We start from the raw sequence: 135,108 nt of genomic DNA on the forward strand, positions 1-135,108 counted from the left end.
GACCAATACTTGAATATGAGATAGTATGAAATAGGTATACCATTTATCAAAGCAAATGACAAAAAGCAAAGGCCTTGTTAGCTTAAGATTTTGAGGAAAATAAAACGGGTCCGATTATATAAAGTGATCTACTGTATAACAACGTTTTGTTCCTCTATGCTTTATGCTAGAAATGAGCTGTAAAATACCCGGGAAAGACTTGACTCCAATGTATATGTGAATATCATTGTTACATTTCTTTGACAATCTGAAATACGACCTTCTATAGCCGAGTAGACAAAACATAGACTGTGCTTGGAAAGTAATTTAATTCTGTCACTATCAATTCATTTAAGCTTTTCATGTTCTGTACAATAGAAGATGTTTAAACCCAGACAGCTTTTAGGGAAACACCTCTCGCTGGGTTAAGGCACGGAAGAAGAGAAGCCAACAGTTAAACTTACATTTTTCTGTGTTGTCAGGGGTGTAAAGGTTGGCCTAACTTTTGAAAGTACCATGCTCAGATTCCTAATGACGTCTCATATTTAATTATTTGCGAACAGGGCCAGTTTCGTTGCAAACAAGACACACTGATTTTGCATTGGAGAAATATGAACACCTAGGCCTATCTCTTTGTCCTTTCTTAGCTTGTAATTTCGGTAATTTCTGTGGTATTAAAAAACATTCTGCTAATATGTTAAATTATATAGAATTGCATGAAATGTTTATAAAAGGCTTTTCTTTTCTCGGACCTGCAAATACAATAATAGATTCAAGCATTGCTTTTACTATAAAGGCAATATTTCCACCTCTACTCTTGTCCCCGGTGGTCTGCGAACCCACAACCTTCTGGCCCGCAGCCTTGTGCACTATCAAAATTAATACAAACCCATACAATGGTTTTATAATGAAGAACAGTATGTATAACTGCATATCTAAGGTTCTGGTCTGTCCAAGAAGTGAGGGTGAAAGGTAGACATGTTCTCTGCTATCCACTTTGTTTTAATCATTATTTTGAGTATAGGGGAGGGTCACATGTTTTTTTTTTTCAAGCGTTCAGGGAGGGTTCAGGGAAAATATATTTGCTGAAGGGAGGGCCATCCATTTTCATTTCAGAGAGGTCTGTTTTCTCCATGTAACCCTTATTATAAATAATGTTCACTCCCTAAATGAGATATCTGTATTTCATATTCAATAAATTTGCTAAACAAATCAAAAAATATAATTTGCCTTTTCATTGTGGGATATTGTGTGTGGATGGGAGAATGTATTTTTTTTTAAATACATTTTGAATTCAGGCTGTAATACAAAAACGTGCAATAAGTGAAAAGGTATGAATACTTTCTGAAAGCACTGTTTGCAAATTTGTTGAAAATGAAATACAGAAATACCTCAATACATGTTACAATCACTTTTGGCAGCTATTACAGCTGTGATTATTTCTGGGTAAGTCTCTAAGAGCTTTGCACACCTTGATTGTACAATATTTGCACATTATTATTTTTTAAATTATTCAAGCTCTGTCAAGTTGGTTGTTGATCATTTCTAGACAGCCATTTTCAATTTAAGTCAAAACTAGGCCACTCTAGAACATACAATATTATCTTGGTAAGCAACTCCAGTGTATATTTGGCCTTGTGTTTTAGGTTATTGTCCTGCTGAAAGGTGAATTTGTCTCCCAGTGTCTGTTGGAATGCAGACTGAACCATGTTTTCCTCTAGGACGTTGCCTGTACTTAGCTCTATTCCTAAAAAACTCCTTGGTCCTTACCGAGTGGCGCAGCGGTCTAAGGCACTGCATCTCGGTGCTAGAGGTGTCACTACAGACCGTGCTTCAATTCCAGGCTGATTGGGCGGCGCACAATTGTAGGCCGTCATTGTAAAAAATAATTTGTTCTTAACTGACTTTCCTAGTTAAATGAAGGTTAAATAAACACAAATTAGAATAAGAAATTACATGATGTAGCCACCACTGTGCTTGAAAATATGAAGAGTGGCACTCAGTGATGTGTTGTGTTGGATTTGCCCCAAACATAACACTTTGTACTCAGCACATAGTTAATTAGGTTAGTATTGTGGAGTAACTACAATGTTGTTGATCCATCCTCAGTTTTCTCCTATCACAGCCATTAAACTCTGTAACTGCTTTAAAGTCACCATTGGCCTCATGGTGAAATCCCTGAATGGTTTCCTTCCTCTGCGGCAACTGAGTTAGGAAGGATGCCTGTATATTTATAGTGACTGGGTGTATTGATACACCATCCAAAGTGTAATTAATAATTTCACCGTGCTTAAAGGGATATTCAATGTCTGCATTTTTTATTTTCACCCATCTACCAATAGGTGCCCTTCTTTGAGAAGCATTGGAAAACCTCTCTGGTCTTTGTGGTTGAATCTGTATTTAAAATCTACTGCTCGACTGAGGGACCTTACAGATAACTATACGTGTGGGGTACAGAGATGCGGTAATCATTCAAAAATTATGTTAAACACTATTATTGCTCACAGAGTGAGTTCATGCAACTTATTATGTGACTTGTTAAGAACATTTTTACTCCTGAACTTATTTAGGCTTGCAATAACAAAGGGGTTGAATACTAATTGACAATTTAGCTTTTAATTTTTTATGAATATGTAAAAGTATTCTATGGTGTTTAGGCCAGTGACACAACATCTCAATTTAATCAATTTTAAATTGACTGTAACACAACAAAATGTGGAAAAAATAAAGGGGTGTGAGTACTTTCAGAATGCACTGTATACATTAACCCTAACATATTAAATTCATTGTTCTGTTATGTTATGTTATCTGTCAGTATTTCTCTGGTTGATAGTAAAGATATAAACATAAACACAGATTAAACCAATGTAACTCAATTACAATGCAATATTATATTGCTATATTGTTGCATATAAATTAGGAATAGAATGTGAGTGAGCAGCCCAATAGTAATACTTCCTCTAAATAGGCGAGGGTTGCCCCCGTGCACGTCCTGCCTGTTTGGTTGGGGAGGAGGACAGGTTTGCCTGTGTAGAAGGGTCCAGGGTAGACTGGGCCAGGGAGGAAGAAGCAGAGGGGGTGAAGTGCAGACACCCAGCCACCCAACACTTTGACAGGCAGCTCAGGTTTTGTTTACCAGCTGTATCCCCATCCATGCTGATGAGGACGGAAGACGGCAGAAATAATGCATAAGGAAGGCTACACACACACACACACACACACACACACACACACACACTTAGCTTTGCACACACACAGCTCCTCAGACAGGTATGACTGGGGTTAATGTAATACTTATGGAGGTGTTATGGGAGGGATGGGTACGTATGGGGGGATGATTTGGGTGTGTGTGGATGGAGGGATGGTGAATAGGGGGGAAGGATTTGGGTCTGTGCTGCCGCCTCCTGCCAACGAAGTCCCTGCTAACCGACTGAGCGCAGCTCCTCATCAGCCTGGATTAGCTGCATGTCAGGATGGAGGAGACATGAGAGTGGCACTGGGTTGATAAGACACTGCACCACCACTGGCAGCCAGACACATACAAACACTCACCTCCTATATATCCTCCTCCTCTTCCTCCTCTTCCACCACCACCTCCTCCTCCTCTCCCTGTTACAGGCTTTAGTCATGGGACTGCGTTAGGGGATTCCAGGAACGAGGAGACGCTAGGAAAATAATGATGGGATTAGATATCCTGGATGAGCTGTTGGAAGCCGTCATGTTATGAATGTGAATGATATGATGTTAGTGTCTGTGTCCCAAATGTTCCCCTATTCCCTATAGTGTACTACTTTTAACCGGCGCCTTATTGTCCATGGTCAAAAGTAGTGCACTTAATAGGGAATCGGTTTTAATTTGGGATAAAGCCTATGTGTGTGTTATTATCATGTCACCTTAGATGAAGAGCAGGTTATGTTGTAGCCGCTGGGTCACACTTATCCATTGTCCTTTATGTACAAATCCCTATCTTCGATATCAAATTAGGAGAAGCCAGGTATGTTTTTTCCGGGTACTGTAGGTTGTTAGTAACAAGTATGAGAGGTCTACAGTAATAGAGTTAGGCCAGGATGTCCTCTCTGAACAACTTGTCCAGTGAAAGCTGTCATCATTTTTCAATAGAGCAAAAAAATAAACATAATAGTAAAACCTAGAATTTATTGTGGCTTTTGGTAGCTAGAACATTGTAGCTACGCCCGAGGCTAAAGCTTACCTGTGCTTTTATACATACTTTATTCTTACCTGTTCTCTTGCTATGTCTTGGACCCTGTATGATAGCTTTCTGCTTCAATTCCCCAGCCACAGCAAGCTGTTTGAATTCACAAGGTTGTGAATAAAACAAGCCTGGCCTGTTTCTTCTGCTCGAGTAGCTTAGTGTATAATTCAGGATCTTGCCATTGGTTATAAATTGCCAAAGCCCACATAGAGAGCAACAATATCCCACCTCTCAGGTCTGATATGATGGCTAAAACAACACAAACAGACAACTAACTGTCCATCAGGCAAACAGCTAATAAAAAATGAATTAAAGAAAAGATAGGAAAAGTGGTAGTTATCCAATAAAGTGGAAGCATTTGGTGTGGTGATAACCAGATAATGAAGGTTGGTGTGAACGGTGGTGTGGGTGAGTTTGGAGTGGACTAACACCATGGCAGAGCTTAGCAATAGTCAATGGTTTGTGGTGCTAAGGAGAGGTCTGAGGAAGCTTGATGTAGACAGCAGTATGCAGCTAGCTGGCTTTCTGTAGCGAATGAAGGTTAGTGTGTATGGTGGTGTGGGTGTGTTGGGAGTGAACACCACACCACAGTTTGTCAGTAATCAGTAGTTTGTAGTTAAAAGGAGCACTGAGGACTCTTAGCATGGACAGCAGTATGCAGATAGACTCGCTGTGTCTCACCACAGCGAGCTATCTAGCTGCATACTGTTGTCCACACCACGCATCCTCTTTACCAATACCACAACAATTCACAAACCCCTGATTATTGCCAAGGTGTGCTGTTATGGAGAATGTAGCATGGACAGCAGCAAACAGTAAGCTACCCTTTCCATAGCGAGATAGAGCTGAGAGAGCAGCCTGGCTAACAAAGCCACCGCCACCAGCCTGGTCTGAGGGAAACATGGAGCCTGAATATTTTATGACTCCTCCGAGCACAGAGAGACTACAGAACTGGACTGGCTATGATTGGAGAGGTGTTGCTCAGTGCTCACCAAAGGTCAAGACAAGAACCAACATAGAGAAACAGAAGCAAAAGGCTTGTTTGAGGAACACCAAAACAATACATCTTCCTGATAAGTACTGTATACAATGCTGTAAAGCGCCACATATGTGGTTTTTCTGTACATTACTACTGCTCTATCTCTGTTACAACCAAACACATACCGGTAACTGCTAAAATAAAGGGAACACTTGAGTAAATGAGGGCGACAAAGTATATTGAAAGCAGGTGCTTCCACACAGGTGTGGTTCCTGAGTTAATTAAGCAATTAACAATCCAGCATGCTGAGAAACATGCATTACAATGGGACAGCTGGAAATTTCATTTGAATATTGAAACAATTTTGCAAATGTCAGAGAGACAGACAGCAAGGTTTATAGAGATCTCCGATGTTGAAAACTAATTGTTAGTCTAAAAGAAATGTGAGATAATGTCTAAATGCTTTTTATAGTGGAGATCATGTTTATAAATTGCCTGGTTGGGCTGATGAGACAGTGGATTGCACAGTCAGATGGAATAGAGTAAATAGGCATTTTAACGTCATAGATTTAGCCGGTGGTAACTTGTGGAATAGACACCGGCTGGAATGCGGTTTTAACCAATCAGCATTCAGGATTATACCCACCCGTTGTATAATTGTTTGATATGTAATGACATGCTCTGACTATAAGTATATGTTCTTGATATGCTTAGACTTTGTGTCCCAAAATAGCAATGTGAATGCAATGTCATTCCTCACTGAGACCTCTTGCAATGTGAGCAGAAGGATATCGAGTCCTTTTCCAAATCAGTTCTCTAAAAGTGGACTAAATGTGCACCAACCTGCATCCATTACTGTCCGTCTCACAATTCTTCCATCACCGTATAGTTAAGAATAGATGGAGAAGACTATGGAGGTCCTGCAGAAATTTGATTTATATATTTTATTGTCGTAATCCCATCCAGTAAAACAAGAGAATTTATGGAGAATTGGTCAGTTTGCACACTCAAACAAACCACTATCCACAGACCCATGCCAGACAATTAGCTAGACTACTCCTCTCAAACCCATTACTGGCTACCAGTTTGCCTGTATGCTATCCAGCAGTGTTTCAGAGCAGCCTGCTGCCTATATGCCTGGCTGCCGACTGAGACTTGGTACTGGTCCAGTCCTGACCAGATGTAAGCCTGAGGGGAGATCTGTCCATGGTCATGCTATAGGTCAGGGTTAATGGTTGTTCCGAGGATCCATGTTAAGCACTGTTGAAGTCCAGCCTCTACAGTATGTCACCCTGCGAGAGCCCTGCCAGGTCCTAGTTCCCATCCCCGGGAGAGGTCAGAGGGCAGAGGGACCATTAGTCTCAGTCCTGCACTTCATTAGCCCTGGTTAAATACGGGTTTCCTCTACAGGGATGGCAGCAGCGTAATGGCTGGAACCTGCATTGGCTCTGTCTAGCTTTTCTCTAGTGCCATGGTCTGTCTCTGTGCTGTATGTGACCGTAATAACTGCCATATGTTTCATGTGGTCTGAGTGTCTCTCCTGTGAGAGGAGGCTATATCAGGTCATATACAGTAGCTTTGAAGGTGGCTGAGTTTTGTCAAGTAAACATATCCACAGTTACTTATATATCCAGTGACGTACGTATACAGCTTTCCTATCAAACTCTGGATGCACGTCCGTGTATGAACTTTCCCCTCAGATATGTTTGTCAGTTATAGACTGACAAGGAGGCCTAGAGTGTTACACATTGACAGGCCCTATTTTTCTGCTTTGAGAAAACACTCTTATGGGTCTTTTATACTGCCATCGATGGAACAGTGGCCTGCCACTATCCTTTTGGCCTTTCTCTCCACTGGAGAAGGACATCTCTCCAAAGTGCTACCAACCACTGATGGGCGACGCTGGCCGCTAGCTGCTGGGCTAGCTGTCTGCTAGGTGTCAGAGCTGTGATTGCTTTCTGACCTAGGCTGCCTCTATTATGTCCATAATAAAACCTCCTCTTCCTCTGCAGCTGAACTTTAAGTGGGAGAAGCCGCCTGCCTCGCCGCACGCCTTTCCCTTTGATTTCACACGGCCGCTGGCATTTGATCCATAACGTGTCTCTTCTTCAGCGACCATGCGTCGTGATACCTCCGGGACCCCCGGGACCCCCGGGAACTGCCATCATGGTACAGTAGCCTTGCTGGAAGGCTTTGGTCTCACCAACACTCATCCCTGGCCTTTATTACAACTCTTTGATGAAGGGCCTTTTGACCAGATACAGGAGGCCATTTTAAGGACCTTTAAGGACAATCTCATCTCTCTTGACAGAAGAACATGACCTTGATGATGGAAAACTAGCCTAACTACCGTTCAAAGTTTCCGTTCCGTTTCGCAAGGAGCGACAAGGTATTTGATATGACAAAAATGTCAGATGGGAAAAATGTCAGATGCCAAAAATGTCAGTTTATCAAAGTAATTACCAGAAGTTAGAGAGAAACAAATCACTGTCTTCAAATGGACATAACGTCTCTGGTGGAGGAATATTCCTGTGGATGGGCAGTCTTCTGTACCACTGTTATCTCCTTATTGTTTTGACAGTCTTTGGTCCTGATGTTAGCTCAGCAGCACGTCTATCAGAAAATGCAGCTGACTGGTGCAGTGCTGTAGGAGACGAACTAGACGGCAGGCCGATATCTCTCTTTACTGGGGGTATGGATTTGTCATCGGATGCTTTTGGAGGTGGAAGAAAGAGAGAAAGAGAAAGGGATGGTCACAGTGAGAGATGGGGGGGAGTTGTGGGGTAGGAGAAGGGGAGAGGGGTGAGAAAGGAGAGTTAGGGGGGGTCTTTTTGAAGAGCATGGATGCATCATCCTATAACTTGGCGAGTTGGCTGCACAGGCCTGTCTGTCTGAAAGGACCCATTGATCAGCCCTGAGTCTCGTGTTCAACTCTAACCACCATCCTTCATCCCAACTGTCACTAAGCCATCAACATCAAATCTAGCCGCTTTCACATTAATTCGGCAGGCCTAAGAGCAGAGGAGATTGGAACTAGCTTTCTCTCAGATTCTCCTACAACCCCAATGGGCATGGGAGCGATAGAAAAAGAGCCCACTAGACTAGAAACACCCTGAACTGCTGCCTGCTGCCACGTCTCTGGCAGCCATTACCGCCTTTCTTGTGATTTTGTGACAGTTTTGGATATGTCACCTTCTGATCTGATGCGGTCGAGGGCTCGAGGGTGTGGGCTGGAGTAGAGAAGATGGAGTAGAAAACGAGCACTTTGCATTCAATTACTCCCTTTTTGGTCATTGTTCCTCTGCCATGTGAAGAACAAAGACACACAAACAGACATCCAGAGGTGCTTTCTCCCATTTTTCATCCCTGTTGTCAAATTAATTTGGGTCTGTACAGTGTTTTCCTGGTTGCTGGATGGATGGCATGTGATTTATTGATTTATTTTTTCCTCTCTTCCATCTCTCCCTCCTTCCATTTGGAGGCTTGATGGAACAACAGGGAGGGTTTGTGTCCCAGAGGAGGGCTGTGTAGTGTACAACTCTGTACACGCCACTTTACACCAGCAGTCACTGTCGGGAACATACAGGAGAATTCAATTTACACTGCTTTTAGACAAATGTAAACATACCGCATGCAGCTGCAAATCTCCAGAGCACAGGGTCGTCAACCCCAAGCACGCTGGAATGTGATTTTGTGAATATGATTCCACAAAGGAAGTGTAAATTAGACCAGGTATATATTATATGAAAAATCTTGCATTATCTCTCCAAAGCCCCTTTGCTGTGAAAACACTTTATTTCACTGGTCGCCTTTAAAGTTCAAATTATGCCCGCGGAAAGTACTGTCAAACTCCTTTTGAAAACCCAACCTAATTATACAGATATATAACTGAAGAGAAAAGAAACGGTCACACATTCTGGGTTTGAAAATGCATGGATATAAGGATGTTTCCAGTCCTACTGATGTTACTGATATTTCCATGGCTGATGGTGTCTTCAATTAAAACGGTAGTTGTTTGAATTAATTTCTCTCCCCATGGAGAGAGACAGAGGGGGGTTGGAGGGGGGTCGTCAGACTGCGGCAGGCAGACAGACAGACTCAAGGTTTCTGGAGGAAAGTGATGTCTTGAAGAGGAGTGATCCCCTGGCGCAGAGCAGTGTCAGAAAACCTCCCTGACGCCACTAATCCAGCATACGGACTGGAAAAATAGTAGAAGCCTCTCCTGTGATTAGCTTCCTAATGAACATGCCCAAAATGGAGGGAGAGCAGGAAATAGGTCAGAGGAACCGCTCGTTAGCCAGTCTGAGGATGTATCCTAAATGGCACCCTATTCCCTATATCGTGCACTACTTTTGACCATGACCCATAGGGCTCTGGTCAAAATTAGTGTACTATATATGGAATAGGGTGTTATTTGGGATGCGACCACTTTTGTCCTCTAATGTTATGCAAATTATAAATTCTTTGGCAAGCAACTCCCCGAAGAAGATTAGGCCCAATAAAACAACATGGCCACCCAGCCCTAACTGGTGTAATAATCACTCCAATGTGTATCTCTGCCTTTTTTTTACAGGCTTGACAACACTTCAGTGTGCTTTAGATTGCTTAATTAACAGATGAATAAATCTCAACAGGACATCAGAAGAGAGGGGTGGAAATCAAGCTTCACTACGTCAACACAGGCATAGACAACATTATATCTTATGTCTTAATGGGAATTTGCAGAACCCACGGATACAATATACACTGCTCCAAAAAATAAAGGGAACACTTAAGCAACACAATGTAACTCCAAGTCAATCACACTTCTGTGAAATCAAACTGTCCACTTAGGAAGCAACACTGATTGACAGTGAATTTCACATGCTGTTGTGCAAATGGAATAGACAACAGGTGGAAATTATAGGCAATTAGCAAGACACCCCCAATAAAGGAGTGGTTCTGCAGGTGGGGACCACAGACCACTTCTCAGTTCCTATGCTTCCTGGCTGATGTTTTGGTCACTTTTGAATGCTGGTGGTGCTTTCACTCTAGTGGTAGCATGAGACGGAGTCTACAACCCACACAAGTGGCTCAGGTAGTGCAGCTCATCCAGGATGGCACATCAATGCGAGCTGTGGCAAGAAGGTTTGCTGTGTCTGTCAGCGTGGTGTCCAGAGCATGGAAGCGCTACCAGGAGACAGGCCAGTACATCAGGAGACGTGGAGGAGACCCAGCAGCAGGACCGCTACCTCCGCCTTTGTGCAAGGAGGAGCAGGAGGAGCACTGCCAGAGCCCTGCAAAATGACCTCCAGCAGGCCACAAATGTGCATGTGTCTGCTCAAACGGTCAGAAACAGACTCCATGAGGGTGGTATGAGGGCCCGAAGTCCACAGGTGGGGGTTGTGCTTACAGCCCAACACCGTGCAGGACGTTTGGCATTTGCCAGAGAACACCAAGATTGGCAAATTCGCCACTGGCGCCCTGTGCTCTTCACAGATGAAAGCAGGTTCACACTGAGCACGTGACAGACGTGACAGAGTCTGGAGACGCCGTGGAGAACGTTCTGCTGCCTGCAACATCCTCCAGCATGACCGGTTTGGCGGTGGGTCAGTCATGGTGTGGGGTGGCATTTCTTTGGGGGGCCGCACAGCCCTCCATGTGCTCGCCAGAGGTAGCCTGACTGCCATTAGATACCGAGATGAGATCCTCAGACCCCTTGTGAGACCATATGCTGGTGCGGTTGGTCCTGGGTTCCTCCTAATGCAAGACAATGCTAGACCTCATGTGGCTGGAGTGTGTCAGCAGTTCCTGCAAGAGGAAGGCATTGATGCTATGGACTGGCCCGCCCGTTCCCCAGACCTGAATCCAATTGAGCACATCTGGGACATCATGTCTCGCTCCATCCACCAACGCCACGTTGCACCACAGACTGTCCAGGAGTTGGCGGAGGCTTTAGTCCAGGTCTGGGAGGAGATCCCTCAGGAGACCATCCGCCACCTCATCAGGAGCATGCCCAGGCGTTTTAGGGAGGTCATACAGGCACGTGGAGGCCACACACACTACTGAGCCTCATTTTGACTTGTTTTAAGGACATTACATCAAAGTTGGATCAGCCTGTAGTGTGGTTTTCCACTTTAATTTTGAGTGTGACTCCAAATCCAGACCTCCATGGGTTGATACATTGGATTTCCATTGATTATTTTTGTGTGATTTTGTTGTCAGCACATTGAACTATGTAAAGAAAAAAGTATTTAATAAGATTATTTAATTCAATCAGATCTAGGATGTGTTATTTTAGTGTTCCCTTTATTTTTTTGAGCAGTATATATACAACAGTATGTGGACACCCCTTCAAATTAGTGGATTCATCTATTTCAGCCACATCCGTTGCTGACAGGTGTATAAAATCGAGCACACAGCCATGCAATCTCAATAGACAAACATTGGCAGTAGAATGGCCTTACTAAAGAGCTCAGTGACTTTTAATGTGGCACCGTCATAGGATGCCACCTTTCTAACAAGTCAGTTCATCAAATTTCTGCCTGGCTAGAGATGTCCCGGTCAACTCTAAGTGCTGTTATTGTGAAGTGGAAATGTCTAGGAGCAACAACGACACAGCCATGAAGTGGTAGGTCACACAAGCTCACAGAACGGGACCACCGAGTGCTAAAATGCCTAAATTCACCATGTGCAATGCCAAGCATCGGCTGGAGTGGTGTAACGCTCACTACCATTGGACTCTGGAGCAGTGGAAACACGTTCTCTGGAGTGATGAATCAGGCTTCACCATCTGGCAGTCCGACGGACGAATCTGGGTTTAGCGGATGCCAAGAGAACGCTACCTAACCGAATGCATAGTGCCAACTGTGAAGTTTGGTGGAGGAGGAATAATGGTCTGGGGATGTTTTTCATGGTTCGGGCTAGGCCCCTTAGTTCTAGTGAAGCGAAATCTTAACACTACAGCATACAATGACATTCTAGATGATTCTGTTCTTCCAACTTTGTGGCAATAGTTTAGGGAAGGCCCTTTCCTGTTTCAGCATGACAATGCCCCCATGCACAAAGCGAGGTCCATACAGAAATGGTTTGTCGAGATCGTGTGGAATAACTTGACTGGCCTGCACAGAGCCCTGACCTCAACCCCATCGAACACCTTTGGGATGAATTGGAATGCCGACCTCACTAATTGAAGTGCCCGACCTCACTAATGCTCTTGTGGCTGAATGGAAGCAAGTCCCCACAGCAATGTTCCAACATCTAGTGGAAAGCCTTCCTAGAAGATTGGAGGCTGTTATAGCAACAAAGGGGGGGATCAACTCCATATTAATGCACATGATTTTGGAATGAGATGTTCGACGAACAGGTGTCCTCATACTTTTGGTCATGTAGTGTATGTGATTTTGTTGTTTTTAATGTGCATATAATTTAATGGAAACCGATTTTATACAAATATATATTTCTTGGCTTATATTGACTTTTGCTAATCTTTGTGTTGCTTAAGTTGTTTGTATCAACAGACTTTCCCAATTGAAGCCCAGTTGCAGTTAAGAAACCTTTTTTCTGGTTGCTTTTCTTAATCCTTTTCCACGGTGCTTTCCCCACAGCCTTCTTCCTCTTATCTACCAACCTCTCTGTTTGCTGACAATTGGCAGATCTGTTTTTATACTCTGTGTCATCAAAAGAAAATTAAACAGTGGGGTTGTTGCTTTTGATGTGAACAACTTAAACCATCAGAGATTTTAATTGTTGCTAAAACGCTTTCAGATCTTTGCTATTCCCTTTGCTGAGACTGGCTTCCATCTGTCTCCCAAACACTACACCAGGAAAGGAATATGGCACACACACACACACACACACACACACACACACACACACACACACACACACACACACACACACACACACACACACACACACACACACACACACACACAGGCTAGGGGGTTTGAACATACTCTCAGATTGACTCAATGATGGAAAAACAGACAAGCAGTATTCAGTTGTGAGTTATAGAAACAGAGGAATGAGAGGACTTCTGTGTATCTGTGAGGGTCATGCTGTTACTGGCTGGCTAATTGAAGACGTGTATACTCTTTGCCTAAAGCCTGGGTAGGTGAATAGTTTACCTTACCCTAAAGAGTCTGTAGTAGCAGAGGGAGGCGAGAAGTGAGCTTCCCATGAGGTGTCAGGCTCCTATCTCTCTCTCTCTCTCTCTCTCTCTCTCTTCTTTCCTACTACTACTACCACCACCACCCCTTCTACCTCCTTCCAAAATGAAAGTCAAAGTAGGATTTAAAATGGCAAAAGTTGCAGTAGTGGTTAGAAGTACCACAACTTCTCTTCTTCTCTACTCTGTGCCAGTAGTCTCTCTCTTTCGCTCGCTCTCTGCCCCAGTCAGCCTTGGCCCCGGCCTCAACCTCACCGCTTTTATATTTCCTTTGTTGGAGTGGCTGCACTGAGACAGTGGTTCTCCTACCCTCCATCCAACATCTTCCATAATCCTCACCCCTCCTTAACCATTCTTTACCCCTCCTCCTTTGTGCCTCTGAAAAAGATGACTGCCTATTAACAACCTGCCTCCCCCCTTCACCACCTCACCCCTTCCTTCCTCCCTCCATGCCTCCCTCTCTTTCTCTTTTTCTATCAGTCTTTCTCTCATACCCTGGCTTTATGCTTAGCAAACATCAAAGGGACCTATCATACCCCGATGGTTTAAATCTTTTAACAGGGAATAACAGCCAAAGAACATCCAGATCCCTGGCGTCCCACAGCCATGTCACTGTGTCGTCTTCCACCTACTCCCCCTGCTTCCCCCGCCACAACGCCACCATCTCCAGGGGAGGGCCTCCCACTCCCACCGACCAGGTGGAGATCTCTCCTCTCTCTAGTTGGTGCATGTCTCTCTACTCCAGCTCTGCAGGACCATGAGGGGCCCAGGCTCTCTATGTGCTTCACTGTGATCAGTGGCTGGGCCAAATTCTGTTTGAAATGAGAATGGGCTAATTTTGATCAGCCTCCCTACTTGTCCTCCGTGGCTCCGTGGCGGCTGGGGGAAGTCCCAGGTGTCTCAGCATGCCAAGGGTCATCATTAGAAAACGCATGCCGCCTTCAAAGAAAATGAAGAGAACAAGAGAAAAGCAAAGCAGACAGGCAGGCGCGCCCCCATTGCGTCTTGTGGCAATGTTTCTCTTTTATTTTTTTTCCCTTCAACTCCTCTCTCTTTGTTAAATGTATAAAAATTAATGAAGAAAATGTACACAACCCACGCAGGCTCTTTCCTTTCTCCCAGGCTCTCCCATGTCTCTAATTTTCTCTTTCTGTATCTCATGTTTTTTTTTTCTTTCCTTCTCTTCTTCTGTTTAATTTCGCCCCCTTCTTCCTGGCTTTGGTTGGTGTGTGTATATAGTAAACAAACCAAATAGTTGCAGAAAAGGAGGAGACGACCTAGCAGAGGTATTTTGAGGGGGCTCATTTTTGAATTTTTGAATTCTGAAGGATATGCCTGATCAAAGGGGGCTCAATATCTTTCAGCTGTTCAAAGGGACTGGTATAAAACAAATGTGATGTGACCAAGAATAGAGGAGCGATCATTAAGAGAACTGAAGCAGATAACAACAGGTAAGCAGAGGAAGACATAGCCACGTTCTAATTCTCTACCCTCACTGAACAGATGCACATTTGTTTGCTTTCGCCTAGCTGTCTTGTATGTCTTCCCATGTTGTTGATATCGATTAGGAAGGGAATATGTTATGTTGGAATCTCAGACAGAGACACCGCTATGCTATAGCCTGTCAGAGCCAACCGTTGAGTTGATTGTCATTCTGTGCAGTGCGGTGTAGTGTGTGAGCAGCACGGGAAATGGGGAAGGAAGGATACTTCTGCACACAGGAGTCGCTAGGATCTAAACGTCTCTTATGGGCTTGTTGAGTTTTATGTCATCTCTGTGTTGTTCTATAATGAGGATTACAGTATCCATGTGAACTTTAACAATCTCTTATCCTGCGTGTGTGCATGTGTGTTTGCGTGTGCGTGTGCGTGTGTATATGTCATTATGTGTAGTCTAGGATATCACGATCCCAGAGCAGAAGAAGCTAACGTTATCAACACCTCCATAAACCTTCACCCGGCCTTAGCCAGGCAATCCTTTATATAGTACATAATAACAATACATAATCGACTGTGTGTATGGTTCAGTGGAGGCTGCTGAGGGGAGGACGGCTCATAATAATGTCTGGAATGGAGTCATGGGAATGGTATCAAACAAATGGAAACCACGTCTTTGATACCATTCCGTTGAATCCATTCCAGACATTATTATGAGCCGTCCTCCCCTCAGCAGCCTCCAGTGGTATGGTCACACTCTGAAGATAATCCAACCCCATAATCACATGTAAAGCATAATAAAAAGTCATACATCAGTATGGTGTATAAAAACACATGCTAGTCTGTGTATGGTCACACTCATAATCTCATGTAAAGCTGGAAAATATGCCAGTAATGTATAAAATCCATGGTAGTCTTTTGTGAGAAATTATTTGTACGATAAAGGACGGCCTCTAGACTAACAGCAATTGTCCCACAGGAGAGAGCTGTATCTACTTCTGTGTGTAAATTAATTAATTAATTTATTGTATAATGCAACCAATGAAATTAATTAAGGGGTCCACAGCTGTTGTAGGTCAATGGAGGACATACATTTTCCAGTTCCACGAGTTCTCCCTGCTAAGATTTCCCGATAAATATTTCTGGAGGTCTTGGATTAATTTTTCATGTCTGAGTTGTGAAGATGAAAGGAGGGTGTCGGGTGGAGGGATTCAGGGGACGGGTAGAGCCGTTCCTCCGCTGCTCCACTCGGCTGCTTAGCCTGACACACACCACCGAGAGCTGCCTAGCTACCAATCTTTATCAATGACATCAACGCCATCCACCACCACATTATTGCTTTAATTACCCAACGCTTTGTTTGCGTCCCAAATGGCACCCTATTCCCTACAGTATATAGTGCATTACTGTTGACCAGAAGCCTCTGGTCAAAAGTAGTGCACTGTAGAGAATAGGGTGCCATTTGGGAGGCACTCTTTGTCACGGGCCTCCACAGCGTCATTAGAGGCAGTGCAAGTAGGTAGTCTAGTGGTTAGCGCGTTGGGCCAGAAACCGAAAGGTTGCTAGATCGAATCCCTGAGCTGACAAGCTAAAAATCTGTTGTTCTTACATTTACATTTAAGTCATTTAGCAGACGCTCTTATCCAGAGCGACTTGAACAAGTTCCTGGGCTGTTGTTATACATAAGAATTTGTTCTTAACAGACTTGCCAAGTTAAATAAAAAAATATTTAAAAAAACAGAGAGGAAAGAAGCCATCCAGTTAGGTGATTAAGGTGCTTAGGGGGATCTTGTAAATTAGAAGCATTCACCTCCAATGTGATTTCCTGTCCACATCCTTTAAAAAATAAAATTATGTAATAGTGATCAAATAGAGCAGTAATCTATGGTACTGCTATTGGGCCCATTCTCCCTAAAGTCACAGCGGCAAATAACACTGGAAGCTCTGAGAGGATGATGTCATTCAGCATGAGGCTTGGAAAAACTCTATACTATATTGTGCCTTGAAAAAGTATTCACATCCCTCGACTTTTTCCACATGTTGTTGTGTTACAAATTGGGATTAAAGTGGATTTAATTTCAGTTGTTTGTCAAAGATCTACAAGCAAAATTATAACATTTGTAAAACATAATGAAAATAAAACACTAATATATATTGATTAGATAAGTATTCAACCCCCTGTGTCAATAGATGTTAGATTTACTTTTGGCAGTGATTACTGTCTTTCTGGGTAAGTCTCTAAGAGCTTTGCACACCTGGATTGTACAATATTTGCACATTATTATTTTATAAATTCTTCAAACTGTGAAGTTGGTTGTTGATCATTGCTAGACAGCAATTTTCAAGTCTTGCCATAGATTTTCAAACCGATTTAAGTTAAAACTGTAACTAAGCCACTCAGGAACATTCAATGTTGTCTTGGTAAGCAACTCCAGAGTATATCATGTTAAACACTCCTGAACTAATTTAACAAAGGGGTTGAATACTTATTGACTCAAGACATTTCAGCTTTTCATTTTTCATTCATTTGTAAAAAATTCTCAAAACATATTTCCACATTGACATCATGGGGTATTCGGTGTAGGCCAGTGACACAATATCTCAATTTAACCTGTTTAAAATTCAGACTTTAACACAAATAAAATGTGGAAAAAGTCAATAGGTCTGAATACTTTCTGAAGGCATTGTACATTCTGACTTTTCCAGACCGCCTTTCAAACACCTTGGTACATACAATTTACAGTATAACAGCACATTTATTTTCTTCTCTAACCGTGATCCATCAACTAGATTGATAGTGATCGATGGTCAAAACTGATCTATGTCAACATTATGATATCACCTTCTTTTATCTGCTCACAGATTTCACTCTAGTTCTGTATCAGGAGATATCGTTCCCTCCCCCACCCCATCCAGGGAAGAAGCAAAGCTAGCTAATTCAGGAGAAAACATCTGGCACAAGGGCAAGACAACAACAATATCCCACCTGGGATACATACATCCACCGTACAATCTTTCTAGAGCTCTAACCATCTCAAACAGCTTTTCACATGTCGAGGTTTGAAAACACCAACAATTAGCTTCATATTGAATCATTTTTCTCTATTCCCTGTTATTTTCAGTGGCACAACTTTCATGTTCTGCTTATGAATCCACTCCACAAGGCCAAACACTTACTAATTGAGATCAATCTGTGTGTAAATTGCAGGGTGTCCCAGTGTCCCACTCCCAGCACCTACACACAGACTCCCTGGAGAAGCAGCATATCAATTAACACTTAGTTCATGTTAATTGAATCCTCCTAAATAATAAGTAGAACAATATTTGACCTGCTTAAATGGAAGTCTGCCCCGAGAGAGAGAGGGATAGTCATGTGTAGTCCCTCCCTGTCACCTCAAGACAAACTAGGTTGAAACCAATTTGTTTAATCTTAATGGTGCTATTCTTCAAGGTCGCTCTGCCCTAATTTGGGTGATGATTTGTAGGTTTATTTGCTTGATCGTTTGTTTCGTGTGTGGTTTTTTGTGTTTGTGTTTTTTTTAAACTTCCGTAGTCACATGGAAAAGCAGCTTAACTTCACCAATAGCTCCAAACACTCAACACTTTGTTGGACCAATTGCTTAATTCCTTTGTATTCTGGCTGATCAATGCATTCACTTCAAAGAGATGGGAAGCGTCTGCATCCGCAATGGATTGATCAGTTCTAATACAAGTTATTAACATACAACTTGTTTAACAAGTCAGGCCTCTGTACTGTATCTGTGAATCAAGTGATGCATTGATGAAACCAGTCCAGGATTGTCAATGTTCTTAAACATTGAACAAACACTCCTTCTCTACTGCAGAATGGATGGGATTAACCACCATCCACCATATAATCGCTCTCTCTCGCTTGCTCTCTTCTTCCCTTTATATTCTATTCACTTCTCTCACTCTGACTCTCTCCCTCTCTCTTCTCTCTCTCTCACTCTCTCCATAGCTCTCTGTTTCTGTCTCTTTCTCCCACCCCCTCTTTGTCTCTCTGCCCCACTCTCTCTTCATCACTAGTATACTTTACTGAGGGGAACGGTATTAAACAACCTCATGAATAGCCGGGGGTTCCTACCCAGGCGGCATATCTTTTTCATCAACAAAAACAACTCTTCAGGTGCAGTAAAAACATGCTTAGAAACTAAAAGGCCATTTTTACCGATGAGGCTAAACACACACACAGGTGCACACACATACACACGCTCATGCATGCACACACCCACACACCACACAAAACACACACACACACACAAAGAGCTGGCATGTGGAAGCAATGCCAGGGAAACTAGACCAGGGCATGGATTGTTGTTATGCCTTGGTCTATGGACTGCTTACAGGGTAGGGAAACCAATATGTGATTCTGTAATTTACATGACCTATCCCTTTACACAGTGGACCATTTATTTTATACTGTTTTTCACACTGTGTATTCATATACTGTATTATACATATAGCTAATTTGAATATATCTACTACTGTACATTACATTTATTTTCACTGTTTATACACACCACATATTTATATACTGGATTCTTATTTACTGTATATACTGGATTCTGGAGAAATAAATTATGTTTATTTTTACCTTTATTTAACTAGGCAAGTCAGTTAAGAATAAATTCTTATTTTCAATGACGGCCTAGGAACAGTGCCTTGCCTTGTTCAGGGGCAGAACGACAGATTTGTACCTTGTCAGCTCAGGGATTCAATCTTGCTACCTTTTGGTTACTAGTCCAACGCTCTAACCACTAGGCTACCTGCCACCCCCATGTGAGGCAAAACACAGCTTTTTTTAAACATTATTTGAAGCTCCAATTACAATTTTGTAAGACACCTTTGTGGAATTGTTGTATAATTTTGTATAAAAACCATGGAATTTAAAAACAAAGAACAACATTTTAAGTGAGAAAAGAGATTGGCCTGAAGCCGAAAAAATAAAGGAAATTCACATGAGCACCACAAAGCCTACTCCACCAATGCTCTACCAAGGTTGTCCAGCACACACCTTTGACCTACTGTACTACAGTAGCTACTGTATGTTGGTATTGTACTTGGGTATGCAAACAATGGGAATGCAGGTTGCTTAGGATTCAAACCTTCTCAAACAGCCATATATCATATTTCCCAACATGCTTTATTGCAGGGTGATTTTCTAAATTGTTTTAATATCTGTGTTTTTGCATGTACATTAATTGGTTGATTATTTTATGCTACACAAGGATAAACGAATCCAATCTGTTAATAGTCGGACTTATTGCACCCATTACTGAGATGGTTGTTCCAGTTTAGATGGTTGAGGTAGTCTCAGTATTCAGTCTTCCCTACCCTGGCATTCATTCCGAATGCAGGTTGCTGGTGATAAAAAATTCCACTTGTTGGATATCTTAACTCTGTCTGGATTCCAATAGGAATTAAACATCACTTTGGAAGCCAGAATAATGTGAGTTGAAGGCCTGATGTGGCCAGGAGTTTCCTAACACCACTGTGTTAGGGTATTACGAGGCCCTCAAAGAAAGGCCTTATGGTATATGTCATGTATTGGGATAAATCATTTAATTTTAAAGGCTAATAAGGCTGGTGGAACCCTCCAAAGATAAAAGGGTTCTCAGTTAAATCCTTCATGGAGGGTTTTAGGCAGAATCCTTCATAGAGGGTCTACATAGAGGGTTTTAGGTAGAACACTGCAAAGAGTTCTAAGCACCAAAAAGGGTTTCCCAATGGGTACAAACCGAAGAACAGTATATGGTTCTTCTTAGCACTTATTTTTCTAAGAGTGCAGTGTTATTTGGGTTGTTAACTGGATTTGTTCTCACATTTGTGATTTCTAGTTTTTTCATTAGTATTTGTGTACTTGTTTGACATTTTTACTGCATTGTCAGGAGCTAGTAACACCAGCATTTCACTGCACCCACTACAATATTTTCGAAAATGTGTACGCAACCAATAAACTTTTTGAAAGCTAAACTATGCCTTGGAAAAACATACAGGGCTCTATTTTAACAAATCTAACGCAATAGTAAATCTTACAGCTGGCAGTAGAGGTATAGGTTCAGGGGTGTGTCAGAAATATTTTTGCTGCAACCAAAATGATGGGTGTAGTAGCTGGTGGTGGCGGGAAATGGCAGGGTTTTGATGAAGATATAAGTTGTGGGTGTGTCGAGACTTGGCCCCTCACTGGCCAATCAGAACGTGCACCATGGCTAAATATGTGGTTGCTTCAAGTTGTGTTGTGTACTTACAGTCTTTTATGTATTGCGTTGTCATCACCTCCAATTCAAATGTTAGCCCGTTAGAGCCTAGTTCATTAATAAATATCCCGCTCCATATTTGCTAAATATGTTCCAAAACATTTTTGCAGTCCACAGTCTTCTAATTGCATTGCTTCAATATGGAAATACATTGATAAACATAGGCTATTGCAGAGAGGAAGAGGTGAAGCGAAAGGTTTTACTCCCCCCAAAATCTGTCCAAGAAAATAATAATTTTTGTATGGAGGTAAATGAGTGTCGAATTCGGTCAACAACAAAAAATGTATTACTAATTTGCAACGTGAGGCTTATTTGTTCGAATGGAAATTCCGTAATGGTTAGGAAGTTACAAATACACTGATATGAGTGGACGCATGTGGTGTTTTGGCAACTTTGAAAAAAACTACTTTATATCGAAGTTGTGCCTGTTGTCATGAAGATAGACAGAGGACTCATCATGGATTTAACCCGTTTTAACATGGACATTGCCATTGATGGCTCCCCCATTTTAAAGTAGTCAACTGGGTGGGTATTCCTATGATTTGGGAGCAATCATCCAATGAAGAATTAGAAAATGTACTACTTTAAAATGGAGATAGCCTCAATGGCGCTGCCCATGTTGTCACAGATGATATAATGGCACAGATACAAAGATGAGTCCTTTATCTATCTCTATTGCCACTTGTTCATGCATGTATCTGCCCTCTCATTTGCTAGAAAGGTCCCACGTGATCTAACCTCCTCCATAGCCATGGGTAGTTGTTTGGGGGTTGGGGTGCTGCAATTTGCAGGAAAAAGATTGCCCACACTGAAGACGTCTATATCGGTCCGCTAATACAGGACTAGACTAGACAACTAAATGTATTTGACTGTTTACCAGCAATTCTAACTTGAGTCTGATAATTATCTATACAAAACTGTATGATAATACGATAATACTTGTGGAATATAAAAATACTTGATATATGTTTTCCAGTTTCTTGAAATACTTTGCACACAAAAAGTGGTTGTTTTCCATGTTATTTGATCAATATTTTATTTTTATTTGATGTGGATGTTTTGTGTCTTTGTCCATAACGTTGCACCTTTTGATGTAAATGTTTGAAGACAGGGTTTTGTTCTTTCTGGATTCCATAAGAATGACAATCGCAGAGAAAGGGACAGGGCAACAACTCTTACAATTCCAACTATTGAATCCTGCAAGATAATTAAGAACAGTATCTAACTACCTTTATTGCCAAAGTTGAGATGCTGAAGAAAAAAAAAATCCCCTCGTTACAGACATCTATATCGGTCCGCGAATACTAGTAAAGGCCCAGGGTACTGCTTTTGTGAAGAAAAGAAAATCCTACATATGTTTTGCCAGGGGGTGCTGCAGCACCATCAGCGACCCTACTTCCCACTGCTATGGGTAAATTGACAAACCTTGTGTTAGGGCTGGAGAATGCCAGTGCGACAGTTTTTACATGACGTAATTGCTAACCAACATGCGTTTGACACTTATGCCTACACCTCCTTAGCACCAGACGGAAATAGAGCCCAAAGTGTCTTAATTAATTCAGGCTTTAGTGGGTTTGAATAGCTTCTTTAGTTTAGAAATATGCAATCTCCTGATACAGGATCAGTCCCCAAGGGGTCTCCTCTTTATGGCCTGGACTGGTGTACATTTCCCGTTACATCAACAACCTGGGTTGTTCTTTTAGATGCACATACTGTACCTGCTGCATTATTACATCAAATGGACCTGGGCATCGTTCATTTGCATAGTTTAGTACTTTGAAAAATATCTAAATTGTTCTGGCCAAAACTTCTGTGTACACTGCAAACTACAAATCAATAAAATCAGTGCAAAGTTTTGCAGCATAGCAATTATTGCAGTTGACTAGCAGTTTTACTGGGGGTTTAGACTAACACAGAGTGTTTAATATTTAAATATCTATGCACCCTACACACATTTATATTTCATCGGGTTTCCAATGCAGTTTATACTCAAAGCAAAGTGTTGGACTGCGTAATTAGTTCAGTTTAGAACTTTTTCCAATCCATTACTTCCATAAATACAAGAATTTGAGATATAGCTCCACAGAGGGTTAATTTAAGAAAGGCATGTATTAATTAAAACAACCCTAGATGGAAAGCGGAGAAATCCCTAAATAAACTGTTGGTTGAATAAGATGATTTCTTTCCTTCAAAAGGAACAGGAACAATTATTGGAGGAAGCAGTGGTTATTTTTCTCCCTCTCGGCTGATTTAGTCTGCTACAAGCAGGTCTCTCTCTCTCTCTTTATTTCTCTCTGGACACCTCAAAAAATAAAGCTTCCATCAATCAGTGTGAACCCAGGCTGCCCATTCTCCTAGCTCAGAGCAGAGGGAGAGTAAGGAGACACACACACACACATACACACACACATGCACACACACACACACACACACATGCCCACACACACACACACACACACACACACACACACACACACACACACACACACACACACACACACACACACACACACTGGACAACTACACAGATGAGACCCCAATGTCATCTGTGGTCATTCGATGAAATTAATAGCAGTAATAGTCTAATAGTATTCTATCACATTAGATGAACAGTATTAGATAAATAGAATGTTGTATGTATATATTATAAAAGAGATGAATATTTGAATATTAATTTGTCTCTCTGTGTCTGTGTTATTAAATAATATGGTTTATAAGATTTTCAGTCATTTTTTGTTGTGTTGTGTCAATTCTTTTGTTGTGTTGTGTGTGCCCATTGTTGATCTCTGAATCCAGCATCTGGAATAATGAAATAAATATTGAGCTGTTTAATATTTTAGAGCCAACTAGGAGTAAAGTGGTAGTGTTTTTCTGCCAGACCTTGTGTTCCCCCCCCCTCTCTTCACAAATGCATTGTGTGCTGTGGCCAGGCTGATCCATCACTCTGTGTCTGGTGGGAAAAAAAGCACTTTCCCAGGGTGTGTTTTTTATTTCTGCCAGCGCTGCTGTTTCCGTGGCACCCGTGAGACCACGCTGATGGACACTGGTCATCACAGGGGGAGAGCTGGGGGACCCTTCACAACCTTCTATACACCCCTCTACCTTATCCCTATCCACAAACACAGAAACATGCACTTACACACACACACACACACACACACACACACACACACACACACACACACACACACACACACACACACACACACACACACACACACACACACACACACACACACACACACACAAATAAACACATTGATATACACACACATTCCACACCTTTCCACCCAAGCCTCCAACATCACCCCTCCCTATCCCACCACTCACCTCATGTGTCCTGCCATCACCTTCTCCCATGTCCACCCTCTCCAGTCAAATCAAATCTTATTGGTTGCATACACATATTTAGCAGATGGTATTGCGGGTGTAATGAAATTCTTGTGTTCCTAGCTCCAACAGTGCAGTAATATCCTACAATACACACAAATCTAAAAAGTAAAATAATCTAATTCTATATATATATATGTATATATATATATATACTACATATATATACTACAATATATATATATATATATATATATATATATATATATATATATATATATATATATATATATATATATATATATATATATACATATATCTGAAGAATAGTATATGTACAGAAATTGTTAAATAGGACAGGCCTTGACTAGAATACAGTATATACAGGTACATATGAAGTGGGTAAAACAGTATGTAAACATTATTAAAGTGACCAGTGTTCCATAACTATGTAAATAGGGCAGTAGCCTCTAAGGTAGAGTAACCGGATAGTTGCCGGCTAGTGACAGTGACTAAAGTTCAGGACAGGGTACTGGGCGGAGGCTGGCTAGTGCTGACTATTTAACAGTCTGATGGCTTTTCACCTTCTCTATTGCGGCCCCGTCAATGTGGATGGGGGCGTGCCCCCTCTGCTTTCTCCTGAAGTCCACGATCAGCTCCTTAATTTGGTTGAAGTTGAGGGAGAGGTTATTTTCATGTCCTCTCTAGTCCTACCTAGTCCTCTCTTGTAGCCAACGTGACGAGGTCATCAGAGAAAAAGCATGTCATGATTAGCATGTCATCAAAACGTGACAGTAAGGATCATAATTAACAGGATTATTAACAGGCCATTATTAAGGCTGGAAGGTCACTGCAATTCCAGATAAAAGCAACAGTGAGGGTGAAATTGTAGTGAGGTAAGTAGCTTGTCTAATCATAGACAAGCTACTAAGGTGATTGTTTTTTCCATTCTGCAGTTATTCACATATTGGTTTGATATGGAGGAGGTGCATTGCAGGAGACATTACAGAAATTCATACAGTGTTTCATTTACCAACTGTGATGCCTGGTTTGCATTGTCGTTGGAGAGAAAGCTAGGTAGCTAGGGGAGGATGGGGGTTGTGTGTGTGTATATGTGCTTAGAACAATTATGTTGCAGTAAATATATTCAAATTGAAGTCTGCTCCAGTTTTACTCAGACAAACTGAGATTTGATTTCCAAAATGCTTGCTCGTCTCGTTCTACCCAAAGAAGCCAGCGGGGAGAGAGGGAGAGAGAGCAAGGGAGAGAGAGAGAGAGGGTGAGAGAGAATGAGAAAGTGAGAGCAAGTGAAAGTGAGAGTGAGAGTGAGAAAGGGAGAGCGAGAGAGAGAGAGAGAAAGAGGGAGCAATCACTGGAGAGAAGTGAAGAGAGCTGGAAGGCAAATCTAGGTGATGTGTATGTTCTCTGAGTGCCCCTGGGTCTATCCTGGATAGGTAGGATCTGACAAAGAGATCTGTACGGGGGGAGAAATCCTCCACTCTGCTAGAGCATGGGAAATTAAGCTCAGATAAAGATTCACTCTTAAACATATTCCCTTCTCTCTTTCTTTTTTCTTCCCATTCTTTTTTCTCTCCTCCGCAGTAGCAGGAGAAATTACTAATTGTACTATTTGATCAACCAAAACAGTCCTGGTTGATAAGACTTTGCCTGCATCCCAAATAGCACCCTATTCCCTTTATAGTGCAATACTTTTGACCAAGTCCCCATAGGGCTCTGGTCAAAAGTAGTGAAATATATAGGGAACAGGGTGCCATTTTGGACACATACGTGTAGTTGGTGTAGCAGTCCCAGCACTGGTTGTTAAGACCTCTAGGTGCTGGTTCAGTCCCAGTTTAGTCTCCCTGAGGTGTTTGTTCAAAGGGAACCTCTACTGAGCCTCCTGGGGATGTTTAACTCATTGCTATGTTAAGTATTTAGAGAGAAACTCCACAAGTTTGGTACTGTCTGCCAGATCCACAACTCAACTGTTACATCGCATTAGGTCACAAAGAATTCTGATTGGAAGGAATTACAATCTGACCAATCACATCATTTTGACAAACCCAGGCCACCACCAATGACAAGTGGGACATGGGGCTACTGTGTTTTTTTGGCACAGACATTTAATTAGAATATTAAACAACACGACACTAAGTGCTTTAAATTAGATGATTAACTAAGATTATAGCTGCGATGGCTATCTGGTTCCCTGTTTTGATATCAAACAGATTTAGGCAGAGCAAACAGTGTTTTTTTTTGAGGGGTTGATTTATGAATAATTTAATAAAGTCAGCGGAGGATACATCAATAAAGTGGTACTGAATTGTGTGGAATTTCTAATTCAGAAATTGACACTCAGCAAGCATCTTAGCAAGTCTTGTGAGTAATAAGGCTCCCTGGTTCAAAATGCATATTATTATTATTTTCTGGGGACAATGATAGCAGTGAATCTCTTCTGACTAATTGTAAAATATTGTGATGAATGTTGCTATTTTTTGGTAAAAGAACTCAATGCATACATTGCAGATATAGCAATGAGTGTTTGTAGTGACATCAAAGATGATAGGAATATGACTTTGAATTATTGTAATGAAATATCAAAATACATTTGATTCAAACCACATTATATATTCACTACAAGCAACAAAGATGATACAATTTGATGAAGCTCAAATTGACTGTAGGCTGTATGTTGATTGTTCAGTCAGTTAAATCAGGAGTCACTCTAATGTTAAGGTTTGAGCGCCCTCTAGCTGTAGATTTAGAACATAACATAAACACTGTTCACAAGTATTGTGAAAGGCCGGCTGACGGTTGACGGTGTACGAGGGAGTTGTGTACGTTGGTCGCATGAGGTTCCATGATTGGTGAAGCCTGTAGAGTTGATCCATTGTTCGGGGAATGGGAAATGGCGGAGAGCAGTGCGGACAAAATGGAGGAAAAGGAGAAAAAGTTGGTGAAGCAACAGCTGCGCTGGAATGCGAACAATATGGGTGTCAGTTATGACGGTATGGAGCGGGAGGATGAGGGTCAAGGACCAGAATGGTCGGTAGTGGAAAGACATAGGAAGAAGAGAGATCATGATATAGAAAGCATTGGAGCATCTAGTAAAGGAACCATAAAGAGGGCCAAGGTAGGAAGCAAGAGAAGTGATGTGTTGGATTGGAAAGTGGTGATACTGTTTGATAGGACCACAGGGCCTCACTTACACCCTATCCGACTAACTAATGCGGTAGAGAAAAAGGTAGCTGAAGGGAAATTTGCCTGGTTTATTGGAAATGGTAGATTGTTAATATTGTGTGGTAGCCAGGCTCAGCAAGAGAAGATGTTGAATTCATTACGGTAAATGTGGAAGCAATGTGAAGGTTATGTGCTGTAATTGTGGGGGAGAACCCAATGCAGCATTTGGTGGATGCCAGGTACAAAGAGAGGCTAGAGAGGCTCAGAGATATTGGATCAGTCATGATGTATTGTATGCAGAGGCCGTAAAACAGAAGTTAGGGATTTATTTGGTTTTGAATTGTATTTTCATGGTTGTACAGAATTGGGCAGATCATGATTGATCGTACATTCCAGCAAAGTAGGTGGAGGCATGCACTTAAACGATTGTTTGCAGACCTCCATGATATCATAGAAGAAGAAGAAGAAGATTGTGAAAGGCCTGCTATCCACGCTAGAGAGCACCAGATTATTGTGATGATCTTAAGTAGGAAATGATTTCCCTTATTGTAAAATGTATGACTTAACTACCAAATATTTATCTCAGATTTAACACAGCAACAAGACAGAGAGAACAACAAGAAACAGTACTAGTCCAAAGAGAGCGGCCTGTAGACACTTACTTTTTCAAAAATAACTTTTGAAACGTGCTCTGCTGCTTCTTAAACGTTCACACTTTCAAAATGAATTATTCACACAGCGTTATTGAGTCATAGGGCCTGGTATTAAATCTGGTTATCTTGTTGCTCGAACACCTTTCCATAGTCCAATCTGTTTTCCTCACTGTTGCAGCTGATGTTGTGAGTGTCCATCCAGGCTTTTTCTGACCTTCTGTGAGGCAGCAGGCGTGTGGATAAGCTAGAGTACATTTTCAAGACCCGTAGCTCAAATCAAAACCTCATTATAGATTTTACCTCCAAGGGAACCCAGGTCTCACAAGGTCCTTGGCAATTTTACCTGTAGAGGAAGCTAAAAGGGTTAGAGTCTCTGAGGATGGGTGAAGGGGAAGGGGGAGGGTGTGAAAAGAGGGAGGATGGGGGTGGGAGACATAGCCTAGCCCAGGACCCCAACCCTCATCTATACTGTGCCAAGCAGGGGGGCAACACAGGTCCAGAATTGAGATTTATAAACGCTTCAACGTCAGTGAACCCCTGAACATCAGGGCCAGCACCACAGGGGAGAGAAGAGAGGAGAAAGCAGAGGAGAGGGGGATACATCTTCCAATCTAGGGCTATAAGTTGCGTCACAAATAGCGTACATAGTGCACTACTTATGGGCCCTAGTCAACAGGGGATAGGGTGCCATTTGGAACATAGAGATAGATATGAAGTGCTCTGAGTCGTTCACTATGTAAGGGGATCACCAGGGGAGTTATAGCTTCCTTCAACCCACCTTGCCATCCTGCCCTCCAAATAATATATTTAACAGTTATTAGAGAACCCTGGTCTCTCTGCGAGTCCCCACACCCTCCTAAACCATGAGTTCCCACACCCTCAGTAACCGTGTGTACTAACAAGAAAGACGGAGGCCAGGGAGGCAGCCAGATCGCATCAGGACATCTGTCACTTTATAGCCACGGTCTCCTTAATGAGGGACAAGGCTACCCATGATGCCCTGGGCACACGATCGGAAGAAGGGGAGGAGGAGAGGGTGGTTAGCAGTGGCTGGGGGCATTAACGGGGCGACACAGCCGTCAAAGTCATCCGATGCTTTTTCTAAAACAAGTTGTCCCAATTATAGCAAATCAGGGTGATCTGTGGCACTGAACTATCAGGCCGCTGTGGCCAGTATGCGGCAGACTGGAGACATCAAAGCTGCCAACCAATCAACCAACTGTGGGTGCCATGGTGGACTTCATAGAGCTTTCAATCAGTAGACTTCATAGGGGAAGTGTTCCAAATGCCACCCTATTCCCTTTTTAGTGCACTAAGTTGACTAGTGGCCATAGGGTTCTGGTAAAAAGTAGTGCACTACAAGGGGGAATAAAGTGCCATTTGGGATACACACAGAGAGTTTCAACACCAAATGTTTTCAAAATACTCTGTCTTAATTTGAAGTAGTAAGAGAGAGGGGTGGAGGGGGTAGGGGGTTTGCACAGAGGGGGGAGAAAGATGCCCTACAGAAATCATTAAAACATAATTACAGCTCATCAGCTATGCAAGTGCTTACAAAGTGCCATCACCGGAGATCTGTTCCTTATACCTCCGGGCAGAGAGGGAGCATCAGGCCACACACTCATCCAATTTCCCCTTCAAAACCAAGCCATGTATCCATCCCAAATGGCACCCTAGCTATTCCCTTTATAGTGCATTACTAATGACTGCGGACCATTGTACAATAAAGGTAATATGGAGCTATTTGGGATGCATGCAGCAATGCAACCATACTTCCACAATTCCTGTGAAAGGTCTAGTCAAATAAAAGCATGCTCAATGGAGACTCTCCATAGAAATCTCAATCATTTTAGTCCAGGACTAAGTTTAGGCCTAGATTCAATCAGATCAAGCATTAACCAGCGATAACAGACACCCACATAGTGGATGTTTAGGTGGTGTTGGAGGTGGAATTGTGTTGCAGCTGCTCTTGCAATCATTGTCACACCTGCCCAACTCAAGTTAGAAGTTTAGACCAAGAAAGTGTAGACTGTATAGAAATAATTATGTTTATATTGGATTTGACAGCTCTAACCCAGTTCCACCTCAGACACCACCAAAACAACAGCTATGCGGATGTCGGCTAAAGCGGATCTGATTGAATAGAGCCTTTAATCTATGCCCGGGAAACTGTCCCCATTTATTTGACATAAAACCCCTATATGTAGTATTGCTCAAGTTAGGGGCAAACAGGTGTGCAACCACAGACCTGGTCTTCCTTCCTATCTCTATGGTCAGAAGAAGTGCACTATAAACGGTTTAGGCTAAATGCACTACTATACTACCACACAGTGGCGGCCCGCCCATTAGGGCATTAGGGGCGGGTTTAAAAACATTTTTTTATAGAAATTCATGGGTTATGATTTAAATGCTCATAAAAGTACGGTAAATGCGTACATTTTCCTGTTTCAAAAATATATTGTTCATAACAAGCTGTTCAGTTACTTACTACTCTGCCCCACAGTGACTGCCAGCAGAGGCAGCTCCGCCTCCGTGGGCGCATAGGCCATGCGAACATTGTTTGGATTGTTTTGCCAGCTATTTGCTATGAGGGGGAACTGCCCTAATGAAATTGCAGGATTTCATAGCATAAATTATAACAGTACAAGGTAAATGGACCGTCCTGGGGCTCTCAAATGTGCGTCCGTTCAATCAGAACTTCTGAGTCTCTTGTGCCAGAAGGCTTACTTCCGCACATGAGACTAGATCTACTCTATCAGGCACAGATAGCGCGAAAGCAAAAAGACAATTGCAATTAACTTGCAAATAAAAAATCATAACTCATAGGATCCTGGGACCTGACAAACCAGACAACTACTTCCAACAAGAGTTGAAGGACAGAGGGATACACTAGCTAAAACCTCCTCATCGCAGATCTGGTAGGACAAGAGAGCATGGCCAATTTTATTGTTTACCCCCATGTTGTTCATCAGGTTATACTGTAGGTGACAGGGTGATATGTGTGAACTAAAACAGCATAAATCTGGGTGTATCAAAAAGCATGATCAAATTAATTAGCTAGCTACAGTCAATTTGAGAAACATTGAGAAATACTGTAGTTTGGTCAATGACATTTTTTTGGTAAATATTTTTCACTCATATTGTAAGTAATTATCGGTCATATTTCATCAAAAGCTGGAAACACTGGACAGTTACTTTAACGTTCGCTACTTTGACTGCATTATTTGCTAATTATATCTGGAACATTACTTATTATACCAGAAAAAAGTATCTAAATAATGGGTCGCAGTAGTGCCAGTGTGAAGTAAGATCCATTGAATTATTAGAAAGTAAGTGGTTTTGCTATGTATGCAGGCTTATCTATGAGGAAATAAGCTATAGTAACACTATCTTCCCACACAATGGCACTCCAAGACCGTTCACCACTAGACCTACCATCTGGTCCTAAGGCTGTCAGGTGACATCACAGCCTCCAATAGGATATTAATACGTTTCATCCCCATTCCCAACAGAAAGCAGGGGGCGCGTTCAGCAAGACTCAATGTTTTGGAACGTTTAGATAGCATATTTCTATGTAGAACAAACATTGATCTCTGACATGTAGAATAAGGATTCACGTCGGCTCTATTTGTGGTATTTCTATCTGCAACGTTTAAGAACATTTTGCGTACTGAACATGGCCCAGAAGAGCACATCTGAGAACCACATTTAAACAGATACTAAAATAATAAAAAGTCAAGTTGGTAACTGTCAAAGATAAAACAGGTACAACATGGATATCATTGTCTTTATTGTTCATCAAAAAAAGATACCTTGCCTGTAATATATGATTTGAACATTTTATTTACAGGTAACCAAGGAATTTGATCTGGAGTTGTTTGAAAGTGCTGCAGGGATCACTGTTATCAACCGTCCTAATGGCATCAATCATTGTTAAGTAAACAGTGTGGTTTATATAATAACAATATTACACAATGCACAATTGTCAACACAAATAGGATTTGTGAATGCATAACCTGGGATGGTATGTCAGGAAGGAAGTACTGTGCCTATAGAAAGTCTACACCGCCTTGAACTTTTTATCACATTTTGTTGTGTTACAAAGTGGGACTGAAATAGATTTAATTGTAATTTTTTGTCATTGATCTATACAAAATACTCCATAATGTCAAAGTGAAAGGAAAATTCTAAAATGTTTACAAAATAATAATTTAGCAACTAAAATATAGTTGTTGCAAAAGTATTCATTACTTTTTTTAGGCAAGCCTAAATTAGTTCAGAAGTCAAATTTGGCTTAACAAATCACATAAATTACATGAACTCACTTTGTGTGAAATATTAGGGGTTGACATAATTTTTGAATGACTACCCCTTCCTCTGTCTCCTACACATACAACATATGTAAGGTCTCTCAGTAAAGTATTGAATGTCAAGCACAGATTAAACTACAAAGACCAGGGAGCTTTTCTAAAGCCTCATAAAGAGGGCAGTGATTGGTAGATGGGTAACAATAAACCATCTGACGTTGAGTACATCTTTAACCATGGTCAAGTTAATAAATATGCTGTGGATGACAAACTACCCAGACACATCAAAGATGCAGTCGTCCTTCTGAACTGAGCTGCAGGACAGGAAGGAAAGTGCTAAGGGCTGTCACCATGAGGCCTTTGTTGATTTAAAAAACCTAGAGTAAAATGGCTGTGATGGGAGAACTGAGGATGGATCAACAACATTGTAGTGACTCCTCAATAATGACCTAAATGAGAGTGTAAAGAAGAATCCAAATATAAAGAATAAAAAATATTCCAAAACATGCATATGTATGCAAAAAGATACCAAAGTCATACTGCAAAAAAAAACAACAGCAAAGGAATACACTTTTCTGCCTAAATGCAGTGCCTTATGTTTGTGGCAAATCCAATCAACACATCACTGAGTAACTGCCTCCTTATATTCAAGCATGGTGGCTGGATCATGGTATGGGTATTCTTGACATCGGCAAAGACTTTTTCTGGATGAAAAGAAATGGGATGGAGCTAACACAGGCAAAATCCTAAAGGAAAACCTGATTCAGTCTGCTTTACACCAGGCACTGGGAGAGGAATTCACCTTCCAGCAGGACAATAACCTACAACACAAAGCCAGATCTACACTGGAGTTGCTTACCAAGAAGACATTGAATGTTCCTGAATGGCCAAATTACAGTATTTGGTTAAATCTGCTTGAACACATAGGGAAAGATTAGAAAATTGCTGTCTAGCCATGATCCCCAACACCCTGACAGAGCTTGAATTTTGAAAATAATAATGGGCAAATAAATTGCACAATCCAGGTGTGCAAAGCTCTAATGAGACTTACCCAATAAGATTCATAGCTGTAATTGCGGCCAAAGGTGTTTCTAACAACTATTGACTCACTTATGTTTTATTTTTCATTCATCTTAAAAAATATATATAATTTTTCTTCCACTTTCACATTAGAGTAGTTTGTGTAGAGTGTTGACCAAAAAAATGACAATTAAATCCATTTTAATCCCACTTTATAACACAAAATGTGAAGAAATCCAAGGGGGTTGTGGACTTTTTATTGCCTCTGTATGTAGTGTACCTAAATGTATTTTTGGTGGTAGTGTAAGTTGACTCAAATTTAGCTTGTGTTAGTTTAGTAGATATAGAAGAGAAACATTAGAATATCAGATGGTTAAAATACAAAATATTCTATTGAAACGTTAAAAAGAATAATAAAAAATATAAATCATGTTGTTCTTGTTATTTAGAAACTGTGGAAATACTCCCTTTTTAAAACTAACGTTATACCGTACTAAACAAAAACAAAAGGACAATGGCTTCATATGAGACCCCCTTATTCTTTTTTGTTTAGAAAACAATGTATTTTTTATATATATTGGAACTTAAGTAATAATTCCCTGCCACACACGCACACAATTTATGGATTTTCAAGCATTATCAGTCAGAAATCATGCTTTGACTTGAGATGGTGGAGAGGGCGCATTATAACAGTGAATCACACGTATCCCTCATAGCAGTCTTTTGGTTACACAGTCTCTCTACACATTATTCTCATGACTTCTACAATGCTAAAAACATGTTCTTCTAACATGCTAAAAACAAAATAATATAGAAATTAATATAAAATAAGAAACACACATTTCTCAACCAAAAAAATCTAAACAATCATGGAAAGAAAATAGTTATAATTTGGAAATGGGAATAATGGCATCAGTTTGTGATATATTAACACTCTTAAAATGTATTGCAGTCTATCAATAATGCATCAAATATGTACATGCTTTTATTTGATCATTCTAATATTTTGATGGTCCACATTGTGATAGTTTCTGAGACCAAAGCGATACACTTTGATTGTGGGGTTCATATAATTCAAATCTATACCTTGCAAGTGCAATCTACAACTGATGACCCCATGAGCTTGTCATCAAATCCATGCCAGACGTGACGCAATTGGTTTACTGTGCAAGTTAACGCAACTCCTTTATTGAGTTACAATTGTCATACCTTAACATTCATAATCTTTTAACTAGTCGAGACTGAACACTGTAGCATTTCAGATGGTAGCATTTTTCATTGGTTGAACAAAATTTCAAATTAAAGAAAGTTTACCCCAAATCTAAGTTTGTCAGATGATTCCATGCAACAAAAAAAGTGGTGTCAGGTTGAGGTGAATCCATATTCAACAGCATCTGCTGTGTAGATCAGCCTATAAGCATTAGGAGATATCGGCAGGTCTAAATCCTAAATGAATGGAAAAGAGAGGCACTCTATGACTAAATTAATTAGATGTGTGACACCAATGGAAGGCAGGAATATGATACTTCTGACTGATTGAAAGGTGCAAAACAATTCAAACTGACCTGGCATGCCCTGCACCACATGCTCTGGTAGCCTACAACCATACCAGTGAAGTTGAAAATGCTTCAAACATATTGTGAAATTGCTAGAGACATAGGGGAAATCAGATAACAGAGGAACCTCTGGTATATTTCATTCTGAATGTATCACAGAGGAACGGGCATGTTGAAAATGTCTATTGAAAGAGTTAAATACTTTACTGACACATTTATGAGTAAAAGGATAGTAAACATACACATGCACAATGTCATTAAGTGAGTAGCCAAGACCATATTGTTGATGCACATCAATGATGCAGAGCGGATGTCACCATACAATAGTGTTTTATAATTATCCTTGTTGATAAACTCTTCCTTGCTTTAGTCTGATTATAACACGTGGTTCTTACCACAGCGGATATAGTATGGGCATAGGCATGCTTGTTGACTGGGTTGTCACACTTGTTGGTACGTTTGGAGGTTCCTTTCAAACAACCACAGGTAATATCATCTAAATAATGACAACAAAAGATTGAAGTAAAAATCGTGAGAGGAATCCCTAAGCTGCTTCATCCTGGATTCAGGTAAAAAGTAGAGACATTTTGCTCTAAAACATATACAGTAAATAAAACAAAATAACAAAAGATAAAAGCTCATCAGTTCATACACAGTCCAGGGTTGGGCCCAATTCAGAATTCAACTCATGAGTTGACATTTTAATTGAATTTAGCCACACTCCACAGGATGTAGAATTAGAGTTTGAGTGACAGGAAGTATAATTTAATTCAGTGCAATTCAAATAAATTCAACTCAGTCATAGAACATGAGTTTCATTGAATCTGACTAGCCACACTTCCAGATACACTACCGTTCAAAAGTTTGTGGTCACTTAGAAATGTCCTTGCTTTTTAAAGAAAAGCTCATTTTTGTCCATTAAAATAACATCAAATTGATCATAAATACAGTGTAAACATTGTTAATGTTGTAAATGACTATCATTAGAAAACCCTTTTGCAATTATGTTAGCACAGCTGAAAACTGTCGTTCTGATTAAAGAAGCAATAAAACTGGCCTTCTTTAGACTAGTTGAGTATCTGGAGAATCAGCATTTGTGGGTTTGATTACAGGCTCAAAAGGGACAGAAACAAAGAACTTTCTTCTGAAACTTGTCAGTCTGTTCTTGTTCTGAGAAATGAAGGCTACTCCATGCAAGAAATTGCCAAGAAACTGAAGATCTCGTACAACGCTGTATACTCCCTTCACAGAACAGAGCAAACTGGCTCTAACCAGAATAGAAAGAGGAGTGGGAGGCCCCGGTGCACAACTGAGCAAGAGGACAAGTACATTAGAGTGTCTAGTTTGAGAAACAGACACCTCACAAGTCCTCAACTGGCAGCTTCATTAAATAGAACCCGCAAATCACCAGTCTCAACGTCAACAGTGAAGAGGTGACTCCGGGATGATGGCCTTCTAGGTAGAGTTCCTCTGTCCAGCGCCTGTGTTATTTTGCCCATCTTAATCTTTTCGTTTTATTGGCCAGTCTGAGATATATCTTTTTCTTTGCAACTCTTGTCTTTTGAATTTCTTAGAATTTCACTTAATTCAATTCTATTTCCTGTAATTTAAATTGCAATTCTTATCCTGTTTGATGCTTAAATTCAAATTCAACTCAAGAATTAAAATGGATAAGGTATTCTCAATTCAATTCTGAATTGAGCCCAACCCTGTAATACAGTCACCACCAAAATTGTTGACACCCTTAATAAAGATGAGCAAAAAAGACAGTATCTAATAAATAATACAAATACTGAACAATATTGCATGGCCTATTCAAAACAATTGGAAAATGATATATTATAATAATACAACTGCTCAGAGAAAAATATTTTGTTTAACAAGTTAAAAGAATATATATATATTAAGATACGTAAAAATGATTGCCACCCCTTTCCAATACGTTGTGCACCCTACCCATGCAAGGATAAGGGCACATATCCCTTTTCTATAATGTTTTATGAGATTTGAGAACACATTGGGAAGGATCTTAGACCATTCCTCCACACAGAACCTTACCAGATCCTTGATCTCCTTTGGTCTGTGCTGGGTTTCAAGTCCAGGGAATGAGATGGCCATTACAAAATGTGGATTTTGTTATCAATTAACCATTTCTTTGTGGATTTTGATGCATGCTTGGGGTCATTGTTTTGCTGAAAGATCCACTTGCGGCCAAGTTTTAGCCTCCTGGCAGAGACAACCAGGTTTTTGGCTAAATGTCCTGGTACTTGGTAAAGTTCATGATGCCGTTGACCTTAACAAGGGCCTCAGGACGAGTGGAAGCGAAACAGCCCCATATCATAAAAGATCTACCAACATATTTTACAGCAGGTAAACTGAGCAAAAAAAGAAACGTCCCTTTTCAGGACCCTGTCTTTCAAAGATAATTCGTAAAAATCCAAATAACTTCACAGATCTTCATTGTAAAGGGTTTAAACACTGTTTCCCATGCTTGTTCAATGAACCATAAGCAATTCATGAACATGCACCTGTGAAACGGTCGTTAAGACACTAACAGCTTACAGACGGTAGGGAATTAAGGTCACAGTTATGAAAACTTAGGACACTAGAGGCCTTTCTACTGACTCTGAAAAACACCAAAAGAAAGATGCCCAGGGTCCCTGCTCATCTGCGTGAACGCACCTTAGGCATGCTGCATGGAGGCATGAGGACTGCAGATGTGGCCAGGGCAATAAATTGCAATGTCCGTACTGTGATACGCCTAAGACAGCGCTACAGGGAGACAGGACGGACAGCTGATCGTCCTCGCAGTGGCAGACCACGTGTAACAACACCTGCACAGGATCGGTACATCCGAACATCACACCTGCATGACAGGTACAGGATGGCAACAGCAACTGCCCGAGTTACACCAGGAACGCACAATCCCTCCATCAGTGCTCAGACTGTCCGCAATAGGTTGAGAGAGGCTGGACTGAGGGCTTGTTGGCCTGTTGTAAGGCAGGTCCTCACCAGACATCACTGCCAACAACATCGCCTATGGGCACAAACCCACCGTCGCTGGACCAGATAGGACTGGCAAAAAGTGCTCTTCACTGACGAGTTGCGGTTTTGTCTCACCTGGGGTGAAGGTCGGATTCACGTTTATCGTCGAAGGAATGAGCGTTACACCGAGGCCTGTACTCTGGAGCGGGATCGATTTGGAGGTGGAGGGTCCGTCATGGTCTGGGGCGGTGTGTCACAGCATCATCGGACTGAGCTTGTTGTCATTGCAGGCAATCTCAACGCTGTGCGTTACAGGGAAGACATCCTCCTCCCTCATGTGGTACCCCTCCTGCAGACTCATCCTGACATGACCCTCCAGCATGACAATGCCACCAGCCATACTGCTCGTTCTGTGCGTGATTTCCTGTAAGACAGGAATGTCAGTGTTCTGCCATGGCCAGCGAAAAGCCCGGATCTCAATCTCGTTGAGCACGTCTGGGACCTGTTGGATCGGAGGGTGAGGGCTAGGGCCATTCCCCCCAGAAATGTCTGGGAACTTGCAGTTTTATTACATTTGTATTTATTTAACTAGGCAAGTCAGTTAATAACAAATTCTTATTTACAATGACGGCCTACCTTGGCCCAAACCATAACCCAGATGACGCTGGGCCAATTGTTCCCGCCCTATGGGACTGCCAATCACGGCCGGTTGTGATACAGCCTGGAATCAAACTAGGGTCTGTAGTGACGCCTCTAGCACTGAGATGCAGTGCCTTAGACTGCTGCGCCACTCGGGAGCCTGGTGATGGATGACAAATGGATTTTACATGTGTGTTCTCATTTTTACACAGGAAGCCATGGAAGGCCACAATATAGCTCCTTAAACTGAGATTCATTTTAAAAAGTAAAATAAGAATCTTTGGCGGTGGCAATAGTTTTGACACCTATGTTTATGAGATTTGTTTTGTTTTACTTGTTAAACCAAATCTACTTCTCTGAGCAATTGTATTAGTATAAAATAATAAAAAATTGCATACAATATTTGTATTTGTATTCTTTATTTTATACATTCTTTTTTGCTCATCTTTAATCAAAGGTGCCAATAATTTGAGGCTACTGTATCCCTGGTGTCTATGAATTCTACACCACCATTCTCTGTTTCATTAAGAGGAGCATCCCTTTTCCTCAGAACATTGACTAATCATTTAGTGGTCTAACACAAACATTGCTGTCATTCTACAACTAACTCACTCTGGAACCAGCTCCTTATTCTGGAACTAGCCCATCATTCTGGAACTTGTCTGTTATTCTGGAATCAACCCATGACTATGGAACTAACCTATCATTCTGGATCTAGACCATCATTCTAGCATTTTACACAGTACCTGGAATCAACTCTCCTAACTAGTTAGCACAGTGCCATTTTCTATAAGTTTAAACATCATCTGTTCGACGAGTCAGCCCTGAGCAAAAACCTTTATTCCAGTTCACATGCTTTAATTAAAAAAGTTGACTAGCTTGCTGTGTATGGACAGTTATTGCCACCTTTTTGTAATCTCATTCCTGTATGGGTAAAGTGACTGTCCTTCCACACTCACACCCCATTAGCAAAGGGAACGTTGGCTTCCTGATTGATACTCTCCTTGACGTCTAGGGGGAGTGAGTCAAAGAGGTGGTCCTCCACCATCAGGCAGTTCCTGCGGAGGAGATGACACTGGCCTAGCTGGGCTGGCAGGCGGTCCAGACAGTTTCCCTTCAGCTCCAGGTTTGTTAGCTGCCCCAGATTGCTAATCTTCTCTGGAAGGACAGAGATACAGTTGTGTCCCAGACATAGTGTCTTCAATTTGGTGCACTTGAACAGCTGCTTGGGTACCACCTCCACCTTGTTTCCTGTAATGGCAAAGTGCTGGAGGTTCTGCATGAAGCCGATCTCCAGAGGGATCACCACTATGGAGTTGTGGCTAACGTCCAGATACCTCAGCTTCAGCAGGTTAAACAAAGGTACGGGCAGAGACTCGAGTTTGTTGTGCGAAAGGTAGAGGGACTCAAGGTTTTTGACATGGCTTATGGACAATGGAATGGTGATGATTTTATTGTGCCACAGTTTAAGGCAGATCAGCCTATTGAGGTGCTGGAAGCTGATGACTTCCTCAATGGTGCGAATGTTGTTGGATTTCAGGTCCAGCTCCTGCAGGTTGGTCAAACTGAAAATAGCATGGGGAATCCTCTCCAGTTCACAATTGTGAAGCTCCAGTTCAGCTAGGTTCATCATTTTTTTCAAACTGTTCAGTACCAGGAGTTTAGTACCGTCATTATGTACCACCAGCTTGATCAGGTGTGGAGAGAGATCTGTTATGTTGGTCGGGACCTTCGTCAAGTTGCTTTTTAGATGCAAAATCTTCAGATGTCTCAGGTCTCTGAGAGATTCTAAACCAATCATCTTGTTGTTTTCAGAATTCAGATTCCCGACCAAGTACAGCTCCCTCAGACTTTTCAACAGGTACACCCAGGTGGGAATCTCAGCTACGTCGGTAAACTTGACATGAAGGCACCGGAGGTGGTCGCGAAGGAAACTGAACGCGGTCTGCTCAACTTTGGCAGGACAGTGATAGAAGTGAAGCTCCTGAAGGTTGATCATCTGGGAGATCTTGGCTGTTATCCTGGCCTCTGGGATCAGCTCCAGCTTTAGGATCTCCAAATCGGTCAGATCGAAGACAGCATCTGGCAGACCTGACAGCATGAAGAGATGGAGCTCCAGTTTGTCTTGAGTGTTGCGGGTTACGTGCTGTCTCAGTTTCTCAAAGGTCCACTCGTGATTCAAGCTGATCTCTCGCAGTTTATTCTCGCTGACTTCAGAGAGGAAGACACCAAAACGCTTCGAGTACAGCTGGTCATACTGATCGACCATGTGCAAGAGAAACGCAAAGTCGTTCTTCACGTCAGGAATGTCACTGAAACTACTCTCCTCTCTGACTTTCTCGAAAGAGTACTCCTTGAGAGGTCGTCGAAACAGCCAGAAGAGAGTGTATATACAGATGAGGCCATATATACAGACGAGGGAAATATAGCTGACAAGCAGCTTCCTTAACATGAATGCCATGTTATGTGTGCATTGGAATTTAGAGTATCCGGTTAAATGTTTTATGTCAGGCTCACACACATGGTCAAAGTCAATTGAAGCAACAAATGTCATTGTGTAACACAAGATCAAAATGAACTTCACGGTTTTGATCACAGTTTGAGCAACATAGAGCTTGTAGATCAAATCACTGTCTTCCACGTGGGCACGGAACTTCCTAACCTTTTCAAACAAGGCCTTGGCCTGCTCTCCATCTTTCTTGTCCAGTATGGTCATGCATGGGACTTCAATAACAGGCTTATCGGCAGTAAACTTGACCCCAGATTTAGCCAGCATCGGGGTGGACTGGTTAGGACTTCCCTCTTCACTGCTGGTTGAGAAATGTTTTGGTAGGGAATGGGCACCAGTGAGCCTTTGCTTATTCTCCTCTGAGTCCTCACATGCCGTCTCGGACAATGCCTTTGTCGTCCAAGGAGACTCAAAACACTTCCCCAGAATCCCCACAAAATGCTCTATTTTTGAACTAGTCTTTGGATATTTGAACCAAAAGTTACTGCTGACCATGAGGACGATGGTGTGTATGAGAGCAAGGTATGGGAAGTATTTTGAGTACCACGGCAGGGCAACGTGGTAGCACATCTGATTGACAAAAACATACTGCTGAAAGTCCAGGTTTGTCCTGACACCTGTTGGCGGAGGCTGCTGTCCAACACCACCAAACTGTGTGAAGTGGATCTCATGAACAACACTATCTGGTAGATCGTTAATCATTAGGGGCGCAGCGGCTAGAGTCACCCTACTTCCTCCGTTCCCTGACCCAGAACCAGACCCCTCCTCTGGCTGCGGTGTCGTGAAGCTGCTGGGGTCCTCTGGAGCAGGTTCCAGGACGGGAAGGCAAACCACCTGGTCTTTGGTTAATTGCATGGTTCCAGAAAATATGGCCAGCATCAGCATGACGACGCCCAGGTAGTCCATAAAGACGTCCCACCATGGTTTCAGGATTCGATAGGTCGGCTGGATGTCATTCAGGGCGGCTACCTCTGTGAGAGTAAACATCACTGCAACAGAAAACAGACATATTAATTAAACAGTGAATTGAAGATAAGGGGGGAAAATGGCAGTGTCTACCCCAGTACCTTTGTTATTGTTTTTGCATCGTGGATGAAAGGTTAGGTTCATCAAGCAGCGTGGTAAAAAAAAGCAGGATTCCAGCACTCCACTTACCAAGACCATTGCCGAATATGGCGCACTGTCACCTGGTTTTATCGTAAGCCCTGAGGTGGTACCACCCAGCACATCAAGAAGGGAGTGTATTTCATACCGAACCTCTCCCTTGAGATGACTACATCATGATTTCAATGGTAGAGTTGAACCGCTAAGGGGCAAAAAAAGTTAGATTTACTACAAAAATACCTAAATATATCACTTTGCAACGTACGGTCAAAATGAACACCAGAATTTACGTCTTTCACTATAACTATGCCTTAACCCTTTCACGCGAGTTCCAAATATCTCTAACGGTCGCCCCAGCGTGAGTTTTTTTATGCACGTGATGTTCGAACGTTCTCTCCATTCCAGGATGTGATTGTTACATAAACAACAACACTGAATGGCTCAGAGTGGGAGTGAGAGGTTACCGTGATTGACTGCCTAAACGCGCAATTTGTATCAATAAATCACTATCAGAAAATGTTTTGTGTGGTATTATTGATATATTTACTATTTTATTTACGTTTTTCAATTACCCGTGATAAATCATGCGTTCCGATTTTTGCATAAATTGTAAAGGGCGCATAGTATGTGTGTAAAATAATGTTTTGAAGGTTGTACTGATTATGATGAGCTAAGCTAATTCCAGCTTTGTGTATGGAGCCATGTTTACTTTCGATTTCTAGAAGGTGTTTTACTCAATTATTTTGATCAACGGTGAGCTCACCCGTGATGTGATTAATTGTACTTAGTAATTGCTATTAGCTAATTCATAGTGTAGTTTATGTCAGCCGATAGTTAGAAAATATGACCGCTTGTGTTGCGTCAATCTTTCCTCAGCGCTAGGACAAATGTAGCCTACATTTTTCCGGTTAGGATGATTGTGTTATGCTATAGATACTTCTGTGAATATCTGAACATTGCATCCAAAAATAAACTGCTCACATTATGGACATAACTTTGTAAGGACTGTGTTTGTGTAAATAGTTTCTGAAAAAAGTGTGGCCAGCTCAAATGTTGATTGTTGCGTCATTCGAAACTGGCCGTTCTAAATGACTGTTCTAAATGAGTGTTCTAATCACACGGGGTGTGATCGTACGCTTCTGGGACCACTGTAGAACGATCACACCCCGTGTGATTGTACGTGTGAAAGGGTTAAAAATGTGGTTTCAATTAGAAAAAATATTTTTTATTCAAAGTTACTCTTAAAAGTTATGGCCCATATTATACAAAGAAATTGGCATAGTAGGCAATGTAACCAATCACAGCCCTCATTTCAGTTGTATTATAGCAAATCCTACAAATCACCAGCAGAGGGCGACCATTTTGAATCCATTTTCACATTCACTCTGTTGGTAATACTTACAAATTGGATCCTAACTCTAAAAGTAGCAGAGATCCCACTCTGGAACTTTAATATGATAATGATTTCCTTTGTTTTACTTATTTTCTATTGATATTTTTTTGTATATACAGTGCCTTTGGAAAGTATGCAGACCCCTTGACTTTTTCCACATTTTGTTACATTACAGCCTTGTTCCAACAATTGATTAAATAAAAAAAATCCTCAGCAATGTACACACAAAGCATAAACCGTTTTTTAGACATTTTTGGAAATTCATAAAAATAAAATCAGAAACACCTTATTCACATAAGTATTCAGACCCTTTGCTATGAGACTCGAAATTGAACTCAGGTGCTTGATTGGAGTCCTCCTGTGGTAAATTCAATTGATTGAACATTATTTGGAAAGGCACACACCTGTCTATATAAGGTCCCACAGTTGAAAAACCAAGCCATGAGGATGAAGGAATCGTCCATGGAGCTCAGAAACAGGATTGTGTCAGGGCACAGATCTGTGGAAGTGTACCAAAACAAATCTGACCATTGAAGGTCTGCAAGAACACAGTGGCATATATATTTCTTAAAATGGAAAAAGTTTGGAACCACCAAGACTCTTCCTAGAGCTGGCCGCCCGGCCAAACTGAGCAATCGGGGGAGAAGGGCCTTGGTCAAGGAGGTGACCAAGAGCTCTAGAGATCCTCTGTGGAGATGCGAGAACCTTCCAGAAGAACAACCATCTCTGCAGCACTCCACCAATCAGGCCTTTATGGTAGAGTGACCAGATGGAAGCCACTCCTCAGTGAAAGTCACGACAGCCCACTTGGAGTTTGCCAAAAGGAACCTAAAGAATCTCAGACCATTTGAAACATGATTCTCTAGTCTGATGAAACCAAGATTGAACTCTTTGGCCTAAATGCCAAGAGTCACGTCTGGAGGAAACCTGGCACCATCCCTACGGTGAAGCATGGTGGTGGCAGCAGCATCATGCTGTGGGGATGTTTTTCAGCGGCAGGGACTGGGCGACTAGCCAGGATTCAGGCAAAGATGAACGGAGCAAAGAACAGAGAAATCCTTCATGAAAACCTGCTCCAGAGCGCTCAGGACCTCAGATTGGGTATGAAAATTCATCTTCCAACAGGACAATGACCCTAAGAACACAGCCAAGACAACGCAGGAGTGGCTTCAGGACAAGTCTCTGAATGTGAGTGGCCCAGACAGAGCCTGGCCTTGAACCCGATTGAACATCTCTGGAGAGACCTGAAAATAGCTGTGCAGCAACACTCCCCATCCAACCTGACAGAGCTTGAGAGGATCTGCAGAGAATGGGAGAAACTCCACAAATACAGGTGTGCCAAGCTTTTAGCATCATACCCAAGAAGACTCGAGGCTGTAATCGCTGCCAAATGTGCTTCAAAGTACTGAGTAAAGGGTCTGAATACTTCAATTAAAAAATGTAATATCATATTCACCTTTTTTAAATTTGCAAAAATGTCTAAAACCTGTTTTTGCTTTGTCATTATGGTGTATTGTGTGTAGATTGATGAGGGAAAAAAATAATTAAAACAATTTTAGAATAATCCGGGCAGCCGAGCAGAAATGGAGGAAAACTAGCCTCCCTGCGGACCTGGCATCTTTTCACTCCCTCCTCCGTTTCTGCTGCTAAAGCCACTTTCTACCACTCTAACTTCCAAGCATCTGCCTCTAACCCTAGGAAGCTCTTTGCCACATTCTCCTCCCTCCTAAATCCTCCTCCCCCCCCTCCCTCTCTGCGGATGACTTCGTCAACCATTTTGAAAAGAAGGTCGACGACATCCGATCCTCGTTTGTTAAGTCAAACGACACCGCTGGTCCTGCTCACATTGCCCTACCCTATGCTTTGACCTCTTTCTCCCCTCTCTCTCCAGATGAAATCTTGCGTCTTGTGACGGCCGGCCGCCCAACAACCTGCCCGCTTGACCCTATCCCCTCCTCTTTTCTCCAGACCATTTCCGGAGACCTTCTCCCTTACCTCACCTCGCTCATCAACTCATCCTTGACCGCTGGCTACATCCCTTCCGTCTTCAAGAGAGCGAGAGTTGCACCCCTTCTGAAAAAACCTACACTCGATCCCTCCGATGTCAACAACTACAGACCAGTATCCCTTCTTTCTTTTCTCTCCAAAACTCTTGAACGTGCCGTCCTTGGCCAGCTCTCCTGCTATCTCTCTCAGAATGACCTTCTCGATCCAAATCAGTCAGGTTTCAAGGCTGGTCATTCAACTGAGACTGCTCTTCTCTGTGTCACGGAGGCTCTCCGCACTGCTAAAGCTAACTCTCTCTCCTCTGCTCTCATCCTTCTAGACCTATCTGCTGCCTTTGATACTGTGAACCATCAGATCCTCCTCTCCACCCTCTCCGAGTTGGGCATCTCCGGCGCGGCTCACTCTTGGATTGCGTCCTACCTGACAGGTCGCTTCTACCAGGTGGCGTGGCTTGAATCAGTCTCCGCACCACGTGCTCTCACCACTGGTGTCCTCCAGGGCTCAGTCTGCATGTCTGGCAGACATATCAGTGTGGATGACGGATCACCACCTCAAGCTGAACCTCGGCAAGACGGAGCTGCTCTTCCTCCCGGGGAAGGACTGCCCGTTCCATGATCACGCCATCACGGTTGACAACTCCATTGTGTCCTCCTCCCAGAGTGCTAAGAGCCTTGGCGTGACCCTGGACAACACCCTGTCGTTCTCCGCTAACATCAAGGCGGTGACCCGATCCTGTAGGTTCATGCTATACAACATTCGCAGAGTACGACCCTGCCTTACACAGGAAGCGGTGCAGGTCCTAATCCAGGCACTTGTCATCTCCCGTCTGGATTACTGCAACTCCCTGTTGGCGGGGCTCCCTGCCTGTGCCATTAAACCCCTACAACTCATCCAGAATGCCGCAGCCCGTCTGGTGTTCAACCTTCCCAAGTTCTCTCACGTCACCCCGCTCCTCCGCACACTCCACTGGCTTCCAGTTGAAGCTCGCATCTGCTACAAGACCATGGTGCTTGCCTACGGAGCTGTGAGGGGAACGGCACCTCCGTACCTTCAGGCTCTGATCAGGCCCTACACCCAAACAAGGGCACTGCGTTCATCCACCTCTGGCCTGCTGGCCCCCCTACCTCTGCAGAAGCACAGTTCCCGCTCAGCCCAGTCAAAACTGTTCGCTGCCCTGGCACCCCAATGGTGGAACAAGCTCCCTCACGACGCCAGGACAGCGGAGTCAATCACCACCTTCCGTAGACACCTGAAACCCCACCTCTTTAAGGAATACCTGGGATAGGATATAGTAATCCTTCTAAACCCCCCCCCCCCCCAAAAAAAAAGATATAGATGTACTATTGTAAAGTGGTTGTTCCACTGGATATCATAAGGTGAATGCACCAATTTGTAAGTCGCTCTGGATAAGAGCGTCTGCTAAATGACGTAAATGTAAATGTAAATCACGCAGATGAGCAGGGACCCTGGGCATCTTTCTTTTGGTGTTTTTCAGAGTCAGTAGAAAGGCCTCTTTAGTGTCCTACATTTTCATAACTATGACCTTAATTTCCTACCGTCTGTAAGCTGTTAGTGCCTTAACGACCGTTTCACAGGTACATGTTCATGAATTGTTTATTGTTCATTGAACAAGCATGGGAAACCCTTTTCAAAAAAGATCTGTGAAGTTATTTGGATTTTTACGAATTATCTTTTAAAGACAGGGTCCTGAAAAAGGGATATTTCTTTTTTTGCTGAGTTTATGATGGACTCAAGGACTTGAATACTTATGCAACGTCTGTATTATATTTATTTTATTTTGATTAATCTTTAGAAAATGTTAGAATTCTTCTTCCACTTTGACATTAGTGTATTTTGTGTCGATTATTGTCACGTAATAATAATAATGGATTAATTGTGTGTAGAGAAGAGGACCTTGTGCATTTCAGGTAAAATAACAACTCAACGTTTATATCCCAGGACAAATTAGCTAGCAACAGCAAGCTAGCTAAATAGGACAAATTAGCTAACAACTGCAAGCTAGGCTGTTTTCATGTTATCCATAGGTAAACAAATCATCGGCCAGAGCGTCAAGTGTAAGCTCTGAACGCTACGAGGGCGAAACAAGATGGGTGGGGCTAAAGCTTAAGAGGGTGTGAACTAGAGGTCGACCGATTAATCGGAATGGCCGATTAATTAAGGCCAATTTCAAGTTTTCATAACAATCGGTAATCGTCATTTTCGTACACCGATCATGGCCGATTACATTGCACTCCACGAGAACACTGCGTGGCAGGCTGACTACCTGTTATGCGAGTGCAGCAAGGAGCCAAGGTAAGGTGCTAGCTAACATTAAACATATCTTATAAAAAACAATCAATGTTAATTTATCATTGAATCACAGCCTACTTCGCCAAACGGGTGATTTAACAATAGCATTCGCGAAAAAAGCGCTGTCGTTGCACCAATGTGTACCTAACCATAAACATCAACACCTTTCTTAAAATCAATACACAAGTATATATTTTTAAACCTGCATATTTTGTTAATATTCCCTGCTAACATGAATTTCTTTTAACTAGGGAAATTGTGTCACTTCTCTTGCGATCATTGCACGCAGAGTCAGGGTATATGCAACAGTTTGGGCCGCATGGCTCGTTGCGAACTAATTTGCCAGAAATTTACGTAATTATGACATAACATTGAAGGTTGTGCGATGTAACAGCAATATTTAGACTTATGGATGCCACCCGTTTGATAAAATATGGAACGGTTCCGTATTTCACTGAAAGAATAAACGTTTTCTTTTCGAAATTATAGTTTCCGGATTTGACCATATTAATGACCTAAGGCTCGTATTTATGTGTGTTATTATATTATAATTAAGTCGATGATTTGATAGAGCAGTCTGACTGAGCCGTGGTAGGCAGCAGCAGGCTCGTAAGCATTCATTCAAACAGCACTTTACTGCGTTTGCCAGCAGTTCTTCGCAATGCTTCAAGCATTGCACTGTTTATGACTTCAAGCCTATCAACTCCCGAGATTAGGCTGGCAATACTAAAGTACCTATTAGAACATCCAATAGTCAAAAGGTATATGAAATACAAATGGTAGAGAGAGAAATAGTCCTATAATAACTACAACCTAAAACGTCTTACCTGGGAATATTGAAGACTCATGTTAAAAGGAACCACCAGCTTTCATATGTTCTCATGTTCTGAGCAAGGAACTTAAACATAAGCTTTTTTACATGTCACATATTGCACTTTTACTTTCTTCTCCAACACCTTGTTTTTGCATTATTTAAAGCAAATTGAACATGTTTCATTATTTATTTGAGACTAAATTGATTTTATTGATGAATTATATTATGTTAATATAAAAGTGTTCATTGTTCATTCAGTATTGTTGTAATTGTCATTATTACAAATATATATAATAAAAAAAGTAAAAAAAAATAGACTGATAAATCGGTATCGGCTTTTTTTGGGTCCTCCAATAATCGGTATCGGCTTTTTTGGGTCCTCCAATAATCGGTATCGGCGTTGAAAAATCAGAATCTGTCGACCTCTAGTGTGAACGATGCTGAAGGGGTGTAGACAAAGAAGCGCTATTCACTAGATACCAAAGCATTCAAAGGCCATTTTCTCAAAAGAGTTGACAAGTTTAGCAACTTTCCCATTGTTCCTCAACAATGCAGTATGATATACAATTTTGTAGCTCTGAGTCTCTACTGTCATCCAATGTAAAACACCATTTCAAATGTTGCTACATAAGACCGATTCCAAGTGGTGAGTCACATATGAAATCATGTAGTCACCAAAAAAGTGTTTAAACAAATCAAAATATGTTTTATATTTGTGATTCTTCAAAGTAGCCACCCTTTTCCATGATGACAGCTTTGCACACTCTTGGCATTCTCTCTACCAGCTTCATGAGGTAGTCACCTGAAATGCATTTCAATTAACAGGTATGCCTTGTTAAAAGTTAATTTGTGGAATTTCTTTCCTTCTTAATGTGTTTGAGCCAATCAGTTGTGTTGTGACAAGGTAGGGGTGGTATACAGAAGATATCCCTATTAGGTAAAAGACCAAGTCCATATTATGGCAAGAACAGCTCAAATCAGCAAAGAGAAATGACAGTCCATCATTACTTTCCACAGGAAAGGAAGACCCAGAGTTACCTCTGAGGTAGAGGATAAGTTCATTAGAGTTAACTGCACCTCAGATTGCAGCCCAGATAGATGCTTCACAGAGTTCAAGTAACAGACACATCTCAACATCAACTGTTTAGAGGACACAGTGTGAAATCAGGCCTTCATGGTCAAATTGCTGCAAAAAAAAACACTACTAAAGGACACTGATAAGAAGAAAAGACTTGCTTGGGCCAACAAACACGAGCAATGGACATTAGACCGGTGGAAATCTGTCTTTTGGTCCGATGAGTCCAAATTTGAGATTTTTGGTTCCAACCGCCTTGTCTATGTGAGACACAAGAGTAGGTGAATGGATGTTCTCCGCATGTGTGGTTCCCACCGTGAAGCATGGAGGAGGAGGTGTGATGGTGTGAGGGTGCTTTGCTGGTGACACTATGATTTATTTTGAATTCAAGGCACACTTAACCAGCATGGTTACCACAGCATTCTGCAGCGATACGCCATCCCATCTGGTTTGTGCTTAGTGGGACTATCATTTGTTTTTCAACTGGACAATTCCCCAAAACACAACTCCAGGCTGTGAAAGAGCTATTTGACCAAGAAGGAGAGTGATGGAGTGCTGCATCAGATGACCTTGCCTCCACAATCACCCGACCTCAACCCAATTGAGATGGTTTCCGATGAGTTGGACCGCAGAATGAAGGAAAAGCAGCCAACAAGTTCTCAGCATATGTGGGAACTCCAAGACTGTTGGAAAAGCATTCTTCATGAAGCTGGTTGAGAGAATGCCAAGAGTGTGCACAGCTGTCAAGGCAAAGAGTGGCTACTTTGAAGAATCTAATGTATAAAATATATTTTAATTTGTTTAACACTTTTTGGTTACTACGTGATTCCATATGTGTTATTTCATAGTTCTGATGTCTTCACTATTATTCTACAATGTAGAAAATAGTAAAAATAAAGAAAAACACTGGAATGAGTATGTGTGTCCAAACTTTTGACTGGTACTGTATATATTTAACTGTAACCTGCCGCTGCTGACTATCAGGCAGTGAGCAGGATGTGAGTGAGTGAGTGAGTGAGTGAGTGAGTGAGTGAGTGAGTGAGAGAGAGAAAGGCCAGATCGATGTGTGTGCGTTGAAAGCCCTGGTTGAGAGAGTACTGTAGCAGAGGCAGCTTGTGTCAAGGAGAAAGAGTAGCACACTCGCACATCGTAACAACTTTTTACCATTTGTGGGTAGACTATTTAGGAGACACCATTTTCCATAAAAAAATAAAAGCGCTAGAACTGATATAACGGTGACAAAGCATTGGAAAAGGACTTTAGGCACACTAGAGCTCTTTAGATTAAACCACCTCTGAACGAAATTAAGTAAACTGCATTCAAATGTCGACTTTTCTTATGGATAACCGTATCAAGCGAAGGGTTTTACTCATGCTCAGTTCTAGGGTCTGGAGCGCTGTGCAAGTGGAAATTTGAAATGGAAGTTATGGAAGTCACTCGTGTGCTTCTCTTAAATGGGAAAAAGTCCACAATTAAAATTATTTTAAAATGAGGAGAATGATATTTGCAGTTGTTGGCCATCAAAGGCTATTCACTTCTATGGCATTGTAAGCTACTGCTGCCTACCATATGATACAGTACAATAAATAAGTTGAAATGGCGATATCGTTTGAGTCATTGCAAATCAATTTGTGCCACTTGTGTAGCCTACCTGTAGCTGGGAAACAGATGTAATAAATAGCCTTTGACTCAGTTTTTAGTTGTAGCCTTGTGTTATTAAGCAATTGTTAATGGCCATGTTTAGTTAATTAAATTGGAAGTTATCAAATTGTGATCATGGTCACAGACAGCTCTATTGCGAATGTATCATTCTCCACATTTAATGTCAGTTTCATTGTGGACTTTTCCCTGAAATGAGATGTTGGCCTTTCAGGGGCTATAGCCTACCTGCATCTAGCTCAGCAAACCTTGGCAAAGTTGAATTGCAATTATAAAGCCAGATTTTTGTCAATAGCCTATGCCTATTGTACTAACAATTACATCACATAATGAAGGCACAATTGCCAGAAAATAGCCTAACATTCGTTTTCAACTTTCATCACTCAAACTCTCCTGTCGGAATTATCTATAGTTATGCACAGGCACAAACAGGATTTATTTAATATTATAAACTGGGTGGTTTGATCCCTGAAAGCTGATTGGTTGAAAGCCATGCTATATTGGTACCATGGGAATGACAAAAAAAAACTTTTACTATTCTAATTACACTGTCAATCAGTTTATAATAGCAATAAGGCTCCTCAGGTTGTGGTATATTGCCAATACACCACGGCTAAGGGCTATATCCAAAGAACAACCCTTTGCCGTGGTATATTGGCCATATACCACACCTCCTAGGGCCTTATTGTTTAATCATAGCAGTCAAAACAAGTTAAATCGACATTCATTGATGGAAAATGATCTTGAGAGTTTAATAAGGTCAATTTATCTTTTCTCTCGAAACAAATTCTTAAACTTGCAAGAATTATTATTTTGATGGAAAACCAACATTTTCTTCCTAGCCTACATCGTTAAAAATTAAGTAGATATTCCTTCTTAATTCGCTCGTTAATGTGATGGGAAAAAAAGGTTTCATGGATAAATGTGGCAACCCAATTTTTTGGGACTAGTTTTCAGAGGTCATTGGATAGAACTGTTTAGCTACACCTGGCAACACTGCCCACAATAAAAATAAACCATGTTTGTGGTAGCTAGATGCCCTTGTAGGCTTCTGTATTCAAACTGATGTACCACATGCAAATGCTGTAGGCTCGTCAGAGATTCATATATACCTGGTTTACATTGCCATATCCCAGTCAAGGCTAAAAACTACGTAATCTACACATCAACTACGCTATAGTTTATATGGACCTTATATTATTAACAGTTTCGGCTACTACTGTGTTCCAAAAATGATCAAGTACCCTAAACGTCATATGAAATTGCATAGGCTACCCACCACCTCCTAGATTGAACATAGGCTAGTGTCGTATTAAAAAGATGAGAACACAGTGTGATAAAGAATTCGCTGTTTTATATAGTAGGTCAAACTGGATTTTGCTATCCCACAATATCATCGACTGCGCACTGGCACAGGGTGCCCGTGAATGGGCTCTAAATGTGACACAGCATTTATTCTCGGTAAAGTCTCAACTGGATCCTTGAGACGTCTAACTCTGACGTCACCCCATTGACGTTGCAATTTAACACGGTTAGGATAAGGATGAGTTCAGGCCTGGATTTAGTTGGTTATACAAAACCAAAAAAATGTATAGGCTACAGTGGGCCTAGCCTACTCTTGATTTCTGGACAGCGTGTTACATATGGAAATGTAACACGGCCTTGCCTTCTCTATAGCAGCCTTATTGTAGCCTCTTACAGTACAACTTTTCTCAATGAGTGGGTACATATTATTTTGTGACAACATATATACACATATGGTGCCGCTATTTATACAGAAAAGCATTGCATAACATTCTTGGCGACGGTTTCTGAGACGAGATAGGCTACGCATACGCACCTTCAATTCATTTATGTGTCCCGTTGCCTCGATACTTCAGCAGAAAAATGATATTTATTGGTGCGTCCCATGATTCGATAAGGTAAACAAAGACGAAATGCTTAACATCTAGTCAACCGTATTGCTGAACAGACACTAAGCTGATTAGAAAATTGCTTTGGTTCTGCTTCCTCCATAGCGACATGCTGCGGCCATGAAGGTTGGTTGCACCATGGGACACAGGGTGCACAGGAAATAAATATTAAACGTATCCTGGGCTAGTCCAATAGCTTTACCGAACCATCTTTGGTATTACTGTATCAACCAATCATGTCTCAAAAACAAGACAAGGCTCAACTCTGCTGCCAGTCAGGCAAAGGTGTGAAGTGTAAACTAAAGCCTGTAGGGCACACACACAATCTATAAAATATCCTTATGCAAAACCACCCACTTATTGTAAACGAATTATAAAAGCTTGGTTGTATTACATTGTCATAACTAACACACACACACATAACACACACACACACACACACACACACACACACACACACACACACACACACACACAGACACATATATATGCACATATTATATATGAGATTTGTTTTTTACAGAAAAGCTATTGCTGCATTGTTTATGTTTTGGTTTGATAGGAGATTTTGTTAACTATTTATTTTAGTCCTATATAGGGAAAGTAGTTACTCCACTGGATTATTTTGGTACACCACTCAAAATAAAAAGCTCTACAGATCCAGTAGCCGAATCAGCAACGATCAGTCCATGACAAGCCATGACATTTCAAAGCATTATTTTCTTACATCAGTTTCATGTTACAATGAATAACTATGACCTCTGAAACAGCTCTCTAAAAGTGGAAACAGAGAAATGGCATACATACTATACTGTAACAGATCACAGCAGCTGTGCTTTACTTGCAGTGTAATCTCGTGACCTCATGACAGACTAAACATTTGGTTCCTGGAGCCAATACTGGCTGTATATTCTTAGGTACTGTCAGACATTGCACCATCAACACATCATGTTGGTGTCAATATTTAACTTGTAATAAAAAATAAAAAAAACATACATTCAAAAGGGGGTCTTGAAATTATTGAAATATATGCTAGGGGACTGGAATTCTGTGCTTCTCAAAATTTGCGAGGGGTGGTTCTTTAGAAGACATTTCCATTTCTCATAAAATTGATAACTAATGTACTTTATCTATTCTGTTGATGATGATCCTAAATACTGTGTCTATGTGCCATTCAGAATGCCATTGTGTTCTCTGTAAAATGCCCTTCACAGAACAAGCCCTGAATTTGTGGGCCAAACAAATGCTAAATAATACAAATATAGCCATTGTCTTGGACTGGGCAGCTTGCCAGGAACATGGAACAGAGATGTTGGAGCACATATGTTGAACAAACAAAGGCCAAAGTTATGAATCATTTTATGTTGGATGATCATTAAAACGATTCAGTTTCATGACGGTCCTATTTATTTCTGTTAGGTGCAGCAGCCATGTAGCCACTGCACCTCCGATCAGTTCTTTGTCTCCTCCATCATGCCCCTCTGACTTAAAATAGTCGGTCTTGTCAATGATATGTCTATGGTCTTGTCAGATGAGGCTGATCTAGATAGTGACTATACAGTAACACAGCGGTAGAAATAGAATCTAGTAATTCTATACCTATGACCACATCTCTTCCAGTGAATTACAGCCACATCTTTCACCTGCCCTAACTAACCAGATACACTTGACTTCTCCCCCATCTATTTTTCACTTCATCTCAAAAGGTCACCTTGACTTATCTCCAGTATCAGGCACACCAACATGCTTATCACCAAGGAGAGGAGGCATGAGAGATTGGGAAGATCTCAATTGCATACTCCTCGTGTCCTCACTCTTCTCAAAACCATTGAAGGAGAAGGTCAGAGGGGCGGGACCTCTGACTTTCTCATCCAATGGGTTTTGAGAAGGCAGCAAGGAGATAGGCGGTCTGGAGAATGCAATTGAGATCTTCCCATGAAGTGTGGGTAATATACAGGTAACTGCCAAAATAATGGAAACACTTGATTAAATGAGGGATACATAGTATATTGAAAGCAAGTGCTTCCATACAAATGTGGTTCCTGAGTTAATTAAGCAATCTCCAATGTAAAGCCCAACAAGTAGGCTACCATTGTCAGATTCCAATACATTTTTACCTCGGCAAATTATTAGATCACCTGCAAAAAATGTATACAGTACCTGTCATAAGTTTGGACACACCTACACATTCAAGGGTTTTTCTTTATTTTTACTATTTTCTACATTGTAGAATAATAGAAGACATCAAAACTAAAAAAATAACACGAGTCATGTAACAACCAAAAACCAAAAAAGTGTTAAACCAAAATATATTTTATATTTGAGATTCTTCAAAGTACCCACCCTTTGCCTTGATAACAGCTTTGGACCCTCTTGGCATTCTCTCAACCAGCTTCACCTGGAATACTTTTCCAACAGTCTTGAAATAGTTCCCACATATCCTGAGCACTTTTTGGCTGCTTTTCCATCACTCCGCGGTCCAACTCATCCCAATTAGGTTGAGGTCGGGTGATTGTGGAGGCGAGGTCATCTGATGCAGCACTCCATCACTCTCCTTCTTGGTCAAATAGCCCTTACACAGCCTAGAGGTGTGTTTTGGATCATTGTCCTGTTGAAAATCAAATGATAGTGGGACTAAGCAGCGCAAACATGATGGGATAGCGTATCAATGCAGAATGCTCTGCTAGCTATGCTAGTTAAGTGTGCCTTGAATTGTCACCAGCAAAGCACCGCCACACCATCACACCTCCTCCATGCTTCACGGTGGGAACCACACGTGGACAACATCCATTCACCTACTCTGCGTCTCACAAAGACACATCGGTTGGAACCAAAAATCTCAAATTTGGACTCATCAGACCAAAGGACATATTTCCACCAGTCTAATGTACATTGCTCGTGTTTCTTGGCACAAGCAAGTCTCTTATCATTGGTGTCCTTTAGTAGTGGTTTCTTTGCAGCAATTCGACCATGAAGGCCTGATTCATGCAGTCTCCTCTGAACAGTTGATATTGATGTGTCTGTTACTTAAACTCTGAAGCATGTTTTTGGGCTGCTAACTAATGAACTTATCCTCTTAGCCAGGTAACCCTGGGACTTCCTTTCCTGTGTTTTATCATGGCGCTTGATGGGTTTTGCGATTGCATTTGAAAGTTTCTTCAAAGTCCTTGAAATGTTCGAGTGAATGACCTTCAGGTCTTAAAGTAACAATGGACTAATTTCTCTTTACTTATTTGAGCTGTTCTTGCTATAATATGGACCTGTCTTTTACCAAATAGGGCTACCTTGTCACAACACAACTGTTGGCTCAAACGCATTAAGGAAATAAATTCCACAAATTAACAAGGTGCACCTGTTAATTTAAATGCATTCCAACCTCATGAATCTGGTTGAGAGAATGGTAAGAGTGTCCAAAGCTGTCAAGGCAAAGGGTGGCTACTTTGAAAAATCTCAAATTCAAAATATATTTTGATTTGTTTAACACTTTTGGTTACTACATGATTGTGTTATTTTGTAGTTTTGATGTCTTCACTATTATTCTAGAATGTAGAAAATAGTAAAAATAAAGAAAAACCCTTGAACAAGTGTCCCAACTTTTGGCTGGTACTACATATTTTTAAGTCACTGCAAAAAGGAGAGTGGACCAGAACGTACACGCTCTCCCCACTTATTGTTTCTGTAGTGAGGATTCACCCTCTTAGAGAATTATTGAGTAACTTATTTGCATATAATCATTGTTTTGAGCTCACAAACCAGTAGTAACAGTATGCAAATCAGGAAGACAAATGAAGGGATCTTTCACCAATTCGATTCCCTTCATTCACCCCAAAAAAATCCATTCAAAAACAGCCTTTCGTTTGCGAACGACCGATAACTACAAAACACCAAATGATAGAATTTGTCTTGGAAAATGGTGTCACATCCCTCCAATGGAGTTCCAGACACATGAAGAATATATGCCAAGGTGCATTGAAGCTATTCTGGCTCGAGGTGGCCCAACTCCCTATTAAGACACTGTTGGTGTTTGTTTTGCCAGTTACCTGTATATGGTTAGCATCCCAAATGGAACACTATTCCCTACATAGTGCACTACTTTTGACCAGAGCACTATGGGCCCAGTTCAAAACTAGTGCACAATATAGGAAATAGGGTGCCATTTGGAAGATCCCTTTACAAGGTGAGGAGAACTTATATTCTGACAGACAGGTTGCTGAGAAGTGAGAGACAGTGACTGTACAGTATTAGTCACAAGCTTTAACCTCACAGCAAAGCTTGGGCGTCCAAGGCTAGTAAAGCATAGACCAAAGTCTGCTCCGTTGATCTAAACAAGTAGGATGGGGTGACAGTCTAGTTTCCCTCTAACACCTGAACATGGCTGTATTCAAAGCACATCACTGCCACCTAGGGTGCAACTTCGATTCCACACACAACAGTTTATTTTCTCTGAGGGAAACAGAACTGCAACTGTACATGAAATGGGATGCAACATGCTGTACAGGTATAGGATAAGACAGACTACAAAATGTCTCATTTAAAGCAGCTGGTTGTTTTTATTCATCATCAAGAACCAAACACAGCAAATACGATCCGTTAAAAAATAATGTACAAAATATATACCTTTTCATTATCTTTCATCACCAGATGTATTCATGGGGGGGTACTATTTCGCATTAGACTATAAAGCCCTACATAAATGTAGATACGGTACTGTTTTTATACATTAAGATAGCAGCTGACCATGGCACCTTTGCAGTGATCTACAGCTCTGAGACATTGCAGTGTAAGGCGTGGACTTTTTGTTTTACCTCTGAGGACCAAAAAGTATAAATCTGTCTATAAGGCATGTGCAAAGTGTTTTGTGGATTGTAATAAAGATACGTTACTTACAACTTGGCTGGTATGCTTTAGCTTGTGTAAGCTGTTGACTAACTGAAATAAGCTAGCCTTCCTGATAAATATAGTACTGCCACAGGCTATTGACAGAACAGCTACAGCTGAGTGAGTCCACATTTAACTTGTAGACTACACCGTTCTATAAATAACTTTCAACATAATATATAGACTACCTGAGTAGAGAACAGTGGATCAGATTCAATATTTCCTTTTTAGTGTTTCTATAATGTAAAAAAGTAACAGTCATGGGTTGAAATGATTAAATGTGTGGTTATTGACCTGATCAAATAATGTTGTTTGAGCTTAAAAGGAGCAATCTGCAGTTCAAACAAAGTGGCCAGCCTCCACTGACAGCAGAGGGATGGAGAATGCAAACACTCAAACTCATGGACCGAGCTACCCCATTCAAATAAATAGTAAATGTTAAACATTATACTGTCTATTTACAAAGCTGTTTGCCACTTAAGGGGATTTTTTTCCAAATTCACCTCACACGCGATACCATTTTGAAAACATTTGTAAGTTAACGCTCATATAAGCGAGAAATTATTTTTCAAATACAAAAAAACAACATACTGTATGCAGTTTAGGAAAGCTGCACCCAGCTGTATTTTGAGAAACAGGAAATATGTGGAATGGAATGGTTGAATGGAAATTAAAGCAAAAGGTGAGAGGATGTGTCGTACCCAAGGCGGCATGTGAAAACAGCCGGGTGCAAATTTGCCAAACTGCTCACACTAATATATTTTGTATTTGAAAGATTCTATCTTGCTTAAATTAAAGTTATATTCCAAAATCGTATAGAAAGGGAGGTGTATTTGCGTTTAGACAGACACTTAAGAATGAGGCGCTTCAGGATAAAACATTCAATATCACTGAAAAGAATAGAGATGTAGGACTGGTGAATGGATAATGGTCACTGTGGGGCTGTGGTGAAGGAGCAGACAGAGGCACAGATGAAGTCTATGTGTATTCAGATGAAAATGGTACATGGCATGAAACAGGATCAGATTAGTTGAATTACAGCACATGTTGAGTTAGGTGAACAGTTGTTGCCCGTCTCAACAATTATTGGTACACTACATGACTAAAAGTAAGTGGACACCTGCTTGTCAAACATCTCATTCCAAAATCATGGGCATTAATATGGAGTTGGTCCCACATTTGCTATAGCAGCCTCCACTCTTCTGGGAAGGCTTTCCACTAGATGTTGGAACATTGCTGTGGGGAATTGCTTCCATTCAGCCACAATAGCATTAGTGATGTCAGGCACTGATGTTGGGCGATTAGGCCTGAATCGGATTTCCAATTCATCACAAAGGTGTTAAATGGGGTTGACGTCAGGGCTCTACGCAGGCCAGTCACGTTCTTTCACACCGATCTCGACAAACCATTTCTGTAAGGAACTTGCTTTGTGCACAGGCGCATCGTCATGTTTAAACAGGAAAGGGCCTTCCCTAAACTGTTGCCACAAAGTTAGAAGCACAGAATGGTCTAGAACGTCATTGTATGCTGTAGCGTTTAGATTTCCCTTCACTGGAACTAAGGGGCATAGTCCGAACCATGAAAAACATCAAGACAATTATTCCTCCTCCACCAAACTTTACAGTTGGCACTATGCATTCAGGCTTCTCCTGGCATCCTCCAGATGCAGATTCAAACATTGGACTGCCAGATGGTGAAGAATGATTCATCACTCCAGAGAACGCATTTCCACTGCTGCAGAGTCCAATGGTGGCGAGCTTTACACCGCTCCAGCCGACGCTTGGGTTTACACATGGTGATCTTAGGCTTGAGTGCAGTAGTGAGTGTTGCAGAGGAAAGGTAATGTTTACGTGCAACGCCCTTTCTGCACTCCCGTTCTGTCAGCTTGTGTGGCCTAACCACATCGCTGCGGAGCCGTTGTTGCTCCTAGACGTTTCCACTTCACAATAACAGCATTTACAATTGACCGGGGTAGCCCTAGCAGGGCAGAAATTTGACTGACTTGTTGGAAAGGTGGCATCATATGACTGCCATGTTGGAAAGTCACTGAGCTCTTCATTAAGGCCACCTGCCAATGTTTGTCTATGGAGATTGCATGGGTGTGTGCTCAATATTATACACCTGTCAGCAACACTGAAATAGCTGAATCCACTCATTTGAAGGGGTGTCCACATACATACATAAAAGGTGTGCATGTATGCATGCATGTATGCATGCATGTATGCATGCATAGTATTTGTATGAATTTCAGATGGCAAAACAATATACAAATGCAATGCAACTGAGTAAAGCTTGTACATAAATATAGCAGCAATACAACAATTTGAATGGAAAGGGGGTGCAATAGCATGCGGCACAGAAGGCCAAAGCTAGAGCAGGCTAGGCTAGCAGGGGCTACATAGCATAGCATAGGGCAGGCAAACAATATAAAAAAAATAAAAAACGAATGAAAAGTATTCAAGCAGCAATGCAATAGCCATAAAAAGCAGGCCTTAATTAGCATAACATAAGCAACATGCAGAAAAGGTGCAACGAGTGATTAACATGTCAATTAGCAACTACATGTAACCGAAGAAAACAGATCTGTTTGTGCTATCCTTCCATTCCTTGCCACTCTATGTCATGCCAAACATTGTGTGGCATATGACAGAGAATAAGGAGTCAAATGTTAACCTGGGTACAAGTACACCTTGCATGTGACTAATCCTATTGTTAAGAACCGTTTAATTACAACACAATGCCATGTTCCCTTCTGTCATGAAGTAAGACTTCAACATAATACTAAAAACATTCAGCCATGATTATCACATCAGCCCCCTATAACAAACTTATGGTACAGTGCTTATATTTTTATCAATGTTGTGTAAAACAGTAAAATCAAGCTTTTTGGTTGACTAGGATTGCCAGACAAAATTGGCTTTTTCTTTTTGAACAGTCAAGTAAGTTGGCTTGTCCGAGCCAGAATAACCCATTGGCTCTTGTCCTATCACTTTTTTTATATAGTGTAATGCAGCTTGAAGTATACCCCCTGGGCGGGATGCTAGTCTATCGCAGGGCCTTTTGCAAAGATACTGTAAGACATTTCACTCAGCCTTCATTTTGTCTCTGATTTCCGATGGCAAGGTTTCAAACAGAGCGTCTTCCACCATTAGGCCACCGCGCTTCAATGCCCGGCAGAACCCAAGCTCTGGAGGCAGGAGTTCAAAATGGTTGCCCTTCAGTTCCAGGTGTGTCAATAGAACCAGGTATGAGATCTTTGGTGAGAGCAATGACAGCGTATTCTTGCCCAGCTTGAGGGTTGTGAGCTTCTTGCAAAAGAACAGCTCGTCTGGGAGGTTCTCAATCTTGTTGCATGTGACAGAGAAGTACTGAAGACTCTGTAGGACACCAATCTCCGGCGGAATAAACCGGATGTCGTTGTTGGACAGGTCCAGGTAACGAAGCTTGTTGCATAAGAACAAGTGCGAGGGCAAGATCTCGATCTTGTTGTGACTGAAGTAGAGGCGCTCTAGGCTGCCCAGCTTCTTGATGTGTTCTGGGATGTAGCAGATACTGTTGTGCCAGAGTTTCAGGGTCGTCAGCTTACGGAGGTGCTGGCAGCTGACTATCTCCTCGATGGAGTGCAGGTTGTTTTCTTTCAGGTCCAACTCCTGTAGAGTTAAAATAAAATGTTCTAAGTATAACACCACAATATTACAGGAATTGGCAATACATATTGCATATTTGAGGTCAAGAAAACCACCCAGAACAGGGTTCGCTGGAATTTCACCATTGAAGCCCTTTTCTCCACTAGGAGCTGAAAGGAATAACTCCTTACATATTTAAAAACCACATTGTAGACCACTCAGATAACAGGCAGTCAAAGTAATGCATATCATACCTGTAGGTTGGTGAGGCTGAAGACAGCATGTGGGATGCGTTCCAGGTCACAGTGCACCAGCTCCAGTTCAGTCAGGTTCACCATCTTCTTCAGATTATTGAGCATCACCAGTTTAGTGCCGTCATTGTAGACATACAGCCTCTGCAGGTGGCTGGACACATCCACAATGGACTGGGGGATCTTTGTAAAGTTACTTTTGAGTGACAGGGTCTTAAGATTCTTCAGCTCCCTCAGGGACTCCAGAACCACATTTTTAGAAGCGTCAGGACTCAGTGAGCCAATAAGGTAGAGCTCCTCTAGATTCCGCAGGTGGTACAGCCAATGAGGCAGCTCTCTGCTGTCGTCAAACTTCACCCTGAGCACCTTAGATAAACAAAAAGATAAAATTCAAAAATGTCTAATATTTTACTTACAGTTCATTGAAGGAAATCAGTCAATTTAAATAAATTGGCCCTAATTTATGGATTTCACATGTCTGGGCAAGGGTGCAGCCATGAGTGGGCCTGGGAGGTCAATTTAATTAGTCTCCACCCACTGGGGAGCCAGGCCCAGCCAATCAGAATTAGTTTTTCCCACAAAAGGGTTTTATTACATACAGAACTACTCCACCTATTAATCCCAGAGGAAGAAATGTAATGTCAATAACAAATACGGACAAAATACACATACTGTACGAGACAAAAACCCAATACAACGCCAGGAGGAATAGAAAAATAAAAAAAATATCCTATACGAAAAGACTACGAGAATAGCACATGGTAGAATAGCATACCTTGAGTTTCTCCTTGAGGAAGGAGGTGGCTGTGGCGTGGATCTTTAAATAACACTGATACAGAGAAAGCTCCTGAAGGTCTTCAAGCTGGGCGATGGAGGCTGGGATGGTTACGTTGTTGATGATCTCCAGCTTCAGGGACTGGAGCTCTGTCACCTCAAAGATGGTGTCTGGAAGGCCAGACAGCATGAAGAGCTGTAGCTCCAGTCTGTTGTTGTGGTTGGTCAGCAGTCTCTGACGTAGCTTCTCTGGCGTCCACTCATGGTTCAGGTTCAGCTGTTTTAGTTTGTTTTCACTGACCTCCGATAGGAACACTGCAAATCTGCGAACGAGAGAGAGAGAGAGAGAGAGCGAAAGAGAGAAGACAATGATGACTTTATTGTCCAAGATGGGAAAAGGAAACTTTTACAATTGGAGGCATTGCATACTTATCAATAGCAACGAAGAGCTAAATTACTTGTACAATTACAAAGACAACGCACCTCTTGGAGTATAGTGGGTCATACTGGTCGATCATGTGCAGCATGAAGGCAAAGTCATTCTTCACGTCTGGGATGTCATCGATTCCCGTTTCCTGCCGTACGTATTCAAAGGAGTACTCCTTCAGCGAGCGGTAGAAGAGCCAGTAGGAAGTGTAGAGGCAGGTGAATCCATACACAGCCACAAAGCATAGGTAACAGTATGACAGCTTGGAGAACAGGTGGGCCATGGTGTGATTACAGGAGAAATGCTTATATCCCGTCATGTCCTGCATGTCCACATTGCACTTCACTGTGATCTGCACCTCAGAGACTAACGCACTGTTATATGCGATGATGAGGAGGAACTTCATCACTTTGAGAACAGTTTGGCGAACATACATAATATAGAGGATGTCCCCCTCCTCGACATGCAGGCGGAACTTCTTCACCTTCTCAAACAGAGCTTTGGCTTGCTCTCCTTCTTTCTTTTCCAGGGCACTAGCTGTGGGCTTGTCTACGACGACCTTCTCTGGGATGGATTTGAGGGACTGGGTCTTCTCCAGGTTGTCCAGGTTCCCCTCTACAGACACGTTGAGGATCGCTCTGCTGGCACTGCACTTCTTATCCTTGAATGAATGAATGCACTTTATTTGACATATTTAAAATGTATACAGTACAATATAGGTTAGGTTTCTCGGGCGAAGATTGAGCTTAGTCCTGGACCCAAAAAATATTTCAGGCAGGTACACACACATATACCAACAATACCTTCTCCTCTGGGTTCTCTCCAGACACTTCAGACAGAGCTCTGGTAGTCCAGGGGGAGTCAAAGCACTTTCCCAAGATGGAGATGAAATGCTCTATTTTAGAGCTGGAGCCTGGGAACTTGAACCAGAAGTTGCTACACACCATGAAGATCAGAGTGTGTATGAGGACCAGGTAAGGGAAGTACTTGGCGTACCAGTGCAGAGCCTTCTCGTAGCACATCTGGTTGATGAAGCTGTACTGCTGGAGGTCCAGGTTGGTTTTCAGGCCCATCATCTCGTGCACGTCCTGTGGCACAGCGGGTGAGACCAGCTCGGTTTTATTTGGTAAGAGTATTGTTTGGTTCGGCATGGACATTCTCTGGGGAAGGCAGATGATTTTGTCCTGCATCACCTGAAATAAAACAAAGAACATAAGCAAGCAAGCACGCAAGATCGAAACTAGTCTGCTACAGTGATAATAGAAATAGGGGAATATCTGTCTCATTTCCTGCACTGACTTCACTGGTAGAGATGTGACTCAGAAAGGAAATAACCAGTTAATGTTTTAACTACCGCAGACTGAATAGGGAGACTGACTCCCTAATGCAATACTGTACCACCAAATGATTTGTTATGCTTTAACCCGCTATTGCACCTTTTAAAACAATATTTGTTTTACTATTCATATAGTACTTACAACATTACAAGTATTTTTCTTTATTGAAATCATAGATAAATCATGGATCCCCCCCCAAAAAAAAAAGTCCGGGGAAGGGTCATGTAATTTGTATTTTAGGACATTGAAATATTTCAGTTTAGACTTAGTTGCTTATTTGTAGACCCGCATGGAATCCGCGCACGCAGAATTCTGATGAAAAGTCGCGGAATTCCGAATAGAATGCATAGGATTCTAAAGGTAAAAATAAGCTGCAAGCTGAAAGCAAAGTTAAATAAAAATAAAAAAACTCATTTGGTTTTCACTGATGTATTTCAATCACCGAAAAATGTAGCCAGAGGTGTAGCCAACTCTCCCCACTGTAGCACCTCCCCTGTGTGAGTGAGAAGTGCAGGATGCAGATAGCTGTCATTCATTCACGGAGCTGTCTGAGGGGAGAAATATTAGGAGCTGAGGAGTAAACACTTGGTGACCAGAATAACAGCCAGGGACAGGGAGTTTCCAGCTGAACTGTACGAGGATGCAGACTTTTCTGCAAAGTCTGTCAGCATTCAATGGACTTAATACGCATCAAACTGCGGTGGAGCACCAGAGGTCACACCGACACAAAAATAGGAGGGTTAGTGGGCCAGGTAAACAGTGATGCTTTAGCTAGCTACAGATACATTAACTAGCTAAGAGGTTTGTTGTAATTAGCTAATATCTGTTCTTGACCATTACATTTGTCTGTATCTTCACAGTGGTAAGTTAGCTATCTAGTTAACGTTAGCCTGGCAAGCTTCCCAAGTTACTCCAGCTACATCACTTTATTTAGGCTAGCTAGCTCACTTAGCCAAAGTGATGTGGTGGAGCTATCAAAAACAAGAGACAAGTTAGAGGAAAAAAATAAACTCTAGACCACCTTTACTCCACACAGAGAGACAAAAAGCTCCCCCCCTCCCATTTGGCAAATCTGACCATAGTTCTATCCTCCTGATTCTTGCTTATATGCAAAAACTAAAGCAGGAGGTACCAATAACTCAGTCAATAAAAGTAGTCAGAAGATGCAGATGCTGCAGGACTGTTTTGCTAGCACAGACTGGAATATACGTTCCGGGATTCATCCAATGGCATTGAGAAGTATACCACCTCAGTCACCGGGTTCATCAATAAGTACATCAATGACCGTGTGTACAAATCCCAACCAGAAGCCAAGGATTACAGGCAACATCTGCACCGGAATAAAGCTGCCGCTTTCAAGGAGCGGACACTTATAAGAAATCCCACAATGCCCTCAGATGAACCATCATAGGCAAAGCGTCAATACAGGACTAAGATTGAATCCTACTACACCGGCTCTGGCGCTCGTCAGACGCGGCAGGGCTTGCAAACGATTACGGACTACTAAGGGAAATAACGCGAGCCTACCAGACAAGCTAAATGCCTTTTATGCTCGCGTCAAGGGGGCCGAACAGGCCCCCCATATAAAATCGACAGGGCTGTAGTGGAGCGGATCGAGAGTTTCAAGTTCCTTGGTGTCCACATGACCAACAAACTATCATGGTCCAAACACACCAAGACAGTCGTGAAGAGGGCAGGGCAACACCCCCCTTTTAAAATAACATCAAATTGATCAGAAATACAGTGTAGACACTTAATGTTGTAAATGACTATTGTAGCTGGAAAAAGCTGATATTTTATGGAATATCTACATAGGTGTACAGAGGCCCATTATCAGCAACCATCCCTCCTGTGTTCCAATGGCACGTTGTGTTAGCTAATCCAAGTTTATCATTTTAAAAAAGGGTAATTGATCATTCGAAAACCATTTGGCAATTATGTTAGCACAGCTGAAAACTGTTGTTCGTATTAAAGAAGCAAAAAAACTGGCCTTCTTTAGACTAGTTGAGTATCTGGAGCATCAGCATTTGTGGGTTTGATTACAGGCTCAAAATGACCAGAAACAAATAACTTTCTTCTGAAACTCAGTCTATTCTTGTTCTGAGAAATTAAGAAATTAATTAACTATTCCATGTGAGAAATTGCCAGGAAACTGAAGATCTCGTACAATGCTGTGTACTACTCCCTTCACAGAACAGAGCAAACTGGCTCTAACCAGAATAAAAAAAGAGTGGGAGGCCCCGGGGCACAACTGAGCAAAGGGACAAGTACAGTAGAGTGTCTAGTTTGAGAAACAGACGCATCACAAGTCCTCAATTGGCAGCTTCATTAAATAGTACCCACAAAATACCAGTCTCAACGTCAGAGAAGAGGTGACTCCGGGATGCTGGCCTTCTAGGCAGAGTTCCTCTGTCCAGTGTGTGTTCTTTTGCCCATATTAATCTTTCATTTTTATTGGCCAGTCAGACATTGCTTTTTCTTTGCAACTCTGCCTAGAAGGCCAGCATCCCAGTGTCAACTCTTCACTGTTGACATTAAGACTGGTGTTTTGCGGGTACTATTTAATGAAGCTGCTAATTGAGGACTTGCAAGATGTCTGTTTCTCAAACTACAGTTGTGGCCAAAAGTTTTGAGAATGACACAAATATTACATTTCCACAAAGTCTGCTGCTTCAGTGTCTTTAGATATTTTTGTCAGGTGTTACTATGGAATACTGAAGTATAATTATAAGCATTTCATAAGTGTCAAAGGCTTGTATTGACAATTACATGACGTTGATGCAGAGAGTCAATATTTGCAGTGTTGACCCTTTTTATTCAAGACCTCTGCAATCCGCCCTGGCATGCTGTCAATTAACTTCTGGGCCACATCCTGACTGATGGCAGCCCATTCTTGCATAATCAATGCTTGGAGTTCGTCAGAATTTGTGGGTTTTTGTTTGTCCACCCGCCTCTTGAGGATTGACCACAAGTTCTCAATGGGATTAAGGTCTGCGGATCCTCCTGGCCATGGACCCAAAATATCGATGTTTTGTTCCCCGAGCCACTTAGTTATCACTTTTGCCTTATGGCAAGGTGCTCCATCATGCTGGAAAAGGCATTGTTCATCACCAAACTGTTCCTGGATGGTTGGGAGAAGTTGCTCTCGGAGGATGTGTTGGTACCATTCTTTATTCATGGCTGTGTTCTTAGGCAAAAATGTGAGTGAGCCCACTCCCTTGGCTGAGAAGCAACCCCACACATGAATGGTCTCAGGATGCTTTACTGTTGGCATGACACAGGACTGATGGTAGCGCTCACCTTGTCTTCTCCGGACAAGCAGCTGAATCAACTTTAGGAGACGGTATCGGCGCTTGCTGGACTTTCTTGGGTGCCTTATAGCCTTCTTCACAACAATTGAACCGCTCTCCTTGAAGTTCTTTATGATCCGATAAATGGTTGATTTAGGTGTCATCTTACTGGCAGCAATATCCTTGCCTGTGAAGCCCTTTTTGTGCAAAGCAATGATGACGGCACGTGTTTCCTTGCAGGTAACCATGGTTGACAGAGTAAGAACAATGATTCCAAGCACCACCTTCCTTTTGAAGCTTCCAGTCTGTTATTTGAACTCAATCAGCATGAGAGTGATCTCCAGCCTTCTTCTCGTCAACACTCACACCTGTGTTAACGAGAGAATCACTGACATGCTGTCAGCTGGTCCTTTTGTGGCAGGGCTGAAATGTGGAAATGTTTTTGGGGGATTCAGTTAATTTGCATGGCAAAGAGGGACTTTGCAATTAATTGCAATTCATCTGATCACTCATAGCATTCTGGAGTATATCAAATTGCCATCATACAAACTGAGGCAGCAGACTGAAAATGTATATTTGTGTCATTCTCAAAACTTTTGGCCACAACTGTAGACACTAATGTACTTGTCCCTTTGCTCAGTTGTGCCCCGGGGCCTCCCACTCCTCTTTCTATTCTGGTTAGAGCCAGTTTGCTCTGTTCTGTGAAGGGAGTAGTACACAGCGTTGTAAGAGATATTCAGTTTCTTGCACGGAATAGCCTTAATTTCTCAGCCTCTACGCCAACGTAGATATTCCATTTTTTATTTTTAAGTCAGACGTTTCCAGCTACAATAGTAATTTTCAACATTAACAATATCTACACTGTATTTCTGATCAATGATGTTATTTTAATGGACAGGGGAAAAAAACCAAGAACATTTCTAAGTGACCCCAAACTTTTGAATGGTAGTGTATATAGTACCAGTCAAAGGTGGACAGTCATTCCAGGGTTTTTCTTAATGTTTTACTATTTTCTACATTGTAGAATAATAGTAGGCATCAAAACTATGAAAACACATATGGAATCATGTATTAACCCAAAAAAGTTACATCAAAATATGTTTTAAAATGTAAGATTGGTCAAAGTAGCCACCCTTTGCCTTCATGACAGCTTTGCACTCTTGGCATTCTTTCAATGAGCTTCATGAGGTAGTCACCTGGAATGCATTTACATTTTTTAACAGGTGTGCCTTGTTAAAAGTTCATTTGTGGAATTTCTTACCTTCTTAATGCGTTTGAGCCAATCAGTTGTGTTGTGACAAGGTAGGCGTGGTATACAGAAAATAGCTTTATTTTGTAAAGACCAAGTCCATATTATGGCAAGAAAAGCTCAAATAAGTAAAGAGAAATGACAGTCCTTCATTACTTTAAGACATGAAGGTCAGTCAATTCAGAAAATGTCTAGAACTTTAAATGTTTCTTCAAGTTCAGTCGCAAAAACCATCAAGCTCTATGATGAAACTGGCTCTCATGAGGATTGCCACAGGAAAGGAAGACCCAGAGTTAACTCTGCTGCAGAAGATGAATTAATTAGAGTTGCCAGCCTCAGAAATTGCACCCCAAATAAATGCTTCAGAGTTCAAGTAACAGACACATCTACAGTTCAGAGGAGACTGCATGATTCAGGCCTTCATGTTCTAATTGCTGCAAAGAAACCACTACTAAAAGGACACCAATAAGAAGTGACTTGCTTCAGCCAAGAAACATGAGCAGTGGACATTAGACCGGTGGAAATCTGTTCTTTGGTCTTATTAATCCAAATTGAGATTTGTTCCAACCGCCGTGTCTTTGAGACGCAGAGTAGGTGAATTGATGACCTCCACATGTGTGGATCCCACCGTGAAGCATGGAGGAGGAAGTGTGATGGTGCTTTGCTGGTGACACTGATTTATTTAGAATTCAATGCACACTTAACCAGCACGGCTACCACAGCATTACGCAGTGATACGCAATCCCCTCTATTTCGCGCTAATTTGTGTTTCAACATGACAATGACCCAAAACACACCTCCAGGCTGTGTAAGAGCTATTTGACCAAGAAGGAGAGTGATGAGCGCTGTATCAGATGACCTGGCCTCCACAATCACCCGACCTCAACGCTTTACGCTAGAAACAAGCTGTAAAATACCCGGGAAAGACGTGACTCCAATGCATATGGGGGATATCATGGTTTCATTTCTTTGACATAGAGGCCGTCTTTGCTTGGGAAGTAATCTAATTCTGTCACTATCAATTGATTAAGCTAGTCACTTTCTGTAGGCCTACAATAGAAGATGTTTAAACCCAGACAGCCTTTAGGGAAACACCGCTCTCATTTGGTTAAACCACAGAAGACTAGCCAGCAGTTAAAGCTAACATTTTTCTACGTTGGTAAGCCTACTGTCTGGGGTGGAAAGGTTGGCCTAACTTTTGAAAGCACCATGCTCAGAGTCCTAATGAAGTCTCAGATTTTATTATTTGCAAACATGGACAGTTTCGTTGCAAACAAGATTTGGCATTGGAGAAATATGATAAGATGAACACATAGGCCTATCCATTCTTTGCCTGTCATTTTGGTAATTTGTATGGTATAAAAATAAAAAAAAATCTGCTAATATGCAAAATTATAAAGGCTTTTTTTTTTTTTACTCTGACCTGCAAATACTTCTGATCGATTCATGCAGAGCTTTAGCTATAAAGGCGATCTTTATACCCCTACTTTTGTCAGACCACGGTGCGCTGCGAACCTTCTGCCCCGTGGGCTATCAAAATTCCTTCGTCATCATCTCACGCTTACAGGATGAAGAACAGTTTCTAAAACTGCATATCTAAGGCTCTGGTCTTTCCAAGTAGTGAGGGTAAACATGCTATCTGGTATCCATTTTGTTTTAATAATTTGGGGTATAGGGGAGGGTCACTTGTTTTTTTTGCGTTAAGGGAGAGTTTAGGTCAAATATACTTTTCTGAAGGGAGGGCCATCCGTTTACATTTCAGAGAGGTCAAATTTTCTCCATGAATCCCTTATTATAAATAACATTCACTCCCTAAGTACAGTCTCTAGAGAGGATTAGCAGAATTCTACACCCTCCTTTCTCTCCCCCTCATGAACTCCGTTTCACACTCCTCCCTTTCTCCATGCCCCTCAGCTCTCCTTCCCTCTTCTGCTTCGCTCGTCTTGCTCGCCCTCTATATATCCCCCCTTCAGCTATCTCACTCTCCCTCTTCTTTCCCTATATGTGGTAGCTGTATGTAGAGCTATACATTGGCTTCTCTCGGTTAAAAAAAAAAAAAAAAATCCCTTTGGCAGGGCCAGTGTTACCCACACAATTCTAAACAGACAGGAAATGTCTTAATTAGGGCCAGTAAAAAAAATAAAATCTGGTTTGACAAAGCTGCAGTTCTCGGAAGTCATCGGATGGGTGGTGTTGTCAACCTTGTCTCAGGGAAAATCTTAGGATTTGGTAAGTAAATATGTTCCCTCCATTTAGTATGATAGATTGCATTATGAATGGAATAGTGGTCATACAATATCATACAAATTACAGGACGTATTAGTATTATACTTCTTAGCCGGTCATACAATAGCATCCAAATTGGATGACTTAACTGATCATGTTATTGGTCACATATACAGTACCAGTAAAAAGTTGAGGGTTTTTGTTTCATTTTTACTATTTTCTAGATTGTAGAATAGTGAAGACTTAACTATGAAATCACTACATGATTCCATTTGTGTTATCAAAAAAGTGTTAGAATCTCAAATTCTAAATATATTTTGATTTAAGTAGCCACCCTTCACCTTGATGACAGCTTTGCACACTCTTGGCATTCTCTCAACCAGCTTCATGAGGTAGTCACCTGGAATGCATTTCATTTAACGGGTGTGCCTTGTTAATTTGTGGAATTTATTTTCTTCTTAATGTGTTTGAGCCAATCAGTTGTGTTATGACAAGGCAGGGTTGGTATACAGAAGATGGTCTTTTACCAAGTAGGGCTAAGTCCAAATAATGGCAAGAACAGCTAAAATAAGCAAAGAGAAACAGTTCATCATTACGTTAAGACATTAAGGTCAGTCAACGCAGAAGATTAAGAACTTTGAACGTTTCTTCAAGTGCAGTTACAAAAACCATCAAGCGCTATGATGAAACTGGCTCTCATGAGGACCACCACAGGAAAGGAAGACCCAGTTACCTCTGCTGCAGAGGATAAGTTCATTAGAGTTACCAGCCTCAGAAATCATCAATTAACTGCACCTCAGATTGCAGCCCAAATAAATTCAGAGTTCAAGTAACAGACAACATCAACTGTTAACCTGTTGGGGCTAGGGGGCAGTATTTTCACGGCTGGATAAAAAAACGTACCCGATTTAATCTGGTTACTAATCCTACCCAGTAACTAGAATATGCATATACTTATTATATATGGATAGAAAACACCCTAAAGTTACTAAAACTGTTTGAATGGTGTCTGAGTATAACAGAACTCATTTGGCAGGCAAAACCCTGAGACAGATTCTGACAGGAAGTAGATACCTGATGTGTTGAATTACCTTTAAGCCTATGCCATTGAAACACACAGGGGCTTATTAATGTTTTGGCACTTCCTATTGCTTCCACTAGATGTCACCAGCCTTTACAAAGTGTTTTGAGTCTTCTACTGTGAGATCTGACCGAACAAGAGCCTTGGAACGGTGATGGCCGATTAGACTCTGGCGCGCGAGGTCCTGTTGGGTACCCTCGTTCCAATACGTTTTAAAAGAGAATGCATTCGTCCACCTTGAATATTATTCATGTTCTGGTTAAAAAAGGCACTAATGATTTATGCTATACAACGTTTGACATGTTTGAACGAACGTAAATATATTTTTTCCCCTCGTTCATGAAGTGAAGTCCAGCGGGCTTAGATCATGTGCTAACACTGAGCTTTTTGGACATAAATGATGAGCTTTTTTGAACAAAACTACATTCGTTATGGACCTGGGATTCCTGGAAGTGACATCTGATGAAGAGAATCAAAGGTAATGGATTATTTACATAGTATTTTCGATCTCTCCAACATGGCCGTTTGTCTGTATCGCAAAGCGTATTTTTCTGGGCGCAGTGCTCAGATTATTGCAAAGTGTGATTTCCCAGTAAGGTTATTTTTTTAAATCTGGCAAGTCGATTGCGTTCAAGAGATGTAAATCTATAATTCTTTAAATGACAATATAATATTTTACCAATGTTTTCTAATATTAATTATTTAATTTGTTGTGCTGACTTGACTGCCGGTTATTGGAGGGGAACGATTTCCTGAACATCAACGCCATAGTAAAACGCTGTTTTTGGATATAAATATGAACTTGATAGAACTAAAAATGCATGTATTGTCTAACAATGTCCTAGGAGTGTCATCTGATGGAGATTGTCAAAGGTTAGTGCATAACTTTAGCTGATTTTATGGTTTTGGTGACGCCTGTCTTTGAATTGACAAAACATTACACACAGCTATTGTCAATGTACTCTCCTAACATAATGTAACTTTATGCTTTCGCCGTAAAACCTTTTTGAAATCGGACAACGTGGTTAGATTAAGGAGATGTTGATCTTTCAAAGAGTGTAAGATAGTTGTATGTTTGAAAAATTAGAATTTTGACATTTATTTGGTTTCAAATTTGCCGCTCTTGAAATGCACCTGCTGTTGATAGGGTGCACCACGGGTGGCACGCTAGCGTCCCACATAGCCCCAAGAGGTTAAGGACTTCATGGTCTAATTGCTGCAAAAAAAGCACTACTAAAGGACACCAATAAGAAGACTTGCTTGGGCCAAGAAACATGAGCAATGGACATGAGACCAGTGGAAATCTGTCCTTTGGTCTGATGAATCCAAATGTGATTTTTGGTTCCAACCACCATGACTTTGTGAGACTTAGAGTAGGTGAACAGATGATCTACGCATGCGTGGTTCCCACCATGAAGGAGGAGATATGATGGTGCTTTCCTGGTGACATTGTCAGTGATTTATTTAGAATTCAAAGCACACTTAACCAGCATGGCCTCCATAGCATTCTGCAGCGATAGTCCAAACCAGATGGGATGGCGTATCATTTGTTTATCAACAGGAGAAGAGAGTCAAGGAGAGTGAAGGAAAAGCAGCCAACCAGTGCTCAGCATATGTGGGAACTCCTTCAAGACTGTTGGAAAAGCATTCCTCATGAAGCTGGATGAGAGAATGCCAAGAGTGTACAAAGCTGTCATCAAGACAAAGGGTTCCTACTTTGAAGAATCTAAAATATATTTTGATTTGTTTTTGGTTAAAATATGATTCCATATCTGTTACAGTGAGAGTGAAGGAAAAGCAGCCAAAAAAGTATTTGATCCCCTGCTGATTGTGTAAGTTTGCCCACTGACAATGAAATGGTCAGTCTATAATTTTAATGGTAGGTTTATTTGAACAGTGAGAGACAGAATAAAAACAAAAAAATCCAGAGAAACGCATGTCAAAAATGTTATAAAATGACTTGCAATTTAATGAGGGAAATAAGTTTTTGACCCCTCTGCAAAACATGACTTGGTACTTGGTGGCAAAACCCTTGTTGGCAATCACAGAGGTCAGACGTTTCTTGTAGTTGGCCACCAGGTTTGCACACATCTCAGGAGGGATTTTGTCCCACTCCTCTTTGCAGATCTTCTCCAAGTCCTTAAGGTTGAGGCTGACGTTTGGCAACTCGAACCTGGCAGATGACCTGGCATCTACAATCACCCGACCTCAACCCAATTCAGGTGGTTTGGGATCAGTTGGACCGCAGAGTAAAAGAAAAGCAGCCAACAGTTGCTCAGCATATGTGGTAACTCATTGAAGACTACTGGAAAAGCATTCCAGGTGAAGCTGGTTGAGAGAATGCCAAGCATGTGCAAGGCTGTCAAGGCAAAGGGTGGCTACTTTAAAATATCTCAAATAGAAAATATATTTTCGTTTGTTTACACTTTTTCGGTTACTACATGATTCCATGTGTTATTTCATAGTTTGTCTTCACTATTATTCTACAATGTTGAAAATGGTACAAATAAAAACCCTTGAATGAGTAGGTGTGTCCAAACTTTTGACTGGTATTATAGTTTTAAAGAAACAAAAAATAAAATAAAATATGGCTGTTCTGTACACAGAACACAAGGCAGACTTAACTACAATAGTAAAACTTACTCAGTTTTGCCCTCTGGGTATAGGTTTATGCTCTAAAATGTTTAGAACGTATGCACCTCTTAGGAACAATTGTTTGTCCATAGATAGTCAGGCTTTTTATGTTAGAGCTTTTGAAGCTGTTGGATGCTACTGACCTGTAGGGTGCATCCGAACACTCCGATCATTAGCATGACCACAGAGAGGTAGTCTGTGAACACATCCCACCAGGGCTTCAGAACCCGGAACTGTGGCTGCTGTTCCGAAAACTGTCGGAACTCCGTCACAGGAATCATGGCTCCTGCTGGGACAGAGATGAAATGTAGGGATTGTTTGTAAACAATGTATAGCTTCAAAATATGTTTAGTCCTTATATGTGCCAGTTATTACAAACATAACTGCCTTTATGAATTTAAGAGTGGTGACATTTCTCCATCCCCATCCCTTAGCTTTAGAGCAAGTGGCAGGGCTGCCTTTTGGTTGAAAAACAAATAAAGAATTGTGCCCTTAAGCCTCCATTTAAATCCCCTTGTCACATTCCTGGAGTATCACCACCATATAGGTTCAATATGGCCAGCTTCCAGACTAGTTGACAATGCAGGGGGAAATCCTTCACAAGACGACACTAGGAACGAAGTTGACGTTAAGCATTGCCTTCCGTACAACCAGTCTGTCTATTATTTGTCAAACAAACCAGCCCTGCCAAAATACAGCAGGCCCCAATATGGCCATGTTTGTTTTACATTCAATTAGGACCACACAAGACCTTTCACTGGAACTGTGAATCAAAGTTTCCTTTCGGTGTGGGGTTTGATGGATTTCAACTCTGCTTCCTATCATGCGGTCAAACATGACAAAAAAAACTATTGTAGCTAATGGTGTATAATTCCCTTTGATACAGTTAAAGATTTGAATGTACAACAAAAAAACTCACTGGTTTGATGTACCAATACACAGAGGAAAGCCTCACTTTTGGCAGTTGGTTCAGATCAATTTTGTGGCTGGCATAGACAAAACAATCTGCCTGTTAGGATGGATAACTGAATCAGTCTAAAGCAGCATAATATATGGAGTAATCTCAGTTAACCCAGACTTAAGTCTCACATGATTGGTCAGCTGCTTGATTAAGTTCTGGATCCATACGTGAGAACAGAGATGAAGAGACGCTAGAACGAGGAGTGGAACCGGCACGAGCAGCTCCACCCTCTCTATTTGCAAGTTAATGGCCGAATGTACCCTCCCGAAATGTGAAAGACGCTAACGCCTGTAAAATCGTGATTTTTCCAAATAACCAGTGACGAAAAACCCAACACCGGAATTACTGCTGCTTGTTATCCCACAGTACCAATTATGTTTATGGAGATCTGGCCACGAGAGAATGTAAATGGAGCAATGCTTTAGCATCAAGGCCTTATAAACATATGCCTATCATGTCTACAATGACTTTACTATCCCGGATTGAAAAAGAGCACCACCAACTGGTAGTGGTCTCTGAAAGATGTGCCAGTTAAATATAGGTACAATTGTCCTGGCACCTCTGTTAGGTGTGGTAATGACTAATAAGAGAAGAAAGTACAGAAAACTCTTTATTGCAAACACTTAAAGATGCACTATGCAGAAATCCCTCCACCACTTCCTGGTTGCTAAAATTCTAATAGCCTAATTTCAGTTTGTGTGACAAAAGCAAGTAGTGTCTAAAGCGCAGTGATCTTTTATTTTCCATAACCAAAAATAAAGTATTTTCAGCTGTTTGATGCTAGTGTACAAAACCGAAAGTAAGACGCAAAAAACGAAACTTAATTAAGAACAGAAATAACTCACAGAACTATTCAAATTTTAGCTACATCTTCTTAGACTGCTTTCAATGAGAATGACATATCTATAACTCAAATTTCTATGTGAATTTGGTCAGGTCGCCCAAAATCTTACATATTGCCGCTTTAAGACACACCAACATAGCAAGAGGGGACTAGTAGAAGTGATAGTGGTTTCTCTAATAAAACAGAAGATAGAGAGTATGTAGAATAGGCTAAACATAGCACTCATTATAAAACACAGCAGTGGGCAAGCACGCTAGGCTAGACCAGGGTTTTTAGGCTAGGCACAATACAAGGCATACAGGGAAGCTATAATTTGCAAGGCTAACAGTGATGGCCAGCAGGGCAATGTAAAGTGACCAAAAGGGCTATCACTGCACACAGTATACAATAACAAGGCCATGGGAACAGGCAAAGATCAGGCACTACCTTTGTAGAATGGGAGGGGCATGTGCTCTGCAAAGTAGCCTGGGAGTACAATTTCCCCAAAAATGTTTTTTTTTGTATACATTTGTCATTCTGAACCCACTGCCCGCAAGTAGTCATTAAATTCTCATCTATACTTCAGAACCAAATACTTGCACGTCTTGATTGTTAACCAATGACCAATCAGCATTGGCAAGCAAAGGCGGACCAGATTACTATACAGATTACTGACCAAAAATAATTGTTTTTTTCCCCTCCAGTTTTGCCTGGCAAAAACAGAGTAGGCCAACATTTATCATCCATACAAAATAAAGTTTAGCATCTACTACTGACTCATCTTTGCCAGAACAATAGGCTACCTGTCAATTTGAGTTAACATTTTCATATTTCAGATCGGCCTAGTTTGGGTTCCTATTGGCGATATAATATGCTTAAAGATAAGCAGCTGTAACGTCGCACTGCCTTCAATATTACGGGATGAAAACGTAATAAATTCACCAGAATATGTTACGATATTTGTGAGGAAGAACAGGGCTACCCGGCTGGCAACGAGCGCTCTGCAGGCAGGCTGCCCTCCAAAAAGTGATGGTGCAGTGCAGACCGAACATGCTTTCCATCCGATCCTGCACCCTCCACTACAAGTAGGCCGTATGATTTTGCTTGTTCTGGACTCCAAGTACTCAGATTACTTCATATGTTATTGTGTTACAAAGTGGGATAAAAATGTAATGGTATTTTTGTCAACAATCTACACAAAATACTCTAATGTCAAAGTCGGAGATATATATATTTTTTAAAGATAAATAACAATTTTAGCTGCAATATGTAACTGTTTCAGCAACCAGACCAAATTCATAAAAAAAATATGTTTTAAAGACGTGGCAGTCTCATTGAAAGCATGTCTAAGAAGCAGTAGATCTGTTCTATGTGCCCCATTTCTATAGTTCCCGGTCTTAAGTATCATCTGTGTTTTTTTTTATTATTTTTTTTACATTCGGTTTTGAACACCAGCTTCAAACAGCTGAAAATAAGATATTTTTGGTTATGGAAAATATATTTCAAGGCAGTTTAGATGGTACAATGATTCTCAACACTATAAATTAGGCAAACTATTAGAATTTCAGCAACCAGGAAATGGCAAAGAAATTTCTGTATAGTTCATCTTTAAATAGTCATTGCATAAGTATTCAGCTCCCTGACTGAATACATGTTAGAAACACCGTTGGCATTGATTACAGTTGTGGGTCTTCTTGGGTAAGACTATAAGAGCTTTGCAAATCTGTATTGTCCATTATTCTTTTGAAAATTCTTCAAGATGTTGGAACATGGCTAGACAGACATTTAAGTCTTGCATATATTTTCTAGCAGACAAGTCCATTTTAACTTAGCTACTCAGGAACATACACTGTCTGCTTGGTAAGCAACTCCCATGTAGATCTGACCTTGTGTTGTAGGTTATTGTTCTGCTGAAAGGTGAATTCCTCTCCCAGTCTCTGGTGTAAAGCAGACTGAAGCAGGCTTTCCTCCAAGATTTTGCCTGTGCTTAGCGCTATCATTTATTTTTATCCTGAAAAACTCCAGTATTTGCAAATGTCAAAGCATACCCTTACCATGATGCAGCATCCACCATGCTTTAAAATAAAGAGGCAGTTACTCAAAGATCTGTTGGATTTGCCCCCAAAATGCATGTTATGAAATATTTGTATGTATATTTGTATTCTTTTCACTCTGTCATTTAGGTCATTATTGCGGAGTCACCACAATGTTGTTGAGCCATCCTCAGTTCTCCCTTTACAGCCAATAAACTCTGTAGTCATTTTAAAATCAGTGACCTCATAGTAACATCCCTGAGCAGTTTCCTTCCTGTCCTGCAGCTCAGTTCAGAAGGACAACTATCTTTGATGTGTCTGGGTTGTTTAATACATAATCCACAGCATAATTATTATACATGACCATACTTAGAGATATTCAATGTCTGATTTGTTATTGTTACCCATCTACCAATCACTGCCCTTCTTTATTAGGTTTTCAAAAAGCTCCCTGGTCTTTGTACACTGAACAAAAATATAAACACAACATGTAGTGTTGATCCCATGTTTCAGGAGCTGACATAAAAGATCCCAGAAATTCTTAACATGCACAAAAAGATTATCAAATTTCACATATTTATTTACATTCTTTGTTAGTGAGCATTTCTCCTTTGCCAAGATAATCCATCCACCTGACAGCTGTGGCATATCAAGAGGCTGATTAAACAGAATGATCATTACACAGGTGCACCTTGTGCTGTGGACAATAAAAGGCCACTAAAATATGCAGTTGTGTCACACAATGCCACAAATGTGCCAAGTTGAGGGAGCAAGAAATTGGCATGCTGACTGCAGGAATGTCCACCAAAGCTGTTGCCAGAAAATTGAACGTTCATTTCTCTACCACAAGTCGCCTCCAAAGTCATTTTAAAGAATTTGAGATCTGTATTCCCAGTCATGTGAAATCCAGAGATTAGGGCCTAATGAATTTATTTAAATTGAGCGATTTCCTCATATGAACTGTAACTCAGTAAAATCAATGAAGTTGTTCAATACTTGACTGAGGGACCTAAGAGATGTATGTATTGGGGAAAGCAGAAGTGTTAGTCATTCATAAAGCATGTCACAGAGTGAGTCCATGTAACTTATTGTGATTTCTTAAGCCAAATGATAGGCTACATTGGTAATGACAGGCTACATTTGCACAGCAATTGTGCGTGCACATGCGCACACACACAATCGCTGTGCAAATGTAGCCTGTCATTACAGCCATAAATGGTGATGCATTTTCAAAACGCAAGATAAGCTACATAAATAAACTGAGTTTCACACCTGCATTTGGAGCTGACATACATTCATGTTAGCAGCCAATATCGGCTAGCGATATACAGTGCCTTGCAAAAGTACTCAGACCCCTTGGATTTCTTCACATATTGTTACAAGGTGAGATTCAAAATGTATTTTCTCAACAATCTACACAAAATAAAAGTGTAAGATTTGTTGTTGTTGATCAATACAATTTCATACCTAAAATATTGTAATTGTTTAGGTATTCAGCCCCTTTGTTAAGGCAAGCCATTAGTTCATGAGTAACATTTGGCTTAACAAATCACAATAAGTTACATGGACTCACTCTGGGGGGGGGGGAGACACATGTTTTGTACCACTCCTTTTTGGGGGTCATCCACTGGGAAACATGGTAGTAACAAATGGAGTTGGGTAGGATACAGTAATGGTAGGCTGCAGTATTTCTTTAACATTGTTAATAAGTGCAGCATTTATTCTAGTTGAAAATAGTTTGCTAAACACTTTACTCAGATTGTGCTGCTTTAGCCTCTTGTAATAATTGCCCAATGAGTCTGACCGTGGTTGCGGGGAGAAAACATTTTGCGTGCCCTTTTTTTGTTTCAGCACATGCCCCCCAAAATGTCTGTGCACAGCCCTGCACGGGAGCAGCCATCTTAGGTTACATAACAACACCTCGGCCATCTTGAGGCATATAGTAGCAATGACCGAGCCTGTACTGGTTGGTCTAAACATAAACAAGCAGGTTTCAATACACCCAAACCCAGTGAAGTCCACTTACTATATCATGGATGCACTAACACTAGCGTGTTGTCAGAGTCCAGGGCTTCAAGAGAAAGGTCCATTGGTTGTCGTCCCGCAGTTGGTGTGCAGGGCAGAAGTTATCAGTGAGTTCCTCACTCTGCCACTGCTTTCTGAAGATGAAAGAGGCAGGAATTGGGGATCTGTGACCCCAGATGACTGCCTGTGATTGGCTGACCCCATGGTCTGATATGGCAACCCTAGCAACCTGGCCTAGCAACAGAGGTGTGAAGTGCAAGTTTATGGCCCTTTAGGCTCCAGCAGGGATGGGGTGCCTACTTGGTGCAGTTGGACACATCTTTGGGATATCTCTGGGCCAGAGAAAGGGTTTTCTACACGGATGCTGCTCGTCTCAGTCTTTCCGTCGCTCTCCCTCTGGTCAGCTTTAGCAATCTGCTTACTACGAGTATCACTCTGAATTCTATCTAAATGATGAAATATAACAGCAACGCTTCTGTAAACACAAATAGGCCTTCCGTATAATGCACCATTTACTGTATAAAGCCCATTACATCAGAGTGTACTAAGTTTCAGCTTAACTGCGGGAAATGCCATATACAACTGACTGATGTTCTCTGAGGAGTGCCATCCACAACCACAAGATTACCCCCTTAAATAGCACCTATTGGGTATCCATCTGGTCTTGTCAGTGGGAGAGGAACATTCTTCAAAAACAAGACAAAAGGGATGTCAAATGGTTTTCCCAAGAGAATGCATTTACTGTATTTGGAAAGTTCTTACAGTATGAGCATGATTCTATTATGTCTGCACTTTTGTGCAAATGTAAAACAATACAACTCAGAATGGTAACCCAGATACCAAAAACTTTTCCCATGCTTGCCATTTCCCACTGCCACTATGCCCATGGCTATAAATTCCTACCGCCAGCGAGCGAGCGGAGTTTACCGCTCAAGACATGATTTGCATCTCCGGCTGGTAGCCTCCATTCAGAAGACAAGTTTATTCAGAAGACAAATGTATTTTCTCAACAATCTACACAAAATAAAAGTGTAAGATTTGTTGTTGATCAATACAATTTCATACCTAAAATATTGTAATTGTTTAGTGGCCTGCCGTCGGCAGGCCACTTTTGAATCTCTGACGTTTAGCCTCCACTCTGAGGACGGCTATACGCCCTAGGCAAACCATCTAGCCATGAGGTAATTCGAAAGACAATAGCCAGGAATTTCTCGACTCTCAAATTAGGCCTGCCACCCTCCAGCTAACCACAGCCAGCCAGAGGCTACAAACTGTTTTTGTTGTGATCTATAAACCTTCGCCTACATTGTGATTTAAAGTTGATTTGCCAATTTAAAAATACAGACAGCGCATTGAAAATAATTAAGGATGACAAGTGATACAACTAATCATTTACAGTTTATAGCCATTAATAGCCTACATTTTTTTATCATTAGTTTTATGTACTAAGCTATATTTAAAGCCAATACCAACTGTTCCTAGCAACTGTTCCAGTTGCTTTGTTAGAGATGCCACTCGCTAAATCACTTCACACAGTATTGATCACTATCATTAAGGGTGAAGTTGTATGTAATCATGAAGCCAATTCAAGTCTATTGTATTGAGGCCATTAATACATTCCAGTGTCAGAGGAAGGCCCTAAAAATTGTCAAAGACCCCAGCCACCCCAGTCATAGACTGTGCTCTCTACTACCGCATGACAAGCGGTACAGGAGTGCCAAGTCTAGGACAAAAAGGCTTCTCAACAGTTTTTACCCACAAGCCATAAGACTCCTGAACAGGTAATCAAATGACTACCCGGACTATTTGCATTGTGTGCCCCCCAACCCCTCTTTTTACGCTGCTGCTACTCTGTTTATCATATATGCATAGTCACTAACTATACATTCATGTACATACTACATCAATTGGGCCGACCAACCAGTGCTCCCGCACATTGACTAACCGGGCTATCTGCATTGTGTCCCGCCACCCACCACCCCCCTCTTTTACGCTACTGCGACTCTCTGTTCATCATATATGCATAGTCACTTTAACCATATCTACATACTACCTCAATCAGCCTGACTAACCGGTGTCTATGTAGCCTCGCTACTGTATATAGCCTGTCTTTTTACTGTTTTATTTTTTTACTTACCCATTGTTCACCAAATACCTTTTTTGCACTATTGGTTAGAGCCTGTAAGTAAGCATTTCACTGTAAGGTCTACACCCGTTGTATTCGGCGCACGTGACAAATAAACTTTGATTTGATTTGACATTTAATTCCATTACTTGTTGATTGCTTCAAACTACGTTCAAATCTAAGCCACAGTCAATGTTGCAACTTGCAATGTAAATTTAAATGAATAGGCTGCATTGTTAAACTTTAGGAACCCATAGCCTTTTGTTCTGTGACCATAGATCGTGGAGGGTAAACTCAAACTACTCCCTTTTTACTGTCCTTTGCCAAGTAAATGTTACTTGCATTAGATATCCATAGGCTGCTACAGTCTAAGGCACGAGGACGTGTGGCATATGGCCAATATACCATGGCTAAGGGCAGTTCCTACTCACGACGCAACAGCAACATTATTAGAGTAGTAAAAATAAGTGTTGTCATACCCATGGTATACGGTCTGATATACCACAGCTGTCAGCCAATCAGCATTCAGTGCGCGAACCACCCAGTTTGTAATCTCCTACAACCTTACCAAAATAGAAACGCACACTACTTACAGTAGGTGGCAGCCCCTCTTAAACCCTCAAAGAAGAAGCTGGAAACCCCAATGTCATCAACAGGAATTTAGTAATCATACTCCCTCGAACGTTGTAGTAGCTTTAGAAAAATGGCAACGGTAGGCTTTTGGAACTAAAGAACAGTTGAATTGTTTGTATTTATCACCACCAAATGTTTTGAAATACCGAATGTATACTAGTGGCATGTTCGCTGGCCTGGATTTTGAGTCATTGAGAGCGATTCATGTTGTCTTTGTAAAAACTTGATGGAGATGTAGCTATATTTTTTTATCTTTCTGTATAATTGTTTGGTAATTTATTTGTTTAACATCCAGAGCATTAGAAAATGTTTCTAGTTTACTAATTTGTTCATGCACCAGATTGGAATGCAAAGCCTTTAGAATTGTTTTGTTAAATTGGCTGGCTTACCATTGCTTGTGACCATGCTAGCTGAGTTACTGCTAGCTTGCTAATGTTAGATGCTAGCTAACAACGCCTTTTTTTCTTCTTAAAACTAGTCGTCTCCCTATAACACGGACGCCACTCCAAGGGGCAAAGAGTCTGAATAAAAGAGCATTATTCCCTACAAAATATTTTTTTCAGATGTACTCTGTCCTGCTAAATACTGAAGGAATTTCAGAAGAGAAACAAGAACTTCATGTAATCTGTCTATCAAAAAGGACACTGGACACCCACAGCATCATCTTCACCACATCAGCATGTGGATGACAGCTATGAGGTATGTAGTACATTCACTTAGCCTAAATGAAACTATGATTATCTGTCCAGTTTTGAACAATATGTAATTGTATTGAAATGTCAACTAATTTTCCATGAGGGTAACTGTTAAACCTTGGTTTTATTTTTCAGAGCAGAAATCGAATGACTGCATTTCTGCCCTGTTTTTCTGCCAAAGACTCCAGCAAGTTAAGGTGCTAAGGAGTGAGCAAACACGTGAGAACAAAAGTTGCACATCTCTTTTTGGTGTATAATTGTTTTCAGGAGTGTGACAGTGATTAACCGTCACACACACACACACACTCAAGAGTTTATTTTTACTATTTTCTACATTATAGAATAACAGGGAAGACATCAAAACCATGAAATCATGTAAAAAAGTTCAATAAAATCAAAATATATTTTATATTTGAAATCTTCAAAGTAGCCACCCTTTGCGTTGATGACAGCTTTGCACACTCTTGGCATTCTCTCAACCAGCTTCATGAGGCAGTCACCTGGAATGCATTTCAATTAACAGGTGTGCCTTGTTAATTTGTGGAATTTATTTCCTTAATATGTTTGAGCCAATCAGTTGTGTTGTGACAAGGAGGGGTGATATACAGAAGATAACCCTATTTGGTAAAAGACCAAGTCCATATTATGGCCAGAACAGCTGCAGAGGATAAGTTCATTAGAGTTAGCAGCCTCAGAAATTGCAGCACAAATAAATGCTTCAGAGTTCAATTAACAGACTAATCTCAAAATCAACTGTTCAGAGGAGACTGCATGATTCAGGCCTTCATGACCTCAAATTGCTGTAAAGAAACCCAATAATAAGAAGAGACTTGCTTGGGCCAAGAAACACGAGCAATGGACATTAGACCGATGGAAATCTGTCCTTTGGTCTGATTAATCCAAATTTGAGATTTTCGGTTCCAACTGCCGTGACTGAGACGCAGAGTAGGTGAACGGATCCCACCGTGAAGCATGAAGGAGGAGGTGTGATGGTGGGGGGGGGGGTGCTTTGCTGGTGACACTGTCGGTGATTTAATTAGAATTCAAGGCACCTTTAACCAGCATGGCTACCACAGCATTCTGCAGCGATACGCCATCCCATCTTGTTTGCGCGGGAATATCATTTGTTTTTCAACAGGACAATGACCCAAAACACACCTCCAGGCTGTGTAAGGGCTATTTGACCAAGGAGAGTGATGGAGTGCTGCATCAGATGACATGGCATCTACAATCAACCGACCTCAACCCAATTAAGATGTTTTGGGATGAGTTGGACCGCAGGGTGAAGGAAAAGCAGCCAGCAAGTGCTCAGCATATGTGGGAACTCCTTCAAGACTGTTGGAAAAGCATTCCTCATGAAGCTGGTGGAGAGAATGCCAAGAGTGTGCAAAGCTGTCAAGACAACAGTCAAGGCTGTCAAGGCTACTTTGAAGAATCTAAAATATATTTTGATTTGTTTAACACTTTTTGGGGTTACTACATCATTCCATATGTGTTATTTCATAGTGTTGATGTCTTCACTATTATTATACAATGTAGAAAATAGTACAAATAAAGAAAAACCCTTGAATGAGTAGGTGTGTCGAAACTTTTGACTGGTACTGTAGGTCCGGGTGGTATCGGACGCTTGAGATGGATAATATGAATACCTTGTTAGCCTATCAACAACAGGCCAATGGAGACCAGGCTGAACCAGGACACCGAGCTCTAGGAGAGACTTGCAAGTGTGCTCAGAATTGTATATAGCCATTGCTTTTTCCCGGGAAGAAGCAAGAGACATTGAACTTTGACATTGTTGTCGCGACCATAGTAATCTGACGTGACAGCAGCATTTTCTAAATTCCTCCGCTCAGAATTATAACATAAGGCATTTATATTATATGCAAATAAACTCAGCAAAAAAAGAAACATCCCTTTTCAGGACCCTGTCTTTCAAAGATAATTCGTAAAAATCCAAATAACTTCACAGATCTTCATTGTAAAGGGTTTAAACAGTTTCCCATGCTTGTTCAATGAACCATAAACAATTAATGAACATGCACTCGTGGAATGGTCGTTAAGACACTAACAGCTTACAGACGGTAGGCAATTAAGGTCACAGTTATGAAAACTTAGGACACTAAAAAGCATTTCTACTGACTCTGAAAAACACCAAAAGAAAAATGCCCAGGGTCCCTGCTCATCTGAGTGAGCGTGCCTTAGGCATGCTGCATGGAGGCATGAGGACCGCAGATATGGCCAGGGCAATAAATTGCAATGTCCGTACTGTGAGGCACCTAAGACAGCGCTACAGGACGGACAGCTGATTGTCCTTGCAGTGGCAAACCACGTGTAACACCTGCACAGGATCGGTAAATCCGGACATCACACCTGCGGGACAGGTACAGGATGGCAACAACAACTGCCCGAGTTACACCAGGAACGCACAATCCCGCCATCAGTGCTCAGACTGTCCGCAATAGGCTGAGAGAGGCAGGACTGAGGGCTTGTAGGTCTGTTGTAAGGCAGGTCCTCACCAAACATCACCAGCAACAACGCCGCCTATGGGCACAAACCCACAGTCGCTGTACCAGACAGGACTGGCAAAAAGTGCTCTTCAGTGACTCGTCGCGGTTTTGTGTCTCAACAGGGGTGATGCGGGTGGCCCGTGAGTGAGGCGATGGTCAAAAAACCTGTGGCATGTCACGCGACCACTTTGGAGGGACGCCAGCCTCCCGATTGCTCATTGCTAACTGGGAACCCACTGGGCACAAACTGGTTGAATCAATGTCCTTTCGACAATAGAATGCAATGTAATGATGTTGAACTAATGTGGAAAACTGATTGGATTTGCAAAAAGCCAGCAATGTAAAGGAATTTAGTGATTGTCTTTTTTTTTTACCCATTTTCACCCTAAATACAATGAGATGGTTAACATACAGTCAGGTCCATAATTATTGGCACCCTTGATAAAGATTAGTAAAAAAAATACTATAAAACAATACAAATACTAAGCTATTGTATAAAGAAAAAATTGGGAAATTATATTATACTAATACAATTGCTCAGAGAAAGATACTTTGTTTAACAAGTAATAAAAAGATAAAGGTCAAAATTATGGCCACCGCTGTTTTCATTACTCTATAGCACCATCCTCTTGAGACGATAATGACACAGCCTTTTTCCTAAAATGTGCTCTTATGGACTGAACTCTTCAATTCAAACCACAGGTTTTCAACGGGGTTCAAGTCCAGAGACTGAGATGGCCAATGCAAAATATAGATTGTGGTCAATTAACCATTTCTTTACGGATTTTGAGTTATTTTCTTGCTGGAAGGTTCACTTTCGGCAAAGTGTCAGCCCCTTGGCAGAGGCAACCAGGCTTTTGGCTAAAATGTCCACGTACTTGGTAAAGTTCATTATGCCGTTGACCTTAACAAGGGCCCCAGGATCAGTGGAAGCAAAATAGCCCCTTAACATCAAAGACCCACCACAGGTTTGAGGTACTTTTCTGCATACGCTTCTGTTTTCCAACGCCAAACCTACCACTCGTATGCATGGCCAAAGAGCTCTATTTTCATGTCATCTGACCATAGCACTGGTTCCAATCCAAGTGTCAATGCCATTTATCAATAGTCAGATGACATGAGAATAGAGCTCTTCATATAACACACATTTTTGCTTTGTAGCACCTACATATGAAACATTTTGGAGTCTTGAAGGAGGCATGGGTAAGACCAAAATGTCATAAATATGCCAACTTTTATTAATTATTTCTCAATTATTCTTATATACAAATGTTTGTATGGAATCCCTTAATTAATGTGTATACAGTCTTCAGCACTAAACGACCTCTATCAAAACATGTCTCAAGGGAGCTACAGCTAAATATTTTAGTACTTACAATAACACAGCTGCACTGTTTTACGTCACGGGGGCCAAGCTTCCTGCCATCCAGGACCTCTATACCAGGCGGTGTCAGAGCAAGGCTCAAATAATTTTCAAAGACTCCAGCCACCCAAGTCATAGACTGTTCTCTCTGCTACCATACGGCAAGTGGTACCGGAGCGACAAGTCTAGGTCCAAAAGGCCCCTTAACAGATTCTACCCACAAGCCATTGGACTGCTAAACAGTTAATCAAATGGCTACCCGGACTATTTGGACTGACCCCCTTTTGTACGCTGCTGCTACTCGCTGTTAATCATCTATGCAGTCACTTTAACTCTACCTACAGGTACATATTACCTAAATTTACCTCAACTAACCTGTACCCCTGCACAATGACTCGGTACCCTCTGTATATAGTCACGTTATTGTTATTTTAGTGTTTTACTTTTTTTCTTACTTTAGTTAATTGTATTTTTATTTATCAAATGTTTTCTTACTTGGAAAAAAAAATAAATCAGCATTGGCCTTGTAAGTAAGCATTTCACAGTAAGTCTACACCTCTTGTATTCAGCGCATGTGACAAACAATTTGATTTCATCTTAAATTAGACTGTGCCAGTAACAAACCATCTTTAACCAGGGTTGGTCAGCATACAACTTTGTCTGAAAGTCCGCAGATTCTCATCATTTCACTGTGGAGACTATACAGTACTACTAACATCTAACTGTCCATGACAACATTGTTTCTTTGAGGAGTTCCTGAGTCTCATGGAAATATTGAATGTACCTCGGCAAGGATGGAAGACGTAAACATTCACCTATTGAACCTGAAGTGTCTATATTACTCATAACTTCAACTCTATATGAAGTCTCAATGGGTGGTTAATTAATGCAACTGTAGCCAACTGTACCAAACAGTATACTCTATCAAAGAAAATAACTATGAGCGTTTAATTTAACTACGGGCGGGGCTTTAGACCATTTTTAGAAAATGGTTCCTCCCTTGCCTAGATTAGTTGTTTGCCTTGTCACCAGTGAGCTGGCCTGGCTGTCCAGGCAGCCCGGGTCTTATCCCATGTCTGGCTCTTCCTGACAGGAAACTGCAGATCTCTAACACACACTGGAGTCACTGGGACTGCCCAAAACAGACTATGATTGCTTTCAAAATGGAACCGAATACCTTATATATAGAACTACTTTTGAACAGAGCCCGATTGTGCCCTGGTGAAGAAAAATAAATAAATGGTACAATATATAGGGTGCCATTTGGGAGACATGCATGTCTGGATAGTTCACACCCAGTCCCCAGGATAACACATCCTGTCCAAGATGGGTTCATTAGTTATTCCTAAGGAAAATGGAAAAACACTGCAGAAAATATTAGACTCCAGGGTCACTTTGAGAGAGTCAGGGGATTAACTTGTAACAATAGGTCTTAAAATGTTAACAAAAACACAATAACACCAGACATCTTTTAACAATAACTTGTACAATGAAAATCCCAGCTCGTATAGGCTACTAGTAGTACTACTACTAAACTGCATAATGCAAACTGCTGAGCCTATTGGCTGACCTTAGAGCCGAATTTTCTCCTTGTTCAACTTCAAACCACATACTAGGTCACAAAACTTTCCCCAAAAACCATCCCCTCTAGACAGGATAGAGAAACTCAAAGCCATTAGTAAATTCGGCTATACAGTATAAGGCTAATCTATGGTGTAAATTCTCGCCGTACATAAATAGGCCCTCATAGGCTACTGCTAACCAGTTATTCATATGGCCTGTGAAGCCATGGGGTGGAGAAGAATATTTTACAACTCATTTTCTATAATTTTCCGATTGAGAAGAGGGGGAGGAGGTGGGGGTATATGTGATATCATTATCCAAACTCGAGAAATCGCCACGACTTTTCCTATTTCTAGCCTTTAAACAAAATAATAAAACCTAAGATGTGTGTGTGTGTGTAAAAAAAAAAGAATTGAGATATGTGGCGTATGCTAAAACTCAATATTAACACCGTTCAGTAGCGGTGCCAGCAATGCAGAAGGCTTGGGTTACATGGGCTATACACAGGCGAAAGTTATCTGTATCGCTTACCCGCAACAATGTGAGCTAATTTACAGTAAAACCCAAATACAGTCACAGACAATGTAACGAAATGCCTATCGTAAACAACATGGACCGTTACAACCAATCATAAATGAATACAATAACAAAATGTACCTTACCCCTAGTGATGTCCGTCCGAAAGCCTAGGTTCTATACAGGACGTCGATGGGTGTTTTTTAGGACAGCGGCGATCATGTCCTTGTGGATCTGTGCACGGTGCTCAGTAGGCCTACGAAAAAACAGTGTGGAACGTTCAATTAAACGTAAACTGTGTTGTTCTGAACGATCGTTTGAAAAAAACGTGAGGAGTGGGAGAACGCTATAAGCATGGCAGCTGCCTTTGAAACGTCACTCATTGCTTCAAGCCACACCCCGCCACACCCACCAAACGGTTAGCGCTATCCTTTGGCCGTCCCTACCCTAAACCTAACCTTAATCCCTATCCTAACCCTAATCATAAACCTTACCTAATCATAACCATTGTACATTTCGACTTCAATTGGGTAGAGATGTCCCAAGGATCCCAAATAGCATGGACCCTCACCAAATGGAGAGGGTATCTAAGTATGTTCAAGAACGTTGAAGAACGTATGTTCACGAACGTTGAAGAACGTTTTTGGAAACGTGTCAGTGCAAAACGTAACTCAACGTAGCAAACGTTTAATCGACCTGAACGCACCCCTAGTGTGGTCCTCCGCTTTCCTATATTTCTGACTGCGAGTTAGTGTAGTTAGTTCAAGGTTACTGTTTGTGATGCACGAAGACTGACTGACGCGGTTTGGCTGAAATGGCGTTATTCCGCTGCTCTATCGTTCGCTACGTACTTCAGTCAGACTGCCATCAATGAAGTCGTTTGTGGTGATGTAAAAATAAGGGATGTTGTACAAAACAGAGACCTGGATTTTGTGGATATGAATAATATCTTTAAGATTAAGTAGTTGAACAAATGCATAGAATCTTCTGAATCGTTATATTTCTTGATTCCTCATTTTAAGAACATTTGGGGTTTCCAATTTTCAACATTTTATCAGCAGGCACGTATGGGATGGAAATTATGTTTTGTGCTTGACTTTTCACCTCATAAAGCTATTCTGTGGGGGGAAAAATTATATCACTGTTAAAAACAAAAGGGTTTTTATGCAACATTGGATAAAGAAAAATATAATATTTGTAAGTGACATCTTCAATAGAGGTGGCCAAATGTTAAGTTATGAGGTTTTCTCAAGAGTCAAAGCCTTTCCTGTTCAATACAAAGAATATGGTTCTGTGGTTAATGCTATTCCCTCAGATATTTCCCAGCTACTGAAAAGTCAAATGTGTTTTCAAGATACATTTAGAGTAGAACCTAGTCTGTGTATTAATGGTATTGATATCAAAAGTCCCAAGTGAACAAATAAACATATAAGATACATTTTTTTTTATAGTAAAAGAAAGATCTCACCAAGAGGGAAATCCTTTTGGAATTCACAACTATCAGACATTCAATGGCTAATGGCTTAGCTTTGTCCCTTTACATTTTGTATTTCTAATAAGATAAGAGAGGTGCACCAAAAGATTTTGCACAATATGTACTCCTCCAACACAATGGTGTGAAGATTTACAGACATTGATGACAAGTGTAGCTTCTACAATGATGATCCTGAAACGCTGACACAGTTTTTTACAGTTGTTTGTGCACTATAAGATTTTTGAGAGATATGGCAGCCTAACCTCACATTCAATTTGTGCATGTTGGATATGGAGGAGTACATACTGAGTAAAACCTCTGAACCCTTTGAAATGTTTAAATAATGTCATGATTTTGGTTGGTACATTTTATATCCACAAAACGAAATGTTTTTAAATCAACCCCCTGCTTTAAAGTGTTTTTGATAGACTTGTTTTTATTTAAGTCTCTGAAATGTCTACAGTCCAATATTATAGCAAATTATTTTCTGAATCACTGTCATTATCACATTTTCTTTTATGTTGTCATGTTAGTACTTTATGTTCTTGTCAATTCTTGAACTCAATGATGTCTGATTGCAATATTTGATTTAATATAATAAAAAAGACATCAGCGATCGGATCATGTACAATCAGAGTATCAATGACAATGACGAATTTTCAAAACGCCACTTCACCCACGTGTATTCCTGCTCTGTCAGCCCATTGGGTTCTGGGACCAATCAGACGGTCTAGAATGGATTTCCATTCTAGAAATCATCGGGAAGTACTCAGATACAGAGTCATTGCGGAGAAGAAACTAACGTCCGTGGGCGTGGCATAGCATTTGGCCGGAGCAAGGAGTTTGGGTAGCGAGGCAATGGCACGGTAGGGCTGGGACTACATTTTAGGCTTGTGAAGGAAAATATTGTAACGATTGGTTGGAACCAAAATTATTTTTCTATCGTTTTGTTCTGAACAGAGCAGTTTTACATAGTGTAGTGAATTCAGGGGAAGCCCTGACCGGGACTCCAACCCAGCGACTGTCAAGCCAGCAACTTAATTCGCTATACTGGCGTCTGTGAGGCCATTGGAGAAGTATGTAGGCATACACGTGAGCGACTTGGTATAGAGAAGCGGAAGTGGGATGGGCTCACGGTAGCCATCCCACTTCCGACACCAATATAACAGCAAGACATCTGAATCTCTTGACGTGGTCGCTAGTTTTTGTGTTATTGTCGCTCCTTTACCCTTTTGGGGGAGCGTGTCCACACACTTCTCTATACCAAGTCCCTCACGTGTAGGCCAAAACAACTCTCTGATGGCCTGACGGACGCCATCCCACTTCCGACACCAATGTAGTGAATTCGGAGGGTAGCCCCAACTGGGACTCGAACCCCAGTCCAGCAACTGTCAAGCCAACACCTTAAACATTACGCCAAGAAGGTCAAACTTCTTGACGAGGTCGCTAGCTCATTAAATGAAACCACCAATTAGCGTGGATAGAGAAGCTTGCTCCAAAGTAGGTTTAGTGTTTTGTGTTGGACAGACAAATGCATGGCACAAGATTTGACTGGTGGGGAGAGAGTGAGAGGTGTATATGGAGGGGTCTAGGAAAGGAAAGGAGGAAAGGGGGCTAGGAAAGGAGGAAAGGAAACTAGTAAAAGAAAGGTGGTAATTGAGATAGTGAAGGAAGTTATCTCAGAAAGGAGGAAAGGGAGCCAGGAAAGGAAAGGAGGAAAGGAAATTAAGCTCAGAAAGGATAGTAGGAAAGAAAAGGAGGACATGAAAGAGAGCTAGTAAATGAGTCAAGGATAGGAAGCTGTGTAAGGAAAGAGAGCATGAAAAGGAAGCTCAGAAAGGATAGGAGGAATGAAGCTAGGAAAGGACAGGAAGCTAAGAAAGGAGGAAAGGAAAGGATCTAGGAATGGAAAGGAGATAAGAAAAGGTACTTGGAAAGGGAAGGGAGAAAGGAAAGGAGGAAAGAGAGCTAGGTAAGGAAAGAAAGAAAGGAAGATAGGAAAGGAAGCTAGGGAAGGAAATGGTGCTATTAAAGGAGGACAGGATAGGAGGAAAGGGAGCTAGGAAAGCAAATGAGGGAAGTAATGTAGGAAAGGAAAGGGAGCTATCGTGATGAAAGACCAGGCAAGGAGGGCATTAATCAGAGAGGCAACAAAAGAGACCAAAGATAACCCTGAAGGAGCTTCAAAGCTCCACAGCGAAGATTGGAGTATCTGTCCACAGACGTCTTTAAGCCGTACACTCCACAGAGCTGGGCTTTACGGAAGAGTGTCCAGAAAAAAGCCATTGCCTGAAGAGAAAATAAGCAAACATGTTTGGTGTTGGCCAAAAGACATGTGGGAGACTCCCCAAACATATGGAAGAAGGTACTCTGGTCAGAAGACAAATTGAGCTTTTTGGCCATCAAGGAAAACGCTATATCTGGCGCAAACCCAACACCTCTCATCACCCCGAGAACACCATCCACACAGTGAAGCATGGTGGTGGCAGCATCATGCTGTGGTTATGTTTTTCATCTGCAGGGACTAGGAAACTGGTCAGAATTGAAGGAATGATGGATGGCGCTAAATACAGGGATATTCTTGAGGGAAACCTGTTTCAGTCTTCCAGAGATTTGAGACTGGGACGGAGGTTCACCTTCCAGCAGGACAATGACCCTAAGCATACTGCTAAAGCAACACTTGAGTGGTTTAAGGGGAAACATTTAAATGTCTTGGAATGGCCTAGTCAAAGCCCAGACCTCAATTCAATTTAGAATCTGTGGTATGACTTAATGATTGCGGAACCCATCCAACTTGAAGGAGCTGGAGCAGTTTTGTCTTGAAAAATTGGCAAAAATCCTAGTAGCTAGATGTGCCAGGCTTATACAGACATACCCCAAGAGACTGGAAGCTGTATTGACTTGGGGGGGGGGGTCATTTGGTCTTATTTCTTGTTTGTTTCACACACAAATATGTTGCATCTTCAAAGTGGTAGGCATGTTGTGTAAATCAAATGATACAAATCCCACAAAAATCAATTTTAATTTGACAGGAGAGGTGGGAGAATAAATATTTTGGTGTCGGGTCCCCCGCCCCTCTTCCCACAATGGAATATTTTTTGTTTTAATACCCGGTACAGTAGGTGGCGGCAAAACACCAATGGGTGTAGTCTCCCATAAAAATTCAAAGAATAAGAAGATTTTGGTGACTAGGAAACTTTTGCTAGTTAGACCTAGTTTTCTTTGATGCCGGACAGGTGAGACTTGTCTCAGACTTATATTGGAGCATTGAGAAGAGGTTTTCCTTTCTGTGGATTGTCTTTGAGACTTTGTTGGCTGTACAAAGCTGAGCTTTTCATTTGTGTTTCAGAGTCTTACATTGGGTGAGTAGAATTTGTGGAATGTTTCAGCAGGTATCTGTTCCAAAAACTTTGTAAATAACAAGGATGCCAACAAACAACGCATACAAAGTAGCATGATCAATTCACCTAGCTAACTAGCTGCCGAATAGGCATCAACTCACCACATAGCTTATTCTTAATGTTTGTCCAGAGGCTACCAGAGTGAGGACAGACATTTTTCGGAATAAATGTGGATGACTGAAACTAAACAATTTCCCACACCTACCTGGTATCTTATTCTGCTGCTGTACAACTTTGTATGCGTTGTTGGCAACCTTGTTATTTACAAAGTTTTTTGGAACAGATTCCTGTTGGAATGTTCCACAAATTATATCCACCCCCTTACATTTTAGTATATTTTTGTGGGGGGGTTGATTTGATTTTGTATACCATTTGTTTTATTTGTCAAATACACACTTTTTATTTTACTGGGCTGATGGTGCCTGCATCTGATGGTCAGTCTTAGTTGAGGGAGAGAGCAGCAGACTGAGGGTCCGCCTCTCAACATTACTCTACTCTCCCTTTCCTCCGCTGACACTGACCAAAAAAGAACGTCTTCCAGCTGATAGAGAAACTCGCGTTGCACCGCATTATTTCTGCCTCATGCACAAATTCATGTTTTACTCCTATGAACAGAGAAAGTGAAATATTCCTTGATATGAAAAAATACCCAAGGAGCTAATGATAACGCAAGCCTATCGACACTTTCCTACTCATTCATTACAACTGCAGTGCTGGTTGTAGCACCAGTGGAAGTAGGAAGAATGCACATTTTATGGCTTATAAAAGTGTTGAATAAAAAGTGACAGTGCTGAGTAATAACATGAACTCACTTATAAAAACAGTAGGTCGTTGCTGTATTTCTTGACAGTCTCTCTCTAGTCATGGTTTTGAAATCTCACAGTATCAACGTTGCTTTAACTTTCTTTTAAGCCTGTTACTTTACTGCAGACACGGTAATCTGAGCCAACCGATTGGCCTGCGATAGGCCTATAGTGCACTTGATTTGCTCTCCGGGACCGCCGGGAAGGCAGAATTTGTACCTTCAGACACATGAAATGGGAACACTTCGCCTACCCGGTGCCTAGGGCAGCTACCGGCAACAGCATGAGACAAATAGAAATGCAAGGCTTTATCGTAGTTTTTTTTTTTTTTTAAGAATTGTTTGGTGATCAACTAGGAATGCCTTGGAGATCACTGGTGACCACTGCTGTAGACCATCGAGGAAACGATCAAACTAAAATGTGGCCTAATATCATTACATCTATTTGAATCAATTAAAGCTCTCGATAACAACTGACAAGATCGGCTGTGTCCGTTCTGTCTATTAATATCTTACCCTCTTGGGAGGGTGTGTGTGTACACACTCCATATACTGAAACATTTACCAGGCAAGTAAGGACTCCTGCTTGGTCTGTCATCTTCGGCGGCTGCAGCTGGTCCTGGTCTCCAAAGCCGCTTTCTCAGGTTCCTGAGGCGTTCCTCAAGGAAACCAGTAGGACAGTGGCGTCATCCTTGGGTGTGCCAAGCATCCTTGAAGACAAGTCTGTCATTAATGAAGTAACTAGAACACTCACGTTTCTCCAAACCTCTCGAGGCTTGCCACAATGGCTTTGCCCTCCAGTGTTGTGCTGAGTATTTCTCGAATATTCACTCGCATGCATAGAGATCAACAAAAACCTTACATTTAGCTATATTCCATGACATGTAAAGCATCAATGTTAAAGTGTAGGTAGCATAAACGCAACCACTTTGCATTAGTATACACATTAAAAGTCCCTTTGCAAAGTTACACTCCACTTTTTATTTCTAATTTCTGAGTTATTACATAAAACTTATCAGAATGCCTAAGTCATGCCACCATTTTTTTTTTCTGTGGGGCGATGTAATATGGAGGACCCGGCAAGCCAGCCTATTCCCTATGATGTAAACTCCAACCAAAATAACTTCAAATTAAACTAAATCGTTTGCACTCATCACTACTGATTTCAATAAATGTTCAGCCAATTTACAAGCAAATAATTTATGAATATAGTGTTACGAATCAGCTTGCATGGTTACGAGCCAACTAGCCTGCTAACTTTAGCCCTATCAGCCTGCTTACATTAGCCTTACCAGTGTAGGAGAGTAAAGTTTATTACATCAAACTTCAAATTATTAGAATAGTACAGAACAACCAGGTTGAGAGGGTCAGTGGCCAAAACCCGCGAACAGGAATATTCCAAGATCAGACAGAAGGGGGGAGTCAGATCACTATGATCGCCAGGAGCTTTACTTTCTGTGTCTATTTTTAATTGTTGCGCTACTGGTGCTGCCTGTTGATGTTAGGTAGGCAGCTACAGTAGTTGAATGATGTTAACATCTTCGGGTTTTGTTTCATTAAAGGTATTTTATTTAATCTGGGTGCTTGTGTCACCTAATAACACCCTGGTACCACCCGTAGCTCCCGTTCTCCTCAGTCCGAGAAAACACAGAGAGAAAGCTATGTGCTGCAGATTACTCCTTTGTAGAAGTCCATAACGTGAAATAAATAAAACATCCCAAGGTTAATGCTGTAGATATTATTATAATAAGGGAGTGAGACCATTGAAACATGTCACTTTCAGAGTTTTATTGTTATTAATATAGTTTAGAGTGCTAAAAGTGCTGCTGTTGCTAGCTAGCATACCTTTCTGTGATGCAGACTGTTAGCTGAGCTGCCGATTTGTGCTTGCGTTATTATGGGAGATGTCGTTTTGGCCCTGTAAGGTCTGAATGGGATAGAGGCGATTTCACGTAACTTGTTTGTGTTGCAGTGTTTTTGTACATGAGTTGTATTTTGGTACTGTCAACACTGAAAGCATCAAGCAATGTATTGGGGATGTGAGACAGGATATGTGTTTTACCTTTCTTCATGCTCCTGTACAGAACAACTTGTCACATGGTGCATTGTAGACTGATGTGTTCCTGTCCTGTCTTTTCACAATACTATTGCAGATCAACTTAAAAGACAGCCGTGGTGTGGCTCTTCATTTCTTGGTTCTCCTGTGGTACATATAAAGACCGCTACACCAGCATGCTAACATTATGTTAGCAACTGGCAAACTCATGAAGTACTATCAACACCGAGCATACAGCTACAGTGGGGGGAAAAAGTATTTGATCCCCTGCTGATTTTGTATGTTTGCCCACTGACAAAGAAAGGAACAGTCTAATTTTAATGGTAGGTTTATTTGAACAGTGAGAGACAGAGTAACAACAAAAGAATCCAGAAAAATGCATGTCAGAAATGTTATAAATTGATTTGCATTTTAATGAGGGAAATAAGTATTTGACCCCCTCTCAATCAGAAAGATTTCTGGCTCCCAGGTGCCTTTTTATACAGGTAACGAGCTGAGATTAGGAGTACACTCTTAAAGGGAGTGTTCCTAAACGCAGCTTGTTACCTGTAAAAAAGACACCTGTCCACAGAAGCAATCAATCAGATTCCGAACTCTCCACCATGGCCAAGACCAAAGAGCTCTCCAAGGATGTCAGGGACAAGATTGTAGACCTACACAAGGCTGGAATGGGCTACAAGACCATTGCCAAGCAGCTTGGTGAGAAGGTGACAACAGTTGGTGCGATTATTCGCAAATGGAAGAAACACAAAAGAACTGTCAATCTCCCTCGGCCTGGGGCTCCATGCAAGATCTCACCTCGTGGAGTTGCAATGATCATGAGAACGGTGAGGAATCAGCCCAGAACTACACGGGAGGATCTTGTCAATGATCTCAAGGCAGCTGGGACCATAGTCACCAAGAAAACAATTGATAATACACTATGCCGTGAAGGACTGAAATCCTGCAGCGCCCGCAAGGTCCCCCTGCTCAAGAATACATAAACATGCCCGTCTGAAGTTTGCCAATGAACATCTGAATGATTCAGAGGACAACTGGTGAAAGTGTTGTGGTCAGATGAGACCAAAATGGAGCTCTTTGGCATCAACTCAACTCGCTGTGTTTGGAGGAGGAGGAATGCTGCCTATGACCCCAAGAATACCATCTCCACCGTCAAACATGGAGGTGGAAACATTATGCTTTGGGGGTGTTTTTCTGCTAAGGAGACAGGACAACTTCACCGCATCAAAGGGACGATGGACGGGGCCATGTACCATCAAATCTTGGGTGAGAACCTCCTTCCCTCAGCCAGGGCATTGAAAATGGGTCGTGGATGGGTATTCCAGCATGACAATGACCCAAAACACACGGCCAAGGCAACAAAGGAGTGGCTCAAGAAGAAGCACATTAAGGTCCTGGAGTGGCCTAGCCAGTTTCCAGACCTTAATCCCATAGAAAATCTGTGGAGGGAGCTGATGGTTCGAGTTGCCAAATGTCAGCCTGGAAACCTTAATGACTTGGAGAAGATCTGCAAAGAGGAGTGGGACAAAATCCCTCCTGAGATGTGTGCAAACCTGGTGGCCAACGACAAGAAACGTCTGACCTCTGATTGCCAACAAGGGTTTTGCCACCAAGTTCTAAGTCATGTTTTGCAGACGGGTCAAATACTTATTTCCCTCATTAAAATGGAAATCATTTTATAACATTTTTGACATGCTTTTTTCTGGATTTTAGTTGTTCTGTCTCTCACTGTTCAAATAAACCTATTAAAATTATAGACTGATCATTTCTTTGTAAGTGGGCAAATGTACAAAATCAGCAGGGGATCAAATACTTTTTCCCCCACTGTACATTAAAGTAAACCAACGTTTTGGAAATACGTAGCCATATCAAACCATTGTTATATGCAAATAACGTTATCTTAGCCAGCCAGTTAATTTGAGCCAGTTAGCTAGCCTAGCCAGCTAACCTTATATCAGTGAAGACCAGCGAACACAGGCAGTAACCCATTGAACAAAATCCTCCAGCAGATAAGAAAAAGCCAAGAGAGAGCGGAGACTTACCATGATGGGCCCCAGCTGTCAATATGTAAGGACAGTAGGCTGTTAGCTATCAAATAAAGCAAGAGCCAGGGAGAGAGGCACTTCTGTTGTGAGAAGCCTAGCTATTTTAGCCAGCTAACTAGGCTTGCCAGCTGTCATATCACTGCAGATTAAACTTCAGCCAGATATGAAATGTCAAAATATCATATAAAAGCAGCGACTCTGAGCATAGCAGGAACTCGGTTTCCCCTGGGCCTGACCTTTTTGGAGAATCTGATAAAGTCAAGGTGGTGCTAGAGCAGGCAGCTGAGTCAGGATTACATTCCCGATTTTGATCCCGAAGCAAGGCACCGAGAGCGCGCTGGTGCTGAACTTGTAGTGTAGGATGAGGCTCCATATGTAGGGATTGTTTATTGGTAATATGGCTAGCTAGTTTGCTACTGAGAATACACCCTATAATGTCACGTCCTTTGTAACTACGGCTGAATCATGTAAAAAAATAAGTTGTTGTAGGTGCTCGTGCAGCAGGTGTATTGCCCGGGTCCACGATGACAGAGGAAGGAGAGGGTTTTATAAAGCAGCATTCTAGCTTCCCCACGGTCTCTGTCAATGTGCTGCACCAAGCCTACAATACATACCGGCAGGACTACACCCAAGAACCTGACATTCCATACTCAACACAAGTTAATTAATTTATAAATAGAATCTTCACGAATCTAATGCAATTATGAAATCAAATAATGTTACACCACTCCCCCTACCAATAAAGTTCAGACAGTTCATCAGCTGGAATTGGGGCTATCTGGGGTGGTATGACCATGTGCCAATTCCAGTGTGTGCAGTCAGTGGGATAAGAAATGGGTTCCCAAATTAGGATAACATGCCCTATATGGGATTCAAGTACCATTAAAAATAATTCAAGAATGTTTTTACCTTTTTATTAAGTTATAAAAAAATATAGGATAAACCAATACTGGTGCATCACTTTAGTCATGGGTCTGTCACATTTAACTGAGTGGTCACAGTATCCATAATAATGTTATTGTATATTAACTAACATTTAGAAATACAATAATAGTAATTTTTTTGTACATTTCTTTATAGATGAACAAGTTCCATTGAAAGCTTGGCGCAGCAGAGACGTGCAGCGATTGGTATGAGAAGGCTCAAGGAGCCCAATGTCCTGTTACAGAATAAAAGTGCTCCTTACTTTTATCCATTAGCTCAGTAATGGGTAGTAAACATGAGCAGAGGGGGAACAACTCTGTGTAAAAACGAATGGCAGGTACAGATCTACTCTAGCAGATGTGTATTCTCAGTAGCAAAATGGCAAGCCATGTTGAGGGAAAATGTTTGAAGAGCTAGCATTGAATTGCAAACAGCATCTCCTTGGTTCGTGTAGGTGAATGTGACCTCAGACCAATTGGCAGTACGCCCATATCATTGTTCAGTCACATGCAGGAACCAACGCTTTATTTATTTTTATTTTATTTCACATTTATTTAGCCAGGTAGGGTAGTTGAGAACAAGTTCTCATTTGCAACTGTGACCTGGCCAAGATAAAGCGTAGCAATTCGACACATACAACAACACAGTTAACACATGGAATAAACAAAAACAGTCAATAATACAGTAGAACAAAAGAAAACAAAGTCTATATACAGTGAGTGCAAATGAGGTAAGGCAATAAATAGGCCATGGTGGCGAAGTAATTGCAATTAAACACAAGAATGGTAGATGTGCAGAAGAAGAATGTGCAAGTAGAGCTACTGGGGTGCAAAGGAGCAAGATAAATAAATACAGTATGGAGATGAGGTAGGTAGATAGATGGGCTGTTTACAGATGGGCTATGTGCAGTGATCTGTGAGCTGCTCTGACAGCTGGTGCTTAAAGCTAGTGAGGGAGATATGAGTCTCCAGTTTCAGTGATTTTTGCAGTTCGTTCCAGTCATTGGCAGCAGAGAACTGAAAGGAAAGACGACCAAATGAGGAATTTGCTTTGGGGATGACCAGTGAGATATACCTGCTGGAGCGGGTGCTACGAGTGGGTGCTGCTATGGTGACCAGTGAGCTGAGATAAGGCGGGGCTTAACCTAGCAGAGACTTGTAGATAACCTGTAGCCAGTGGGTTTGGCGACGAGTATGAAGCGAGGGCCAACCAACGAGAGCGTACAGGTCGCAATGGTGGGTAGTGTATGGGGCTTTGGTGACAAAACGGATGGCACTGTGATAGACTGCATCCAGTTTGTTGGAGGCTATTTTATAGATGACATCACCGAAGTCAAGGATCGGTAGGATGGTCAGTTTTACGAGGGTATGTTTGGCAGCATGAGTGAAGGATGCTTTGTTTTGCGAAATAGGAAGCCGATTCTAGATTTAATTTTGGATTGGAGATGCTTAATGTGAGTCTGGAGAGTTTTTACAGTTGAACCAGACACCCAGGTATTTGTCGTTGTCCACATATTCTAAGTCAGAGCCGTCCAGAGTAGTGATGCTGGACGGGCGAGCAGGTGCGGGCAGTGATCGATTGAAGAGCATGCATTTAGTTTTACTTGTGTTTAAGAGCAGTTGGAGGCCAGGGAAGGAGAGTTGTATGGCATTGAAGCTCGTCTGGAGGTTAGTTAACAGTGTCCTAAGAGGGGCCAGAAGTATACAGAATGGCGTCATCTGCGTAGAGGTGGATCAGAGAATCACCAGCAGCAAGAGCACCATCGGTGATGTATAGAGAGAAAGAGTCGGCCCGAGAATTGAACCCTGTGGCACACCCATAGAGACTGCCAGAGGTCCGGACAACAGGGCCTCCGATTTGACACACTGAACTCTATCAGAGAGGTAGTTGGTAAACCAGGCGAGGCAATCATTTGAGAAACCTAGGCAGTCGAATGTGGTGATTTGACAGAGTCGAAAGCCTTGGCCAGGTCGAATACGGCTGCACAGTAATGTCTCTTATCGATGGCGGTTATGACGTCGTTTTGGAACTTGAGCGTGGCTGAGGTGCACCCATGACCAGCTCGGAAACCAGATTGCATATGGGAGAAGGTACGGTGGGATTCGAAATGGTCAGTAATCTGTTAACTTGGCTTTCGAAGACCTTAAAGACAGGGTAGGATAGATATAGGTCTGTAGCAGTTTGGTTCTAGAGTGTCATCCCCTTTGAACAGGGGGATGACTGCGGCAGCTTTCCAATCTTTGGTAATCTCAGACGACACGAAAGAGGTTAACAGGCTAGTAATAGGGGTTGCAACTTTTTCGGCAGATAATTTTAGAAAGAGAGGGTCCAGATTGTCTAGCCCGGCTGATTTGTAGGGGTCCAGATTTTGCAGCTCTTTCAGAACATCAGCTATCTGGATTTGGGTGAAGGAGAAATGGTGGGGCATTGGCGGGTTGCTGTGGAGGGTGCCGGGCAGTTGACCGGGGTAGGGGTAGCGAGGTGGAAAGCATGGCCAGCCGTAGAGAAATGCTTATTGAAATTCTCAATTATAGTGGATTTATCGGTGGTAAGTGTTTCCTAGCCTCAGCAGTGGGCAGCTGGGAGGAGGCGCTCTTATTCTCCATGGACTTTAGTGTCCCAGAACTTTTGAGTTAGTACTACAGGATGCAAATTTCTGTTTGAAAAAGCTAGCCTTAGCTTTCCAAACTGCCTGTGTATATTTGTTCCTAACTTCCCTGAAAAGTTGCATATCACGGGGGCTATTTGATGCTAATGCAGAACGCCACAGGATGTTTTTGTGCTGGTCAAGGGCAGACAGGTCTGGAGTGAACCAAGGACGATATCTATTCCTAGTTCAACATTTGAGTGGGGCATGCTTATTTAAGATGGTGAGGAAGGCACTTTTAAAGAATAGCCAGGCATCATCTACTGACGTGATGAGGTCAATGTCATTCCAGGATACCCCGGCCAGGTCGATTAATAATGTATATCACGCTTATGACTTGTTTGTATAGCAGTATAAAAGGACATAGGGAACACACTTTTCAGTGTTTTCGTTAATAAGCTTGGATTGAGTTTGTGAACCTCTTCAGCCGTGATAATAAAGATTGATTCATTTACACTGAGATTGAGTCCTAAGTGGTGAATTTCCATGACACCATATTACCGATCAGCATTCCCCACACGTGGAGGTACTCCCTGCTGAATCAGGGGCTCAGTCACACAGGCAGGACAAGTAGAAGGGACGAGGACAGGATGCTACAACTGGTATGGTTCACTGTCAATTACAAACACCAACAATTCACAGAACAGTCAACATTTCGAGCAAGGTCTGCAGTGTCAAGTGCCAAGGCATCTCATCACTCCACAAATCTAGAACCATCCACAAAGCCAGACAAATCAATAAAGACATTACTGCACCCACTGTACGATTAGTGTAAACTGCTACATTTCAGCCGAAGACTCAAAATTCCAGGTATGAAAAAGTAAGAAAACAATCTTAGCACTCACGTAAGTCGGTCTGGAAAACATCTGCTAAATGACTCGAATGTAATTTAAGATGTGTGAAGACAGGTGCAGCCTTAAAACAACGTGTATATACTCCCTCACTGCCTGGTCCTTCATGGGACGCTGATACTGGCTACAGAGTGGTGGAGGTGATTCCAGGATCCTGGGGTCTGACTCCTCCTCCAGGGGGCCAAACCATAGCTTTGACTATTTTGGCAGCGTAGTCTGTAAAGACACAAATAATAAACAGGAATTTCAGCAATAATGGTAGACTAATAAAAAAAAAAAACACTTGATAGAATATAAAGAGACCTTACCGTGGGTGGTTTTGGTCTTCACTGGCCGAATTGCGTAGACACCCTTCTTGGTCTTTGGGAAGGAGAGGGAGTACCTGAGCAGGCTGTCTTTTCTCACTGCCTGCGTCCATCCACTGATCTCATTGTAATGCAAGGTTGCAAGGTATGATCTAAAATAAAATGAAAGGATACAAAATAAGCATAGGATACATTTGATGGGTTGGTGACAATTGAGAGACAAACAATGGAAAGGGCTTTGATACACTTGACTGTTATAATGAACATTTCAGTAGTTAGAAAAATGATCTTACTTTGAAACGGCTTTACCAACCTTGCATGCATTCCCTTGTAGGAGAAGGCAGTGTGCTTCCTCAGGAAGTGCAGCATCAGAGCGTGTTATGCCTCTAGCCCTGATGTCTGGTAGTCAGTGGATAGTTGCGACATGTACTTCAAGATCAAAGCCCCATGTAGAATATTCTTCAACCCCACTGAGCACTCTGGAATTAAATGAAAAAAACAGAATTAACCATTATTGTCTGCTCTGTAAAAACAAATGTACTACATGTAGGATATGGACACCTGGTTCCAGCCACTCCTTTGTCCATTCCTCTGCTTGCAGTGGTGTATGAGGACACAAAGTCACGACTGGTATTGGTAGGTTGGTTCTGTATGTGATACAGTGCAACTTTCTATTTTGGCACACTCATTTCCCTGCTTTCTTCAGTAGAGTTCCAACATCAGCACACCCTCTAGAGTGCCATCATCTCGATATTCTTGCATAGAGCTAATCACAGTGGAAAATGAACAGGTAATACAAATGTATACATAAATGAGTAGAATAATCATACCTACTAATATTTCAAACATCCAGCGTGGTGTTACTCACCAGTCAGTGAATTATTGCCAATACATATCAATAAAGGGGTTTCCATTCAGATTTGATATTTTTCATTTCATGTGACATTTAGTAATCAATATTATTCATGCAACTGAATTTTTTTGGTACAATTATATTGTTTACAAACAATGGAGTGAAATAAGCTTATATTTTGGGTTGGACATCGCATACTATTAATCAATGGCATCAACATATTGCAAAACCAATTAACCCAATCAACCGACCAAACAACTGACTCTTGCAAAACCAATTAACAAATATGTGCAAAGCAAAACACATCTTGGTCCATCTTAGTAGGAAAAACAGTATGTCAAGTTTGTGCATGGTACAGTATGTAAGTTTAGTATTACTTTTCAACCAATCCAATGCATTTTTGTTGAACATTACATTTTTGGAAATCAACACTTAAAGGATCCAACAGCTGAAAAATGAAAACAAACAAATGGGTCAAACAAAGACAAACAGTACCACTTTTCAAGCCTGCTGAAGGTGGCATGGTAAACACCAGCCCCTGCTCTACCAGGTGCATGGTTGAGGTGGTCTCCCACAGCTCTGCATATGACTGCCCCTGCAACACAAAAATAAACACATTTAGTTGTATTATATAAAACTGTCAAAGTAATGGATAGGGCTCATCTATGGCCTCTGTTACACCCGGCACCTAAATGAGACTTCTGTCATCCGATCAATCCAAGCTGCATTAGTTCTGGTGGCACGAAAGTCACATTCTGCTCGCATTAGGTTCAGCTTTGCCAGGACTTGGCATTTGGTATTTATGTACATTGTGTTCGGAGTTTGACAGTCTGGACGCAATCAGGCCACTGAATATGCATAAGCAATATAAAGAGATGGGGTGAATGAGTGGGGGAAAAGTGCATTCTAAACAAATTTCTTCCTTCCACATCCATTTTCACCATAGAACATGAGTCAACTAATTTCAGTTTTTTAGGATTGCAAGCTGTTAGAATATTCAATTACATTTTTCTTAAACTTAATATAGGCTAGATGTGCACAACCAAGCCCGAAAAGTAGGCTATATGCCTATTCGTTCAGAACTTTTGAAATGGACAGCAATGTAATTCAGAATATGGGCCTTCTTACAGTATTCGCACTGTACGCCAAGTCCAAACAGTAGGCTAAATTAAAACTTCTTAGGGATAGCCTGCTTTTTTTTCCAAAATTTCACCTAAAATGACATACCCAAATCTAACTGCCTGTAGATCAGGCCCTGAAGCAAGGATATGAATATTCTTGGTACCATTTGAGAGGAAACAAGTTTGTGGAAATGTGAATTGAATGTAGGAGAATAACAGAATAGATCTGGTAGAAGAAAATACAAAAAATTATATTTTTTTCTACCACCTTCTTTGAAATGCAACAAAGGTCCCAAATCTAGCCATCACTGGTTGTAATTCCGATGGTGTTTCAGAATGATAACTTTAAGTGTGAGCAAGCTACATGACATTTAGTGTCAAGTCACCCAGGTACATTTGAGCAAATCGTGAAGGACACATTTACATTACATTTTTCTGCAAGAATATCGTCATCTGTATACTTGGACTTTGATTTAGCTTTTCCAGTATTAGTAGCCATATTGTAAGTTCAAGATTTGCAAAACACCCAGTTTTCATAACTTCATAATTCTCCATGTTCTTGCAATTTCTGTCCAAAAGGAAAAGGCTTGCTGTCGCACAAGGTGACAGATACGGGGTTTCCACATACTCCCGTAAAGCCCAGCTCATAGCTAGCTTTGACCCCGATTGGTGCTTATTTGACAAAGTTAGTCAATCAAGTGAAGACCGCCCGCGTCCTCGGCACGCCATGAAGGTGTCGCTCCCTGACCAAATTTGGTGTCCTATAGGATATACTACACTCCTAATGATATAGTGAAGTCTGGTTACGTTCTAGGATCTCTGAGGAATAAATACGAATGTAATTTGACTGGTTGAAACAACGTTTAGGGTTAGATTTTCACAGATTCCTTTCTTTGCAAATTGAAGTGGAAATACAAAATCGATTGTGCATTCTATATGGACCTTTTTTAGGATATGAAAAAGGATTTTATCTAACAAAACGACAATTCATATTATCTCTGGGACGATAAATCAGAGCAAGATTTCAGAATGTAAGTACATTGCACCGTCAGGTGAATTCATCAAACCTATTGCGGTGAAAAAAAGTGTTTTGTTAGGAGCTCTCCTCAAATAATAGCATGGCATTTTTTCGCAGTAATAGCTACTGTAAATTGGACAGTGCAGTTATATTGACAAGAATTTAAGCTTACAGATGATATAAGAGACTTATATGTACCGACATTTGTTATTTCTCTAAAATCTGCGATTGTGACACACGGCGCTGCATGATTTCTTAGCTACAGTATACATATCTCTGGAATATTACTGTCACGGTGATCGTAGTAAATGGACCAAGGCGCAGCGGGTCGAGTGCTCATCTTTATTAGTGAAGACTTAAATAAACAAAACAAGAAACTAACTGTCTTGCAGGCTAAATACAGCAGTACTAAGAACAACATCCCACAATTTCCAAAAACAAACATACTTCTAATTATAGGACCTTCAATCAGAGGCAACGATACACAGCTGCCACCAATTGAAGGCCCCAATCCCAAATACCTAAACATTGAAATAAACACCCTAGACTCGACATAGAATTATACAATATAGAACTAAACCTATACCCCGGAATACATAAATCAAACGCCCCTCTAAATAAACACGCACTCAAAACCATATAAAATAAATACCCCCTGCCACGTCCTGACCAGACTATAATAACCCCTTTACTGGTCAGGACGTGACGGTACCCCCCCCAAAGGTGCAGACCCCGGATGCACCTAACAACAAAAAAATATTTACAAAAATAAACCCCTAAACTGAAGGGAGGGTGGCTGCCATCACCGACGGCTCCCGTGCTACACCCCCCCCTCCCCAAACCTCCTACAGTGGAGGTGGCTCAGGCTCAGGCCTTAGTCCCCCACCTGACTAGTCCACCCCTACTGAATACCTCGGCCTGAAGCATGTCACTGTAGACCCTGGACTGTACTCTGGGAGCTCCGGACTTTAGGCCGACTCACTCGGTTCCGGACAGTGGGCCGACTCTCTACGGGGCACTGTCGCCGGACGCTCTGGATGAGGCACTGTCGTCGGAAGCTCGGGACTGGGCTGACGCACTGGAAGCATGATGCGTGGGGCTAGTACTGGAGGTATCAGATTGGAGACACGCACCTCAGGGCTAGTGCGAGGAGCGGGAACAGGATACACTGGGCCGTGAAGCATTACTGGCGGTCTGGAGCATACAATCCCTACGGCCTGAGTGCTCACTCGAGCATGGCACTTGGGAGGGGCTGGATTCATTTTCACCGGACTGTTCGTGCGCATAGGCGAGATCGTGCGCACTTCCGCATAGTACGGTGATCCTCTGTTCCCCATAATAATCACGGATAGTTGGCTCAGGTCTACTGCCTGCCCTAGCCAAACTACCCGTGTGCCCCCCCCCCCAATTTTTTGGGGGGTGCCTCTCCTGCTTCCTTATCGGCGCATATAGCCTCATACCGGCGCCGCTCTGCCTTGGCTGCCTCTATCTCCTCCGGTGGGCGACGGTATTCCCCAGCCTGGTGCCATGGTCCAGCCCCGTCCAGAATTTCCTCCCATGTCCAAAACTCCTGATAGTGCACCTGCTGCTCCTTTCTTCACTGCTTGGTCCGTTGGTGGTGGGAGGTTCGGTCACGGTCGTCTTAGTAAATGGACCAAGGCGCAGCGGGTCGAGTGCTCATCTTAACTTTATTAGTGAACACTTAAATAAATCAAACAAGAAACGACCGCACTAACAGTCTTGCAGGCTAAATACAGCCGTGCTAAGAACAACCTCCCACAATTCCCAAAACAACCATACTCCTAATTATAGGACCTTCAATCAGAGGCAACGATACACAGCTGCCTCCAATTGAAGGTTCCAATCCCAAATACCTAAACATAGAAATAAACACCCTAGACGCGACAGAATTATACAATATAGAACTAAACCAAAACCCCGGGAATACATAAATCAAACGCCCCTCTACATAAACACACACTCAAAACCATATAAAACAAATACCCCCTGCCACGTCCTGACCATACTATAACAACAAATAACCCCTCTACTGGTCAGGACGTGACAATTACGTCACTTATACAGCAGCATACTAGACATATTTATGGACTCACCATTGTTGTGCTGTGCTCACTTGAACAGGAAGTTGACACGGCGGTCCTTCTTGTGAACAAACTTCTCAATGACTTTGTCATCAAAGTCTGGCATTCTCTGGATGAAGTCATGCTGGATTGACAGCAAGGCCAATGTATTTAACCTTTTCTGGCCCATGGAGTTGCGTATGAAGGTTTTTATCCTTTTAAGGGTGGAAACGTTTATATCTGACTCTGCGGTTGTCATCGGAGTGTCATCGACAAGGCCTCCAGCAGGTTGTTCTCATGGAGTGATTTCAATAAAGAAAGTGCTGTGTTTCCAGTGTGCAGCTCAGGATGCCGGTAGACAGTGAGCAGCTTCCTTTTCAACTTCTCCTGGTTGCCCACAGGCCTTGGCATGGTAGCACACTGGAGTTCTGTGGTCAGAAAGAAATCCTTCTGTAGTGTTTGGACACCACGTACATTATCACTCATCACCGCTGCCCTGTCGTAGGTTTGTACAATCAGCTTCTCCTTGACATTCAGTGGCGCTAGGACTTGTTTGATGGTGTTGGAAAGGCCAACACCAGTTTTGTCCTTCACCTCTACAAAACCCTATCACACACACTTGTCTGGTAACATGTAGCGCAGCACTATTACCATCTGTGATTTACAGGAGATGTCAGTGGTCTCGTCTGCCTGTACAGATGCAAAAGGAGTCTCACACTTCCTTAGTTCTAGTTTCTATGTACATTTCAAATCAAACTTTATTTTTCACATGCGCCGAATACAACAAGTGTAAACCTTACCGTGAAATGCTTACTTACAAGCCCTTAACCAACAGTGCAGTTAAAGAAGAGTTAAGAAAATATTGACCAAATAAACTAAAGTTAAAAAAAGTAATAATAAAAAGTAACACAACAACATAACAATAACGAGGCTATATACAGGGGGTTCCGGTACCGAGTCAGTGTGTGGGGTTCAGGTTAGTTGAGGCAATTTGTACATGTATGTAGGGGTGAAGTGACTATGCATGATAATAAACATCGAATAGCAGCAACGTACAAAACAAATGGAGGTGGGGGGTGTCAATGTAGATAGTCCGGTGTCCATTTGATTAATTGTTCAGCAGTCTCATGGCTTGGGGGTAGAAGTTGTTAAAAGGAGCCTTTTGGTCCTAGACTTGGCGTTCCGGTACGGTAGCAGAGAAAACAGTCTATGACTTGGATGACTGGAGTCACTGACAATTTTATGGGCTTTCCTCTGACACCGCCTTTTATATAGGTCCTGGATGGCAGGAAGCTTGGCCCCAGTGATGTACTGGGGCGTATGCACTACCCTTTGTAGCGCCTTAGTCAGATGACGAGCAGTTTTACAGCTGCACCAAGCGCATCCTGACGGATTGCATCACTGCCTGGTATGGCAACTGCTCAGCCTCCGACCGCAAGGCACTACAGAGGGTAATGCATACGGCCCAGTACATCACCGGAACGCCAAGTCTAGGTCCAAGACGCTTCTAAACAGCTTATACCCCCCTAAGCCATAAGACTCCTGAACAGCTAATCAAATGGCCACCCAGACAATTTGCACCACCTCACGCTGCTGCTACTCTATCTATGCATAGCCACTCTAATAACCCTACCTCCATGTACATAATTACCTCAATTACCTCGCCACCGGTGCCCTCGCACATTGACACATTGACTCTGAACCGGTATCCCCTGTATATAGCCCCGCTATTGTTATTTACTGCTGCTCCTTAATTATTTGGTTTTCTTATCTCTTACTTTTTTTTTGTATTTTCTTAACTGCATTGTTGGTTAAGGGCTTGTAAGTTTCACTAAGTTCTACACCTGTTGTTTTCGGCGCATTTTATTTGAGTCGTATTTGGCCACTCAGTCGTGGGTGAACAGGGAGTACAGAAGGAGACTAAGTACACACCCCTGAGGGGCCCCAGTGTTGAGGATCGCGTGGCAGACGTGTTGTTTTCTACTCTTACCACCTGGGGGCGGCCCTTCAGGAAGTCCAGAATCCAGTTGCAGAGGGAGGTGTTCAGTCCCAGCTTAGTGATGAGCTTCGTGGGCACTATTTTGTTAAACATTGAGCTGTAGTCAATGAACAGCATTCTCACTTTTTTTTGCGGTGACGTGTGTTCCTTTTGTCCAGGTGGGAAAGGGCAGTGTTCATACATACAATCCAAAAGTTAATTTTGGATCGTGCTTGATGTACCCTTAGATTGATTGGTCGTCATAATGCCTTTGTAGCCTGTAATCTCCTTCATGCATGGTCTCAAAAATACACCTGAAAATACCTGGCTTCAAGGAGTTGGTCGACTCATCATGGCCCCGCAGTGCTGTCTCACAATTGCCAAACAATTTAATGCATACTATAATTCTGGCAAGCATGTACCTATTCTCCTCCGTTTGTTGGTTGTGAAGGTCAATGGGTCGTCGATATGCCGTGTCTAGCTGAGCCACAACGTTTGATTTTCCCCAGTAAACAGAGTTTTAACAGCTTTGTCTCTATGTGATGCACAATTGTCATGTTTTTCAGACATGTTTTAAATCCTTAAACCCAGACTTGGACCACAAACCCTCTCCACTGAATAGCAGGCAGGGGATGCAAAATAGTGATTGCTTTGAGATGCTTGCAGTTAGCCACTGATTCCTTTCAAACCACTCATCGTTGAATTTGCAATTTCCAACTTGTTGTGTAATGTTTGTCCAATGGCTGATAAGCACCGAGACGTTTATCTCTAATTTCTCTTCATATGACAAGGATTGAAAGGGATTTGCCTGTCGCTTTGAGTCATGATGATGACTGCTAGCTACGATTATGAAAGTATGATGTTGACATGATCAGTCCAATCAAAGCTACTGTATATATATAACGTAATTTGACGTCATTTTATCTGTGGCCAATGACCTTGAGCCTTCTTGAATGGGCACTTCTAATGTAGCTTATAGCAGCACCCAAGGGGCTTAAATTTTCGAGCTCTCCCCGTAGATTTTGCGGTGATGTAGTGTCTCCATGAGTGACAGAACACTGAGCCAATCACGGCACAACTAGAGAACATTACCAACCCCTACGCTCTGTATTTCCGCTGGCTGCCCCACCACCACAGAAAGCACTGATCTAGGCTGAAACGCCTACATTTTGGAGCTGCCTTACTCAAGAAAGTAAAAAAGAGACCATGTTTGTATGCGGCGTTAACAATTTATTTATTTTTTACATTGTTTGCAAACTGATATGTGATACGTATTAATGCCAAAATAACATGCAAAACAGGCCGTTTTTAGCCTGAATGACGTGTCACCACTGTGACATCCTATTTTCTCTCTTCATGTTGACAAACACTGACTGTATACATCACATATCTGTGTTTTCTCAGCACATTCAAGATATGAAGCTATATTAATTCCATATGCTTCTCTTGGCTGAGGTCCATATCAGGATCTTGACATGCTTTTTGATATGCTGAAAATGAGGATAATTTCTGATGGATTTCTGAGTTTTCAGCATATGTTCAATAATTTGACAAATTTCAAATCCATATTTGTCTTTCATGCACAAATAATTGTTTGGGATTGCTTCCAGGGCGACAGGTAGCCTAGTGGTTAGAGCATTGGGCCAGTTACCAAACGATTGCTAGATCAAATCCCCGAGCTGACAAGGTAAAAATCTGTCGTTCTGCCCCTGAAAAAGGCAGTTAACCCACTGTTCCTAGGCTGTCATTGTAAATAACAATATGTTCTGAACTGACTTGCCTAGTTAAATAAAGGTTAAAAAAATATATATATCATACATGGTATTGCCAGATATTGACTCATTAGTGATAAAGGAATTTAAATGTTTAAAGTAATGACTAAAGAATTCCACCCTGAAACGTATTTAACGGTGTGAAATGTATTAGAATTACAAGACTATAATCCAATAATGTGTGTGAGACAAATTAACTACACATGACCTGGTTGTAACTCTGAAAACTGACAACAGGAAAGACGGCCTTTCCAAGGCCCCTCTAATCTAGGGAGGAGAGGAACGGCTAGAATCTGCCAGGCTGGAAGAAAAGTGGTAAACTGTGTATGTAGGTGGGGGTGGGAGTTATAAAATGACTGTTTGCATTTTTGACTTCAGAGCCCTCGTGAATAAAGAACAACGAACCTTCTGCAGAATCTGAGACTTTGCCTAATTATTATTATTAAACCCAGGGTCTTACAAACCTCGAGAATTGGTCAAATATTAAATGATTGTTTAGTTATCATCATTGGGATTGAAAATTCTCGTGACAATTAGATATCCTGAGATAGGCTTATGTGTACATCATCTTGATGATGACAAATACTGACAGATGGCATATTTTCTCAGCACATACAATGCATATGCTCTTGACTGAGGTCCATATCAGGATATTGATATGCTAAATAAGAACAATTGCTGATGCATATTTGAGTTTTGAGGACATGCACAATAATTTGACAAATATTAAATCCATATCATTCTTGCAGACACTAGGTAGAATTTTTAATGGTGCGATCAAACTGCAAGCTATAAGCACTGTCACTGGTAGCCTAGCAACAATAATTTGATATTTTTCCAACTGAAGGTTTGCCATGATGATGGCGACTATGTCTGATGTGATATGAGAGCTCTCCTCGTGGAAAAAAACGAAATAAATCACAAAAGTTCTTTATTACTCCTGTTATTAGCAGAGAAAAATCCCCCCTCCACCTGCTGGATCTAACCATAATAGAAAAAAAGGCCAGAGCTCCTCTTTGGCCTCTTGTGGAGAGCGCCCACAAGGAGGGAAAGAGCTTACTATGTGGGCCCTAGAGCATACATTGATGGGAAGGAAATAGGACACAAATGAAGAGATTACATCTTTACCTAACCATCTTTAGGTTTTTGACTTCAGTTGTTTTCTACCTTACAGTGCTTAGGGCTAGGTGTCCCGCTAGAGGGCGCGCAATTCAAATAAATAATCATAAATATTATGCATTTTAAAAATGTATGTACTTATGTGTCTTATATTGGCTGAAAGCTTAAATTCTTGTTAATCTATCTGCACTGTCCGATTTACAGTAGGTATTACAGAGAGGACATGCCATGCGATTGTTTGAGGACGGCGCTCCACATCAAAATATTTTTCCACCGGCACAGGTTTCATACATGCACATATAATGATTAAATATTCACTTACTTTTTGAAAATCTTCCTCTGATTTGTCATCCAAAGGGTCCCAGCTATAACATGTAGTGTTGTTTTGTTAGATAAAATCCTTCTTTATATACCAAAAAGTCAGTTTAATTGGCGCCATCGATTTGAGTAATCCACTCATTCAACTTGCAGAGAAAGGAATCCGAAAATCTACCGCTAAACTTTGTTTCAACAAGTCAAAATAAGGTTATTTACTCCTCAGATACCCTAAAATGTAATCAAATTATAATATTTATTTCAGAAAGAAGTATGTTCAATAGGAAACCGATTTTAGCAGGTGCATAATGTCTTCATGGCTCACGCAAACACGAATTTCCAAGACTGTGTCTCCCTCTACTAAAACTGCTATTTCTAATGCATTTTTGAAGTTACAAGCCTGAAACCTTGAACATAGATTGCTGACACCCTGTGGAAGCCATAGGAATTGCATCTAGGGAGCTAATTTTCAATATGACTTTTCTCTTGCATTTCTAAGAGGGCGGTCTCTCAACAATAACAAAAAGATTCTGGTTGGTTTTTCTTTGGATTTCCTCCTACCATATCTATTGTGTTATATTCTCCTACATTATTTTAACATTTCTACAAACTTCAAAGTGTTTTCTTTCCAATGGTACCAATTACATGCATATCCTGGCTTCAGGGCCTGAGCTACAGGCAGTTTACTTTGGGCACGTCATTCAGACAGGAAGTGGAGAAAAAAGGTTTACAGTGCCTTCAGAAAATATTTATACCCCTTGACTTATTTCACATTTTACAGCCAGAATTAAACATGTATAAAAAATATATAATAATATCACCCATCTACACACAATAAGCAATAATGACAAAGTGAAAACATGTTTTTAGACATTTTTGCACACTTATTGAAGTGGTTTCAGAAGTTTATTACTAAAAATTGGAAATCAACTAGTTTTCTCGTTTATGGTGTGCAAATGGGGCATTGATTAACAGAAAACAAATAGCGACAAAATAAATCCCATATTTTGTTTTCAATTTTGTTCATACAGTACATGCCCCTAATAGAATATTGATTGTGCATAGTGGGTGTTTGGTTACAGTCTGGGTTAAGCTGCAATGTTGGATTAGACATTTGTGTGACAGGATGATACAAATTGTAACATTAGCTACAACAACAACTGAACAAAGTTGGCTTGCACTCCCTGGCTTGCTAGCATTAGCCGGCTAACTGACTAGCTAGCAAGCTGGCTAACCGACTAGCTAGCAGGCTGGCTAGTGAGCCCTACTGGGCTACTGGCTATCTTTATGCTAGCTAGTGAAAGTCAATTAGTACCTCAACCTGCTACAAGATGAAGCTGCCCAGCCAGAGGTGTACCTGCTGCAGAAAGGTGATATTTCTACATTACTTTTTGCAGCTAATTTCACCAGATCTTCTTGCTGCCTGATGTTGGTGCTTATTAACTGAGTAGGTTAATAATTAACTGCAGTTACTGTAAATGGTTACCTGTCTGGGCCTTTATATGTATTTCTTACACATAAAACACAACAATATCCAGTTAAACTATAGTCAATGCTGATATTGTGTGTGTGGGTTCATAATATGCCCGCAGGAGAAGAGCACAGTATGGCATCTGAACAGATCATCATGAACTTCATTCAGTTACATCAGCCAATGCAGTAAGTTTTTAAAATCAGCCTTTTTATTGGTGTGGGTAAAATTCACAAACCTCCTTGCCTGTTTACAGAAAGGCAGATATAGAAAAGGTTATGTGTGAGGATACTACATGAATCGCTAGGACAATTGACCTTCTTTTCAGAATGTATACATGCCACCTTTCAGGGGGCTGATAATCAATTTTACAGATCCAGTCTGATATAACTTGATTACGGATTCCCCATACACTCTCTCTCCTTCTCTCTCATTCACAGGACCATTCCAACAGTCCAGTCACTCAGCCCTATCCAGAAACTCTCAAGGTCCTACACTACTTCCTCCTACAACACCCTGATGAGAAGTAAAAAGCCTAGCCCGATGACTGCAATGTGCATATCTCTCTAACCCTGCAGTACCCTGCCATGCTGAGACAATCAGACTCTAGAACAGAATTACACTATTTTTTTAAATAAAATGCTGTACAGTGATTTAATGATCTCTCTTTCTCTCTTGGCCATGCTCACAGTTCACTCACTCAGTAGCCTGGGTGATGGCACCTACAGGCCTGTTTGAGGGACAATTGGACAGAACATATCAGAATGCTTGGACCTCGGCTGAGACTCACCTCTCCTTCCCAGTCTTTCAAGGAAAGCACCTACTTTACACTTCCTGTTTGGCATGATGCTCTCTAGGTGTGTCTCTTTCATGTTGTGTGGTACATTACCTATAGATGACTCCTAGACACTTTCACATAGTTTGTCTCTAAATTGGTGTCCACATCAGGCTATTTACTTGTTACCTGTGTGTTAGAATAATGCGTCCCTTTCACATAATTTCAATGATTCCTCCACTGCCACATGCTCTGTCTTTCTCGCCATGATACATTAGGGGAAGTTGCTTTTCTGTTGGCACCAATCCCACGCTGCCAGTAGTTTTTTTTGGCTCTGTGTAAAACAAAATAAAACATACCATTCCATCTCTTAATTTCAACAATGTGTACAAATGTGGTATGTTTGGTATTTTTTGGTAGTAAATCTCGCTCATTTGTGCCTCTGTTTCAGAAACTCAGTCATATTTTTACACCTATTTTCAACTTCAGTACCAAAATGTTCTGGCTGATCCCATAGGATACGTGTGCAATGCTAAAAGTAGGGCTTAGGTTTGAAAGCTCTTGTATGGTGTTTATCATTAGAAATTTGGTTGGCACTATGCTGGTCCAAAGGTTCCATGGCCACAATAAAGCTAGATTATGATTCAGAATGTCATGGGAATTTTCTACCAGAATATTTTTGACCAGGATAACAGAGGACCTACTGCCAAATGCCTCTGGATTTTCAGATTGATACAGAGAAGATAATGTCTCAACACTCCCCAGCCAATCAGTGTTTGCAACTCGGTAGCATTGGAAATGACACCCTTCAAGTATGGAGAAATTGTCCAAATTAATGGAATGCCCTTAATTTGCATTGCGAATGTTGCTTTGATGGATAATAAATATGACTGTTTGTGATTAACGGTACAAATACAGGAGTGGAAATGTAATGAAGTACATCGACAGTATTTTTATGTTCCAGCAGATGGCAGTAATCCACCTTCAATAACTGAGTAGGCCAACTGAGTTTCCCAAATGAGTGGGGGGCAGAGAGCAGGGTGCAGGAGGTTTAGGCTTGAGATCCAAAGGCCTTGAATTCAGACAAAATGTGCCTATAATCCAAATCAAGCAGCTTGAGTGCCATTACTCAGTGTTGAAGCCACCCTAGTCATGGACGGTTCTCTCTGCTGTTCACCCCCTGTATATATTGTTATTTTTTTTTACTGCTCCTCTTTAATTACTTGTTACTTTTATCTCTTATTATCTGTATTTTTTAAAACTGCACTGTCGGTTAGGGGCTCGTAAGTAAGTATTTCACTGTAAGGTCTACATCTGTTGTATTCAGCGCAAGTGACTAATAAGATTTGATTTGACCTGGAATGCTTTTCCAACAGTCTTGGAGTTCCCACATATGCTGAGCACTTGTTGGCTGCTTTTACTTCACTTTGCAGTCCAACTCATCCCAAACCATCTCAATTGGGTTGAGGTCGGGGGATTGTGGAGGTCAAGTCATCACTCTCCTTTTGGTCAAGTAGACCTTACACAGCCTGGAGGTGTGTTGGTTTATTGTCCTGTTGAAAAACAAATGATAGTCCCACTAAGTGCAAACCAGATGGGATGGTGTAACGCTGCAGAATGCTGTAGTAGCCATGCTGGTTAAGTGTGCCTTGAATTCTAAATAAATCACTGACAGTGCCACCAGCAAAGCACCATCACATCTCAAATTTCTGCCCTGCTAGAGCTGCCCCGATCAACTGTAAGTTTTGTTATTGTGAAGTGGTAATGTCTAGGAGCAACAACAACTCAGCCCCGAAGTGGTAGGCCACACAAGCTCACATAACAAGACCGCCGAGTGCTGAAGTGCGTAGCGCATAAAAATAATCTGTCCTTGGTTGCAACACTCACTGCCAAGTTCCAAAAGGCCTCTGGAACCAACATCAGCACAATAACTGTTCGTCAGGAGCTTCATGAAATAGGTTTTCATGGCCGAGCAGCTGCACACAAGGCTAAGACCTCCACCATGAAGCAGTGGAAACACGTTTTCTGGAGTGAAGAATCACTTCACCAGGAGAATGCACAGTGCCAACCGTTACATTTGGTGGTGGAGGAATAATGGTCTGGGGCTGTTTTTCATGGTTCGGACTATGCCCCTTAGTTCCAGTGAAGGGAAAGCTTAACGCTACAGCATACAATGACATTCTAGATGATTCTGTGCTTCCAACTTTGTGGCAACAGCTTGGGGAAGGCCCTTTCCTGTTTCAGCATGACAATGCCCCGTGCACAAAGTGAGGTCCACACAGAAATGGTTTGTCGAGATCGGTGTGGAAGAACTTAACAGAGCCCTAACCATAATCTCATCAAACACCTTTGTGATGAATTGGAACGCAGACTGCAAGCCAGCCCTAATCGCACAACATCAGTGCCCGAACTCACTAATGCTCATGTGGCTGAATGGAAGCAAGTCCCCGCAGCAATGTCCCAACATCTAGCGGAAAGCCTTCCCAGAAGAGTGGAGGCTGTTATTACAGCAACGGGGGGACCAACTACATATTACTGCCCATGATTTTGGAATGAGATGTTCGACGAGCAGGTGTATCTATTTAGTAGAACTCAGAGGGTTTTCTTTAATGGAAGCTTCTCTAATGTCAAATATGTAGGGTGTGGGGACCGCAGGGCAGTTCTCTAGGCCCTCTACTTTTTTCTATTTTACCAATGACATGCCACTGGCATTTAACAAAGCCTGTGTGTCCATGTATACTGATGATTCAACCATATACGTGTCAGCAACCACGGCTAATGAAGTCACTGAAACCCTTAACAAGGAGTTGCAGTCCGTTTTGGAATGGGTGGCCACTAACAAACTGGTCCTGAACATCTCTAAAATTAAAAGCATTGTATTTGGTACAAGTTGAGGAGACTAAATTACTTGGTGTTACCTGAGATTGTAAACTGTCATGGCCAAAAAATATAGTTTCAATGGTTGTGAAGATGGGGAGAGGTCTGTCCGTAATAAAGAGATGTTCTGCTTTTTTGACACCACACTCCACAAAGCAAGTCCTGCAGACTCTAGTTTTGTCTTATCTTGATTACTGTCCAGCCATGTGGTCAGGTGCTGCTAAGAAAGACCTAGTTAAGCTGCAGCTGTCCCAGAACAGAGTGGCACGTCTTGCTCTTTATTGTAATCAGAGGGCTAATATAAATACTATGCATGCCAGTCTCTCTTGGCTAAGAGTTGAGGAGAGACTGACTGCATCACTTCTATTTATAAGAAGCATTAATGTGTTAAATTCCAAATGTTTAGAAAATTCAACATTTTTCATGCCTCTGAAATGCGGTAATGATAAAAAGTGGTGTAATAGCGTACATTTTACTTGACATTTTGTTCTAATAATTTTGATAGGCTCTTGTTTTACCAGTACGGCGTACCCCCACTATTTATTTTGCCTGGTCACCGTGCCGGTTACTTTTACCCCTGGGTACAAGACTGTGTACATATTCAAGTATGGGTAGCTGCAGCCCAATATGGCGACCGGGGGTGTATGGAAAGAGAATCAGCTAATCGGGAAGATTTGTTGCCACTCAAGAACGTTTTGCGTAGTTGATTAGGCTGCACAACGAGTCGATGAGCCGCCGATCAGTGCACCAGTGTTGTTATGGCCTGCCTGCCGACTTGAAGTGCTTCCTACAGGGTATCACTGTCGTGTCGCCAGCGATAGCTTACGTGATTTTTTTTTTTCCTCTTACACGGTTTTATTTCAAATAAGATATCAGCCAACACAAGAAATACATGTAGTTACGAAAGTTAATCCGTAAGGATGGTCAGAATGGATCGTCATTTCATTCATCTATAAAACTCTATAATTCACATCACTTCCTATCTCACTCACCAGCATAGCAGGTATTTGTATTTTAGTGGTTTTATTGATACCTCATAAGCATATCAGGTAATTATAACGTAGTGTCCATAACGTTATCTCATCAGTATAGCTAGTATTTATAGGGTCGTTTTTATGGTACCGCAGCAGAATAGCAGGTATTTATGTGGTAGTGTTTACAATGGTACCTCATTAGCATAGCAGATATCCATAGTAGTGTTTATAATGGTACTTCATAAGCATAGCATGTATTGATATGGGAGTGTCCATGTTACCCCATCAGCAAAGCAGGAATTTATATGGTAGTGTTAATAATGTTACCTTTTCAGGATAGCGTCTCATGTCTCCTCTTCTTTACCATTAGCAAGTGGGCAGAATGTAATTTACCTATTAACTTCAGCCAATGAGCATGGCACAAGAAGGCATTTCTACCACACTTGCTGAGTAACCTATGGGCTCCCTCGTGCAATTATCACTTCCCTTTCTGTCAACCAATGAGCATAAATCTAGGGGAGTATTTATACTGTATGTCAGCTCACCCCTTATCTCACTTTGTTTTGCAGCAACAGTCTTCCAACAACATTCCACCTCTCCACCACCACCAGCATGTATAACCTGAAGGCCCGTCATCAGATCCCTGTTCTCCCAGTTGGGGGGGGGGGGGGATTCGGTCCCAGCTGCCCAGCATAGGGCAACCTGTCATCAGCATCTGGCTCTGAGGAGCAATCTTCTGAGATGAGGTCTACCCCAAACTATTCAATAAAATTCCATTTGGTATTCTACTTCTGTTGTCATTCAGTTAATCCTGTACTCAATTGAACTAATAGTGATAACCATCTAGATGTCACCTTGACACACAGCCTACATACAGTCTACTACTCAATGGGGAAGGCATGAACGCCAACTACGAGAAACAGTGCCCTTTTCTCACTCTTAACAAGCACTACTGTGTGGCAACAGCGTGGAAAGTAGATACCTAGTGGCCAATATCAGGGTGAGTTACAGTAAGTACTATTGAGAATTTTCCAGAACATGTGTGGCCATTATACATTTCAGGATAGTAGGCAAAACTAGGGCTCTCTGTGTGCTCTGGGTCATTAGACACCATTAGACATGCACCTGTCTGGGAAGTGGACACGACTGGTTATTCCTGTAACTGTGTTATGGCCTAATATGTACTGTTGCTATAGTTACACCTCTTGGGTCTTTTCCAGAACATAGGTGTCCCTTTCAGAGGAGTTAGCAGGATGACATGTTTGGTTATTTCTATAAAGTACCAAGGACTGTTGCTATGGTCCTATATGCATGAACCTGTCTTAAGGCGAGTACGTCTGTATTTTTGAACTATTGGTGTGGCTCTACAGTTTCCATGGCCTAATATTAAACTAAACGTAGTGCAAGGCAATAAGATAACGGTGGCTAAATGCCAGAGGGGATGAGTCATTAAGAGGAGTTACTATTGGTGTGACGTAAAGAGGAAAAATGTTTAAGAAGTATGTGCCATGGTTGGAAAGTTAGTTGTTTCATGAACCAGCTCGGCTTTTATTATGCTGTAATAAAAGTATATTTGAACTCACAGGCTCCGGTATTTGAGAAATATGATTGACTGTATACTTCCACGACAGTGCATGCATACAATGCATGAAGTAACAGTAGGCCTACACCCATCATAAATACTTTTAATCAAAAATAAACAATTGTCAGTTTTATAACTGAACATTTTAAACTATTTGTGTAAAACTAACAGTGAAATACGACTTAGACTCATCCTCTTGCATAAAAACAGAAGTCCAAACTCTCCGAGTAGGGTAGCTCAATGTACGGTAGTTGCGTGGTAAGAAACAAAAAAGAAAAAAAACACAGCTCAATCAAAACCTTCTAACCTATAGCAGAGCACTTGACACACCCATTCCTTTCCACACGCCCACTACTTTCCTTTCGACACACCCACTCGCCCATACTGCAGCTACGCCCTTCTCTACATATATGGCTGCGTTGGCAAAAACACTACACATCACAGAGGCTGGGATAGAGAGGCTACCCATTGCCACAGTTCCAAGATCAGTCAGATATGTCCAGCTAACTCTACGCTAATGACACCTTTGGATCTCAAAACTGAACTTGGATCCGTGTTAAGTAGCAATGATATCCTTGCCCACCGTCGTCTTATGACAGATACACTACATGGTCAAAGGGATGTGAACACCCCTTCAAATTAGTGGATTCGGCTATTTCAACCACACTCCTCACTTACAGGTGTATAAAATTGAGCACACACCTATGCAATCTCCATAGACAAACATTGACAGTAGAATGGCCGGTACTGAAGTGACTTTCAACGTGGCAACGTCATTAGATGTCACCTTTCCAACAAGTCAGTTTGTCAAATTTCTACCTTGCTAGAGCTGTCCCGGCTCAGCTGCGAAGTGGTAGGCCATACAAGCTCAGTTTCACACCTGCTCCCGCTCTCCCTCCCTGGCGCTCGAGGGCACCAGGCTGCCCTGCACTACACACTCCTGCCACCATCATTACGCACACCTGCTTCCCTCGTCACGTGCATCAGCAATTCATTGGACTCACCTGAACTCAATCACCTGTGTATTTCCTCCCCTAAAACTGTCTGTTCCCCAGCCCTGTTCCCCGCTCCTGCATTTATTGTCGTTTGTCATTTTGTTACCTTGTTCTGACGCTGTTCCTGTCCTGTTACATGTCCGTTCTTAATTAAATGTTCACTCCTTGTACGTGCTTCTCATCATCTGCAACGGTTCTTACAAACAGACAGGACCGCTGAGTGCTGAAGTGCATACCGTGTATAAATAGTCTTTCCTCAGCAGCAACACTCACTGCAGAGTTCCAAACTGCCTCTGGAAGCAACGTCCGCACAAGAACTGTTCGTCAGGAGCTTCATGAAATGGGTTTCCATGGCCGAGCAGCCAAACACAAGCCTAAGATCACCGTGCGCAATAACAAGTATCGGCTGGAGTGGTGTAAAGCTCGCCACCATTGGACTCTTGAGCAGTGGAAATCCTTCACCATCTGGCAGTCCGACGGACAAATCTGGGTTTGGCGACTGCTAGGAGAATGCTACCTGCCCCAATGCATAGTGCCAACTGTCAAGTTTGGTGAATGAGGAATAATGGTCTGGGGCTGTTCTTCATGGTTCGGGCTAGGCCCCTTAGCCTCTTGTGGCTGAATGGAAGCAACTCCCCACAGCAATGTTCCAACATCTAGTGGATAGCTTTCCCAGAAGAGTGGAGGCTGTTATACCACCAAAGGGGGAGATCAACTCCATATTAATACCCATGATTTTGGAATGAGATGTTCGAAGAGCAGGTGTCCACATACTTTGTCATGTAGTGTATCTTGACCCAGTAATGACTATTTAATAAAACAATACATAATTTAAGTTTATTTCTAGCTAATGTCTTAGTTACATGATTGTAACTAAGCGGAGTTTTGAAGTTGAGGGTGCAGTATTCATCAAGTTTGGCAATGAGGACAAAAACTAGCATAGTTAGCTCACCAGCTGGGCGCATATGTGCACTAGGCTAATTCAGGAGACAGATTGTAGTTTTTATGCCCCGAAATGTATATAATGGGGGAAAATGGGGGAGGGTCATGCTTGTTTAAATTTAAGTCAGGGGAAGGGTTCTGATTTTATTTTGTTGGTCTAGTCCAGGGGAGGGCCATGTAATTTGTAATTGATAAAAAGTCAATGTTTCTCAGTGTTTTATAAATAGTTGCTTATTAGGATATATATCGATGTGTTCCAGATGCCATTCCTCGTCTCTGATTCTCTGCTGGGCACACAATACTAGGTGCGTTATAGGCTATTTAGTGTGGTTTCAATCAAATTACCCATAGCCTATATGAAGAGCATGCTCGTAGAAGCACAGAGCAATGTTATATTTCTAAGAAAATATACTTCCTTCTTGAGTTTTTTGCACTGCTGGGATGCTGTAAATAAATCCTATTTAATTAAGCCTTGTCCAAAAAATGCAATGTTGTGCTCGCAGTCAAGCTTATAGGTTCTGTTCAGTTTCAGAAGAAGAGCATGAATATGAGGAGGACCGGTCAACATTGATAGCTTGCTAACATTATAGTTTTTATTAAAATCAATTATGTTTCTTGGACATTATGTATTTATCAGAGGTATTGACCTCACAATCTGAGCCAGATTTAAGTAACTTGGTGCTGAAATTTTAAGCGAAAGCTGCGCCACAATCAATCGAAACAATCATGGTGCTGAAAGTAGGGACATTCGAGTAGGCATAATCATTTTAAACTGTCTTCATCTTAATTCGACTTTAACAACAAGAGGGCTTTATGTTGGAGCGGATTTCTTCCAATTTAAGAAATGGGAGGTATGCCTACCCAGGGGCAGGACGGGGGGACATGTCCACCCTACATTCTGAAATAGCATTTTTGTCCCTCCCAGTTTTATAATTTCGAATGTGATACTAAACACGGCAACGATGTGCTTTAGGACCATGATGACGCCTCCAAGTAATTGTAGTGTTTATCCGACTGGATAAAAAAGAAAAGTTATGTCCTCCCCACTTCTAAAACCAAAGTTGCGCCCCTGGGCCTACCTGTTTGACAGACAAAATTAGGCTATAGGCTGCTATCCATGGATCTTTTGGCCAATTCCTCCGAACGCCACGCACTCTTTAAATAGCCTATCTCCGTGTCAGTGAAGGGCTGTTCAGTTAAACCCAGGACTCGAATTGAGGGGGTATGCCATTAGCCTAACTTTTATTAAAGAAAATGGCACCCGGTGGTGTGTATTCATGGATGCCAAGAGAAGCCAGGCTTCCCCCAAAAATATACCATTAAAAATATAAAAAACATAAATGATTTTATCTTTTGTCTCTCTGTGTTTCATAATTTTCCTTCAATTCGCAAGAGGCTGAATGTATCTCACAGAGAAAGAATCCGAGCGAGCGAAACAGCCCCACTCTGTCTCTCTACAACCAGACAGCAACCAGACAGTCTGATCCAAACGAGTATGACATGTTGCTGCCCGTAGCATTGAAGGCAAGGGAAGCCAACGAGCGTCTGGCCTCCCTTGACAAAAAAAGTATTTAAAAAAATGCCAATCTGTGTTGAGCTAAACTGAGCTAGCTCAACAGTGAATGGTTCTGTCGCACCCAAAAAAGTGTCAAGGGAAGCCAGGTTGGATTTGGTGTCAATCCTATCAAATCCCATTGAGAGCATACGTCATTGACAGAAAAACTTGAATTGTTGCATCTCGTTTTGTGGTCCTCCGGTGGCTAGTTAAAATTGGCCCTTTCTTAAAATTAGTCATGGATGGAGATAGGGATTTGGTTTTACTTAATTATCCGTACTAGCCAATGATTATGAAGGCGATTCTGATCCAGCCATTAATTCATACATGGTTGTGCCCCTGGCCTGAGAGGATGGAAGTTAAATATGTAGCTAGATGTAGAAGGCTAATGTTAATTAGCTAACCTTGCGCATGAATGGAAGTTAGGCTAGAGCAAATATTTTAGCCAGGTAACCAAGGACAACAAAAAATAAAAGCATGTACTGGATGACATTAGATGGTCTATGACTGGATGAGTCATAGACCATTTAAACAATATGAAAGAAGATGGCATTGGCATTTCTCTACAAGTAGGGTGAGTGAACATGTTTTTTCAACTTGCACAAACACACACACACACACACACACACACACACACACACACACACACACACACACACACACACACACACACACACACAGAGAGAGAGAGAGAGAAATCAGTACCATGGACAACCACATATTTAGCTTAGGTTGATTGGTATTTTTTTGTTGTCAGTGTACTGCTAAAGCTAACTCTCTCTCCTCTGCTCTCATCCTTCTAGACCTATCGGCTGCCTTTGATACTGTGAACCATCAGATCCTCCTCTCCACCCTCTCCGAGTTGGGCATCTCCGGCGCGGCGAACGCTTGGATTGCATCCTACCTGACAGGTCGCTCCTACCAGGTGGCGTGGCGAGAATCCGCACCACGTGCTCTCACCACTGGTGTCCCCCAGGGCTCTGTTCTAGGCCCTCTCCTATTCTCGCTATACACCAAGTCACTTGGCTCTGTCATATCCTCACATGGTCTCTCCTATCATTGCTATGCAGACGACACACAACTAATCTTCTCCTTTCCCCCTTCTGATAACCAGGTGGCGAATCGCATCTCTGCATGTTTGGCAGACATATCAGTGTGGATGACGGATCACCACCTCAAGCTGAACCTCGGCAAGACTGAGCTGCTCTTCCTCCCGGGGAAGGACTGCCCGTTCCATGATCTCGCCATCACGGTTGACAACTCCATTGTGTCCTCCTCCCAGAGTGCTAAGAACCTTGGCGTGACCCTGGACAACACCCTGTCATTCTCCAGTAACATCAAGGCGGTGACCCGATCCTGTAGGTTCATGCTCTACAACATTCGTAGAGTACGACCCTGCCTCACACAGGAAGCGGCGCAGGTCCTAATCCAGGCACTTGTCATCTCCCGTCTGGATTACTGCAACTCGCTGTTGGCTGGGCTCCCTGCCTGTGCCATTAAACCCCTACAACTCATCCAGAACGCCGCAGCCCGTCTGGTGTTCAACCTTCCCAAGTTCTCTCATGTCACCCCGCTCCTCCGCTCTCTCCACTGGCTTCCAGTTGAAGCTCGCATCCGCTACAAGACCATGGTGCTTGCCTACGGAGCTGTGAGGGGAACGGCACCTCCGTACCTTCAGGCTCTGATCAGGCCCTACACCCAAACAAGGGCACTGCGTTCATCCACCTCTGGCCTGCTCGCCTCCCTACCTCTGAGGAAGCACAGTTCCCGCTCAGCCCAGTCAAAACTGTTCGCTGCTCTGGCACCCCAATGGTGGAACAAGCTCCCTCACGACGCCAGGACAGCGGAGTCAATCACCACCTTCCGGAGACACCTGAAACCCCACCTCTTTAAGGAATACCTAGGATAGGATAAAGTAATCCTTCTACCCCCCCCCCCTAAAAGATTTAGATGCACTATTGTAAAGTGGTTGTTCCACTGGATATCATAAGGTGAATGCACCAATTTGTTAGTTGCTCTGGATAAGAGCGTCTGCTAAATGACTTAAATGTAAAATGTAAATGTAAATTCGATGTTGAAATGTTGAAGTTGAAATGGTGTTGGAATAATGGAGGCAGCTCCTGTTAACTGGTTCTAAATCAATAGTTGTTTAGTAGTCCGAAAATGTCAGAAACATTACCTTGCTTGACCATGCTGTAGGTAATGTGTTTGTTAGACGCAATATGTTTTGTGGACTTCCCCGGGCAGATGTTTCTCTCTGGTTTTTCTAATGAAACAAATGTGGTTGAATTAATTCTGTCACTGTCTTCTTATTGTCCCGGCCTTAGGCCTATACAGTGGGGGGAAAAAGTATTTGATCCCCTGCTGATTTTGTACGTTTGCCCACTGATAAAGAAAGGATCAGTCTATAATTTTAATGGTAGGTTTATTTGAACAGTGAGAGACAGAATAACAACAAAAATATCCAGAAAAACGCATGTCAAAAATGTTATAAATTGATTTGCATTTTAATGAGGGAAATAAGTATTTGACCCCCTCTCAATCAGAAAGATTTCTGGCTCCCAGGTGTCTTTTATACAGGTAACAAGCTGAGATTAAGAGCACACTCTTAAAGGGAGTGCTCCTAACCGCAGCTTGTTACCTGTAAAAAAGACATGTCCACAGAAGCAATCAATCAATCAGATTCCAAATTCTCCACCATGGCCAAGACCAAAGAGCTCTCCAAGGATGTCAGGGACAAGATTGTAGACCTACACATGGCTGGAATGGGCTACAAGACCATCGCCAAGCAGCTTGGTGAGAAGGTGACAACATTTGGTGTGATTATTCGCAAATGGAAGAAACACAAAAGAACTGTCAATCTCCCTCGGCCTGGGGCTCCATGCAAGATCTCACCTCGTGGGGTTGCAATGATCATGAGAACGGTGAGGAATTAGCCCAGAACTACACGGGAGGATCTTGTCAATGATCTCAAAGCAGCTGGGACCATTGTCACCAAGAAAACAATTGGTAACACACTACGCCGTGAAGGACTGAAATCCTGCAGCGCCCGCAAGGTCCCCCTGCTCAAGAATACATATACATGCCCGTCTGAAGTTTGCCAATGATCATCTGAATGATTCAGAGGACAACTGGTGAAAGTGTTGTGGTTAGATGAGACCAAAATGGAGCTCTTTGGCATCAACACAACTCGCCGTGTTTGGAGGAGGAGGAATGCTGCCTATGACCCCAAGAACACCATCTCCACCGTCAAACATGGAGGTGGAAACATTATGCTTTGGGGGTGTGTTTCTGCTAAGGGGACAGGACAACTTCACCGCATCATTTGACGGGGCCATGTACTGTCAAATCTTGGGTGAGAACCTCCTTCCCTCAGCCAGGGCATTGGAAATGGGTCATGGATGGGTATTCCAGCATGACAATGACCCAAAACACACGGCCAAGGCAACAAAGGAGTAGCTCAAGAAGAAGCACATTAAGGTCCTGGAGTGGCCTAGCCAGTCTCCAGACCTTAATCCCATAGAAAATCTGTGGAGGGAGCTGAAGGTTCGAGTTGCCAAATGTCAGCCTCGAAACCTTAATGACTTGGAGAAGATCTGCAAAGAGGAGTGGAACAAAATCCCTCTTGAGATGTGTGCAAACCTGGTGGCCAACTACAAGAAACGTCTGACCTCTGTGATTGCCAACCAGGGTTTTGCCACCAAGTACTAAGTCATGTTTTGCAGAGGGGTCAAATACTTTTTTCCCTCATTAAAATGGAAATCATTTTATAACATTTTTGACATGCGTTTTTCTGGATTTCTTTGTTGTTATTCTGTCTCTCACTGTTCATATAAACCTACCATTAAAATTATAGACTGATAATTTCTTTGTCAGTGGGCAAACATACAAAATCAGCAGGGGATCAAATACTTTTTTCCCCCACTGTATATAACGATGTGAAGTGCAAGGCATATGAACTAATTATAGAGCAAATAATGCAATTATCACAACACAGGTTGTAATATGGCTTTTTTCTGGATTGGCTTACCCAGTGTGTTTATCCACGCACCGCTACCGGTAATTTATACCATACACTTCTACGACATTAATTTTATTTAATAATGTTGAATTACTAACATTTGGAATTTGTCATAAAAAGGTAAGATCGGACATTAAATGGGTGTTCGAACTCTGTGGTCACTAAAAATCCCATGGCACTTATTGCAAGAGTATATAAGTGGGGTAAGGTTCCCCATACACTGTAAAGAGCTTTGGGTGTCTAGAAAAGTGCCATGTTAAGTCCAATCAGTTATTATTATTAAATGCCATCTTCCCTAGCTTGAAGACCATGGCTTTGTACAAAGACAGAAACTAGTACTTTCACGTTTCAGGTAAGACCCAGACAGTGTTGAAGTAACAAAAATGTATTACTAGTACAGGGGCAGGCAAAACAACAGGTCAAGGGCAGGCAGAGTTCAGTAATCCAGATAGGGTGAAAAAGGTCCAGAATGGCAGGCAGTCTCAGGGGAAACAGGAGACAAAGGGCTGTGAGACATGGGTTTAATTCTGGAAAAATGAAAAGTGGGATGTATATGGAGGGTACGGGGCAACAGAAGACGAACAGGAGATATATGCCAGGTTGTTGTGGCCAGTCCCCTCATTCCTCCAATGCCATCTTCACCTCGAGAAGCTTACGATTCCACAAATCGTAGTTCCTCTCCATGGCATTTAGGCGGTGGGAGAAGGTGGTGCAGGGATGTAACTTGAGGTACAGGGCAGAACGCTGGGGCAGGACATCTGAAGTGTCAGAAACCACCACTAACTGGCGGGATGGGTTAGGATGAACCAAGATAGGAGCTGTGGTGAAGCGATGTTTGAGATCCCGGAAGGCCTGGTCAGCAGCTGGGGACCATGTGAAATTAACCTTGGGAGAGGTGAGTGCAGACAGGTGGGATGCCAGGGTGCTGTAACCCTGGATAAAGTGGCGATAAAAGTTGGCAATCCCAGGAAACATTGCAGCTGCACCCTGGACATAGGCTGGGACCAATCCACCTCCGCTCTCACCTATTCGGGATTCATCTGTACACTCCCTGCAGCGATGATGTAACCCAGAAAGGGGATGGTGGAGTGATGGAATTTGCACGTGGAGCACGTGCTCTTGGGTGGAGCGGGAGAAGACGAGGATGTCATTAAGGTAGACGAAGACAAACCGGTTCAACATGTTGCGGAGATCATCATTAACCAGAGCCTGGAACACAGCAGAAGCGTTGGTAAGGCAAAATGGCATGACCAGATACTTGTAGTGACCGCTGGCCATGTTGAAGCCAGTCTTCCACTCGTCCCCTTCCCGTATCCGCACCAGGTGGTAGGCATTCTGTAGGTCCAGCTTGGAGAACACGGTGGCCACCTGGAGCGGCTCAAAGGCCGAGGAGATGAGGGGTAGCGATTCTTCCCAGTGATGTCGTTGAGACCCCGGTAGTCGATGCACAGGCACAGGGTTTTGTCCTTCTCTACAAAGAACCCTGCGCTGGCAGGGGAGGCAGAAGGATGGATGAACCCTGCAGCTAGGGAGTCCTCAGTGTAGGTCTCCATAGCCTTGGTCGCTGGACCCGACAGAGAGTACAGTCGTCCTTGGGGCGAAGTGGTGACTGGGAGAAGGTCAGTCCCGCAGTCATATGGTTGGTGCGGCGGAAGAGAAGTGGCCCGGGCCTTACTGAACACCTCCCAGAGGTCCTGGTACACTGCAGGAATGGCGTAGGGGTCCGGGGCAACTGCCGAGCCCCAAGGAAGACGTCCCAGGGCAGGCTGCGCTGACTTCAGGCATTGAGCGTGGCAGAAGAATCCCAATACCACGGGAACCTGTGGAGACTTAATGAGCAGGAATTGGATCAACTAGCTGTGGTTCCCTGACACTCGTAGGTTGATGGGGGTGGTATTGTGGGTGACCCGGCCTATAGAGCGCCCATCCAGTGCTCTAACGTCCATGGGAATGGAGAGGGGCTGAGTGGGGATGTCCAGCTCGGAATCCAGGATAGCGTCCTTAAAGAGATTTTGACTGGTTCCCCCACAGTAAAATGGCATGAGAAGGGGTGCGAGTAAGGGGAGAGGAAAAGTTATCCATATAGCCCACCAGAGTACTCACTCCTACCGGTGAGCCTGTTTTTTTGTGGACAGGTGGAGAGAAACTGACCAGTAGTCCCGCGATACAGGCAACTCTTTGTGTGAAGCCTGTAGAAATCAGGAACTAGAGCAGACAGGAACAAGGGAAAACCACTCGTAGGTTTCAGGAAACGAAACAAACTGGCAACAGACAAACAGAGAACACACGTATGAATACACGTGGATAATGGGGTAGATTGGCAACACCTGGAGGGGGGTGGAGACAAGCACAAACACAGGTGAAACAGATCAGGGTGTGACAGGTACAAAATACCAAAAAGGTGGACTGCAAGGCTATAATCTCACATGTTATCCTGGTTTACAGGTAAATATAAAAAAGCATATAAAGGTCTAGGCATACCGTTGGCCAAAGTCTAAGGCTCTGTTTACATAGGCAGCCCAATTCCAATTTTGGGCAGAAGAGCTGATATGTCAAAAGCTAAATTAGTGAAAAAATTATCAGAATTGGTCTGTGTAAACACAGCCTGACGCTGTACATAATAACAGTACACATGTAACAAATACCACATTATTTGATGTCTAGACTGAGGAAAGTACAATGCACTTTAAAAAGGAGACCTCCCAAACAGCACTAAGTGAAAAATCCCAGTTTAGTGAAGGCAGAGATTGTCTACTGCGTCAGGTTCCCCTCTCTCTGATTATAGCTAACATGCAGTTGTTGGCCAGGTAAAAAAATATATGTTTTTCAGATGAGGGAGTATATATAAGAAGTACACTTCCGGTCAAAAGTTTTCGAACACCAACTAATTCAAGGGTTTTTCTTTGTTTGTAATATTTTCTACATTGTAGAATAATAGTGAAGACATCAAAACTATGAAATAACACACATGGAATCATGTAGTAACCAAAAACATATTAAACAAATCAAAAACATATTTTAGATTTTAGATTCTTCAAATAGCCAACCTTTGCCTTGATGACAGCTTTGCACACTCTTGGCATTCTCTCAACCAGCTTCACCTGGAATGCTTTCCCACATATGCTGAGCACTTGTTGGATGCTTTTCCTTCACTCTCTTGTGTGTTTCTTGGCCCAAGCAAGTCTAATCTCTTATTGGTGTCCTTTAGTAGCGTTTTTTTTTCTTCAGCAATGTGACCATCAAGGCCTGATTCACAGTCTCCACTAAACAGTTGACGTTGAGATGTGTCTGTTACTTGAACTCTGTGAATCATTTATTTGGGCTGCAATTTCTGAGGCTGGTAACTCTAATGAACTTATCCTCTCAGCTGAGGTAACTCTTGGTCTTCCATTCCTCGGGCGGTCCTCATGAGAGCCAGTTTCATCATAGCGCTTGATGGTTTTTGCGATTGCACTTGAAACTTTCAAACTTCTTGAAATTTTCCAGATTAACTGAAAGTAATGTCTTAAAGTAATGATGGACTGTCATTTCTCTTTGCTTAGTTGAGCTGTTCTTGCCATAATATGGACCTGTCTTTTACCAAAATGGGCTATCTTCTGTACACCCCCCCCTACCTTGTCACCACACAACTGATTGGCTCAAAAGCATTAAGGAAAGAAATTCCGCAAATTAACTTTTAACAAGGCACACCTGTTAATTGAAATCATTCCAGGAGACTACCTCATGAAGTTGGTTGAGAGAATGCCAAGAGTGTGCAAAGTTGTCTACAAGGCTATTTGAAGAATCTCAAATATAAAATATATTGTGATTTGTTTAACACTTTTTTTTTGGTTACTACATGATTCCATATGTGTTATTTCATAGTTTTGATGTCTTCACTATTATTCTAGAATGTAGAAAATAGTAAAGATAAAGAAAAACCCTTGAATGAGTGGGTGTCCTAAAACTTTTGACCGGTAGTGAATATAAGAATGCTGAGTATGTTACCCTTTACCAACTTATGCGACCTTGTGCTGAAGACAATAAAAAGCCACTCTAAAATGTGCAGTTTTGTCACACAACACAATACCACAATTGTCTGAAGTTTTGAGGAAGCGTGCGTCACTTGAATGAAGGTTGCCTTTGCCTTTGGGTTCTTTTCCTTGTGGGGGGCGGGGTATCATCGGATGGGGCCACAGTGTCTTCTGATCCCTCCTGTCTCAGCCTCCAGTATTTATGCTGCAGTAGTTTATGTGTCGGGGGGCTAGGGTCAGTCTGTTACATCTGGAGTATTTCTCTTGTCTTATCCGGTGTCCTGTGTGTATTTAAATATGCTCTCTCTAATTCTCTCTTTCTCTCTTTCTGTCTTTCTCTCGGAGGACCTGAGCCCTAGGACCATGCCTCAGGACTACCTGGTATGATGACTCCTTGCTGTCCCCAGTCCACCTGGCCGTGCTGCTGCTCCAGTTTCAACTGTTCTGCCTGCGGCTATGGAACCCTGACCTGTTCACCGGACGTGCTTGTTGCACCCTCGACAACTACTATGATTATTATTATTTGACCATGCTGGTCATTTATGAACATTTTAACATTTTAACATTTTGACCATGTTCTGTTTTAATATCCACCCTGCACAGCCAGAAGAGGACTGGCCACCCCTCATAGCCTGG

At 41.8% G+C, this 135,108-nt stretch overlaps 2 protein-coding genes across 6 annotated transcripts; both read right to left on the reverse strand.

Annotated features, from left to right (window-relative positions):
* Positions 1-39,106: 39,106 nt before the first annotated feature.
* LOC106584155 (volume-regulated anion channel subunit LRRC8D) lies at positions 39,107-53,633 on the reverse strand. 2 transcript variants are annotated; one of them, XM_014169086.1, is made up of 3 exons: positions 53,416-53,633; positions 42,369-42,519; positions 39,107-42,202 (listed from the first exon to the last, which is right to left on the reverse strand). In XM_014169086.1, exon 3 carries the CDS (start codon positions 42,198-42,200, stop codon positions 39,660-39,662), a length of 2,541 nt encoding a protein of 846 aa, XP_014024561.1. In that variant the 5' UTR covers positions 42,201-42,202; positions 42,369-42,519; positions 53,416-53,633; the 3' UTR covers positions 39,107-39,659. The 2 variants fall into 2 exon arrangements, with proteins under 2 accessions (XP_014024561.1, XP_014024559.1); XM_014169084.1 differs by lacking the exon at positions 42,369-42,519.
* A 4,380-nt stretch (positions 53,634-58,013) lies between these two features.
* Positions 58,014-90,891, reverse strand: LOC106584154 (volume-regulated anion channel subunit LRRC8C). 4 transcript variants are annotated; one of them, XM_014169081.2, is made up of 8 exons: positions 90,652-90,891; positions 81,105-81,237; positions 75,405-75,550; positions 64,248-64,637; positions 63,501-64,105; positions 63,019-63,340; positions 62,247-62,609; positions 58,014-62,016 (listed from the first exon to the last, which is right to left on the reverse strand). In XM_014169081.2, exons 3-8 carry the CDS (start codon positions 75,540-75,542, stop codon positions 61,450-61,452), a joined length of 2,385 nt encoding a protein of 794 aa, XP_014024556.1. In that variant the 5' UTR covers positions 75,543-75,550; positions 81,105-81,237; positions 90,652-90,891; the 3' UTR covers positions 58,014-61,449. The 4 variants fall into 4 exon arrangements, with proteins under 4 accessions (XP_014024556.1, XP_014024554.1, XP_014024553.1 ...); XM_014169079.2 differs by having other exon boundaries at positions 75,405-75,547; positions 90,652-90,890; XM_014169078.2 differs by lacking the exon at positions 81,105-81,237 and having other exon boundaries at positions 75,405-75,547.
* Between the last annotated feature and the right edge of the window lie 44,217 nt (positions 90,892-135,108).

Source organism: Salmo salar, chromosome ssa23 (assembly GCF_905237065.1).
Source record: "Salmo salar chromosome ssa23, Ssal_v3.1, whole genome shotgun sequence".
Classification (NCBI taxonomy): domain Eukaryota; kingdom Metazoa; phylum Chordata; class Actinopteri; order Salmoniformes; family Salmonidae; genus Salmo; species Salmo salar.

Bases quoted from the DNA above. Each gene is read 5' to 3' on its own strand.
- LOC106584155 (XM_014169084.1), bottom strand. From the start codon at position 42,200: ATGTTTACTCTCACAGAGGTAGCCGCCCTGAATGACATCCAGCCGACC.
- LOC106584154 (XM_014169078.2), bottom strand. From the start codon at position 75,542: ATGATTCCTGTGACGGAGTTCCGACAGTTTTCGGAACAGCAGCCACAG. The intron at 64,106-64,247 runs GTATTGTTGGTA...CATTCATTCAAG, and splicing joins GAGAGAACCCAGAGGAGAAG to GATAAGAAGTGCAGTGCCAG. The intron at 63,341-63,500 runs GTGCGTTGTCTT...TCTCGTTCGCAG, and splicing joins GACCCACTATACTCCAAGAG to ATTTGCAGTGTTCCTATCGG.